The following is a 121,896-nucleotide window of genomic DNA, read 5'->3' on the forward strand; positions in this document are numbered from 1 at the left end:
ATTTTTTTTTTTTAAAACAACGAATAGAGGAAAAAAAAAATTTTGGTCAAAATTACGAGCTGCCGAAATTTGTTTTGTGTAAAGCAAAACCCGAATTTTGAAATCGCGCCATGGCTGGCCAAGGCGATCGAATGCCGGTGGGTGAGCTAGAGGAGGGGTTAGGAGTAACCCAGGATCAAATGGAGGGGAGCAATGAGGAGGCGGTTGAGGGAGTATCAGACGCACAAAATGGCGGCCTCGCGCACATGATTATTGTGGCGCCAAATTTAGCCGCGCCCGTGACCGTAGCAGCGCCGCCGATGGATTGGGGCCTATTTATGGAACAAATAAAGGCGCTCATGGTCCAGACAAGTGAAGACCTGAGGAATGACTTGGGAAACCAAATGGGGGAAATGGGAAACCAAATGGGGGTAATGGGGAACCGGATGGATGCTCAGAGTGAGCAATTGGGAGTAATGAGGGACGAAGCAAGGGGTACCGGTGAGGGATTAAAACATGGGTTAACGGGGGTGGAAAATAGAATGGCTGCCCAGGAGAATCAGTTAGAGGGGGTGAAGAATGGGTTAACGGGGGTGGAAAATAGAATGGCTGCCCAGGAGAATCAGTTAGAGGGGGTGAAAAATGGGTTAATGGGGTTAGAAAATAGGATGGAGGACAAATTGCGGGAAATAGGGGAACAATCTGCCAGGGAAATCAAACAAATGGGAGAGCAGATAGAGGAGGTGAAAATCGGGGTAGAAACCAAACTGGATGCTCAGAGGGATGAATTGGGACAGATGAGGGTTGCATCTACAAAAGAGATGGAGGAAATACGACGAGGGGTAAGTGAGGAGGTTTCGGGGCTGCGCGAGGAGGTAAAGCGAGGTGAGAAGCGTATGGAGAAAGAGGTGAGAAATAATACGGCTAAGTTACAAGGGGGAATAGAAGATCTGACGGAGGAGGTGGAACAGCTGACAGAGGGACAAACGAAATTAGTGGAGCAGGTTCAAAGGAACACTGCAGTACTCGGAGGGTTAAAGGCGACACAAAAAGAAATTAAAAACGAATTAATAGCGACACAGAGGCAATGTCAGATGGTACGGGAGGAACTGACAATGAGGGTGGACGAGGTGACAGAAGTGATGGAGACGAAGGACCGAGAGGTAAGGACGCACATCGAAACGATTAAGGTGGCGTTAGAGGAAGAGATAGAGGGGACGCACCGAGAAATAAAAGAGGTTAAACAAAAATTAGAGGAAGTGGAAGAAGAGGTGAGTGAAATTAAGAAGAGAAGGACAGAAACTAAGAGAGAAATAAAGGAGGAGATAGCGGAATATGTACAAGGTCGGTGCTCAACTCATAATGTGATGCTCACTAACCAAATAAAGAGTTTGCAGGTGGCAAAGGAGGTGCGGAGACGAAGTACGGAGGTGAGTGGCAATGTATATGATGTGAGGAAATCTTCAGTCGGCTTGGGGATTGGTTTGGATCCGGGTGTTCGTGAGAGGCCGTTGGTGAAGTGTGCGACAGGTCAGGTGTGCAAAAAAAGAGGTGTGCGAGAATGTCCGACCATGGGGTGTGTGAGGAAAAAGTGCACGCCGAGGAGTGAGTGTGCCGTCAGGAGCGAGTTGGTCGAAGCGCGTGTGCGAGGGAGCACAGGGAAGCACGGTGTGGTGAGTGTTACGGAGGAAGTAACAAAAAAGTGTGCGTGAGAGGATGCGCGAGAAAGGTGTGTAACGGACGGGTGCATGGGGAAAGCGCATGCTGTCAAGAGTAAGGGAGAATGCATGCCTGTGGTGAGTGTTACAGAGGGTGTAACGGGACAATGTGCGGAAGAGTGTGCGCGAGAAAGGTGTGTAACGGACGGGTGCATGAGGAAAGAGTGTGCTGTCGAGAGTAAGGGTGAGTGCGCGACCGAGAGTGGAGGTGAGAGTAGTGAGAGTGAAACGGAGCGTGAGTTGGTTATGACAGGTGAGCGAGGATGTACACCTGGGATGGAAGGATGCACACCTGGAATGGTAGAGCGTGTGTGGGAAGGCACATTTGAGTTGGTAGTGAGGCACGTGGTTGGGTGTGCGAATGAGAGCACACCTGTGATTGTCACAGAGGAGGTGACAGAGGAGGGGGCGCGAAGAGGTGTGTTGGTGAGGTGTGCGACCAACGAATGTGTGCCAAAGTGTTCGGTGGTCAGGTGTGTGACCAAGGCTGTGAGTGGAATGGGTGTACCTGGGTGTGTAAGGAACGGTACAAGGAGCATGGAAACGGCTGGATGTGTGAGCAAGGAACGGGCTGCGGGGTGTAAGCGTCCAGGTGAAGCATCGACGATAACCGGTTTAGCGGTTAGGGCGACTTATAGCCAAATCGGGCCCTCGGTGCGTGCCGGGCTTCGCGTGCCGCGAGAACCAGCGGGGATCCGAGCCACGGCGGGTTCGAAAGGACCGCCGTGCGTGATCCACGCTGGGCCTCGCGTGGAACGGCCGCGTCCGGGCTCCACTAGGCGGAGCGGGCAGGCCGATAGGAAGGGTCGTTATGGCGACCACGTTTTGTTGAGACGTGCCGGCAGATCGAGATCGGGACATTGGATGGCTCCACGCCGAGGTGATGCGTGGGATCTCGGCCCGGGTAAGCCCCCGCCCCTGCCCCGAATGCGGGACGCATCCAGCCGCCAGCACAAAAGAATCCGCGTTCGTTGCTCGGCTGTACGAAGCCGGGCTGTAGATGTGAATTGGCGCACCGAGAGGATGTAATAAGTAGACGGATGATGATGGTAGTGATTTGAAACGAAATTTAGAAAAGTGAATAGAATTGGCAGTAAATGGAAAATTTTTGAATTGGTTGGAATTTGGACGAGCAAAATTGATAGAGAGACCCCCGATGTGGTGGGATGGCAAATCCACCATCCCTCACAGATGTGGGGGGCAAATGCGCAATAGCTTATGGGGTGTATGGCAGTGAAAACTAGCCCGGGTGGGTTAGGATATATCGTGTGTAGGGCCCTAGAAGAGATTGACATTAGGTAACGTTAAGTTTAGTTAGTGACTGATACCTGTAGTGGGGACGCAGGTAGATTAGTGTGGATGATAATGACGTGGGAGCGCAATAGTTTAAAGGGACGACTGGGAAGCGCAAGTTTCAGAGGGGAGTAGTTAGCTGAGATGATGCCGTGTGTGTGAGGATTGAACAGGTGAGAATGGAACAGGTGTGATTGCACAGGTGTGCAACTGAACAGGTGTGTGGAGCAGTGTATGAGGGAGTAGTGGTGATTGCGTGTTGTGTTGACCAAATGGTCCAGGAAGAAAGGAGGGTGCAGGTGGCACCAGGTGTGAGGGCACAGGTGTGCAACAACAGGTGTATGTGGCTGTGTGGAATAAATGGTAGTGTGGAATATCTGGAGTAGTGGAATGGATGGTCGTGGAGTGAGAATGGTGGAAATTGTGGAGTGGAGTGGATGGTGCGAAGGTGTGAATGGGGGAAGAGTGGACCCCCATCACGGATACCCGGGGCGGGTAGTGTAAGTGTTAGGTAGAGGGTACAGGTAAATTGTGGTTGGATATTGGCATCTGTGGTGCGAGGTGAAAGAATGGTATTTGGATGGGTGCATTAGTGTTGTGGAAATGGCTGGGCGTGTAGCCTGTTAGTGTGTGTAGTTGGTTTGGAAACTCCACCACTGTGAGGATGTCGGCCAGGTGAGGCCGCAGGTGGGCTCTGGGAGCCGGTAGTAGTTGTTGTGGATGGGGCCCGAGGATCCGGAGGACGGACCCGGGTAGCCCAGTGCCAGAGGGCACCGAGTGGGGTGACAGAGCCAGGAGGGGCCTGCCCCAGTTAGATAGGTTAGGGTGAGGAGCTAGGTAAGCTCGGGTGGCAACTGCAGTGGTGGAGGTGTGCAGGTGGGTAGACCCGCTGGGAGAGGTACACGCCACAGCCCAGAAATTGTGCGAGGGCACCGGGAGATGAATCGGGGGAGTGAGACCCCAAATTGAAAAGCACCACAGTTTGGTCAATGGGAATTGGTTTTTAGAACCCATAGTGTAAGAGGGCCAATGGTTTGGCAGGAGAAAGACCCCGGGTAGTGTAAAGTGTGTTAAAATCATTTAGAGGATAGTTAGGATGAAGGATCTCCTCGCACCAACTGCATCCACTCACCTGAGGTGACAGGTACTCCGCACCATGCCATGTTTAATTATTTTTGATGCAAATGTTTTGGATTGTGAGACGCATCATGACGTGGGTGTGACATTGTGCTTTGATGTTCCATCTCTGCCTCCTTATGAGGATTGATGATGAATTTGGTGATGGCAAATTTTGAAGTAGAGGGATTGTGGAGACGAATTTGGTATAGGGGAAATATGGGGAAGACGTGACAGTAGTGACGAATTTGTAAATGTGTAGATTTTTGTACATATGGGGTAAGGGTAGGGTAGGTGACAGGGGGGTGACGTACGGTAGGGACGAGCTTTCTCATTTCGCCCTCCATACGCATTTCGCCTTGCATTGCCTGATTGATGTGTACCCTTGTGACCTTACCCCTCGCTCAATTGTCTTTCCCCTTTTGTCTCCCACATGACCTGTGCGCCATTGGGTGCCGAGGGGAGCGTGCGTGGGTCGGCCATTGTGCGCCCGAAATTCCCAGAACCAGCTGTCTGCATCGATGCACCACATTATGGACCACATGTCTGTGGCCGAGCACCACCTATGGACCCCATGGGTTGGGGCATGGCCCCTCTGCTGGAACCGGCCATGAGGGCCCGAAATCTTGCTGGCGGACCTTGGCCACAGGGCACCGATGCCCCACAGGTGAACCACACATAGTCGGCCCTGTGGGCCATAAATAAAGCAAATAAAAAGGACACATTGGGCACACTTTATTGAAAATAGGCCGCCAGTAAGCAAAGCAAAATGAAAATGACAACATCTGGAAGACAAATAATAATAACCAGCAGAGGGAGCCGAAGAGCAAGAGACACCTGCAGGGTTAGGGGTTGTTGATTTTATTTTTATTGAACATTGTTGAACAGTGATGACTGCACCGATTGGTGCTTGAGGGTGCTTTGGTGCATTTTTGGGTGCTTTAATGGTGCGTCGATGCAGAGCAGACTGTCTCCCCCCCAGAAAGAACAATCACAGGTCCTGGGTTAGTTTTGTAAATAAAAATAGCGTCATTGTAAATAATGCTTCCCACCGTCAGTGTATAGTTTGAAGACCATTCCGCAATTCGGTTAACTGTGGGCGTAAGTCTGTTAGGCAGGGTGCAATGGAGCAGCGGGACACATTTATTTATGTTTTAAAACTGTCGCACTCAGGGTCAGGTTAAAAGTAGAGGGAACTACACCTACGTGCCACACTAAGGTAAAAGTTATAGGCCCGGGACGTGCCTAAGGGGAGGAGGGTGCAGTGTTGTGGATATGAGAATGTTTTTTTATTTTATTGTTGTGGTAAAATGTTGTTGTAAAAGGTTGTTGAAAAATATCACCCCTCCTCCCTCCGTTTGTGGTTGTATAAAGGTCAAAAGGGCGTTCCCATAGTTAGTCCATAAAACATACATGCAGGACACGATATATCTTTTTTTGACAGTTATATCCTTATTATGTGTATTAGTGTAAGGCTGTGTCTTCCATTAATTGAAATACTCCATTGCACCAGTGAAAGAAATAGATCCCCTTTCCTTCCCATCCCCAAAATCTCCCTTTCCTTCCCATCCCCAAAATCTCCCTTTCCTTCCCATCCCCAAAACCTCCATTTCCATATTACATCCCCTCTCGTCACTGCTGAGCCCTCGATTGCCCATATTACCTCCCCTCCAATAACCGCCATTGACCACGAGGCTCGAGTCGGGGAAGAAAGGCGTGTCTCCACCTCGTCATAGAGGGGAGGAGTGAGCCAGCCCCACTCGACCAACCATGAGCCAGGGGTTTGGCTAGAGAGGGCGGAGGAAGAGCGATCGGGGAGGTTTGAAAAGGTTGAGGGGCGGGGGCCTATATAACCCAAGGCAGGGGCGTGTAAAAAAGAGATGCGTTTTTACAGAGGAGAGGAGAAGACAGAAAGCCCTGGAGTTGGTCGCAGGGAGTTGGTCACAGGGAGTTGGTCACAGTGAGTTGGTCTGAGTCGGTTGCCAGAGGAGGGTCAGTGGTTGCGGTGGTGAGGAGTGAGAGAAAGAAGAAAGAGTTGAGGGTTTGGACCAGACGAGTGGGACAAGGCCTGGCAAAGCACGCGACGTACACGGCAGCCAAAACAGCAGCCAAAACAGCAGCGTGGGGCCTGGCCTGAACGGCGGCTGCTAAACGCGCCAGTTGTGCTGCGGGACCCCCCTTGGACCTCCCTCTCCCTCCAGCCATCCACATCCTGCGATTCCTGCAATTCCCCGCGTGAGTCAGTGTCTTTTGTTTGTTCTGTCCTGGGATAAGTTAAGCCTGTAGATAAGCTAGTATTTGCACTGTGTCACCTGCGTCTTATGTGTTGTAAATAAACTTGATTGCTCCTCTTTGCTTGTGTGTGTAAATAATAAACCCCATTACTCGTCTGTACGTCTTCTCGTTTTATTCCTTTTTCCTCTTTGCATTCGTCGCCTTTGTCTTTTCCCTGATTGAGCAGCTGTGGTGCGATACGGCCAAAGTTCGGGTGGAATCGGGTAAGTTTGTTAGGTCGCGGTCACCAACCGCTCGGTCTACAACATCTAACCGCGACCTGTAACAATATATTGTTGCGGATCCGCCGCCGGCCTTCTCCCCTTACCAAGGGGGGATTAGTCCCCTTGTCTTTGACTGACCAGCGCGACCCGGGACCTTTGACGTTCTTTCCGGACAGCGCGAAATAGGGTATTAGGACCAAATTCGCTATTACCTAAATACTCGCGCTGCCCTGAAGCGAGGAGATAAGCCCCGCACAAACCACATTTGTTGATATGCCGAGCGGTTGCGTACCCACAATCCGCGCCATTATCACTTACTAGACCCCGATTCAAGCGGTTCTTATTCGTACCACGCTTAGTCAATGGAGAAATCACAAAGGCGATCGAATTGGGAAGCAAAGGAATAACAGGTTTAATTATTATTATTTACAATGTACAATGGTTCAAGAGCAGAGACATAGAGCAAATCCTTAGAAACAGTCTTACTTAATACCCAAGGACACGGGCCCGTCTCACACACACTCACACGGGGGTTGCTGATGAGCGGGTTGATGTTCACCAGCGCGTCCAGGGATGGCTTCCGGGCAGCTCTCTCTCCGGTCCCCGGCACGTCCCTTGGAGTAGGTGAAGGCAGGAGCTCTCCGCGTGTCATCTAAACGGAGCGAGTTATCACGGGGTGAATTGGTAGGGAGCGGACTTTGACGCGGCTGGCGGTTATCCACTTGCGGCTATGGCTGCGCTTACTCGCGTGGGTGAAAAGCGCAATATGCGTTACAGGCGCATCTGGCTGCGCCCTCGTACTTGGCACAGTTCAACGCCTCTTATTCTCTCTCTCTGCGCAAGTCCTTAAACAACGTGTGTATCCTCCGCAAGTTCTCAAAACAACGCACTTATCTTGCGAGTCCGAATCCTTTCGCCACCAACGTCCTAGTCCTCGTCCTGCTGGTGGTCCTCTATCTCTCCCTCTCCTCTGCGAGTCCTTCAAGTCCTCTTGAGGGCTTTGCGCAGTGGCTTATATAGGCACGCCCCGTGAACCTTCTCGAACTCACCAGACGCGCCTCACCACGCCCTCTCACGCCATGCCGCTCGAGCTCTGATTGGCTGGTGGCTCTTACCGTCATCGCCTCGCCGCTCCCCGACCTCCACGCCACCCCCACCTTTTTAGGCCTCCCTCGTGTTACTCGACTAGTGGTCAGCCGAATGGGGCGCGGGCTGGATTACGCCCATAGAGGTAGAATTGCACCCATCCCATATTAAGCCCATCGAGGTAGAATTGGAGGTCGGACGCAAAATGAATGGAGGACCTATTCTCATGTCTTTACACAATGCAGGCACTAAGAGGGGAAATGGCCTATTCTTACACATACTAAGACATAACTATACTACAAATTGGCCTTTATGTTTCTCGTGTGACTAACTATGGGAGGCAACCCTTTAACCTTTAATGACTTCAATGTGCCAATCTCAAAACCGCAGCACTGCCCCCCTCCCTTGCCAGACTCGTCCCCGAGTCGAACCCACACAAGCGAGAACGACCGGTTTTGAGAAAGGTTTGGGACTAGTTTTTAAATTACGTGTGACACTTAGATGTGGTTCCCCTCTCACATTTAATCTAACTCCCTGTATGTGACAGTTTTACAACACTAGATATGTCCCACCTACTGCGTTGTGTAACTAACTCTGACCGACTCACACCCACAGCTAACCGAATTGCGGAATTGTTTTGAAACGAAACATAAATCCGGTGGGTAGCATCTTATTTACAATCACAACCTAATTAATTACATCTCTATAACCCAGGACCTGTTCTTTTTGAAAGAAGTTTGGAGGGGAGAAAAAAAACAATGCACCAATGCACCAATACACCAATACACAGAAACAGTTCACACTTCAAATATCATATTAAAATGTCACATTTGCTGCTTGGCTGCATCTTCTTGCTTCCTGCTTCATCTTCGGTGTGCAATACTAAAAAAAACTTGAAGGTCTTCTTTCCTGGCACACCAGAATACAATGTACAAACCGTGTCCGTTTTTATTGCCAGCAGGGCCAATTTCAGGTGGTCCGACTGCATAACATCGACGCCACTTAAAACCAGTGGTCCGCAGGTGCAAGGTAGGTTTGCAGCAAATGACTGCTCAGCAAAAAGGCAAGGCCACAGAACGTGTGGTCCATAAGGTTTATTGTGGTGCAGCAAAATGCAGCAGGGGTGCCGAACATGTGTAGCCAGTGCAGCTGCACAGTTCAGTGTTCCTGCACACTTCCCCTCGAAAATGGGTCCATGGGTGGGGAGGAGAGACAAAGCACAGTTAGCAAAGGAAAGGACGCAACGGTACACACAATACAAGGCAATGCAACATGAGGGGCGCGGGAGAGCGAGCAGAGCAAGCTCGTCCCTATCCGTTCGTAACCCCCCATGTCAGCTACACTACAGTACCTTTACCCCTCCCTGTATTTACACTTTACAAATTCGCCACTACGTCTTGTCTGCCATATCCCCCTCTAAACCAAATTCGTCTTCCAATCCCTCCCAAGAAGGAAGGAATGGAAAAAACACATTGTCAAATCACGTCAAAATGCGTCTCACCCACTCAAATCGTTCACAAAACCTGGTGTGGAGTTCCGTCTCCCTTGGTGAGTGGATGTGGATGGTGCGAAGAGATTTCTCATCCTACCTATCCTCTAATAACATTAACTCCTTTGAACTACCCGGGGTCATGCCCTGCCAACTGGCATCTTTAAACTATGCGGTTCTAAAAACCAATTCCCATTGACCCACCCTGTGGTGCCCTCCAAATTTGGGTCTCACTCCCACATTTTTCACTACTGTGCCTTTGCACAATTTCGGGGCTGGGTCGTGTGGCTCCACTAGCAGGTCCAACTACATGCGCACCTCCGCCACTGAAGTCGCCACCCGAGCTTACCTTGCTCCTTGCGACTACCCTAAATCGGGGAAGGCCCCTCCTGGCTCTCTCACCCCTCTGATGCCCTCTCTGGCATTGGGCTACCCGGGCCTTTCTCCTGGATCCTCGGGCCCCATTGAACATGACTCTGACTGGCTCCCAGAGCCTACCTGCGGCCTCACCTGGCTGACAGACTACCAGTGGTGGAGTGCTCCAATAACCATACGCACCAACAAAGCCCACACGCCCAGCCATTCACTGAATGATGCACCCATCCAAGCACTTCTTTGCCACTACCTGCACCACAGGTGTCAATATCCAACAATTTACCTACACCCTCTACCTAACTTTAAACTACCCTCCCCGGGTATCCGTGAAGGGGTCCATCTTCCCCCATTCACTCCTTTGCACCATGCATTCCACACCACTCAATCCACACCATTTATTCCACACACCAAGTTATCTTGCACACCTCTTGTGCTCACACACCTTTTTTCCACTTGCACCCCATGCAAGTCAATTCACTCAACACAAATCCACTCGTCCTCAATACACCACTCATACACCACCTCTGGTTATCCCCAACCAATTCCTCATTTGCGCCTCAATCTCAAACTCAACCTCACACACAATTTCATTCAATTCCTCATTTTCTCAAGCTCATCCAAACACACAATTTCTCCACACTACTACTACACACACACAGCATCATCGAACTAGCTGCTTTTCCCCCTAATACTCGTGCTTTCCCGTCTCCCTTACACTAAGCACTCCCTCGTCATTATCATCCTTCTAATCTCTCTACGTCCCCTCTACCTGTACAAAAGTCACTACTTAAATCTCGTGTCTCCTATTGTCATCTCTAAATCCCTAACAATATCCTAGCCTGCCCTTGGCCAGCTTACACTGCCACCCCATAATCTATTGCTCATGTGCCCCCCAAAAAAGTGTGGAATGGTAAACTGCCATTCCTCCACGCAGGGTACCATTCACCAACACTATGGCTATCCGTCCACTGTACTATGAGCCTCTCCGTGCGGAAATACATTTTCGTCATCACAGCTCGGCTTCGAAAAGCCGAGCAATGCATGCGGGTGGTTGGTCTACTGTTGGTTGGGTCCGTCCGGCATTTTCGATTCAGGGGAGGAGTTTTGTTGGGCCAAGGTTCCAGGCGCCATCCCTGCGTGGAGCCTTTCGGTCCCCATCATGATGGCCCAACCTCCCATGGTCGGAGCACCGCGCCCGCCAGGGGGCGAAGCTCCGACCTCTCCTACCCCCCCAACCCCCCTCGAACCGTGCCGATCGCCTTTCCCGCCAAGGCGTGGCACCGACCATACAGGGCGGGGCCCGGCATGAATCGTGCACGCCGCCGCGGCAACGATCCCCGCCGATCCCCGCTGCACACAAAGCACCCCGTGCACCGAGGGCTCGCGTCGGCTATCCGTCGCACTATGCGCTAACCCCCCGGTCTGGGTCGATGCTTGAGCCGCATTCTCACACCCCACGACCCACTCCTCTCTCGCACACCGAGGCACACCGAGGCACCCCCATACACTCCATTACTGCACTCTCCTGTGCACACTCTTCTCTTGCACACTCAGGTGCAAACCACTCAGGCACACTCACGCTGCTCGCACACTCCATTATCACACACCCTCGCGCACATCCTGGCGCACTCATACCACTCCCACACTCCGTTACACACTCTGTAACAACCACGGGTGTGCACTCTCCGGATACACACCCAATCAGTGCACACTTACCCACGGGTGTGCAATCTCCTGTTGCACACCCAATCATGCGCTCTGGTGTGCACTCCTGCACACTCTCCTCAACACGCTCTGATGCGCATTCGCTCTCACTCGCGGCCATCACATACTCTGTTTCACATTCTTTCCACATACACTCCGTTATACACTCGCGCTTCGGTGCCGTTCGCACACGCGCGCCATTCACCCTCACACATCGCACCACGGACCTTCCACGAGCGCCCGGGTTATGTCTCGATCCCAAGCGCACCAAAAATCTTTTCGCGCCAAACATTTTCGCGCCATACACGCTCCTACTCACCTTAAAGACCTTCTTCTCCGGCTTTCCCGCCAACACCTGTAAACTCTCATTGGGGTTAGGCAGCACGACATCACGATGTGAACACAAACTTTGGTTGGATGCATTCCATTTCCTTCTCCCGTGATTCATTTTCTAACTCTGCCGTCTCTTCGGCCCCAAATTCAACTATAATTTCTTTTTCTTTATGTAGCTCGATGACTGCCGGTGCACATAAAATTCTCTTTTCCAATTTGGTGGCCGTCGGCTTTTCCACACCCCGAGTTGCGATTTCTATCCCCTCGGTCCCTCCGGCCACGCTCTGCCCAAGCTCACTCTCCACGCGTTCCTCACACCGCGTTACCTCGTCGCGTACCCCCACAACCTCTTTGCTCAACATGTGATCAATGTCCTCCCCCATTGTGTCCATCCAAGTACTCTTTTTATTCTTCTCACATCTCGCCTCCTCCCCCCTATCAAATATTTCGCTCATGTCTTTACGCCATTCGTTCATTGCCCATCTTGTTTTGTCCCCCTCTTCTCCCAGCATCGCTAGGAATTGTGTCGTGAATAATTGCATGACTTCAAAACTCAATTGCACAATGGGTTTGGCCTTCGCCGCCACATGGGAGGCGCGGCCATTGTCTTTGCCAGCTGCCGCACCCTTATCAGCTTCCACTACCAACTGTCCTTCTCGGTCCTGGGTTATCAATTTTTCCTTTACTTCTACCCCCACCGGCATTCGATCGCTTTGGCTAGCCATGGCACGAATTTACAATTTTGGATTTTAATACTAAATTTTGGTCGCTCGCAATTTTGGGGCCAATTCGTCCAAAATTTTATGGCAGGGTTCCAAGTTCCACTCCCCGACACCAATTGTTACTGCCAATATGTAAAATTGGTGTCCAAAATTTTGTCTAAAAATTTTGTCCCAGGTTCCAAATCCCCACTCCTGACTCCAATTGTTGCGGATCCACCGCCGGCCTTCTCCCCTTACCAAGGGGGGATTAGTCCCCTTGTCTTTGACTGACCAGCGTGACCCGGGACCTATGACGTCCCTTCTGGACAGCGCGAAATAGGGTATTAGGACCAAATTCGCTATTACCTAAATAGTCGCGCTGCCCTGAAGCGAGGAGATAAGCCCCGCACGAACCATTTGTGTTGATACGCCGAGCGGTTGCGTACATGCGATCCGCGCCGTTATCACTTACTAGACCCCGATTCAAGCGGTTCTTATTCGTACCACATTTAGTCAATGGAGAAATCACAAAGGCGATCGAATTGGGAAGCAAAGGAATAACAGGTTTAATTATTATTATTTACAATGTACAATGGTTCAAGAGCAGAGACACAGAGCAAATCCTTAAAAACAGTCTTACTTAATACCCAAGGACACGGGCCCGTCTCACACACACTCACACGGGGGTTGCTGATGAGTGGGTTGATGTTCACCAGCGCGTCCAGGGATGGCTCGTGTGCAGCTCTCTCTCCGGTCCCCGGCACGTCCCTTGGAGTAGGTGAAGGCAGGAGCTCTCCGCGTGTCGTCTAAACGGAACGAGTTATCACGGGGCGAATTGGTAGGGATCGGACTTTGACGCGGCTGGCGGTTATCCACTTGTGGCTATGGCCGCGCTTACTCGCGTGGGTGAAAAGCGCAATATGCATTACCAGCGCGTCTGGCTGCGCCCGCGTACTTGGCACAGTTCAACCCCTCTTCTTCTCTCTCTCTCTCTGCGCAAGTCCTTAAACAACGCGCGTATCCTCCGCAAATTCTCAAAACAACGCGCTTATCTTGCGAGTCTGAATCCTTTCACCACCGCCGTCCAAGTCCTCGTCCTGCTGGTGGTCCTCTATCTCTCTCTCTCTCTCCTCTGCGAGTCCTTCAAGTCCTCTCGAGGGCTTTGCACAGCGGCTTATATAGGCACGCCCCGCGAACCTTCTCGTACTCACCAGACGCGCCTCACCACGCCCTCTCATGCCATGCCGCTCGAGCTCTGATTGGCTGGTGGCTCTTACCGTCATTGCCTCACCGCTCCCCGACCTCAAAGCCGCCCCCACCTTTTTAGGCCTACCTCGTGTTACTCGACTAGTGGTCAGCCGAATGGGGCGCGGGCTGGATTACGGCCACAGAGGTAGAATTGCACCCATCCCATATTACGCCCATAGAGGTAGAATTGGAGGTGGGACGCAAAATGAATGGAGGACCTATTCTCATGTCTTTACACAACACAGGCACTAAGAGGGGAAATGGCCTATTCTTACACATACTAAGACATAACTATACTACAAATGGGCCTTTATGTTATTCGTGTGACTAACTATGGGGGGCAACCCTTTAACCTTTAATGACTTCAATGTGCCAATCTCAAAACCGCAGCAATATATATATATATATATATATATATATATATATATATATATATATATATATATACGATACGAGCATGTATGTATATATATATATATATATATATATATACAGTGGAACCTTGACTTACGAGTGCACCAACTTACGAGTTTTCCGAGATACGAGCCGTCGCTCGGGCGTTTTATTGCTTTGAGATGCAAGCCGAGATCTGAGTTACGAGCTTACGCCACCCGCCACCAGGTGGGTTCCGGTCACGTGGTTATCTTGCCGTGCAAGCATATCTGCCGTATATCGCTGCTGTTTTGTTTTTGCATGTTGGTTATTTTTGAGCTTACGCCAGCCACCACCAGGTGGGTTCCCGTCACGTGGTTATCTTGCCGTGCAAGCATATCTGCCGTATATCGCTGCTGTTTTGTTTTTGCATGTTGGTTATTTTGGAGCTTACGCCAGCCGCCACCAGGTGGGTTCCGGTCACGTGGTTATCTTGCCGTGCAAGCATATCTGCCGTATATCGCTGCTGTTTTGTTTTTGCATGTTGGTTATTTTGGAAAATTTCTTAGTTTTAACCATGGGTCCTAAGTAATTGAGTGCCAAGGGCAGTACTGAGAAGAAGAAGAGGATGATGTGCTTGGATATAAAACACGCAATCGTCGAAAAACATGAGCGAGGTGTGCATGTTGTCGACTTGGTGAGGCAGATGTGAAGGCAGCTGAAGATTTTATTATAACTTTTGCCGAACTGATAGAAGCCGAACGATACATCCCCCAGCAAATCTTCAACTGTGACGAGACAGGGCTCTTCTGGAAAAAGATGCCGAGGAGGACGTATATAACGGCAGAGGAGAAGAGCATGCCAGGCCACAACTTGTTCAGAGTGCCGGCGATAGCTCGCCTTCTCTTTGTGGAAGACACGGTGAGATCCTTAACATCCAACAACTAATGGGACGCAAACGGGGCGCCCAGTTTAGCGGTACACACATTGATGAATCACCCTGCCTGTGAAACACCGACATGACAGGTTATAGCTGGGTCGGGATTCAAACCCAGGCTGGACAGTTTATAGTCAAGTGTGCGTACCTCCAGTCCAGGCCATCCTGCCAACTTGTATGCTGCATACAGGTGAAATATAAAGCGCGAGATATTTTTATATATACTGCATATTTAAAAAAAAATTGGTGTGGTTTTTGGCGGGCTGGAACGGATTAATAACATTTCAATGCATTTTAATGGGGAAATTTGATTTGAGAAACGAGCAAATTGAGTTACGAGCTCGGTCACAGAACGAATTAAACTCGTAAGTCAAGGTTCCACTGTATATATATATATATATATATATATATATATATATATATATATATATATATATATATATATATATATATATATATATATATCGTTACGGTTTTGGCACATGCCCCGGGCTCTTTTGGTGTGTACTTAGGCCAGCCACCACTATAGACCAAAGCCACCAGGCCACGAATAACTCCGTGGCCCGACGGGTTGTTAAGCGACCGTGGACGCCTGTTGGGATAATTAGGTCTTACAGGGTCCTCTCGCCTTTTATGTCTTGTTACCTGTCGATGACCTAATAAACTCAACTAAGGTCTGCACCCTCAGGTTTCACCTGTCTTCCCACTACTATGTGGGAAGGCTGAACGCTAGCTCAGCATTACCAAAACGAAACAGTGGGGCAAAACTCACGTCTATCCACTATGTACACGCCTTGTCGGACAAATGAAAGAAAGGACACAAATGAGGCAGATTTGGAAAATGTAAATTATTTACTTGCATGCACAGAAGCAGGCAATCATCAAGCATACATTTACATGCAAGCCACAGCCATTTTTATTTACACAGGCAGGCAATCAACAAAGCATGTATTTGCAAGCAAAAGGCAAAAGACATGGAAGAGCAGACTTACCCTAAAACGTATTTCCCTCTTTATATAGACATACTTCGACAGAGGATATGGCACCATCATTTATTCTGGGAAGAAGGATAGGAGGACAGAAAGAGAGTTCAGAGCATTGGTTCGACTCCTCACTCACCTCACGCAACCATATGGGGTTGTGTTATGTCAAATATTGCGAGAGGGAAAGGGATTGGTGGATGAGGGTTTGGTGTTGTGTAGGAAGTGTGTGGTCCGAGTAAATAGAGCTATGCGACATCCCAGGCAGGGGCTCCAGACCCAGATCACTCAATCTTGCTTTTAACGGTGGGCCTGTGTGAGCCTATTTTAGAAAATATACAACGGTATACACGGGTACATAATCCTAAGACTTTTCGCAATAGGAGAGAAATATTTAAGTGTGTTATTACAATCATAATAATATTTTTCACTACAATTTGTACAAAAACAATTAGCTTACCTTTGCATGGTGAGTAACAGATTCTTATTTAGTGTGAACTGTGGCCTTGGTTCTGGTTGGCAAGAAATTAAATGTCAGGCTCCATGGTGGACACAGACACAGTCTCAATGACTGATGAAAATGTTCATCGGTGATTCTTGATCTCATCTGAGATTGCAGTAATTTCATTGGTGAGAAGGTTTTGTCATATACAGTATATGTATAGGTGCTGCCAAAGATGATGGACATTTTAAGAGAATTCTTGTTAATGTTTCGATAAGTCTCATGTGGAAGGCCGGCATAAAAACGTATTTGGCCTAAACAGTCTTTCAGAGGATCACTGGCTTGTAATTCGGCCAACTCAAGCTGTGTTGAAGAAGGCAGGGCTTCATCAACATCAGTTAAAACAGGATTCTGAAAAAGGGAAATGTCTGGCGTGGTCGTGTAGTTCACAAGATCTCCCCTGGAACTCAGTCTGCAACATTTCCAGTGTGTCAGCACACTTAGACTGGGAATGGGACTCCCAGTGCTTCAGCAGACAGCTGTTGAGTCGCAGGAAAATGAGCCACGTTTTGCTCCTTAATACGTCCCACAAGCAGCCTCTGTTTCACTTTGAATACCTTTACATGTGAATACGTGTTGCATGTATGAGTCCCCCCTTGCCTTGCAGCTGTAGATTAAGGCCATTCAGAAATTCTGTTAAATCAGGTAAAACGGCGAGGTACCATTTCCATTCTGGATTGGCAGCTCTGGGACATTTTTCCCCTTAGTTTGGAGAAATGTATTAATTTCAGGAAGCAGTTCGTAAAAACGCTTTAAAAGTCTGTCCCAACTCAGCCATCAGATTTCCGTGTGGTACAGCAGATCTCCATATGCTGAGTCAACATCAGAAAGAAATTCCTGGAACTGTCTGAGGTAAAGACCATTTTTGCTCGAATGAAATTTGCACATGACACCTCAACCTTCGCGAGAGAATCCCACTTCATTACTGTGCAGCATAATGCTTGCTGGTGAATTAGGCAGTGGATTTGTACTTGACCTCTTCAGCGACTGTAGTCATGCACCGCTTAACAAACTCTCCATATGTAAAGGGACTTCTGTCTGCTGTCTGTACTCAGTTTAGCTACGTGAAAACTGGCACGAAGGGATGACAAATTCTCCTCCGATTTCAGTTTAAAGACATTTTGCTGCATTCATAAATTTTATCAGATCGCACCTTTCCTTGTAGACAATCATGCTTGTCTTTGTCGAGAATCAAAATTTTGGTGAACATTGTATCCTTGAAAACAGACACAGCCTCCTGGCAAATTAGACAAACTTACACTGAACCTTTTCCTTGCACTGAACAAAAAAAAAAATCAGTTCTCCACTCTTGGTTAAACACCCTGCATTCAGAATCAATTTTTCTTTTCCCCTTCTTTGACCAAGTTGGAAATAAATTTTCTCCTTCTTCGAATGTGGCCTTGCGGAAGCTTGCCTTGGCCACAATCATGGCCTGACGTCATTGTTCAACATTTTGTATTGTTTGTTTCTATTTGACAGCTTGTGGGAGTTCAGCATTGCCTTCAATGATTGGTTTAGAATGTCTATTTCATTCCGGCTTGTTTGTAAGGTCGAAGTTTATTTGCCAAAACGAATTAAGCATGTGTCACAGTGCAACACTCTGTATTGATTGTTCCTATTTGACAGCCATGGGTGTTCAGCTTTGCTTTCAATTATTGCATCCACTGGATTCAGAGGGCCAATCAAAATGTGTCGGCAGGCCTGATGTGGCCTGTGGGCCATAGTTTGGGGACCCCTACCCCAGAGGCTTCACTGCGCCCCTTGACTCGTGTGCCACTTCCCTCCGGTCCCAGCACAAATCGCTCCTGTGCATTGTACACCAGTGCAGCAGAGTCCAGCATGACCCGCACTCCTCTAGACAATCTCCCAAACAGGCAGTCTGAGATGTACTCGTGGCCTTGGTGCATCACCAAACAGCCCAGGACCGAGCTGAGACCTGGCCTTTATCCATGCCACACCAGGCGTGGCTTCAACTGGAGCAAACCTCATGCAAAGATCTTTCCTATAGGTGTGCGTCTGATGGGGACGGGTCCAGCGATGAGGCTGTTGCAGAAAAAAAGTCATTTTTCCTGGCAGCCAAGGGAGCTCCGCACGTTACGCACCCAGCAGCGAGGGAGAACACCCGTTTCCACCTCCCCACCCCTTCGTGGTTAAATGTCGAAAGGCCCAGCATCCACCGGCGATCTGCCAAACACTTGTGCACACAAACATTCCTTGTACTTGACGTGTTGGAAAAACGTTGTCTGGTGTGACGAATGTCAGATGCAGGGAAGGAAAAATGTGGTAAGGTAATTTGACTGGCCCAGTGGATTGATTGTTTCTAACGGCGAGGGACTTTTTCGTCCGTATGGGTTTCGATGAAGGTTGGGGCTGCTTTGGAGTCCAAATGAGTACAGGATGGGCGGATGGATGAATAGATAGATAATTGTGAATGATAAAAAGAATGAGCAGTCAGAACTATGAAGGAATAACCAATAAGGAGTACGAATGTAGAAACTGACCGAATGACGAATAGAAGGGGAGTAGAAGAGGGCCACCAAATTTGTCATTAAAAAATGCGCAAAACAGTTACCTAAGAATACCTGCATAGAACAAGGCTTATCCTGAAAACATACTGGAGCAGACGGCATAAGCCCACGGGTCCTAAAATCCTGCCCTGCAGCTCTTTCACACCCTCTCTCTGTTCTCTTCACCCTCTCTTTTGCTCAAGGTCATCTGCCATCAGCTTGGAAATCAGCCAACATTACTGCTTTACACAAAAAATGTGCAAAAACAGATCGTTGGAACTACAGACCAATCAGCCTGCTCCCAATTATCAGCAAAGGCATGGAATCCAGGATTGCTTCGGATATCAAATCATTCCTCTTCTCCAATGACTTGATCTCTGATCATCAATTTGCTTTCAGACCAGGTCACTCGACTTTGGACATACTGCTTCTGCTGTCTTAACAATGGATGGAGGTCCTCAATGTCAAACAGGAAATTAGAGCTGTCTCCCTGGATATATCACATACCATCGATACGGTCTGGCACCCTGCTCTGCTCACCAAACTCTCCGCCTATGGTATCATTGGAAATCTCCACGCATGGCTTGTGGACTTCCTCTCTGGTCGTCGTCAACGTGTGGCCCTGAATGGGTTTCTCTCATCTCCCCATTCCTGTTCAGGCTGGAGTTCCCCAAGGTAGTGTTCTGGGCCCTGTGCTTTTTCTGGTCTTCATCAATGATCTCTCCGACTCTCTTGAAAATCCTCTCTATCGCTTTGCTGATGACTCCACTCTCTGCCGCTCCATACATCATCCCTCAGATCGGCACTCTGCAGCCTCCTCACTCTCTGCAGACCTGGACAAAATCACAGACTGGTCAGACAAGTGGAACATGTCTTTCAATCCTGACAAATCTCACACTCTTACTATGTCTCTCAGAAAAGACCGTCTGGACACCTCTAGCATCTACTTCTTTTTTTTTGTATACATCATCGAGGCTCGTGAAGGAGCTAACATTTATCACACAAAAAAATCAAACAGACACACAAAGTATATAATAAGGGGAACGGTAGACAAGATGGGGAGAGAAGGGGAAGCACACAACCAACATTGCAAAGCAGGGACATCGGAAGATCTGTGGGAGGGAGAGGGCTTGGGGGGAGAGGCGTGGGGGGGGGGGGGGGGGGAGAAGTATAAAAGACAAAGACACTGCAAGGACTTCCAGGAAAGAAGTTGGTATTTCAAAAACGTGGATCTGGGGTGAAATTAGCGAGGGTAGAAAAGATCAAGGTTTTGGATGGGGGAAGATAAGAGATGGTGGTGAACAGCTGTTTTAAAGACCTGGAGGGAGGAGTGGGGTTGAAGAGAGTGAGCGAGTTTGTTCCAGAGGTGGGAGAAAAGAGGAATGAAGGAGTGAATGTGAGCAGAGTGTCTTGATTTTGGCAATTTCACCAGAAGAGGGTTACTGGCAGATCTTGTGCGACCTGTAGGAATATTTGGGGGACAGAGCCCAGAGAGAGCTGGGGGAGCAAGGCCAGAGAGGAGTCGGTAGAAAACAGAAAGACCACCAATCTGCCTACAGTGAGTAAGTGAAATGCCCTCGGAGTTAGCTTCATCGCGGGAGATTCCAATGATTCTGAAAGCTTTGGTTTCAACAGCGTGAAGCCGAGCTAGTTGAGAGGGAGGAGCACCGGCCCAGAGGGGAGAACAGTATTCCATTGAGCTGCGGATGAAAGTCTTGTATGTGGTGAGGAGCTCAGGTGTGCCAAGGAAGGACTTCGCACGACGGAGAATGCCCAGTCGGCGACTGGCTTTGGAGGCCAGATTTGAAATGTGGTTTTCCCAGGAAAGATCATGGCAGATAGTGAGACCCAAAAGCTTGAGTGACAGAACTTCTTGGAGAGGATTATTCAGAAAGTGGATGGGAGGGTTGTCCAGTCGGTCTTTTCGGAGAGACATAGTAAGAGTGTGAGATTTGTCAGGATTGAAAGACATGTTCCACTTGTTTGACCAGTCTGATTTTCTTCAGGTCTGCAGAGAGTTAGGAGGCTGCAGACTGCCGATCTGAGGGATGAGGAATGGAGTGGCACAGAGTGGAGTCATCAGCAAAGAGATAGAGAGGATTTTCAAGAGAGTCAGAGACATCATTGATGAAGACCATAAAAAGCACAGGGCCCAGAACACTGCCTTGGGGAACTCCAGCCTGAACAGGGCCACACATTGACTACGACTAGAGAGGAAGTCCACTAGCCATGCATGGAGATTTCCTTGGATACCATAGGAGGAGAGTTTGGTGAGCAGAGCGGGGTGCCAGACTGTATTGAAGGCACCTGATATGTCAAGGGCACGTGAATTGTACTTTCTGAACAATCCTCTCCAAGAAGTTCTGTCACTCAAGCTTTTGGGTCTCACTTTCTGCCATGATCTTTCCTAGGAAAACCACATTTCCAAGCTGGCCTCCAAAGCCAGTCGCCGACTGGGCATCCTCCATCGTGCGAAGTCCTCCCTTGGCACACCTGAGTTCCTCACCACATACAAGGCTTTCATCCGCAGCTCAGTGGAATACTGTTCTCCCCTCTGGGCCGGTGCTCCTGCGTCACACCCAGCTCAGCTTCACGCTGTTGAAACCAAAGCTTTCAGAATCATTGGAATCTCCCGCGATGAAGCTAACTCCGAGGGCGTTTCACTCACTCACCGCAGGCAGGTTGGTGGTCTTTCTGTCTTCTACCGACTCCTCTCTGGCCTAGCTCCCCCAGCTCTGTCTGTGCTTTGTCCACCAAATATTCCGACAGGATGCACAAGATCTGCCAGCAACCCTCTTATGGTGAAACTGCCAAAATCAAGACTCTCTGCTCACCCTCACTCTTTCAATTCCTCTTTTCTCCTGCCTCTGGAACAAACTCCCTCACTCTCTTCAATCCCACTCCTCCCTCCAGGTCTTTAAAACAGCTGTTCGCCGCCATCTCTTGTCTTCCCTCATCCAAAACTTTGATCTTTTCTACCCCCATTAATTCACCCCAGATCCACTTTTTTGAAATACCAACTTCTTTTCCTGTAAGTCCTGGAGCAGTGTCCATGTGTTTTATACCTCTCCCACACCCCCACACCCCCATCCCTATGCCTCCACCCCCCAAGCCCTCTCCCTCCCACAGATCTCCCGATGTCCCTGATGGGATCATCAGGTCATATCTTTCATCACCACCTCCTTTGGACCATCAGGTCCACCACCTCCTTTCCTCGGCAAGTATATTATCAGGTTGCACTGAATTTTGTTGAATATTTTGTGGATAGTGAGGAGTTGCCTTTGGTTGATACCGAGTTTCTTGATATCCGGATATCCACTTGTAGCCAGTTTACTATTCCGCAACTGTGTTTATCTTTTTGGATTGCTATCTCCATAATTGTTATCCTCCATATCTGGTACTGCTAGTTGGTTTATGGCTTTGATTTTGTTCCTTGAGGAGAGGTATGTTTTTTTTTGGTTTTTTTTATGTGTACAAGATTGAGGCACGTGTAAAAGCTAACATTAATCACATAAAAACAAACTGACACAAAAAAACATATGATCAAGGGAGTGGGAGACAAGATGGGGAGAGAAAGGGAGGAGCACAAGTACAACATTAGAAACCACAAGTGTGAAAACAGGTGTGAATAGAAGATGTCATGTACCAAAACGTAACAGCAACAAATACAGTCCCAACAATTGCAAAAAGGTGAAAAATTTTAGATAAAATATCAAAGGATACATAGTGACAATTGGGAAAAAGACAAAAGTGCAGGGAAATATATATTAAAAAGTTGGACAGATTATGGATAGACAAAGAAGGATCACCGGAATGCTAAGAAGAGGTCAGCTCAACTGTAATAGATAACGAATCATAATAAATGCCCAAAACCAAGGACACTACACCAATGGCTTTTTTTAAATGGGGGGTGGGGGGGTGGCTGAGTCAATCAGACAAGTGTAAGTCCTGCAAGATAGAAACAGAAAGCACGAATCACCTCCTATTGGGATGTAAAAAAAACTCATGTCAGAGCAGCTGTACACCCAAAGGCACAACAAGATATGTAGAGTAATCCACTGGCACATCTGCAGAAATTTCAATATCCCAGTTCCAGAAAACCCATGATCCTAAAGCCATCATTGAACTCAAGGACATAATGCTCACGTATGACCTAATGATCCCATCCAATGTGAACACAGAAAGCAAAGCACTGCGGATATAGTACAGCAATACCCCAGCCTACGTCATTAATTGGTTCCATAAGCCGTGACGTAACTCGGTTTTTGACGTAAACCGGGCGTAATGTCTTTAAAATGCCTTAAAATGAAGACAAACACCGTAAAACTAGAGTAAATAACTGCAGGAGGCTGCGGCTTTGCCCTGAATCTTTGCCGCTCCCCGTCGGGAGTCCCTCCATTGTTTTCTATCGGTCGGGTCTTCTCCTCGAACGGGGTGACCGGCACGGACGTGTCGACCGTGAGCGGGCTTGTGTACCGAGTGGCTCCGCGGCCCGCTTCACCATGGCGTGCTTTACCCAACGTGTCTGAGCAGTTTCACTAGTGGTCGTGTCGTGTCGTCTGTGACGAACGAACGAGCTCAGGGTTCCATGAACCCGGCTGCCCCGGGGATCGACGCTCGCCTCTGAGTCGTAGGCGTGCCCCGTCTTTCCTCGAGCGGCCGAAGTTGCGTGCTGCTTTTTTTTGGATGATGCGATATACGCAGAAATGACGACGTACAGGCAGGCATTTGCAAATCCATGCACATGTGCACATGCACACGTCGATCGGTTCGTCGATGCCGGATGTCGGCGAGGTGCCCGACGAGGCACCCCGGCTAGAGGCATGACACGGTCGTTCGTTTCACATGGGCCATGGCAATGGGGCCTGACCTCGTCGCGGGCATTGCACACTCTGCACGGTGACGTGCACGGTGACTCTGCACGGTGACGGTCGTCCGAGCTGGCATCGTCGTCATGTTTCGCCGTTGCCACGTTACGTTGGTTGTTTTACACAGTAAAGGAACCTTTACACAGTAAAGGAATAATCACAAAAATACCAGCGAAAGGCAAAGCAAGCACGCGACCGCAGCACAGGACAAAATGCATATGGCGTCGCCTTTGTTTTGAATGAGAACCAGCAGCGATGCGTACGTACAGTATACTGTACGTACATTTAAAAAATATTTTTAATGTGCTTTTTATTGTATTTTAAATTGTTTTTTTAGCTTCTTTTATTGTTAATTTATGTACTATTTTATTTATTTTAAATATATTTTTAAGGAAAAATTAATTTTTTTCACGTCCTCCTATTATGATGTAGGAGTGACGTAAAGTCGCACATAATGATGTTCGCTGAACTGAAATTTACTCTAGAAGAGTGGCGTAAAGTCGGATTTGACGTAGGTCGAAATGGCGTAAAATGGGGTATTGCTGTACTGAGGAACAAAAAGGAAAGGAGGGAATTGCTATTTGAGCTTTCAGTAACCAGTGATTTTGGTCGAAACAAAACAGAAATCAAGAAAATGACCAAATACTGTACGAGGATCTCAAAAATGAAGTGATAATATATTGGAAGCTGAATAATGCTGAAATTGAATCAGTGATAAATAGGAGAAATGGGAATGATAAAGAAGAACCTTGCAGAGGTCTTTAAAACCATCCCTAGGAACATTACCACAGTTGGAGGCTGTACAGGGCTCAGTCAGTAATTAATGACCCTGAAAGGATCCCTCAGAACAACACTCTGATAACAACATCTTCACAACAGCTTGGTCCATGAATCACAATCCTTCACCGAAAAGGAGGTGGACACTTCAAGTCCTGGGAGGACTCCGTTCCACCTTCTAAAACCGGAATTATGGAGATAACAATCAACAACACACATTATATTATGCCATAGCATACATGCTGTTTCATATTGTAAATACATTGTTTGTGTGTTTTATGATTATACACCGTTGTAGCATACCATACTGAGGGATACATGGTGTGCGATGCCCATTTAAGCACCAGATGGCACACCAAGCCACACAAAGGCTTATGGAGGCTCGTCAGTGACGTCACCACCCTACATAGACAGCACACGTGACGTGTAATCATGGGAAACGTGACGCTCGTTACTGAGTGTACCGTTCATGGATCAACTTTTGTATACAATATCATTCAGTTGCGTTCCATTGGTGCGCCAAGCAATAATAATGAGTTTAAACAGGATAGAGCATGGACTTGGACAAACAACCAAAGGTTGGCAACCATTGTACAGGCTTGATGCACCTAATGCCCTCCTCCTGCTTTGACGTTCCTTGTAGGGGAACGCATTATATAATTATATAATTTCCCTTAACCTTTGGGTTCACAGGGCCGGATTAAGCTTTTGTTGGCCCCCATTTGGGGAACCATTGAAAAAGACAGATCAACACAGAAGTACCGGTAGTCTTTAACACAGCACACAACTGTAGCTATACAAGTTTCATTTACAACATTGACAAGTTTAAGTTGTAGATAGAGGTGGCAACCACGAGAGTACCAGCAATGGTAGATCTAGGACCGAAGGACATAACAAATGAAAAAAATATAAATAAAGCAGTGGATGAAAACAGCCTGCCATGTGCTGCTTCCACTAAGTTCTATACTGTACATGTCTTCTTACATATTAATATGCTTGTTCGTCTGTCTGTAACAATCCTTCCTACCGATTCGTTGATAAGATAATTTAATAATAAGATAATCTACATCAATGATTTGGACAGTGGGGTTAAGAGTAGGCTTTCCAAATTTGCAGATGACAATAAGCTTGGACGTAAGGTAGGTAGTAGAGAGTGAGGTGATCAGATTCAGGAAAATCTAGATACTTGCATAGATTGGGTAAAATATTGGGAGATGCAGAAGTGCTGGGGATGGGAAAGAATAATGAAAATATTACATGATGCAAGGGGCAATCTTGGAGCGCATCATAGAGGAGAAGGACCTGGGGGTGGCAATAGATTCGGGTGGTAAGCAGACAGGACAATGCCAGGTAGATGTAGGGGTAAAGCCAACAGGATTTTAGGATGTATTTGTAGGGGGATAAATTATAAATCCAAATCAGTGGTTTTTTTATTGTGTAGGAATTTAGTGAGGCATCATCTAGGATATTGTGTGTGGTTTTGGTCACCACAACTCAGGAAGGACGTAGTTGCCATAGAGAAGTTTTAGCGTATGGTTACTAGATTGATTCCGGGCCTAGCTAGACTCAGCTATGAGGAGTGACTGGAAGAGACAGGGCTTTCTACATTGGAAAGGAGGTGGTTGAGGGAACATGATAGAGATAAGATAATGAAGGATGTAGACAAAATAAATGCAGAATAATTATTCAGCACAATAGACTGTGATTGGACCAGGGGCCACAGCCTGAAAGTAAAGAGGAGGAGAGTTAAGACGGTTGTATGGCAGCATCTTACACTCAGGGAGTAGTTAATGCATGAAATGGTCTTCCTGGAATGTAGTGGCAGAAACAGTAAAAACGAGAACAATGCGACTGTGCCGCCAATATGCCTCCGCATAGTCCCACAACGGGTAGATGCCATCGCTCTGCATATGTATGGGTAGGGGATCACGTTTGTGAAGTTTCGTGTTGATCGGATAAGGTTCGTTTTTCTATCCAAGATTGCTGCCAAACCACGTGACCTATGACATCAGCATTTTCAAACTATATGCAACAGTGCTGTCAGATGATATTTGTAAAATTTCGCATCGATAGGGTGAGCGGTTTCAGAGATATAATTATTTAATATTTTCCTTCAATTAATTATGGCTGCCAAACCATGCGACCTATGATGTGATAAATTTAATATTTAAATACAAATGGGTCATAGATCATGTGCATGCAATTTCAGATTTTTAGGATAAGGAATTTGATTGAAACATTTTTGGCTGGTATACCACTCAACCTATGATGTCATCTTTATCATGCTTTTGTTCCCCATTGAGAGTACTTGACAATGTGCCAAGTTTAAAAAAAATTCCATTCAGCGGTTTCCGAGAAATAATTTTTTAATTATTTGCTTTTAACCCAAGATGGCTGCCATACCACGTGACATGACGTCACAATTATAAAAACATTCTGCATGGGTGTCACTCCAACCCTGAAAGTTTCGTCTCAATCAGACATATGGTTGCTGAGGAAAAACGAGGTTTAGCCCGGACGGACGTATGGACGGACGGACGGACAACCCTAAATATGAGGAGACATTAAAAAAAAAAGTTCAAATTGAAATTCGATAGATACCTTGAGTCATTGCAGATAGAATGGTACAGTCCATTTTTGTTTTGAGCACCCTTGTGATATCTCTGAGCCTGCCACATGTTTCTCATCCCCACTCCTCTCCCCATTCCCCCAATGAAATTAAGTCATTTCGACGGATTTATTAATCTTCTGTTGGTGCAGACATGATGGGCCGAATGGCCTCCTCCTGAGTGTAATTTCCTTGTTATTCCTTGTTATAACTGTGGAATTACCTCTCTGTTTGTCCATTCCCGTTTCTCTCTGCACTCGTTTAAAAAGGTGAGCCATTGCTATCTCGTGTTATCCCCGAGTTTCCTCGCCAGCACACTTTGCTAAATATGTTTCCTCGTCAGTTTCCTCGTCAGCCACACTCGATTTAGACCTCACTTCCGCAAGGACCCAAATGTAGCACCAAAGCCTCATAGGCAATTATGACACCACCAGACTGGAGCTGCAGCCCACATAAGACATGCCAGACGGATCAGACGAGCCCTGGCAAGAATGGCGATGTCTTCACCACCGCGCACTGGGGTAAGACGCTTTGCGATTTTCCAAAATAAGTGGGGATACAGCAATGACCCAACGATATGTGACTGTCAAGAGGAGCCCCAGACAATGTCACACCTTTTACACTGCCTGATCCTCAAACAAAAGTGCACCTTGGGTGACCTAGCGAATTTCAACGAAGGTGCCAATTGGCAGGTGTCCAAGCATAGAGGCATGTGGTATGAGGACACGACAAGAAGAAAATCCCCAATTACCTGTCCTGATCTTCTATGTTCTCACTGAATCTCCTCTTCTGCACTATTCTACATTTACACTGTTTGTCATATTTCCTGGCTGCTCACTTGCTCCTTGTTTACTCAGTCTGCTCATTTAGGTACCTTGTCTGTCTATACGTCCTTACTGATGTCACTAGTGTGGTTCGTTCCTTCCCCATTTCTCTGTCGTCCCTTGTATGCCAACTTCAAATCTCTCGACTAACATCACCCCTCTGTAATTCAGCTCTTCTTTGATCCTCAATTAATGTAAAAACAAAAGAATTGTGGTTGTACAAAACCTTCTCTGAATATCTACCCCACATCCAATAACTTGTGCAGAAAATGGTTAAATAAACATGAAATATACGTAACCTCAAAGCCCACAGGTTGTCAATTATTCGTCAGCCACAGAAAGTCTATTTGTGACCCACCTGAACAGATGATCCACACTTTCGAGTAACAATCCAAATGTCAACATTGCTTGTGGTTTCAACAGCAAAGTGTAAGTCAGAAAGCTGGAGCAATGAGGTTACTGCAAATAAAGTACAGAAATTGTCGTTACAGTGATTGAAGACAAGTTGAGGAACTTGTACATATTGCTATAGGACATGAAGACACCATTATTGAAGCTTGTTGGTCTAATATCATTCAATTTCAATGTTGTTCCTCGATTCTCTGCAGGACAACAGTCTCTGCAGCACTTCACAAATCTAGGCTTTATGGGAAAGTGGCCAGATGGAAGCCACTCCTGAGAAAAAAAGCACATTACAGCACACCTGAAGTTTGTAAAAAGGCACGTGAAAGACTCAGAGCAGGAGGTAAAATATTCTGTGATCTGATGAGATGAAAATCGACCTCTTTGGCCTGAATGTAAAGCACCATGTCTGGCGGAAACTGAGCACAGCTCAACAAACATTAAACACCATCCCTGCCGAGAAACATGATGCTGACAGCATCATGCTATGGGGATGCTTTTCAGCAGCAAGGACTGGAAGACTTGTAAGGATCGAGGGAACAATGAATGGAGCCAAATACAGGCAAATTCTTGAGAAGAACCTGCTTCAGAGTGCAAAAGACCTTAGCCTGTGGTGAAGATTTACGTTCCAACAGGACAATGACCCCCAAGTATAAAGCCAAAGCAAAATTAGAATGGCTTCGGAACAAGAATGTGAAACTCCTTGAGTGGCCCAGCCAAAGCCCAGACTTGAATCCCAATGAGAATCTGTGGAAAGACTTGAAGATTGCTGTTCACCGACGCTCCCCATACAACTTGACAGAGCTTGAGCAAATCTGCAAGGAAGAATGAGAGAAACTCCCCAAATCCAGATGTGGAAAGCTGATACAGACATACCTAAGAAGACTTGAAGCTGTATTCGCTGCCAAAGGTGCTTCTAAGAGGTATTGACTCAGGGGGTTGAGTACTTATGTAAATTAGATATTTGTGTGTTTCATTTTCAAGAAAAAAAAATTTTAAATTTATTAAACATGTAATTTATTTAACTTTATCATTATGATGTGTTTTGTGTAGATCAGTGGACAAAAAATCTCAATTTAATCCATTTTAAATTCAGGCTGTAACACAACAAAATGTGAAAAAGTCAAGGGGTGTGAATACTTTCTGAAGGTACTATAGGTCATTCTAGTTTATCTTCAGTTTGTATTTAAAGACAAGTCCGAAAATGGTCGAATTTTTGACAATAAAATAGTAAACTTATCTTCAAATCCCCAAATTACATCTATAATAATAAAAGGCTGTGTGTGTATGTGTGTGTTTGGAGAGGTCCTGGGCTGAAAGGATCGAAACCTCGAGGAGGAACGGTGGCCATCTGATGATCCATGCAGTCTGTAAATTAGTCAATTGCTTACAGGTTAAGGTTCTTGCTTTAGGTAGAGGAACTATGTTTTGAGCTTTACAATTTAAATAAAGTTGAATATGGGATGTTGTGAAATTAACATCATTCACAGCAATCCTTTAAATTATTTATATTTAAGTTTAGGAACAACCAATACTGTACAATTAATTAAATGCATTTTTAAATAAGAATTGAAAAAGAGAAATAAGAATTGAAAATCATAAGAGATAGAATTGTGAGAAACATAAAGAAAAAAAACAAGATGTGTGTGTGTGTGTGTGTGTGTGTGTTTGTGTGTATATGTGTGTGTATGTGTGTATGTGTGTGTATGTGTGTATGTGTATATATGTGTGTATGTGTATATGTGTGTGTATGTGTATATATGTGTGTATGTGTATATGTGTGTGTATGTGTATATGTGTGTGTATGTGTGTATGTGTGTATGTGTATAGGTATGTATGTGTATATGTGTGTGTATGTGTGTATGTGTGTGTATGTGTGTATGTGTATATATGTGTGTATGTGTATATGTGTGTGTGTATGTGTGTGTGTGTGTGTGTGTGTATGTGTGTATGTGTGTATGTGTGTGTATGTGTATATGTGTGTGTATGTGTGTATGTGTGTGTATGTGTATAGGTATGTATGTGTATATGTGTGTGTATGTGTGTATGTGTATATATGTGTGTATGTGTATATGTGTGTGTGTATGTGTGTGTGTATGTGTGTGTGTGTGTGTGTGTGTATGTGTGTATGTTCCTCCCCTCCCCTTCCCCCTCTCTTTATCCTCCTGCTCCTCCCTCGCCTCCCCCTGTTCTCTCGCCTCCTCCCATTCCCTCCCCCCCTCTTCCCCTCCCTCTCTTAATATTTCCGTCACGAAGCGACTCTGCATCACCCGGCAATGCCAGGTACTTTTTCTAGTATATTATACAAAAGGAAAAGGAGAGGTGAAATGCCATACGATGTTAGCACTAGCTCGTCGCTTTAATTGCTCTTGTTATTGTCGTGGGCTCTCAAGATAGCCGACAGGTATTCGCATTCACCTTTGACAGGTCACCCTGATGTTTTGTAGACAGGGTAATGCATCAATGCCCCCCGGATGGATGATAAGCCGGTGTCTTATCTGTAGGCAGTCCTTGGTGGACAGAAACGTCACACGGTGCGATTTTCAAAACATTAAAGGCGAGTTATCACAGGCACCCTGAACAAATGACAAATTCCTGCATTAGCTGCAGGTGTAACATGATCTGGTGTTCTCAGGTATTCCTTGATACCAGGTTACACTGCTTGCTATGTCAGAGTGTGGTTGCTGTGCGGACAGGAGCTCCTACACGATAAACAAAATCATGCTCCCAGGTGTTCATATGTCACGTGTGACCAGCTGTCTCGGCTATGAAGGCCAGTCCATTATACGTGTTATTGTCCTTCAATTTTAACCGTTATTAGGGATGACACAAGGTGTTTTAGCTCAGCCAATTAAGGATTTACCTGCCATCCAAACACTTTCATGAAGATGCTTATAAAGTTCCTTTTACATTTGTTATTAAATTCTACACAGTGGATATAAATATCATCAAAATGAACTTGGATAGCACTGAGAAGGAAATAGAAAATAATGAATGTAAAAACAACAGCTTGTTAAACATGTTTCCATAACAGGTAAAGCATAATGGAGACAATTATGCTTTCAAAGTGATCTTGTACGCCAATTAGGATTTATTGAGAGAGAGGCTTGTTTGCTTTACGAAATGGTGAATGGCTAGGCCCAGAGCAGAAGGAACCCACAGATAGTGACTGCTTAGGCTGACCTAATCGAATAACTAAACAAGAAAAAGAACAGATATTGCAAACCCTCGCCAGGATGTATTTTCAGTGGTATTTAAGGCTTTTGTGTTAAAACAAATATGGCGGCCGAACCACGTGACCGATGACGTCATCATTATTTTTTTTTCTCCACTAATTTATTCCTAGATTATGCTCAAGCAAATTTCATCTTGATCGGATGACGTTTTGTACTTGTCAAATTATGACGTCATAATGGAGGCACCTATGACATCATCATTCACAGATGTTATTCCACATGGAGAGTTCTTTACAATGAGCCATGTCTCAATTTTTTCGATTCAGCGCTTTCGGGGATATGGAGGTGCAAATTTCTTCGGTTTTTCCAAGATGGCGGCCGAACCACGTGACACATGACGTCATAATTATCATAAAAAAATTATACAGGTGGAGTTGCACGTATGGTGAAAATTTCCTGTCAATCGTACCAACGGTTGCAGAAAAAAAAATCATATTTATTTTGTGTGGACAAACAGACAAACAAACAGACAGACAAATAGACAAACAAACGGACTCAAATGCAATACCCTCTCCTCAGGCGAGGCTAACAAGAAAGCTTTGTCCTGGAACTAAACTTGAGTACTTGAAAATAAACAACAGCTAACCAAAAAAGTAAAAATTCTTAATATGTATTCTCCATGTTCTCAAAATAAAGGATTGTTGAACATTTCATGATGAAGCTGAAAAGGTTAAAAAAAAAAAAAAAAAGTTATGGCCAGGACACTGGACAGACACACTGAAGCTCAATGGTAAATAAATAAATAAACACGGAAGCGATTTTTTAAAAAACCCCAGCTGTCTCATGCTGTGCAGCGGAAGGCCTGAAAAGGGCTATTTCTACTCACTGTGACTTTGCAATTTGACATTTTGACCCAATTATTAATTAGTCGTCTCCATATTCTCGTAATAATTAAAGGTTTGTTGCAAATTTATGTCAAAAGCTCAAATTGTCGAAAAAAAGTTAGGAGACAGACACGTATTGAAGTCCAAGGGTAAATAAATAAAGAAACGGAAGCGATTGCAAAACTTGTCCGTCTCGTGCTGATGCGCGGCGAATGGGCTGATAATATTTCTACTTACTGTGATTTTGGCCTATGACATTTTTACCCAATTATTCATTAGTGTTCGCCATATTCTCATTACTAGGGCATGCCCGTACTATATATATATCTAAAATTATATCCCCCCCCCCCCCCTCTATTTACATGAAATGGTTTGGTTCATGAAATGTTTTGGTTCATTCGCAACGCCAAAGCGAACGGCGAACGCTTTACATGAAATGGTTTGGTTCATGAAATGTTTTGGTCCATTCGCAACGCCAAAGCGAACGGCGAACGGCTTGCGAGTACAGTGACAATCCCCCACCCCCCCCCCTCTATTTACATGAAATGGTTTTAATTAGTTTTAAAACATAGTTTAACGCCAACATAGCGGCAACATAGTTTGCCAACGTGAAATAAATTAATACGCTCTCAAATGTGCCGTCCGAGGCAGAGTGTGTTCGCCACGTTCGGCACACGCGATAGCTCGCTGCTCTCTGATTGGTTGAATCGTTTTTTGGACATAGCTCGGTAAGTAATTGTCCGATTAATATGAAACCTTGAAAAGGCACATCCTCGGGTGCCCAGCAATATACCTGGCAAGTTTAAAGTATATCGGACCGGTAGTTGTCGAGAAACAGCGGTCGCATACACACACACACACACACACACAGACAGAGATTAGTGGAATTATAGATAGATAAGGCTTTGTTGAAATTTGTGGACAAAAGCTGAAATTATAAGGAAAAGTTATGCCCTGTGGCCTGTTCAGAAAGACAGACACACACATACACATCTCGTTTATTTTCATTTCTGTTCCTCACAATTCTATCATAGACACAGACATACACAGACAGACACGCACACACACACACACACAAATGATTGTACAGTATCGGTTGGTCACAAACTTTAATGTAATTTAAAGGATTGCTGTAAATTATGTCAATTTCACAACATCCCATATTCAACTTTATATAAATTGTAAACCTCAAAGCATAGTTCCCTTACATAAAGTAACAACCTTAACCTGTAACAAATTGACTGGTTTCCTGAACACACGGATCATCAGCTGGGGATCGTTCTTCCTCAAGGTTTCGATCCTTTCAGCCCAGAACCTCTCCAAACGGTGAGTCCACTTCAGTAGATCACCTACATCAGCAGATCCACAACCTCGGTCACGTGTCCACATCTGTAGATCACCTACATCAGTAGATCACCTACATCAGTAGATCCACAACCTCGGTCACGTGTCCACATCTGTAGATCACCTACATCAGTAGATCACCTACATCAGTAGATCCACAACCTCGGTCATGTGTCCACATCTGTAGATTACCTACATCAGTATATCCACAACCTCGGTCACGTGTCCACTGTCCACTTCAGTAGATCACCTACATCAGTATATCCACAACCTCGGTCATGTGTCCACATCTGTAGATCGCCTCCATCAGTAGATCCCCAACCTCGGTCATGTGTCCACATCTGTAGATCACCTCCATCAGTAGATCCCCAACCTCGGTCATGTGTCCACATCTGTAGATCACCTCCATCAGTAGATCCCCAACCTCGGTCATGTGTCCACATCTGTAGATCACCTCCATCAGTAGATCCCCAACCTCGGTCATGTGTCCACATCTGTAGATCACCTCCATCAGTAGATCCCCAACCTCGGTCATGTGTCCACATCTGTAGATCACCTCCATCAGTAGATCCACAACCTCGGTCATGTGTCCACATCTGTAGATCACCTCCATCAGTAGATCCCCAACCTCGGTCATGTGTCCACATCTGTAGATCACCTCCATCAGTAGATCCCCAACCTCGGTCATGTGTCCACATCTGTAGATCACCTCCATCAGTAGATCCACAACCTCGGTCATGTGTCCACATCTGTAGATCACCTACATCAGTAGATCCACAACCTCAGTTCCATCCACGCAGTCAGTGAACTCGTCAATGCAACATGACCAATCCAACTTTACTTGCTAGATGATTGAATGTATGATCACATATTTAGAAGTCCCACCACACATTTCATTACATGGTAATACATTAAATCATGCACGTCTTATCTTGAATGTTCTTGTCCACCAACCAGTACAACCACCCACCTCTGGATCAAACTGCTATTCAAATTCTCAAACTCTCAAACACACACACACACACACACACACACACACACACACACACACACACACACACACACACACACACACACACACACATACACACACACACACACACACACACACACACACACACACACACACTTGCAAAACCCAATGTTCTGAAAGAATAAAGCTGTTGTGGAATGAGTTGCTCACCATCCTCATCACGTTCTCCTGTCACTCTCAATCGCGGTGCTTGTGACCCCAATGACCCATGCCATCCACGTGGGGAAAACAAGTCACGTACGACTGCAGTAAATGTTAGTTTGATATGTACACACGCACAAATAGAAAGTACTCATTGTGAACTGCCTGAATGTTGTGCTTCCTGTCCAGTGCCATGATTACATGTTCCTTTGGAAAGTCACTTTACACAATAGGATTACATCATATGTGTATATAGAAACTTCCAGATCAGAACATCACTTAATGGAGAGTTTACTTCCAAAGGTTATGACATCACAACATCAACTCCTATCTATATCTATCTATTTATTTATTACCAATTAGCAGCAGTATATCTACTTCACTTGAAACTACAAGCCTGGTGTTGACCTAACAGTTAAGATGGCTGACTTGAGACCTCAGGGTACCGAGTTTAAGCCCCATTTTTTGTCACGAATCAAACTAAACACTAATCATCATACCCGATAATGTGAGTGTTATTTTTCTTTTAGAAAATTTTCCAAATAATTAAAAATGAAAAAATGAAATTTCTTCAGTATAAAAGTATTCAGCCCCTTTGTTATGACACTACAAATGGATCTCAGGTGCATCCAATTTCCTTTAATCATCCTTGAGATGTCACTACAACTTGATTGGAGTCCACATGAGCCAATTCAATTGATTGGACATGATTTAGAAAGAAACACACCTTTCTATATAAGGTCACATAGTTGACAATGCATGTCAGAACATAAACTCTACCATGAAGTCCAATGAACTATCCGTGGAACTATGAGATAGAATTGTGAGGAGGAATAGATCTGGGGTAGGGTATAAAACAATTTATAGAGAGATGAATGTTCCCAAGAGCACAGTGAGCACCTTCATTAGGAAATGGAAGGAATATGAAACTACCCACACTCTTCCTAGAGCCGTGCGGCCAACCAAACTGAGCAACTGGGCAAGAAGGGCCTTGGTCAGGGAGGTGACCAAGAACCTAATGACCACTCTGACAGAACTACAGAGTTTATTGGGTGAGATTGGAGAACATGCCGGAAGGCCAAAATTCTCTACAGCACGACTCGGAGCATGAGGCAACAGATGCTGTGGTCGGATGAGATGAACATTGAACTCTTTGGCCTGAATTCAAAGCACTACATCTGGCGGAGACCAAGCACAGCTCATCGCCCATCTAACACCATGATGGTGGCAGCATCATGCTATGGGGATGCTTTTCAGCAGCAGGGGCTGATACTTGTAAGGATATAGAGAACAATGAATACAGCCAAATACAGGCAAATCCTTGAGGAGAACCTGCTTCAGAGTGCAAAAGAACTTAAATTGTGGCGAATATTTATGTTCCAATAGGACAATGACCCCAAGCATACAGCCAAAACAACACTGGAATTGCTTCATAACACGGACGTGAAAGTCCTTGAGTGGCCCATCCAAAGTCCAGACTTGAATCCCATTGAAATCTGTGGAAGGACTTGAAGTTTGCTGTTCATCGACACTCCCCATCCAACTTGACAGAGCTTGAGCAAATCTGCAAGGAAGAATGTGAGAAACTCCCCAAAATTCAGATGTACAAAGCTAATACAGACATACATACCCAAGAAGACTCAAAGCTAAGTTGCTGTCAAAGGCACTTCTATGATGTATTGACTCAGAGAGCTGAATACTGTTGTGAATTTTGGGGTAGTGATATATGTAGATTTAGGCAGATCTGCATAGGTAGGTGCTCCGATGATCGTGGGTAGCAAGAACCACTTCGATGTACAGTAAGTCAGGGACCTGTGTAGTCCAGATGTCGGATAAGTTGGATATTTGTCCCTGCCACGAGGGGGCGGGGCATGTTATTTAGTTCAGGGATTATGTTAATTCCCTTGTACGTCGTTCCCTCTGTGATCATTCCTTTGTCCCATATGGCAACGCACCATAGACATTAGTTTTGCCCATTAGTTACACCACACACACTACTTAAATTCCCCTCCGCCACAATAACAATAAACCTCACCGGAAGCCAGTTCGGGGCACTGCCGATATAACTGCAGCCAGCTACATCACGAACTTGCATAGCAACACTCATCATCATCACACAGGCAGGCCGAGAACCACGCCCAGAAGGACTCCTGATTGGTCAAGGTAGGGGCAAGAAGCTGGCCACTGATGGGTGGAAGGAAGACAGAGGCAGGACGAAGGCCGCCGATTGGCAGAGTAAGGAAGGACTGGTGATTGGCCAGGGGAGGAGCAAGAAGCTTCCCTCAGATTGGTGGAAGGAAGAGAGCAAGAAGCAACGATCTGATTGGCCACTGACGAATGGCATGAGAGAGAAGTGAAGCGGCCATTGGTGGAGAATTGAGCCTGTGATGTTGGCCGGCAGGGATTGGCAGAGATAGCGTCACGAGGGGTTGATAAAAAGTGAGGAGAGACCGACATTTCCTCTCTTGCGCTTGGGCCTTCTGCTTGCCCTGGACACTCTCTTCCTCTTCTCTTCCCTTGTTGCGTTGGACCTTTTCCCGTTTGGACCCTTGCTTGTTGGGCGAGGAAGGATGGTGGAGAGACGGTGGAGCATTAACGATCCTCATTCCCTGCATTCATGTACGGGACCTCGCGTGCGAGCGACGAGCGTGCAAACGAGGCTTGCCGTGCAGCGGCATACGTTTGCCTAGCAACGCGCGAACAAGGGCGCGTCGAGGCCTTCCTCCCACTAACACCGGACCCGCGTTCGGACGACGAGCTTGGGGCCTGACGATCCCTGACACACCTCAGCCAGATTGAGATAAGCTCACACCACACGACGTGGTTCTTTTTGTAAATTCTCCCTTGTGTTTGTGTTTAAGTCTGGTGTGGGGACGTCCCGATTTAGGACATTTATTTATCGCCGCGTTCTTGTTCTCGGGTACCGTAAAATAAATCTATTATTTTTGTACATAATTCCATGTTCGTTGAGTTTATTTCCTGCAGGTTTGAAGACTGCTCGGGACCGTCAGTTAAGAGTTGCCGCTTCTTCTTCCTCTCTTCCTCCCGCGCATATATAGTGAGCCCGTATTTGATCGTCGCCTCAAATTAACGCTCGTTTCCATCCGTGATTTCCCGGTCTTCACCGAGGGGAACCATAGGACAATACTTATGTAAATTTGATGTTTCTGCATTTCATTTACAATTATTTTGTGGACATTTCTAAAACAAAATTACACTTTGCCATTATGGGGTATTTTGTGTAGATCAGTGACAAAAATAAATCAATTGAATCAATTTGAAATTCAGGCTGTAACATAACAAAATGTGAAAAAAGTCAAGGGGTGTAAATACTTTCTTAAGGAACTGTAATAAGACAAAGGTAGGAGTTCGAGGCATTGGTGTACAAAGCAGAAGTTTTACAAGCTGAGGTTTTAATTGAAGGTTGAAGTGTTGTTTTACCAAAAAGTAAACATAACTTTGTGGAAAGTTGAAAACGTCACAATTATTGATGCATTAAACATTCAATCCGAATAAGTTGGCAATCATAGCAGAGGCGTTTATGGGTTGAATGGCCTCCTCCTGCATTGAAGTACATATATTGTTAGTCCCCTACTCAAAGGGGACCAAAGGTTTGCTCTCTGTCTGTTCGTCCATCTGTCCGTCCCACCTGTGTTTTTCTAGACCTTTTCCCTATACCTTTCATATACCCTTTAACATATTGAACTGAAATTTGGTACATGGCTTTTTGTAGCAAGTTCAAGTTGCAGGGCACTTCATCCGTTTTTTTTTTTGTTTTTTTTTTTGTTATGGCTTTCCTATGCAAAATATTGGGCCCGGGAGGAGACTCCCTCTTTTTATACATGTGTTAATGTACAAGACGTTCTAAAAATCTTTGCACAGCATTCTGCAGGTGCAGGACACTTCATTCACTAGGCTACCACCTGGCTACTGTACATCTCACATGTGCTATGGTGAGGAGCCAAAGGTCGTCAGCGCTGACGTCACAAAGCTCCAAAGTGTACCATAAACGGTGCGGTAAGTGCTTTGTTGTCCTTATGAGAAATCCTCTTTCGTGCTTTCGCTTTTGTACAGCACTCTTTGCATAATTGCACTGTCATAGTAATTATATTGTCACCATGATGCTCTTACAAGGTAGTTTTTTTTTTTTTTTTTTGTTACCGGTGCCCGGTGTTACCCGGTGGTGTTCTAATCTTCTTTGGCATTTTGAAGAAAGCAAATTTTGATATTTTTTTCTATTGTGTTATGGTGGCCTAAAACGCTTCCCTACACCCACTAAGGAATAGGGTCGGGGATGATTTAATATTAAATTTCACGTCACTACAAAGGCTTAGGCACTATAGAACAATTTTTTTAAATCTAACTTTTTTCTAAAATGTTCAAAAATATATTTTTACCTACAAATCTCCCGGCAGTCACTGATGAACCTCTAAAAGTTTGACAAAGATCCGTTTGGCCATCTCTGAGAAAAATGGCGACAAACACATACAGACAGACACACAAACGGCTCTCTTATAGTAAGAGTACACTCGCTCCCAACAGGAGCAGCAGGGAGGGTCATGTTATTGTCCTCCTGGGGTATGTAGATTACTGTAGATCTAGCCTCGGGTCTGTTAGTCTGTGGTGACGTTGCCCAATGCTGTTCTCATCCTGTTGGCATATTGAAGAAATAAAAAATATTACATTTTTTTTCTGGGGACCTAAACACTTCCCTCCACCCACAAAGGAATGGGGTTGGGTATCATTTAATATTACCTTACACATAACTCCAAAGGTGTAGGCACTATATAGAGCGACTAAAGCAAACAAAATCCCCCAAGAAAATCCAAATAATGTTTCAAACTTTTCAAAAAATTTGTTTCACCTAAAATATTCCCTGGCAATCACTGTTGAACCTCTGAAAGATTGACGAAGATCCATTCCATCATCTCTGAGAAAAATGCTGGCACACACATGGCAGACAAACATCTTTTATTGTATAGACTAGCAAACACCGCACGTCGCTTTGCTGTCTAAAATACTGAGTCGTGGGTGGGAGGGGGGGGGGGTGGGGGGGGGTTAGGGTTATGGTTAGGGTTATGGTTAGGATTTCTCAAGGATTTGCCTGTATTTGGCTCCATTCATTGTTCCCTCTATCCTTACAAGTCTCCCAGTCCCTGTCGCTGAAAAGCATCTCCGCAGCATGATGTTGCCACCACTATACTTGACGGTAGCTGGTAGGGATGGTGTTAGATGGGTTATGAGCTGTGCTTGGTTTTCCCCAGACATATCGCTTTGCATTCAGGCCAGAGTTCAATTTTTGTCTCATCCGACCACATAATCTTTTGCCTCATACTCTGTCTTTCATGTACCTTATTGCAAACTCAAGGCGTGCTGTCATGTGCCTTTTTCTCAGGTGTGGCTTTTGTCTGGTCACCCTCCCATAAAACCTAGATTTGTGAAGTGCTGCAGAGATTGTTGTCCTTCCCGCAGGTTTCCCATTTCAGCGAAAGAACTCTGTAGTTCTGTCAGAGTGGTCACTGGGTTCATGGTCACCTCCGTGACCAAGGTCCTTCTTGCCCGGTTGCTCAGTTTGATCGAACGTCCAGCTCCAGGAAGAGTCTGGATAGTTCCATATTATTTTCATTTCCTAATGATGGAGCTCACTGTGCTCTTGGGAACTTTCAACAATCTAGAAATTGTTTCATAACCTTCCCAAGATCTATTCCTCCTCACAGTTCTATCTCGGAGTTCTATTGACTTCTCTTCCTTGGATTTCATGGTGGAGTTTCTTCTTTGACATACACTGTCAACTGTGGCACCTTATATAGACAGGTGTGTTTCTTTCTATATCATGTTCAATCAAATGAATTGGCCACAGGTGGACTCCAATCAAGTTGGGGAGACATCTAGAGGATTATCAAAGGAAATTGGATGCACCCGAGCTCAATTTAGGTGTTATAGCAAAGGGGTTGAATACTTATTGACTCGAGACATTTCCGATTTTCTTTGGGGGGGGGGGGGGGGGGTAATTTCTAAAAGAAAAATAACACTTTCACATTATGGGGTATTATCAGTAGATCAATGACAAAAAAACTCAATTTAATCTATTTTAAATCCAGGCTGTAACACAACAAAATGTGAAAAAAGTCAAGGGGTGTTAATACTTTCCAAAGGTACTCCAACGTGTGGTAGTGTCGTTGACTGAACTGCGTACATAATATGTCGTTGTATTTCGGTAATTTGTATTTTGGAAAAGTGTGGTTAAGCGATTGGGTGCATGTGTACTGTGTGGCGTACGTTTGTGTCTGCATTTCTAAAATTCATTTTCGCAGCAACTGTTGGTCTGATGGACATGAAGTATTCACCTCTTTCCTGTAGTATTTTTAGTGATAATTATGACGTCATAGGTCACGAGGTATAGGCACAATCTTGGAAAAACCGAAAAACGTTGCATCTCTATATCTCCGAAACCGATGCATGGAAAAAATTAAAACGTGGCTCATTGTAAAAAAAACTACGCATGGGGAATAAGTGTTATTTTAACGATGATGTCATTGGTGCCTTAATTATGTCATAATTGGACAAGTACAAAGCTTAGCCCCATGAGTTTGAAATTTATTGAGTTTGATCTAAGCAACAATTATATTCGAGAATGTAAATGTGTGATGTTGTCGGTCACGTGGTCTGGTTTAGATTAAAGAAAAAAAAACCTTAAAAAACAAACAAAAGAGTTGGTTTGCACCAAGGTGAATGTGCAGGGTAAATATTCTATGAATACCATCTAGTTTATAATTTGAATTTTCAGACGAATTTGCAAATGGGATCGCCCATGGACGACAACCACCAGACAACCACCAGACCGCGTGTTGGCGGTCAGGTACTGCTAGTCTTTCGTCTAGTAAACTTCACCATGTGGTGGCCATCTTGGAAAAAATATTTAAAATCTGGAAAATATGAAATAGTAAGATGCCCCCTCCTCCTTTTACTCCTCTGTGAGTGCAAGACCCCAACCTAATATACTACCATACCTAGTGGCGGAGGGGGCGACCACACTGATGTCCGCCCGAGTGGTCCGAGGCCCGATGGTCCGAAGGTCCGATGGTCCGAAAAAGAAAAAAAGGGCCCGATGGTCCGAAAAAGAAAAAAAGGGTTAGGGTTGTTAGGGTTGTTAGGGTTAGGGTTAGTGTTGTTCAGGTTAGAGTTAGTGTTGTTAGAGTTAGGGTTGTTAGGGTTAGGGTTAGGTACAATCATACTCCTTACTACATGTACTATTTTGGGTCCTTCCTTCTTTCTTTCTTTCTTTCTTTTTAATTTCTTTCATGTATGAATCTGTCTCTAAATGCAAAAATCATTTTAAGTGAATTCGATCTTATTTTAACTGAATATTAATACTTTGGTTTGTCCCTGGCCTATGAAAATTTCATTTTTTTCTTCTTTTCTTTCTGTCAGAAATTTATAATATTGTTGAAACACATTGGATAATTTTAGTGTTTCGAAACGATTATAATTGTTGTTTTATATTGTCTGAAATAAACTTAGGATAAAATGAGATTAACCTGATAATGCACTCTATAGGCATGGGAGGCCCTGCAGCTTTTTGTTTTGGAATAACTTTATGATGAAAACCTTGATCTGCATGACCTTTCCTGGAAGCTCCTATAAAGTGGTGACACATATTCCTGTGTTGTTTGTAAAAAAAAAAAAAAAAAATCTTGTGTTGTTTGTAAAAAAGAAAATTCGTTTGGTTTCGAGAAAAAAGTTCAATTCATAGCACTACCCCTGATTCACACCCTACGGGTCTCCAAGGCCCGGTTCTTTGTCGGCAATATTTTCGTCTCCTTCATTTGCATGACAATAGTACTCGTTCCTGTGAATGTTGTAAACACGCACTGAATCCTGTGCATGAGACATCTGTGACGCCTTCTCGTCAGTGCAGCTTCCAGTTATCTTGTGCTTTGTGAGTTTTTCTTGACTTTGCGTTGGTTGTTTTGCCACCTTGACTCTGTCCGTGAAGTTAACACCCTTTACCCTTTACCCTATTCAAAGGTAGGGTTGTACCATTACAAAAATGGGGGGTGTTGTGTATTTCTTTGTTCAAAAGGCGAATGCGTAAATAGGGTTAATTATGGACTATGGTAATCCGATAATGGTTTGAATCCTATAAAGCCCTGAGAAACATAATGTAAGAAGCGAATAGGGCAATGGTTTATATCCAGTAATGGTTTGAATCGGGTAAAATAAAATCGAATCCGGTAAACGTTTGAATTGGGTAAAGGTTCGAATCCGGTAAAGGTTTGAATCGGTTCATGGTTCAAATCTGGTAAAGGTTTGATTCGGTTAATGGTTCGAATCCGGTAAACGTTTGAATCGGTTAATGGTTCGAATCTGGTAAACGTTTGAATCGGTTAATGGTTCGAATCCGGGAAACGTTTGAATCGGTTAATGGTTCGAATCCGGTAAACGTTTGAATCGGTTAATGGTTCGAATCCGGTAAACGTTTGAATCGGTTAATGGTTCGAATCTGGTAAACGTTTGAATCGGTTAATGGTTCGAATCCGGTAAACGTTTGAATCGGTTAATGGTTCGAATCTGGTAAAGGTTTGATTCGGTTAATGGTTCGAATCCGGTAAACGTTTGAATCGGTGAATCGGTCAACGAAAACAATGAATCGGCTTTGAATTTCTCCGATTTCAACGTTACCGGATTCGAACCATTACCCACTGGGAAGCTTAAGCTCTTTCATATGGCCCCTCAATAGGAATTTCTTACTATGTCAGTGCCTGCAGGAGGCGATATTTTTGACCTTCGCCCCAAGCGCCACAAACCATCACTTCGCCTCTGACCATACCATACCATACCATGCCATACCATGCCATACCATGCCATACCATACCATACCATGCCATGCCATGCATACCATACCATACCATGCACTCCTCTTCCTTACCCAGGCCCCTGGCCCATGACCATTATAAAAAATGGATGTGATCTGTCCTTTCATTCGAGGCTCACCATTCATTTAAGTGTCATCGGGCCACTGTGTGCTTTGTCTTCCAGGAAGTGCCCTAATAAAGCAAAGTACTTAATCTCGTGTTTTCCATGCAATGAGAATTAAGGCTATTTCGGAGGAATTGCCAACCAAAAGGCACATTCGTGCTAAAGATGCCGTGCATTCATTCAGGTGGAGGTGGAACAGCCGGCTTAAGGTCCCCCGCCCTGAATGATGCAGGTTTCAGCAGTGCAGACACAATGGCGAAACGTTTCCATATATTCCTTCCATCTCTCCACATCCTAGGTCAGAAGAACGTAGCGGGCAGCGACACGTCCGAGCCATGCAAATGAGCAGCAGCGCTTTTGCCCATATAAGCTTGGGACCGCTGCCCATATTAGGCAGGACGTATGCCCATATAAGGAAGCAACGCATCGCGATCCGTGTGCTGTAACAGGGCATGCGGCAGAGCAGGCCAATGGGAGGGCGGGGACTTCATCCGTGGACGGCCAATGGGGGACGCGCCTGTGATTGGTCGTGACGGCGTTTATTTAATTAATTGCTCTGCTCGGGTTAAAATCGTTTCGTTCCGTGAAAAAAAATGAAACGCACCATTAAAATTCCTTCTTTATCCTTCAAAGCTACGTTCGAGATCCAGACATTGCTGGGTACGTAAGAGAAACAAATAGTTATAGCTCATAGTGATTCACGACCGCCATTGAACCCTAACGGACATCCTTTCACTTGTGGAAAGAGATCTCGAGAAGCAGCATGGCCACGGACACGGAGCGAGCGCGAGCGGGGAGAAGGCGTGGCTACGAAGATGGGCGTGGCTAATCAAATGGGCGTGCCCGTAGACAATCGTGAGGTTTTATATGTGATACCGCTGGCAATAGGGAGTGCGTACGTCCGCTCTTGTGGTCTCTTGAGCCGGTGCTGACGCGGTGCGGCGCGCTTAAGGTTTTCCTCGATCGGCCTACATCCCTTTGCCGTCCGTCGCTTGGGCCTCTGCAGATTTTTTTTTTTTCTTTCTTCCACGTCCCTCTTTCCTCTAATCCAAGACTCGAGCCGAGAATCCCCGAACATGGTGAGTGAGAGAGGTTCACGTGTCTCGCATTTGGCGAATCGATATTTACTATTTAGTTATTTTCTCTTTCCCGCCTTTGACTCTTGAGCCTCTTCCCCCTTAAAATCATTAAAAAAAAAAAATCTTTTACCAAGGAACAGCCGCGCGAGGTGAATGAATAAGCGATTAACGGTATTTTTAAATGATTTTCTGTGGTGAAATGTCTTATAAAGCCGCTTTACCATGACATTTACCGAGTAAATCGGCCGATTCCATCCGGAACCGTGAGGTAACGACGTGCCCGTGCCTTGTAAATGAATAAATTATTTATTCGCTATTTTAAAGGTGGATTTGTGTTCTGAGATTTTAATTTTTTAAATAACATTTGTGCCCTTAAGTTAAAGCAAGGTGTTTGCAATGATTCGTAACTGATATCTCCGAAATGATGATTTGTAGTTCATATTTCATTCTCCACAACCAACGCACGAACGTTTGTGATCCGACGGTACGATGGTGAGGAATAAGGAAAAGCTATTTTTGGGGAAGAAGGTGGGGGGGGGGAACCCTGAAGAAGCACACAATGGGTTCGTCGTTCGGAAATGGACGAGACGAGATCGCTCGGAACTGGTCCCCGTGAAAGCAGAAATCGCGCTTTGGGTTTATTGAATTAAAAATGCATTTAATAACGTGGTGATTTTACCGCTATCATTCCAAAAACCCACCGAGATTACATCTACCTCATATCCATCTTGCTTTTTACCTTCATTCACATGCGCACCCCATCCCTCCCCAGCTTTCATCTCCTTTGTTCACACCCCCCCCTCCCTTCAAACCTTTTTACCCCACCCCTCTCCCTTCAAACCTTTTTACCCCACCCCCTCCCTTCAAACCTTCTTTTACCCCACCCCCTCCCTTCAAACCTTCTTTTACCCCACCCCCCCTCCCTTCAAACCTTTTACCCCATCCCCCCCTCCCTTCAAACCTTCTTTTACCCCACCCCCTCCCTTCAAACCTTCTTTTACCCCACCCCCTCCCTTCAAACCTTCTTTTACCCCACCCCCTCCCTTCAAACCTTCTTTTACCCCACCCCCTCCCTTCAAACCTTCTTTTACCCCACCCCCTCCCTTCAAACCTTCTTTTACCCCACCCCCTCCCTTCAAACCTTCTTTTACCCCACCCCCTCCCTTCAAACCTTCTTTTACCCCACCCCCTCCCTTCAAACCTTCTTTACCCCACCCCCTCCCTTCAAACCTTCTTTTACCCCACCCCCCTCCCTGCAAACCTTCTCCCCCCCCCCCCCCCCCCCCACAATCGCTTCAAAATCACTTCTTGCTCTCTCTCCCCCCTTCCCCCCCCCCCCAAGTCTCCCTTTAAATCTTCTTTGCTCTCCCTCACCCTCCCTTCAAATCTTCCTTGCTCTTCCTCACCCTCGCTTCAAATCTTCTGTGCCCTTCCTCACCCTCCCTTCAAATCTTCTGTGCCCTTCCTCACCCTCCCTTCAAATCTTCTGTGCCCTTCCTCACCCTCCCTTCAAATCTTCTGTGCCCTTCCTCACCCTCCCTTCAAATCTTCTGTGCCCTTCCTCACCCTCCCTTCAAATATTCTGTGCCCTTCCTCACCCTCCCTTCAAATATTCTGTGCCCTTCCTCACCCTCCCTTCAAATCTTCGTTGCTCTTCCTCACCCTCCCTGCAAATCTTCTTTGCTCTTCCTCACCCTCCCTGCAAATCTTCTTTGCTCTTCCTCACCCTCCTGCAAATCTTCTTTGCTCTTCCTCACCCTCCCTGCAAATCTTCTTTGCTCTTCCTCACCCTCCCTGCAAATCTTCTTTGCTCTTCCTCACCCTCCCTGCAAATCTTCTTTGCTCTTCCTCACCCTCCCTGCAAATTTTCTTTGCTCTTCCTCACCCTCCCCCAAAATCTTCTGTGCCCTTCCTCACCCTCCCTTCAAATCTTCTGTGCCCTTCCTCACCCTCCCTTCAAATCTTCTCTGCCCTTCCTCACCCTCTTCAAATCTTCTTTGCTCTTCCTCACCCTCCCTGCAAATCTTCTTTGCTCTTCCTCACCCTCCCCTCAAATCTTCTGTGCCTTTCCTCACCCTCCCTTCAAATCTTCTCTGCCCTTCCTCACCCTCTTCAAATCTTCTTTGCTCTTCCTCACCCTCTTCAAATCTTCTTTGCTCTTCCTCACCCTCCCTTCAAATCTTCTGTGCCCTTCCTCACGCTCCCTGCAAATCTTCTTTGCTCTCCCTAACCCTCCCTTCAAATCTTCTTTGCTCTTCCTCACCCTCCCTGCAAATCTTCTTTGCCCTTCCTCACCCTCCCTTCCCTTCAAATCTTCTGTGCCCTTCCTCACCCTCCCTTCAAATCTTCTGTGTCCTTCCTCACCCTCCCTTCAAATCTTCTCTGCCCTTCCTCACCCTCCAAATCTTCTTTGCTCTTCCTAACCCTCCCTTCAAATCATCTTTGCTCTTCCTCACCCTCCCTGCAAATCTTCTCTGCCCTTCCTCACCCTCCAAATCTTCTTTGCTCTTCCTAACCCTCCCTTCAAATCATCTTTGCTCTTCCTCACCCTCCTGCAAATCTTCTTTGCTCTTCCTCACCCTCCCTGCAAATCTTCTTTGCTCTTCCTCACCCTCCCTGCAAATCTTCTTTGCTCTCCCTCACCCTCCCTGCAAATTTTCTTTGCTCTTCCTCACCCTCCCCTCAAATCTTCTGTGCCCTTCCTCACCCTCCCTTCAAATCTTCTGTGTCCTTCCTCACCCTCCCTTCAAATCTTCTCTGCCCTTCCTCACCCTCCAAATCTTCTTTGCTCTTCCTAACCCTCCCTTCAAATCATCTTTGCTCTTCCTCACCCCTCCCTGCAAATCTTCTTTGCTCTTCCTCACCCTCCCTGCAAATCTTCTTTGCTCTTCCTCACCCTCCCTGCAAATCTTCTTTGCTCTTCCTCACCCTCCTGCGAATCTTCTTTGCTCTTCCTCACCCTCCCTGCAAATCTTCTTTGCTCTTCCTCACCCTCCCTGCAAATCTTCTTTGCTCTTCCTCGCCCTCCCTGCAAATCTTCTTTGCTCTTCCTCACCCTCCTCTCAAATCTTCTGTGCCTTCCTCACCCTCCCTTCAAATCTTCTGTGCCCTTCCTCACCCTCCCTTCAAATCTTCTGTGCCCTTCCTCACCCTCCCTTCAAATCTTCTCTGCCCTTCCTCACCCTCTTCAAATCTTCTTTGCTCTTCCTAACCCTCCCTGCAAATTTTCTTTGCTCTTCCTCACCCTCCCTGCAAATCTTCTTTGCTCTTACTCACCCTCCCTGCAAATCCTCTTTGCTCTTCCTCACCCTCCCTGCAAATCTTCTTTGCTCTTCCTCACCCTCCCTGCAAATCTTCTTTGCTCTTCCTCACCTCCCTGCAAATCTTCTTTGCTGTTCCTCACCCTCCCTGCAAATCTTCTTTGCTCTTCCTCACCCTCCCTGCAAATCTTCTTTGCTCTTCCTCACCCTCCCTGCAAATCTTCTTTGCTCTTCCTCACCCTCCCTGCAAATCTTCTTTGCTCTTCCTCACCCTCCCTGCAAATCTTCTTTGCTCTTCCTCACCCTCCCTGCAAATCTTCTTTGCTCTTCCTCACCCTCCCTGCAAATCTTCTTTGCTCTTCCTCACCCTTCCTTCAAATCTTCTTTGCTCCCCTCCTCCCCCCTTCCCTTCAAATCTTCTTTGCTTTTGCATCCCCTTTCAAATCTTCTTTGCTCTTCCTAACCCTCCCTTCAAATCTGCTTTGCTCTTCCTCACCCTCCAAATCTTCTTTTCTCGTCCTCACCCTCCAAATCTTCTTTTCTCGTCCTCCCCTCCCTTCAAATGTTCTTTGCTCGTCCATCCCCTTTCTAATCTTCTTTGCTCCCCTCCTCCCCCCCCCCCTTCCCTTCAAATCTTCTTTGCTTTTGCATCCCCTTTCAAATCTTCTTTGCTCCCCCCCCCCACCCCCCTTGCAAATCTTCGTTGCTCTTCCTCACCCTCCCTGCAAATCTTCTTTGCTCTTCCTCACCCTCCCTGCAAATCTTCTTTGCTCTTCCTCACCCTCCCTGCAAATCTTCTTTGCTCTTCCTCACCCTCCCTGCAAATCTTCTTTGCTCTTCCTCACCCTCCCTGCAAATCTTCTTTGCTCTTCCTCACCCTTCCTTCAAATCTTCTTTGCTCTTCCTAACCCTCCCTTCAAATCTTCTTTGCTCTTCCTCTCCCTCCCAATCTTCTTTTCTTGTCCTCCCCTCCCTTCAAATGTTCTTTGAACATCCACACCCTTTCAAATCTTCTTTGCTCTTCGCTCCCCTCCCCCTTTCCCTTCAAATCTTCTTTTCTCCCCCCCCCCCCCCTCCCCTTCAAATCTTCTTTGCTCCGCCCCCCCTCCTCCCCTTCAAATCTTCTTTGCTCGTCCTCCCTCTCCCTTCAAATCTTCTTTGCTTGTCCATCCCCTTTCAAATCTTCTTTGCTCGTCCATCCCCTTTCAAATCTTCTTTGCTCATCCATCCCCTTTCAAATCTTCTTTGCTCTTCCTCCCCTTCCCCTCCCTTCAAGACCTCCTCCAAAAATAGGTATTTGCAGGGGTCGAATTACTCTGTAGGGAGGGCACAGCAATGTTTGCCTTTGATGACTTCAAATTTTTTGGGGCACCAAGGCATTTTCTTTTGTGTTTGGGGGGCACCAAGGCATTTTCTTTTGGGTTTGGGGGGGCACCAAGGCAATCTAGAATTATTCTTGTGGGCACAAAGGCAAAGTGTGTCGGTAACTTAAACATGCAGGGAAATGTTACTGACAGAACAGGTAAATCAACTTAAACTTTCTAATAATGTATTTTTAGAATATAAACAGTTTCAGAAAACTCAACAACTCAGAACTGCATTGTTATCATGGCCATGTAACAAAGTTTTTAACCTTTGTTTGACAGAACAAGTAAATCAACTTAAACTTTTTAATGTATTTTTAGAATTTGAATCTCAATAACAGTTTCAGATTTGATTTCTCTCAAAACTCAACTCAGTCAGAACTGCATTGTCATCATGTCCATGTAACAAAGTTTAACTTTTGTTTGACAGAGTTGAACTTTTTTCATCAGACATCAGCTTTACTCAATACTGACTCAGTCTTGAGTCAGGTATACATGATTACAATTCAATCACCCTTGGGGGAGAGGGGTGTAGTATCAGGCCTACGTCCAAATGCACTCGTAGAATGCCACCTGCAACGCTACATGTAGGATCAAAGTCGTCGGGGTCGGGCCCTTCTGTGCTGATGCGCAGAAGTAGTCATGAGCCAGATAAAATTTCACTACCAAAAAGAGGGCAAATCGCCACTATATTTTTCAGTTAGCCTTACATATTGCCTGTATGAAAAAATGTGATGGATATTTGAATTTGGTAGCTAAACCCATTTTGGTGGCCATTTTCCAAAATGGCCGCCATTTTCATATTGCATCAATTTTCATATAAATTTGGCCGTAACTTTTAATCGCTGGTCTGAGGCACATGCACCCTACATAAGATAAGTTCAGTATGTCATTTGGCATATTTCAAAGTAAACTAAGGAAATTTGTTCACTACCTGTCGATAATTGGGAAAATATGTAAAAAATGTGTAATTTTCATGCAAAAATGCTCAACTTGCCAGCTTGGGGAAGGTTGAATATTTTTCATTGGCTGTCATTAATTATTTAATTAATAGGCTGTGCGCTTGTAGAGTTTCCCTGTGCCAGTGCATTTTGAGGGTAATTTACACCCAAAAAACATTCTTCAAATCCGTAAAAACGGAATGAAGAATAAAATCTATAAGTTGTGTTATATATATATATATATATATATATATATATATATATATATATATATATATATATATATATATATATATATATATATATATATATATATATATATATATATATATATATATACAGTGGAACCTTGACTTACGAGTGCCCCAACTTACGAGTTTTCGAGATACGAGCCGTCGCTCGGGCGGTTTATTGCTTTGAGATGCGAGCCGAGATCTGAGTTACGAGCTTTCGCCACCCGGTCACGTGGTTATCTTGCCGTGCAAGTACAGTATCTCTGTCGTATAGCGCTGCATTTTTGTTTTCGCATGTTGGTTATTTTGAGTTTACGCCGCCAGGTGGGTTCTGGTCACGTGGTTATCTTGCCGTGGCAAGTACAGTATCTCTGACGTATAGCGCTGCATTTTTGTTTTCGCATGTTGGTTATTTTGAGTTTACGCCGCCAGGTGGGTTCCGGTCACGTGGTTATCTTGCCGTGCAAGTACAGTATCTCTGCCGTCAACTTGTTCAGAGTGCCGGCGATAGCTCGCCTTCTCTTTGTGGAAAACACGGTACTGAGAAGAAGAAGAAGAGGATGATGTGCTTGGATATAAAACACGCAATCGTCGAAAAACATGAGCGAGGTGTCGAGGAGGACGTATATAACGGCAGAGGAGAAGAGCATGCCAGGCCACAACTTGTGGATATAAAACACGCAATCGTCGTGTTTTATATAAAACTTGTGCTTGGATATAAAACACGCAATCGTCGAAAAACATGAGCGAGGTGCCGAGGAGGACGTATATAACGGCAGAGGAGAAGAGCATGCCAGGCCACAACTTGTTCAGAGTGCCGGCGATAGCTCGCCTTCTCTTTGTGGAAAACACGGTACTGAGAAGAAGAGGATGATGTGCTTGGATATAAAACACGCAATCGTCGAAAAACATGAGCGAGGTGTCGAGGAGGACGTATATAACGGCAGAGGAGAAGAGCATGCCAGGCCACAACTTGTTCAGAGTGCCGGCGATAGCTCGCCTTCTCTTTGTGGAAAACACGGTGAGATCCTTAACATCCAACAACTAATGGGACGCAAACGGGGCGCCCAGTTTAGCGGTACACACATTGATGAATCACCCTGCCTGTGATTCACCCATGACAGGTTATAGCTGGGTCGGGATTCAAACCCAGGCTGGACAGTTTAGACTTTAGAGTCAAGTGTGCGTACCTCCAGTCCAGGCCATCCTGCCAACTTGTATGCTGCATACAGGTGAAATATAAAGCGCGAGATATTTTTATATATACTGTATATTTAAAAAAAAATTGGTGTGGTTTTTGGCGGGCTGGAACGGATTAATAGCATTTCAATGCATTTTAATGGGGAAATTTGATTTGAGAAACGAGCAATTTGAGTTACGAGCTCGGTCACAGAACGAATTAAACTCGTAAGTCAAGGTTCCACTGTATATATATATATATATATATATATATTGTTGCGAATATGGAATTTGACCTCCATATCCGCTTGTAAATATTCCCCTATCTTCTCCGATACTCCCCAACTCTCCCCTTACCCCATTCCCTAGTCCCATTGTCTGTAAACAACACCCATTAGAGCCGATCTTCCCCTTCATTCCCCCATTAAATGTCGTGCCCAGGTCCCCCGCACCACACGTAGACCATTATAGGACATCTTGCTAGTTATTCTTAATCTATGTCAGTTAAGGACTTGTTTCCATTAATTATGACTCTTCGTTGCACCAGAATGTGATGATATGGCACCAGTAGGAGTTTAGGACCTTCCCATACCTCCCCGCATCTCTTCCCATCATCTCAAGCTCCAACAACAACCACAACAACAGCGGCTTTGCGTCCTCACTCCGGCTCGGTTGGCCGCCATTGAACATGTGCTCGACGGGGTTACCCAGAAGGGGGCTCCCTGTCGGCCCCTCGTCAAGGGCGGAGCCGGTAACCCCCGCACCCAATGAGAAGCCATGGGCCGATGCCATATGGGGCGGAGCTAACGAGCGAGGGCGTGACTCCCCGCCGGATATACGCGGCCCCGCGCCGGACGTGACGTCAGATGCGCCCCGAGCTTGGAAGGACAAGACGCCACCCTCCCGAGCGCTGAGCGACCTCCCCGGCATCTCCACCAAAGTCGCGACCCACGAGCGCTGAGCGACCTCCCCGCATCTGCTGGACACCACCGTACGTGATTCTGTCCCGGAGCCAGGTGCACCTGAGCCATCGACTGCCGCTTTCCTCGCCATCAAATCCCGTGTGAGTCAGCGTTGTCCCGTTTATCTGTGGTCTGTCTAGGGTTAATATAAGAGTGTGTCTAAGTGCCCACCTTCCTATGTTTCCCTCTTGTCCCTGTAATCTAACCTTTTCCGCCTTAATATAACCTCCTCCGGAGGTCTTGAGAACTGAATCCCTGGTGTCGTATTGTGTGATTATAATCCAGCCGGGTGTCTTCTTTCCCTATTGAGCCAGCGTAGCGCGATTAGTCAACATTCGGGCACAATCGGGTAACTTGTACGGATACGGCGGCCATCCCGCTCGGCCCACCATACCATCAAAGTCGTATCAGTAACAATTGGTGTCGAGGAGTGGAATTCGAACCCGGGACTAAATTAGTTAGGCCCAAATTTTGGGAGGGAAAATCGATTCGGAGCGCGTTTCCCGCGCGAAATTATAACGGCGAAATTTCAATTTGTTTTACGAAAATAAAAAATAAAAACCGAATTTTGAAAGTCGCGCTATGGCGGATCAAGACGGCTGGGGTCCGGTAGGGGAGAGTGAAGCAGGGTCGGTCCAGGACCAAATTGAGACACGTGAGGAGAGCGAAACAGCGGGGGTAGCAGACGCGCGAAATGGCGCCTCGCACATAGCTACGTGGGCCGCACCCGCTGCACAAGTGGGAGGGATGGCCCAGATGCAGGTCCTCATGGAGCAATTTATGGCGCAAATGCAGGCGTCCCTCAAACTGCAGAGTAACCAATTGGGGGTAATGGGAAACCAAATGGGGGTAATGAGGGACGAAGCGAGGGCTCAGAGTGAGCAAATGGGGGTAATGAGGGACAATGGGGGTAATGAGGGACGAAGCGAGGGGTACCAGTGAGGGATTAGACAATAATTTTAAGGGATTAGACAATAATTTTAAGGGATTAGACATGAAATTTGGGAAATTAGACGATAGATTAGGGGAAATACAGGAGGGGTTAACGGGGGTAGAAAACAGAATGGCCGCTCAAGAGAATCAAATGGAAGGGATGCAAAAAGGGTTAGAGGGGTTAGAAAACACCATGGAAGGCAAATTGAGGGACATGAGGGACCAAGCGGAAAGGGAAGTTAACCAAATGGGGCAGCAGATAGAGGGGGTCAGAATGGGGGTAGAAACCAAACTGGATGCTCACAGGGAGGAAATGGAGCAGATGAGGGTGGCATCTGGGCAGGAGATGCAAGTGATGGGAGAGGAGATCAGAAGAGGAGTGAGTGAGGAGGTCGGAGGAGTGCGCGAGGAGGTGAGGCACTGTAAGGAGCGCATGGAGAAGGAGGTGAGAAAGGGGACTGTAAAGTTACAGGGGGGCATAGAGGTCCTGACGCAGGAGGTGGAACAGCTGACGGAGGGACAAAAAGAACTAACGGAGCAGGTTCAAAGGAACACTGCGGTATTAGGAGGGTTAAAAGTGACACAGAAAGAACTAAAAGACGACTTAATAGCGACAAAGAGGGAATGTCAGATGGTACGTGAGGGACTGACAACAAGGCTGGACGAGGTGATAGAGGTAATGGAGACGAAGGACCGACAGGTAAGGACGCACATGGAAACGGTCAAGGTAGCCTTGGAGGACGAGCTTGAGGAGACGTACCGGGGAATAAAAGAGGTGAGGCACAAATTAGAAGAAGTGGAAGAAGGGGTGAGCGAAATTAAGAAGCGACGGAGAGGAGATAACAAGGAGATAAAAGAGGAGATAAAAGAATTGGTCCAAAGTCTGTGTTTGGATCGTGATGTGCTCATTAACCGGATGAGGGATTCGCAGGTGATGGAGGAGAAGCGAAGAGGAAGAGGACCCGGTGTAAGTGGTGACCAATATGGTCGTGCGTATGATGCGCCAGGGGATTTAAGAAGCTTGGGGGTCGAGATGGACCCGGGTGTTCGTGAAAGGCCGTTGGTGAGGTGTGCGACAGGTCTGGTGTGCGAAAAAGGAGGTGTGCAAGAAAGTCCGACTCTGGGGTGTGTGAGGAAAAAGTGCACGCCGAGGAGTGAGTGTGCTGGCGAGAGTGAGTCGGTCGTAGCGCGTGTGCGAGGGAGCACATGGAAGCGTGGTGTGGTGAGTGTTACAGAGGGTGTGACGGGAGAGTGTGCGCAGGAGTGTGCGCGAGAAAGGTGTGTGACGGACAGGTGCATGAGGAAAGAGTGCGCTGTCAGAAGTAAGGAAGAGTGTCCACCTGTGGTGAGTGTTACAGAGGGTGTAACGGGAGAGTGTGCGCGAGAAAGGTGTGTGACGGACAGGTGCATGAGGAAAGAGTGCGCTGTCAGAAGTAAGGAAGAGTGTCCACCTGTGGTGAGTGTTACAGAGGGTGTAACGCAAGAGTGTGCGCGAGGAAGGTGTGTGACGGACAGGTGCATGGGGAAAGAGTGCGCTGTCAAAGGCAAGGAAGAATGCACACCTGTGGTGAGTGTTACAGAGGGTGTGACGGGAGAGTGTGCGCGAGGAAGGTGTGTGACGGACAGGTGCATGAGGAAAGAGTGCGCTGTCAAGAGTAAGGGTGAGTGCGCTGTCAGGAATGGAGGTGGAAGTAGTGAGAGTGACATGGAGCGTGAGTTAGTTGTGACAGGTGAGCGAGGATGTACACCTGGGATGGAAGGATGCACACCTGGAATGGTAGAGCGTGAGTGGGAATGCACGCTGGAGTTGGTGGTGAGGCACGTGGTTGGGTGTGCGAATGAGAGCACACCTGTGATTGTCACAGAGGAGGTGACCGAGGAGGGGGCGCGAAGAGGTGTATTGGTGAGGTGTGCTACCAACGAGTGTGTGCCAAAGTGTTCGGTGGTCAGGTGTGTGACCAAGGCGGTGAGTGGAATGGGTGTACCTGGGTGTGTAAGGAAAGGTACGAGGAGCATGGGCACAGCTGGATGTGTGAGCAAGGAACGGGCTGCGGGGTGTAAGCGTCCAGGTGAAGCATCGACGTTAGACGGGATAGAGTTTAGAACGACTTATAGCCGAATCGGGCCCTCGGTGCGTGCTGGGCCTCGCTTTGAACGGCCGCGTCCGTGCTCCACTAGGCGGAGCTGGCAGCCCGATAGAAAGGGTCGTCATGGCGACCACTTTTTGGTGAGACGTGCCGGCAGGTCTAGATCGGGGCATTGGATGGTCCCACGCCGAGGTGGTGTGTGGGATCTCGGCCCGGGTAAGCCCCCGTCCCTGCACCGAGTGCCGGACGTATCCAGCCGCTGGCACAAAACAACCAGCATCCATTGCTTGGCTTTACGAAGCCGGGCTTTGGACAGGGATTGGCGCACCGAGAGGTATTAGTGAGTAGACTGGGTGATGAGGTTAGTGTTTTGGACCCAAAATTAGAGAAAAGCAAAATTTGATGATTGGCAAAGGATTGGCAGAGTGATGATTGGTAATGGTACAGTGATTGGCAGATGATTGGCAAATTTTTAATTTGTTGAAATTGGACGAGCGAAATTGGTAGTGAGAGACCCCCGATGTGGTGGGATGGCAAATCCACCATCCCTCACAAGTGGGGCAAATGCGCAATAGCTTATGGGGTGTATGGCAGTGAAAACTAGCCCGGGTGGGTTAGGATATGGTGTGTAGGGATCTAGCGAGGATTGACATTAGGTGACGATAAGGTTAGGTAGTGACTGATACCTGTAGTGGGGACGCAGGTAGATTAGTGTGGATGATAATGACGTGGGAGCGCAATAGTTTAAAGGGACGACTGGGAAGCGCAAGTTTCAGAAGGGAGTAGTTAGCTGAGATGATGCCGTGTGAGTGAGAATTGAACAGGTGTGATTGCACAGGTGTGCAACTGGACAGGTGTGATTGCACAGGTGTGCAACTGGACAGGTGTGTGGAGCAGTGTATGAGTAGTGAGTGAGTGGATCAGCGCGAATGCGCTTGGGGAGAGAAGGGTGCAGGTGGCACCAGGTGTGAGAGCACAGGTGTGCAAGTACAGGTGTGTGGAGAAAAGTTGGAGTAAGTGGTACGGAGTGGTGTGCATGGTGCGAAGGTGTGGATGGGGGAGGAGTGGACCCCTTTCACGAGTACCCGGGGCGGGTAGTGTAAGTGTTAGGTAGAGGGTGCAGGTAAATTGTGGTTGGATATTGGCATTTGTGGTGCGGTTGCAGAATGGTGTTGTGAATGGGTGCATTAGTGTTGTGGAAATGGCTGGGCGTGTAGCCTGTTAGTGTGTGTAGTTGGTTGGGCACTCCACCACTGTGAGGATGTCGGCCAGGTGAGGCCGCAGGTGGGCTCTGGGAGCCGGTAGAGTTGTGGATGGGGCCCGAGGATCCGGAGGATGGACCCGGGTAGCCCAGTGCCAGAGAGGGCACCGAGTGGGGAGAGTGCCAGAGGGCCTTCCCCAGGTAGTTAGGTTAGGGCAAGGAGCAGGTAAGCTCGGAGGCAACTGCAGTGGTGGAGGTGTGCAGGTGGGTAGACCCACTGGGAGAGGTACACGCCGCAGCCCAGAAATTGTGCGAGGGCACCGGGAGATGAATCGGGGGAGTGAGACCCCAAATTGAAGAGCACCACAGTTTGGCCAATGGGAATTGGTTTTTAGAACCCATAGTGTAAGAGGGCCAATGGTTTGGCCGGAGAAAGACCCCGGGTAGTGTAAAGTTGTTAAAGTCATTTAGGAAATAGTTAGGATTAATGAACCTGTCGCACCATACGCAGCCACTTGCCTGTGGTGATGATGATGACTCCACACCTGTGTTTTCTTTGTTTGTTGCAGGAAATGAGATTGCTGTGAGGATTTGTGAGACGCAGCACGACGTGGATGAGACATTGGGGTGATTCCATCTCTCCCTCCCTAGGAGGGACTGATGATGAATTGGTGATGGCAAATTTTGATGTTCAGTTGGAGATGGCAAATTTTGATGAGAGTTGAAAATGGCAAATTTGATTGGTTAGGAGGGAGAGAAGACGAATTTGGTATATGGGAGGAACGGGGAAGACAGTAGGGATGTTTGTTGATTTGTAAAGTAGATGTTTATGAGTAGTGTTGTGTTGTGTGGATGCAGTAAGGGGTAAGGGAGGGGCCATGTAGGTTACCTGGTGGGGGGGGGGGCGTACGATAGGAACGTACCTGTCTCACCTGGTTCCCATGTGCCCCCAGTGTGCATTACCTTACATTGCGTGCACTTTTGCGCCCTTACCACCTTACTCACTTGTCTGCTTCTTTTGTCTCCCACCTCCGAGGATCTGGCTTTGGGGTAGAGAGAGAGGAGAGAGAGGTGCTGGCTGCGCAGTTGTGGGCCTGCACTTTCGCTGTTCGCTGCCTGGATCGGTACACCATATGGACCGCAATGTTTGTGGCCACCCACAATGGACCGCAGTTCGTTTGCGGCCAAGCACCACCCGGGGATGGACTTATGGATCAACGTGGCACCTATGCCATACAGGTGAACCACTAATAGTTAACACCACCAAGTGCACCACAAGAAGAGCAAGAGACACCTGCAGGGTTAGGGGTTGTTGAAGTTATTTTTATTCCAATGAACAATGGTGACTGCACCGATTGGTGGTGGGGTGGTGCTGTTGATGCTCGGAAAGGGTGCTCTGCACGTTATTAAAGGCCGTCGGCCACAGAGCACTCGTGGGTTGGTGTATCGATGTTGGCAAGCGCGCTCTCTCTATGCATAACATCTGCATGTGTTCCTCCAAAGACAGGTCCTGGATCGTAGTGTAAATATCAGCGTAGTCTTGTAAATAATGCTCCCTACCGGCTGTATGTTTAGTTTGAGGATTCTTTCCGGATTCGGTTATCCTGTGGGTGTGTTTCTGAGAGGAGAAGGGTGCAACGTCGCAGGGGGACATATTTACTCATTTGTGAATATCTATAAAACTGTCGCACTCAGGGTAGAGTTAATAGTAGAGGGAACTACATTGCGTGCCACACTAAAGTAGGTAAAAATTTATCGGGTCGGGACGCCCCGAGGGTAGAGAAGGGTGCAATGTTGCGAATATGGAATTTGACCTCCATATCCGCTTGTAAATATTCCCCTATCTTCTCCGATACTCCCCAACTCTCCCCTTACCCCATTCCCTAGTCCCATTGTCTGTAAACAACACCCATTAGAGCCGATCTTCCCCTTCATTCCCCCATTAAATGTCGTGCCCAGGTCCCCCGCACCACACGTAGACCATTATAGGACATCTTGCTAGTTATTCTTAATCTATGTCAGTTAAGGACTTGTTTCCATTAATTATGACTCTTCGTTGCACCAGAATGTGATGATATGGCACCAGTAGGAGTTTAGGACCTTCCCATACCTCCCCGCATCTCTTCCCATCATCTCAAGCTCCAACAACAACCACAACAACAGCGGCTTTGCGTCCTCACTCCGGCTCGGTTGGCCGCCATTGAACATGTGCTCGACGGGGTTACCCAGAAGGGGGCTCCCTGTCGGCCCCTCGTCAAGGGCGGAGCCGGTAACCCCCGCACCCAATGAGAAGCCATGGGCCGATGCCATATGGGGCGGAGCTAACGAGCGAGGGCGTGACTCCCCGCCGGATATACGCGGCCCCGCGCCGGACGTGACGTCAGATGCGCCCCGAGCTTGGAAGGACAAGACGCCACCCTCCCGAGCGCTGAGCGACCTCCCCGGCATCTCCACCAAAGTCGCGACCCACGAGCGCTGAGCGACCTCCCCGCATCTGCTGGACACCACCGTACGTGATTCTGTCCCGGAGCCAGGTGCACCTGAGCCATCGACTGCCGCTTTCCTCGCCATCAAATCCCGTGTGAGTCAGCGTTGTCCCGTTTATCTGTGGTCTGTCTAGGGTTAATATAAGAGTGTGTCTAAGTGCCCACCTTCCTATGTTTCCCTCTTGTCCCTGTAATCTAACCTTTTCCGCCTTAATATAACCTCCTCCGGAGGTCTTGAGAACTGAATCCCTGGTGTCGTATTGTGTGATTATAATCCAGCCGGGTGTCTTCTTTCCCTATTGAGCCAGCGTAGCGCGATTAGTCAACATTCGGGCACAATCGGGTAACTTGTACGGATACGGCGGCCATCCCGCTCGGCCCACCATACCATCAAAGTCGTATCAGTAACAATATATATATATATATATATATATATATATATATATATATATATATATATATATATATATATATATATAGGGACATTTGCAAACAGAAATTTTAACGTAGAGCCATTTTATGTTACTTCAGGTGAAGAATGATATACGTTTGATTGCAGATATACGTTTATATACGATTGTTTGCGTTTGCAGATTGCAGATATACGTTTGTTTTGATACATGATATAATAATCCACTTACCGATTATGGTGTCTGTTCGTACTCTGGTCAGGCTTGTATCGTCTGACTTCTGGGAGTTGTATGCCCCTGGTTGCTCGTCATACTACCCTTGTTGTTTCACCGCTGACATCAGATGGTTGCCAACTGTCACTGGACGTTTCGACCCATTTGTCTTTGTGCGGCTTCCAATGGGGATCTTCGCGACGATACCATAACCAGCATGACGCCCTCCCTGCTTGCTCTCCTAATCTGCGTATAACTGTCCTCTGCCTTCCTCAAATACCTAGCATTTGGCACATCCTCTAAAATGACTGCGCAGGGAATCCGTGACAGTCCACCTCCACAGGGAATAGTCATGTCTTCCAGCCCCTCTGTTGACACATCTCCATCAGCTCGGCATACTTGGCACTGTTCCTCTCATAGGCCTCCTCGCAGCCTTCTTCCCATGGGACTGCTAACTATCATGATGATCTTTCGCTGAGTTGACCAGATAACAACATCTGGCCGAAGGGTTGTATGCACAATATCTGGAAAGGCTAGCTTCTGGTGCAAGTCCACCTGCATCTCCCACGTAGATCCATCTAGAAGGCACGCCTTTGATTGATGAATATGTGTAGGCCTCTGATGTTCTTGCAGACTTTATATGTAAACAATGTGTGTTCAGTCATCATTGCTATCCGATGAAACGTTTTCAACCTGTAGAAATTCTTCTTCGTCATTCACCATGTTGGAGCAATGGAGCATGTCAACAGCTTGCAGGCTTCTGTACATTTGAGTGCATTGATAATACATGTGCAGTCAGATGGCCGGCAAGATCGAGCACACTTGCAAGACGGGAGACTTATCACGACCTCTGGAGCTGGGGAACCTGTCATCCACTTTATAACTGGAATGCCATTTCCACTTGATGTCCATCCATGACCTGTGATAGGATTGGGAATGTCTGGGGAGTTAATCAAACGACGTCTCCAGATAGCAGCCTGGTAGTTTGCTCGAAGTGTGTGTTGTCGAAGTGTGTCCTCACATGGGGGAAGCTGTCCGGACTCGATTTCCCCGCTTCTGCTACGGAACATTTGGTGTCGTAGCTTGTTTACTTCACTTATTTTAGTGTTGCGGCAGTAAAGTTGGCATGTGAAATCTTGAATGACATTGAATAACTCGTTTGAGATGTCCCAGTTGTTGCCAAGTGACGCAAAGGCTTCTATGAACTTCTCATCGTGTCGGAGAATTTTCAACGCTTTCAACTTTCCTTGCCCAGCAAGTGAGCTGACAGTATCACATCCAGTCCATGGATGAAGTCCCAATAAGGCAGTACAAACATCTCGTCCCAGTGCTGCAGCCAGTTTGGTGATGTCGACAAGCCTGACTGATGATTTGTTTCCATGTCTTATGAAGAGTTTGCTGTTGATATCTCTACTCAGTGCGAGGCAAATGATGAAATCAGTGTCTTCGGTGACACAGATCAGGGTCCAGTTTGTTTTTCAATTGTATGTAGTCAATCATGATTGATTCAGCCGTCAAATTGTCTGGTCTAACACACTCGGCGACCTACTGTGAAGAAATGTAAGGACTCTCCAAATTCAGTCTCAAGAGTTCTACGTAGGTGGTTCCTTGTCGCATCTGTGACCTCTCCTATTCCCCGTGCTTTTATGACCGATACTACATGCGCAGTAAGTTCAGTGAAAGGAACAATGCGTGGGTTGGAAAACAAATCATCCCGAATATGAGCAAATAGCGACGTAAGGGTGGCTTTCTCTATTTCTTGGTAAGGGTTCTCATCTGGGGCAGGTTTTTGTGCCTGTGGACGTGTATATGCCCTGTAACAGTTCCTGTGGAATTGGGCTTCAGCCGCTACGATGTCCCGTGAAGTTGTCGAAAGAATTCATTCATCTAGGCGTTGGGTTGCAAGTTCGCGAAGTGTTTTGTCTGCTGTAAGTTCCACAGCTTGTTTCAAAGGTTCACGACTCTTTGAACCTCTCATATACTTTGTTGTCTTCTGACAAAAAATGCATATTTTGTCAGACTCTCGTATGTGTGGTGCGCACTTGTCGTGATGATTCTCTTGGGTTTGAGGTATTGTCTTCTTTTGTGGATGTTTCCTATTTTGACAAACTGGCCAATGATTTTTTTGTGGGTGAACTGTGCTCTGCATTGTCTATGGTAATGCAGTGTGGGTATACCAGTTGAATCGTGTTTCAAATTAAGAATTGGTTCAAATTGCCTTACCCTTGCGGCTGCCTGCAATACGACCCATGATTGTTCATCTTGTGGTGATGCTAGTTCATGCAGTGGTGACGCTTTCGTGCATATAATGCATGTTTGGAGAGACAATTTCCTTTTTTTCACTTTCAATTCTGCTTCAGCCATGGTTTGTCTTGTTGGCTTGGGATTCACTCAATACCTGAGAATACACAAACAACACATCTATTGTATTTTGCTGGTTTGATAGATGCATTTATATTTAAATATATAGATATAGTCCTTGTGCCCACCATCGAATTTTGAAGTTTTTTTTACCAAAAACGAGGGCACGTCGCCACTATATTTTTCAGCTAGTCTTACACGTTACTTGTATATGAAAAAATGTAATATATATTGCAATGATATCAGGTTTTGTTGAGCATTTTTGCGTTGAAATTGCACATGTGACATATTTTCTCAATTATCTCGACAGCTAGTTAACCAATTTCCTTTTAGTTTACTTTAAAATATGCCAAATGACATACTGAACATATCTTGTGCTGCGGAGCATGTGCCTCAGACCAGCCGATTAAAAGTTACGGCCAAATTTATGAGATATGAAAATTGATGAAATATGAAATTGGCGGCCATTTTGGAAAATGGCCACCAAAATGGGTTTAGCTACCGAATTCAAATGTCCATCACATTTTTTCATACAGGCAATATATAATTCTAACTGAAAAATATAGTGGCGACTTGCCCTCTTTTTTGGTAGTCAAACTTCAAAATTTGACGGTGGGCACAAGGACTAAAGGTGTTCCTGCATACCCAACCCCAGTTTTAGCCTCCAATCCCCAAGAATACGCTTCACTGCTGAGAACTGCCTCTACATGTGAAACGAAAAAAAAAATTCAACGAAATTTGGCGAAATTCATGGCGAAAAAATTCAACAGTGTAAGTACATCGTATCACACAGGTCGCCATCTTTTCTCAATGTTGCTCAACACAGCAAGGACCATGCCCGATATCGGGGCTAAAATATCTTGCTTCGCATCATCAGATTGCAATGAAATTCCACCACAAACTAGATAACATGTTGGAAAAACGTCCAACATACCTTTTATTTTGTCCGGAACATTCGATCGTTGATTTGAAAAGTGCTGAACACAAGCCAAACGTTCGAGTCGATCGTATGACAGAAATTGAAGAGGTCTCATGTAAATTCGAAAACGAGGTTAGAAGCGCGAACAATTCCACTACGTCATCGGCTACGACGTATGCGGAAATACCCTCCGACAGCCAATGAAAAAACCTGCATTTCTTGGAGATCCCTACAGCCTCTCGTAGACATGTGCGCACAGGTACAGCGGCAGATGTACACCACCGCTGACCTTGCGGGATTGTAACATACCTATAGTCGGGACGGAAGCAATCGGAAGGCCGTCCCAACCATGAGTATTACCCCCGCTAATACAGCGCGGTTGGTAGGCAACGATGTGGATGTGCGAACATCGGCAATAATAGCCACGCTGTAATTTATGCGCTCATAGCCCATAATGCTTTGCGTTTCATTGATGCTGGATGACGAATGGTCGTAGGCGGGGCCAATATAAATTATGGGATGCCCTTGAACCTCTTTTCCCGTACCCAAGAACGATAGTATGACTGCAAAATTCTGTATTCAGTAAGAGAACGGGAAATGAGGTAGCCTAGACATTGTATATGCTTACTACGCTAATGTTCCGACATGCACTGAGAAAACGAAAGCCGACGAAGTCAGTTTGTTGTTTTCATCATTACTTTATTCATACTTTGGTCTCTATTATTATGCTTTATTGACAAAAAGGGCACAGCAGCAACTGAAGAAAAAGGGCACTGCAACTCTCTGCCGTAGTGATCATGAAAAGTTCGGAGGCAGCATGGCAAATAGCTTGGGCACGCCGGCTTTTGCCGTCTGCCGTCGATAATTTCAACCCCTGAAATTATTTGCCCTCTTCTCTGAACCTACACACGTGCTTTTGATGAAACTTGCTCACAACCTTAATCGCCCGTGATGTACATTGGTAAATGCTTGTTCATGGCATTAAAAATATCAGGGTCTGTGGAGGGTTTGAGTAACTGTTGTTCCTGATCCAGGTGAGCTTCAGGATCTGTGGTGCTATATTTGCTTGGCTCATAGGGGTGATCCCCAAAAAGTTGGACGTAGACAAATTTTGCCTCTGGTTGTAATTCTTGGGGAAAATGCCAGGGGCATAGAAAAGGCCTCTTTATACGAGTGTTATGTGTCAAACGATAGAAAAGAAGGGGCATTCCATAGCTTGTAGAAAATGCCAAACAACAGAAAAGGGACATTCAAAAAAAAATCTTGTGTGCATGCTGGACTACCCCTGTGTTCTTGGGAGGAACCAAGTAATGCTCTATAAAAGTTAATATAAAGGGGTGCCCATAGGTTAAAATACATTGACCTCTTCATGCCGTTGTATGAATCAAATTGGTTCCTCCCCTTCCTCTCCCTTCAAATAATCTCTCCCCCTTCCCCACCCCCCCCCCCTATTTGTTTCAAGTCTGCTCTTGCTCTCCCCACTCCTCTCATTTCAAGTATTATTTTGCTCTCCCTCTTCCTCCTGCTCACTTCAAATATGATTTTGCCCTCCAATTCACCTTTTGCTCTCTGCCCCTCACTTCAAATCTTTAGCTTCTGCTGCTTTCTCTCCCTCCCCTTGCTTCAAATATTTTGCTCTAGCCCCTTCAGTCAATTTGAATCTTACTAGAATATAAGACCCATTGCTTTGCTGATGGAAATACCAATCTTTGCTGCGATGGCTAATCTATGGGGGAAGAAAAAAATTCCTGGGAGATTCTGCTCTCCGTACGGGGATAACCAACGTCACGTGTCACATATTGGCATTTGTAGTTTTGACACGCATGTCCATGTCTCATTAAAAAAAATAAAAAAAATTCACTTCCAGGATCAAGATCACAAACGCTCCCGGGAGTTACCCGAATCCACTGTCGTTGGATTTATTGAAATCCGTTCGTTATAACACAACAGACAAATAGGAAACAGACCAACAGACACGGCTCCTTTTACGCATACACTTTGTGTTTGAGGAAACCCCAAAGGAAGAAATTGCAGTGTGTTAAATCACAAGACCGCGGCGGCCATTCAACCAGCCCATGACTGCCAATCCATTTGTCTGTAATGTTCAATTCAAGGGCCTGGCGTTCACTGGTAGCATAGAGTATGTGCACCATCATGAATGAACCGCATTTGGCCATCATTGAGTTGAAATACGTGCTGCTCCAACATTAGAAGGTAATTTGCAGCATTCACATTTTCTTCAAAAAAATATAGGTCCATCAATGCCTCCAGAAAAAAAATGCCTGCCCAGACGGACACACTAGCTTGATACTGGACGTTGTGCTCAACAGTAAATCGTTTTGTCTACTGCCCATATCACACTTATGACGATTCACAGAACCAGATAAAGTAAACTTAGATTCATCTGACCAAGATCCTGTTCTGCAAATCATTGTCCATATCCATTAACCCAAGCAATGTCTCATGTCTCATGCCTCAATGTGCCTGTCAAAATCGTCCTCAGATAGTTGGTGAATTGATCTGGGTATGTATGGTTTCGCATTAAGGTATTTTGGTATTCTTCGAATCGATGATCGGCTTATGTTGGTGACGTTTGATAAACGAGTTGATACTGGTGTGTTCATGTCGAGGTTGTTGTTGAATGACCACTCTGCTTTCCTCAGTTCGAACAGTAAGAGGCCTACCTGGTGACTGTTTTGGAAGAATTTTTGTATACTGAGTCGAGGCTCGTGAAAGAGCTAACATTAACTTCACAAACAAATCGACCAGACAAACAAAATACACAAAAAGAGGGAGCGGAAGACAAGATGGGAAGAAAAGGGGAAGCACACACACACACAACATCCGAGAGCAGGGAGATGTGTGGAAGGGAGAGGGCCCCGGGGGAGGAGGCGTGGGAAGGGGGGGGGAGGGAGGGAGAAGTATAAAGCGCAAGGACACCAAGGACTTCCAGGACAAAAGTTGGTATTTGAAAAAGTGGAGTTGGGGTGAAATTAGCGGGGGTAGAAAAGATCAAGGTTTTGGATGGGGGAAGATAAGAGATGGTGGTGAACAGCTGTTTTAAAGACTTGAAGGGTGGAGTGGGATTGAAGAGAGTGAGGGAGTTTGTTCCAGAGGCGGGAGAAAAGAGGAGTGAAGGTGAGCAGAGAGTCTTGATTTTGGCAGTTTAACCAAAAGAGGGTTGCAGGCAGATCTTGTGCGACCTGTAGGAATATTTGCGGGACAGAGCCCAGAGAGCTGGGGGGGCAAGGCCAGAGAGGAGTCGGTAGAAGACGGAAAGACCACCAAACCTGCCTGCGGTGAGTGAGTGAGAGGCCCTTGGAGTTAGCTTCATCGCGGGAGATTCCAATGATTCTGAATGCTTTGGTTTCAACAGCGTGAAGGCGAGCTAGGTGTGAGGCAGGAGCACCAGCCCAGAGGGGAGAGCAGTATTCCATTGAGCTGCGGATGAAAGCCTTGTATGTGGTGAGGAGCTCAGGTGTGCCAAGGAAGGACTTCGCACGACAGAGGATGCCCAGTCGGCGACTGGCTTTGGAGGCCAGATTTGAAATGTGGTTTTTCCAGGAAAGATCATGGCAGATAGTGAGACCCAAAAGCTTGAGTGACAGAACTTCTTGGAGAGGATTATTCAGAAAGTGGATGGGAGGGTTGTCCAGTCGGTCTTTTTGGAGAGACATCGTAAGAGTGTGAGATTTGTCAGGATTGAAAGACTTGTTCCACTTGTTTGCCCAGTCTGTGATTTTGTCAAGGTCTGCAGAGTGAGGAGGCTGCAGACTGCCGATCTGAGGGATGAAGAATGGAGCGACAGAGTAGTCGTCAGCAAAGAGAGGATTTTCAAGAGAGTCAGAGAGATCATTGATGAAGACCAGAAAAAGCACAGGGCCCAGAACACTGCCTTGGGGAACTCCAGCCTGAACAGGAAGAGGAGATGAGAGAAACCCATTCAGGGCCACACGTTGACTACGACTAGAGAGGAAGTCCGCCAGCCATGCGTGGAGATTTCCATGGATACCAAAAGAGGAGAGTTTTGTGAGCAGAGCGGGGTGCCAGACCGTATCGAAGGCACGTGATATGTCGAGGGAGACTGCTCTAATTTCCTGTTTGGCATTGAGGACCTCCATCCATTGTTGAGAAAGCAGAAGCAGCATGTCCAGAGTGGAGTGTCCAGGTCTGAAACCAAATTGATGATCAGAGATCAAGCCATTGGAGAAGAGGAAAGATTTCATATCTGAAGCAATGATGGATTCCATGACTTTGCTGATAATTGGGAGAAGGCTGATTGGTCTGTAGTTGCTGGGATCTGTTTTTGCACCTTTTTTGTGCAAAGCGGTGATGTTGGCAGATTTCCAAGCAGATGGAAGGTGACCTTGAGCAAAAGAGAGGGTGAAGAGAACAGAGGGGGAGTGAAAGAGCGGAAGAGCATGATTTTAGGACCCGTGGGCTGATGCCGTCAGGTCCAGTTGCAGAATCAGTCGAGGGTTGACAAACTTTTCCACCTTGTCAGGAGGAAAGGACACAGAGTCCAGGAGCAGCTGGGTACGACTGGGTACGGTGGGTACAGAGAGGGATGGGTTTGGGACACAAGATTTAGAGGCAAACACAGAGTTGAGGCATTCAGCTTTTTCACGTGCGGAGTCAGCCGTGTGGCCATTTAAGGTGAGGGAGGGGATGGAGGGGGAACAAACACCAGAAACAGATTTCACCAGACGCCACCAGGATTTGGAAGAGGGAGACAGATAAGAGAGTTCGGTCCTGAGGACGGAGAGATATTGTTTCCTGGCTCTCCTGATGGTGGACACACACTTGTTTCGGGCTTTGTGAAAGGAAATGAGATTTCCTTCCGTTGGATTTGCTTTCCAGGAGACGAAAGCAAGTTGTTTCTGGGCAATAGCCTCACCACAAGAATCCGTGTACCATGGACGGGAGGAAGGGTATGACAACTGAAGACGAGAAGGGATAAATCTGTGCATGAGAGAGAGCAATTTACTTTGGAAGAATTCCCAGGATGAGTTGATGTCAGAGGCAGTAGAGATGGGAGACCAGTCCAGATGATTGATGGCTGCTTGAAGACCGTGCCAGTTGGCCTGAGTGAAATGCCAGACTCGTCGACGCTGAGGAGGCTCTCTGAAAATGGTCAGAGATGTCCACTTTAACAAGCACATGATCAGAAGAGCCGATTGAAGCAGAAGAAGAAGAGCAGCAGACATTTTCAGGGAAGTTAGTCATAACCAAGTCCAGAAGAGAAGATTCTCCGTTGACTGAGATCCGGGTTGGGAAATTGACAGATTGTGTCAGTCCCAGTGAGTCACAGAAGTCCTTTGCTGAAGAGCCATGGCTGGTGAGAGAGGTACCCACCCCCAGCCAACTGGCATGGTGACAGTTGAAATCACCACATATGAGGAAGAGAGAGTTGGGATGGGTAGATAGAAGTTGGTCCATATTATCAGACAGCGAGATGTAGATGGAGTCATCACTGTTTGGTGGACAGTACAACACGCATATGAACAAAAGGTGGGAGCGAAGGGGAAGCCGGAGCCAAAGGTATTCCTGGGGGTGAGGTGGAGAGAGGGCAGTGCAGGGCGAGTGAGGAAGAGTTTTTTATAAAGATAGCAACCCCACCTCCAGGACGAGGCTCAGGTCTATCATATCGGAGGAGGGAGTAACCTGGGAGAGATACCAAGGAATCAGACATCATGAAGGAGGAAGGTTTCTGTTAAGCAGATCACGTCTGGTTTGTCAGAAGCAACCTGTATGCAGGGATCAGTTAAGTTTGAGCGAAGGCCCCGGATGTTTGAGGTCCATACTGTTAAGGAAGAGGAAGGGGGAGCATCGGATACAGAACAGGGGGGGGGGAGCTGTAGGGCAGGATGTGGAAGAGGAGGAAGAGGTAGGGAGAGCTGTTGCAGGTGTGTCACATTACAGAATAGCTTGGAGCAAGGGAAGAATGGGGCGGACAAAAGGTTTGATGGTGTTTGGGTGAGGCGCAGTGAGGTGTTATTTGAGGAGGGGGAAGAGTGAGGCAGAAGGTTGAGGAAGATGAAGGTGAAAGTTGGAAGGGGGAAGAAGCGGGGAGGATGCTTTGAGGAGGAGGGGTGAGAGGGGAGTCTAGGAGGGGAGGAGTAAGGGAGAGTCGGAGGGGAGGGGTGTGGGGGGAGTTTAGGAGGGAAGGGGCAGCGGGGGAGATTTGAAAGGGATGGGTGTTTGGGAAGATTTGGGGGGGAGGGGCAAGGGGGAAGATTTGACAGATGGGTGATGGGGAAGATTTGGAGGGGAGGGATGTGATTGGATTTTGAAAAGTGTACGATTTATGGGAAACGAACATTTATTGCAAAATGAGTTTCTTGAGACATTCGAGTCAAAAATACGTTTGAGGACGCTGAAGGGTGGGTGGAGTTCTGGAGTGTTTAGGGAATGAATGAAAGATGCACTGTAAGAGATGGAATTTTTTTTTTGAATGAATAGAATTGGTGAGCAAGTCGAAAGCATCCTTTTATAGAAGAAGTAGAAAAAAGTGTGATAGAATATGACATAATAATAAAGTTCTTCAGGGGACAGATGAAACATGTATTAACAACTTGATCACGTGATCTCGAACAACGTGGTCGAAGAACGAAAGAGCAAAAGAACGAAGAACGAAAGAACAAATAAGAATGCACAAGCGGATAAGAACAGGGAAGGAAAAAAAAATTTTGGTTTTTTTTGAGATTTTAAAACGGGAGTATGGGTGAAAGGACCGTGAAAAACAGAGACCGAAAGTAGTTGCAGCGCGATCGAAGAACCGCTGAGACAAAAAACAAAAGCCTCAAGCCAAGGTCTGAGGACACGGTAGCCGACTAGTACTACACTAGGCCTCAGAATGCACGATACGAAAAAACCGACTATTCTGTACACAGGTAATACCTGAGGTATGAAAAACCAACACCGAGAAACCTATTAAAGTCACCCCAATAGGTACATGCACCGAAAGAAAGATAAAGATACGACAAAAACACAAATGTGAAAGATCTGCTGGTTTCACAAAATGCTGCCGGTTTCACAAATGAAACAAAGAATGCTGCCGGTTTCATCAAACTGCTTGTTTATTCTGCCAATGGTTCTTCTAACAATTGCGTGGGCGCCACATTCTTTGACAAGTTGTCTGTGAACTTCAGCCAAATTTCCAGATACAGAATACTAGTGTACAGCGCAAATTTTCTGTCTCACGATATCCTCCGTCATATTAGGGCGTCTCATTCACAATGAACTGAACTAATACAAAGACAACACGTATAGCACAGTAAGCGAATCACGATCCGTATCACGTGATGCACATCAACCTGTTGCGTATCACGTGATGCACCTCAACCTGTTGCGTATCACATGATGCACCTCAACCTGGTGCATATCACGTGATGCACCTCAACCTGTTGCGTATCATGTGATGCCTGTGTGTGTTGAAGCGGTCACATCCATTTACAAGTAATCATGTTTTGGTTTGCACCAAAGAACAATAATAAACGTAGTTATTCTCTGGAGTGATGAATCGCGCTTCACCATCTGGGTTTGGCGGATGCCAGGAGAACGCTACCTGCTCAAATGCATCGTGTCAACTGTGAGGTTTGGTGGAGGAGGAATAATGGTCTGGGGCTGTTTTTCATGGTTTGGCCTAGGCCCCTTAGTTCCAGTGAAGGGAAATGTTAATGCTACAGCATACAATGACGGTCTAAACAATTGTGTGCTTCCATCTTTGTGGCAACACTTTGGGGAAGGCTTTTTCCTGTTTCCCCCCGTGCACAAAGAAGTCCATATAGAAATGATTTGTCGATATCGGTGTAGAAGAACTTGACTGGCCTGCACAGAGCCCTGACCTCAACCCCATCAAACACTTTTGGGATGAATTGGAACGCCGACTGCGAACCAGGCGTAATCGCCCAACATCAGTGCCAGACTTCACTAATGCTCTTGTGGCTGAATGGAAGCAAATCCCTGCAGCAATGTTCCAACATCTAGTGGAAAGCCTTCCCAGAAGAGTGGATGCTGTAATAGCAGCAAAAGGGGGGGGGGGGGCGGGGGGGTGACTAACTCCATATTAATGCCCTTGATTCTGGAATGAGATGTTCGATGAGCACATACGGGTGTGACGTTCGGGTGTGCACATACTTTTGGCCATGTAATATATGTGGGAAAATTACATTCCCAGACCAGGAATCGATATACTATGGGACCCCGCTATTTGTGGAGGATACATTCCTGGAAAATCCGCAAATAGCAAAACCGCGAACAGCGGGGCATTGTTTCAATAGAAAAAGGGGGGATAAGTTCTCGAGTCGTGAAAATCCTCATAGTCAGGCAAATCCAGAGAATGTCGACGATAATCCGCGAAGGTTGATGAAAATCCCTCAAATGTTTGCTGCGACATTGTTTCAATAGGGAAAAGGGGGATACATTGTAGGTTCCCAGCGGTTTCTGATTCATAGAGGAAATTTTTTTAAATGTCAAATGGTTTCGACCGCAAATGCACATGATTAGTTTCATTAAAAAATGCTTTAAATTTTTTAAAAACCAAAAAAAACGACAACACCAGGTACCATTTTCAATTTATTGGAACGCGCTTAGTTTATCAAAAGTGCTTAACCATACCGCACCGTGAAACGAAGAAAAAAAAAAAAAAAAACCATGTACCGTTTTAAATTTTTATTTTACAAACGCGCACAACTTTCAGATGATGATGGTGATGATGATTATGATGAATTAAAATCCCATGAATTCCTCGAACTCTGAGGATGACCCAAATTAGTCCTGAAACGTCGTGCACTGAGGGAGAGGCAGCAGTTGAGGGTGTTTGTGAGGATACTGAGAGGGCAGCAGGAGAGGGTGCTGATGGTTTTGAGGTGGAGTGAGCAGGGCTGAAGAAATAGGTAATGGAGAGCTGCCTGGCAGATTGCCGCAGGTTTTGATGCAGCTCTTTGTCGAGGAGAAGCAAATCATCCAAGCCCCTCTTGAACTTGAGGTATCTCTCCATGATGGTCAGCATCTTCCAACCTGTCGACAAGTGCCCGCATGTCCTGCAGCCAGTCGAACTGGACTGAGGTTAGACCTCGGCACCTCTTCCTCATCGCTGCCCGCCTCCTCCGCCTTCGGAAACTGTTATAATGGCTTCCAACTTCTCGGTGAGGTTGTCGCCATGTGAGGAAATGAGATTCTCTAACTCAGGCTGCATGTTATCAAATCCTTCCCCTCCCAAATGCCGTACCAACCCAACGATCACATGCCTCTCCTCCACGTTATCGGGAAAGCCAGTAAAGTTTATGACTGCCTGTGGCCACAGGTTGTGCCAGCACACGTTGATGGTGGAGGCTCACCTCATTCAACGACTCCTTGATGGTGCGGTGTAGTGGGCAATGTTGAAATCCTTCCAACACTACCGGACGGTGAGCCTTGGGTCCAAATCATCCAAGCATCCAAAATGTGGCGAAAGGTGCAACTGGTGTGATATGTTTTAAACGTTGAAATTGCACCTTTGTCGAGTGGCTGGATGAGGGAGGTGGTGTAGGGTGGCAGGAAGATCACCTCGCCGTTCTGGTGAGTCACGTCCAGGTTCGCGGGGTGTCCAGGAGCAGGAGAACCTTGAACTCAAGTTGTTGTTTTTTTGTCCACCATGTACCTCTCCACCTGAGGGACAAAACAATTGTGGAACCAGTCCAGGAAGATTGCTGCCCTCACCCAGGCTTTCCTGTAGACCCTCCAAAACACTGGCAGAGTTTGCTTGTTTTTGCCCTTGAGAGCACGTGGGTTCAGGGAACGGTACAACATCATGGGTTTCAGCATGAGGTCCCCTTTTGCGTTTCCACAGAGGAGAAGAGATACCCTGTCCTTGTCAGCCATGAATCCCGATGTCTCCTCGTGCTTCGAGATGAAAGTTCTTGTGGGCATCTTTTTCCAAAAGAGGCCAGTCTCGGCAGTGTTGAACACCCATTCTGGGAGGTATCTGTTATCTTCGGTCAGCCTCGTGAATTGAGCGGGGAACGCTTTTTCCACCTCGTGGCCTGTGGAGGCATGCCCCCCCCTCCCCCCCCCCCCATGTGAGCTTCACATTTATTTTTTTTAGGCAGTACGGCTCCTTGAAATGATGGAACCATCCCCTGCTTGCAGTGAATGAAGTTGCATTGCTTGTTACCATCACTTGGTGCACCTCCCGCGCCAGACAAATGATCGTAAATTTGTTTGGCCTTTGCACGAATGAGACGTCCTCAAAGGTATACTATTTTGTGTGTTGTCCTCGATCCATATGCTGAGCCTTCTCCATCCTTTCTATGTGGACATCCCGGACATGGGTGACCACCTTCATACTCGATACAGCGCTCGCCAAAATGGTCACGAATCGCCTTCTCCTTCCGTATGTAGCGAACGGTGGATTCATTGATGCCATAATGCCTGCCTACAGAGGCTGCCCTCCCTCTTGAAAGCCGGTTGAGCAGCTCCAATTTGTTGCTGAGGCTCATCACTTTCCTCTTCCTCTTGGTAGTCGACGCATCTCCGGCACTGGTCTTGCACTTGGGAGCCATGATTGAACGATGGGCAGAGCGAGTCAAAAGCAACGGGATGAGAACAATGATTGAGATCGAGGACACGGTCTGTATATGTAGGTAGGGTAGCTGCGGGAGGGTTGAATCCCCTGACATTTTTTGTGGGGTATGTTATCGGATGATGCCGTATTGAGCCCATCTGCCAATTTCAATGACAGATTTGATGAAGCATTTGCATTCTGTAATTCGCTGAGGATGACTTATTTTCATCGCTGATGGAACATCCCCCGAAACGTTGTCATTGTGTTACATCTCTGATGATGCTTTACCGTAAATTGCAAATTGTAATCAATTTAATGAAGCGTTTGTATTCTATAATTTGCAGGGATGACCTGTCTTTGTAGCTGGCAGAACATCCCGCGAGGCTCTCGATTTGTGGCCGCAAAAGCCATGAAAACGCAAATCTCACAGCAGTGAATGTATAAGCAGGTCCTGCTTGTGGCTCGTGGATGTTTTTTTGTGTATTTCGTGGAACACTTTTTTGCGAATAGAGAAACAGGTCGCATTTTATCACCTGTGATTATGCGGAATCTGCGAAAAGCGGAACTGAATAGTGGGGTCCGACTGCATATTGTTTGTTCCTCTGTACACATTTGCAAGGCTTCATCCCTGAAAATGCCCACTTTAATTTCCTGTTTTGTTTTATTGAGTTTAAGGCTATTGAATGAACTCCCTTGGTTTTTAAGTGTTGGTGTTTATCACAAACTGTTTGTAGTTGAGTAGCTAAATCACCACTTATTCTGAAATATAACGAGGAAGAAAATATTTCCTGAAGAACATTGGACCATTCATCTTGTTTTTCCATGATTCATGGAGCAATGGGTTGGTGGTTGTATGGACTGAGAGGTGGAAAACGATTGCATTTTTGTTTGAGGAATGTCCTTTTTCAACTTCAAGTTGTATTTTTCCTCTCGGCCGTTGCTCGTTGTCCTCGTATCATGTTTGTTACTCGGTTTTGTTGCCAGCACACTTTATTGCTGGCACATACAGCTGTTGTACAAGTGAGTTTTCTTTGTGCAAAGTATCGTATTACTGTCATTAGGGGGTTGATTACAAGTTCCATGTAAAATGTTTTTGGGATAACATGTGCGTTCATGGAAGAGCGAGTTAACGTGTGGAGGGCCACAGGTTGACTCGAAAGTAGGGGAGCAACTGTAGCCTTGCGAGTAAGCATTTGGTTGTGGAGGGGAATGAATAGGGGTAGACAATACCATTGGGGGTAGGGTGGAGGAGTGGTATTGTAATTACATGCCAATGTTGAAATCCCTGGAAATATTACAAGTCTGTCATTGCCAATACTTTTTCATTGTTTTGTCATTCTCTTCCATCAATGTTTCCCTTATTAGTCCCCTACCGGTGTACACCGGAGGGGACTATGGGTTTGCACGCTGTCAGTCTGTCAGTTTGTCACGCAAAGAACAGCTTTCCGGACTTTTTTCCTAAACCCTTAATGCTAATGATTTCAAACTTGGTACATGGTTTCCTCATAAGTTACAGATCAAGTTTGAACTTCATGACGTTTCGATCATTTTTGACAAAGTTATGGCACTTTGAACTTTGGTAATTTCCCCAACAGTTTTCTGGACTATAATTTGGAGTGCGGCAAGTCAGAGCTGTTAATATTCCTTGTTTTAACTCCAATTTACATTGTTTCCACTTTGAGTGAGAAGTATGGGTCTGTGCAACCATTCCTAAACTTTATTTGGTGCAAATTGGATAATTTTTAGCCGAGTTACCTCAGACCATGAGTTGGTAATTATATAATTCACACATCGTGCAATACGTGCAGGCCGCTCCACAGAGCGACCTTGTGGGCTTATTTTAACTCAGATTTACATTCTTTTTCCACTTTTAGTGAGAAGTATGGGTCTGTGCAACCATTCATGAACTTTATTTGGTGCAAATCGGATATTTTTAAGCCGAGTTACCTCGGACTGTGAGTTGGTAATTATATAATTCACACATAGTGCAATACGTGCAGGCTGCTGGTAGGGGACATGTATTGCAGCGCAATACTCGGAATGCTTGTTGCAAAAGTACTATATTGGAATTATTTTATTTTATTTTTTGAGCAAATGCTTCTGAAATGTGCTGAAAATAACCACCGCTTTCAGACTTTTGTCTTGGACACCATTTTAAACCTAGGACCAATTCCAGTTTTAAAATTTATGCTGATGTTGATGCTGCTTATCGTATCTGTAATTGACCAACTGGGTAGCAGTTCTTGATCATTCTTCATATTTGCATCAAATGTGTATTGAGTAGAGAGGTGGAGGTCAAAAATTCCCCAGTTGTTCCTCCCCACTGAAACCAGCACACTGTTGTGCTTTTTTTTTTTGTAGTTTGTAGCCAGTGCTGCATTAACCCCCACCACCTCCCAAGCCAGTGGTTTTATTGCTGATAGAATAAGCCATATTTTTGGCTCAAAAAAAACCTTTTGCACAATTCCCCTTCCCCTCCCTCCTACACTCTGTTACCTTTTCAGCCTCAGCACTTACTGCCGGGATTGTAATCCTTTGTCACCTGAGGTGTCGGCGACCTTCCGAGTTGAATCTTGGATGTAAAATGCAAAACTAACCCTTGGTAGACATCTTATCAGGCACAAGACTGATATAGTAAAAAAAAAAAAAAAAAGTAAAAAAACCCCAAAAAAACAAGATGCTCTGAGGCGATGCCCAAATGCGGATTTTATATATGCAGGGGAGGAAGAAGGGAGGGGAGGAAGCTGAAGCGCTTACCTGAGCGATCCCGCCGGGCAGTCTTCAACTCTGCACGTCTCCTGGTGGCGTCTCCGAACGCTTCCTGGAGCCCGTTGTCCAAACGATCACTCACGAGGTCCAGAACGAGAACGGGCACAAGAGCACGGAGAAGAACAAGGGAGCCAGAGGTCGTCGAGGGCAAAAAAAACAAAAAACAAGAGGGAGAAAATCTGTCCAAGAGTTCTTTTAACGTCGGGTCATGACGTCATCGGCACTTCTCCACCAATGCCCGCAGGCCACCACCACCCATGTCCAGCTCCACCAATCAGCGCGCCGCTTCTTGCTCGCCCTTCTCTCTGCCAATCAGAAGCCCTGGCCAATCACGGCTCCTTGGGGCGTGTCTTCACGGATCTTTCGTCCTATGCGTCCTTTCCAGTCGGGGTAATCAGCCCAAGTGCGTCATCTGGGTTCCGGTTGGTTTTATTTAGTGTGGTTTAATTAACAGGCATTTCCTGTGCTACTGTCTATGTTGTGGTGCCATAAGGGACAAAGGATGTAAATTACTGAGGTTTGACAAACGGGAATTAACATAATCCCTATACCTAGTTAACATGCCCAATTCCTCACAATGGGGACGAAGATGCACCTTAATCTGACATTCGGCTAAGCAAAACTTATTACATGGTGATGGTTCCTGCCCGACATCCGGAGCATGTTAATTTAAACAAATCTACCTGACACTACATATCACTACCCCACCGACATTAAAAAAAAAAAAAAAAAAAATATATATATATATATACTGTATATATAATATTTGGATTTGTTAAATTCTTGAGACATTTGGATTAAATAGAAATGTTGTCTTTATGATGAATTTGGGCTTTGAAGGTTAGAAGTGGTGATTTATTTCCTCCTCACTCTCCCCCACACCCCAAGTGTTGGTATTTGGAGTTGTTGCTAAATGCAAATGGTAACAGGTACAGTGTAAGCTTTTCAGTCGTGATTAATACAAAGCCAAAATTTCATTGTGAGCTTAACTTTGGCTTTTCACAAAGGGCAGTCTCAACCCACACCCTCTTTTCACCAACCATTTATCTTTCCCTTTGAGTCAGTAGTGTGACATTTTAATGATCCACCACAGTTTTAAATATAACTTGTGTGGCTACAAAGCCAGCAAGCATTTGTTGTGATCATTTGATGGAGTGCAAAGTCTTTGGACATTTTGACACCAACTTTCTGCATGGTGAGCTGTCTCCAAACAGTACTTGAACACAGTTCAAGGTTCAGGTTTTTCTGAAGGAATATGAAGATCCATGAGACCACTGTTTATTTTAGAAATGTGCCCATTTCGACTTTTATTGTTTATTTGCAATCTCTTCAATGCCCCTTATGGCTTGTTTATACCACAAAATTGAGGCCACTTGGGGGACTGAGCAGGGCCATGTGAGGTTGATTGCAAACTCTGATCTGCCATGGTGGTAGGTTGGGTGGATAGTCGTCTCCACGAATACCCAGCTGCTGCAGCCAGTTCTGCACTGGTGTATTCACGCTATTTGATTTTGGAGGAGAAAAAATGGCGGACTATGTATCTGCAACTATTGGGGTCTGTACCACGTCGGTTTAGTGGGAGGTCACGTGTTCAAAAAAAAATTGCATGCGACGTATTTCTTGATGGCCGGGTGAACTCCAAATGCACTTTCTCGATCACTGCTGGCCCAGGCCCAAGTGGCCTGAATGTGTGATATAAACGAGCCTATAAATGTCGACTTATTTTCTCATCTGCAATATGTGAAAGTGTAATGGTTGCTCTTCAGTCATGTGCTCTTCTCCTCGGGGAAAGATGATCTCCCTGATTCTATTGAAAACCGTGATGTGTACCATTTTGTCTGACTCTACACTGTAGAATGATGCAGCACGCTTGTGAAAGGCTGGCCGCTGCTGAATCTCTTTTGTCAGACATGGACTAGATAATGTAGCTGCTGCTGACCTACTGTATATTTTGCCCTATAAATTGATGTGGATTACAAGTCGAATTGTCAATTTTTCCCATTTTTCTTTCCTTCATTCATGGATAAGTTGCTTTGGAGGGAGTAGAAGACAAAGCAAAATAAACTACGGTAGTGAGCAGCAGTCATTCAGAACAATAGAGGTCTTTGCAGGCACTTCCAGGGTCCTGTGTTTGTGTGTGTTCGTTTAGGATTGAAAGACATGTTCCAAGTGTTTGGCCATCTTGTGATTTTTATCGAGGTCCGAAGAGGGAAGAGGCTGCAGCATTTCTGTCTGAAGGACTAGGGATGTCGTAGCAAAGGATGGAGTAGTCAGTAAATATATAAGGGGATTTTCCAGAGATTTGGAAAGATCATTTATGAAGATCAGGAATAGGACTGGGTCCATGGATTCCATAGGCAGACAGTTTGGAGAACAAGGTGGGATGCCACACTCGTATCGAAAGCTTCAGATATATCCAGAGAGCCGACCCTGATCCCGTCTGGCATTGAGGGCCTCCATCCATTGTTGGGGGAGTATAAGCAGCATGTCCAAGGTTGAGTGATGAGGTCTGATTCCAAATTGATCTGAGATGAGGCTGGTGGAGAAGACAACAATTATTGGTTAACGCCGATGATGGATTCCATGACCTTGCTGATTATTGGAAGTAAGCTGATAGGTCTGTAGTTCATGATGGCAGTTTTTGCACCTTTTATGTAATGTAATGCAGTGTTGGTGGATTTCCAAGCAGATGGAAGATTATGTAGGTAAAATGACAGTGTGGGTGAAAAGGGCAGAGAGAGGATGGTAAAGAGCAATAGATCGGGATTGGAGGACACGTGTGCTGATGCTGTCGCCACCTTCTCGGGTGCAAACGTTGTGGAGTCCAGGAGCAGGTGGGTATGACTGGGAAGGATGGATACAGAGTGAGGGGTTGGATACAAGATTTGGAAGCAAACACAGGATTGAGGTATCTGGCCTTCTCACAGCGGAGGTGGAATGAGGGGGAGGTTTGAGTGTGTGGGGTGTGGGTGAATGTTTGATTGTGTGTGATGCAGGGGGAGGTTTGAGTGTGGGATGAGGGGGAAGCATTGGAAGAGTGAGTTGAAGGATTGAATTGGTGGACATGAAGGTTTGAGTGGTGGGTGGTGTGGGGTGGATGCTTATTCAGACTACAGATTACGGCTTCATCCCCCTCTGTCCCATTATTCAGCATCCTCACCGCCAGCACCTTGTTTTTATGCTCCGGCCGATGAAGTCGCTGGACGAATTGTTTTTGGTTTGTCCGTCCAGCTGTCCATTTTAGGTTTTCTTAACCGTGATAACTTGAGAACTGCTGAAGGGATCCAAGTCAAACTTGGAGCAGGTATCGAGAGTGTCCTCTCTATCCATCCCATCACTGGCTGGTATGCATAAAGATGTAAAGATGAACTGATTACATTATGGGGTCAAAGGCCAAATGTCCTGTTAGTTAAAAATTATGTTACTGAGCTAACTTGTGTACCAGTGGTAGGGATTTTGAGCAAACTTGGTATAAGTATATATATATTATGATTAAACGATGAACGGATTAGATTTTGGCATGAAGAGGTCAAAGGTCATAGTCTGTAATAGTTTTTTGTTAACCCAATAACTTAAGATAACTTGAGTGACTGAAGGGAACTAAATCAAACTTGATACAAGTATGGATAATGATGTAAAGATAAACGGATTAAATTATGATGTCAAAAAGTCAAAGGCCTAAAGTTCCATTAAGTACAAATTCTGTTACCGAGCTAACTTGTGAACCAGTGATGGGATTTTGACTAAACTTGGTTTAAGTATATATTATGATGAAAAGATGAACTGATTAGATTTCTGCATCAAAGGTCAGAGGTCATGTCGGGTAAAAATGGGATACTTGAGAACAGCTGAAAGGATTTAAATCTAGCTCGGTATAAGTATGTATAATGTGGGTGGAGGCATATCGGTTGACATTGCAGCAAAGAAGAGTGCCATTATAGTTTTGGTCTTGACTGCTCCTCCCAGGTTTCTGCAGGGTGCACAGGGTCTGCCAGTAACCCACTTGTTAAGCTCCCAAAGTGCAGGCACAATGCTCACCTCTGCTCATTCGTTACTTTTTTTTATATTTTGTTTTCTTGCCAGTGGAACCCACTTCTCCAGTCTGTTCAGTCGTATTCTTCCCTCCAGTTATTCAAAACAACTGTTCATCACTACCTCAGGTCTTCCCCGATCCATACTCACTATCTCTTCTACCCCAAATGACCCCATTCCCAAGCGCTCTTTTTCCATGTCATTGTAATTTGTTTTCCCCACTCTTCCTCATGTCTTTTTGTTTGTTGTCGATTAGTTTGTTCCTTTTCTGCTTTATCCCCACATTCCCCCTCTTTTTGCTGTGTTCCATTCAGCTTGGGTGTATCCTTTGCCCCTTGATCTCGCTCTTGCTCTCACTCTCATCTCTAATCTGCTGTTGGTGTTTCCCCCTTTCCCTTTTGTACCCTTCCATTCTATTCTAGCTCTTTTTATGCATATAGTTTCACTTGCAATTATAATAAAAAGGTCTGTTGTAAACCTATCATATGCAACATCATCCACACCTCATCACATCATCGAGCAGCTCATTCTCAACACAGGATTTAGGGATCTATCAAGTGTTTCATACCAAATGTCCATTGTCCTCCTCTCCCTCACCTCTCCGACATTCAGGACTGGAATCCTTTGGCTGTGCCGTTGATATTCCTCCTTGGTCAAACATCATTGCAGCTCCACTAATGCAATTTTTCTCCAATCAGTATTCCACCTTATAAGATTCAATAGGGATTGGAGGAGGAAAAAAAAAGTTCTCAACTAGTTGTTCAGTCATTTGAGGTGTAGTTTGCAGAATATTGTGATCAGAGCTTTCAAATGGGAACACTTAAAATGGTATGGATCAACAAGAGTCTCAAGTGTGCATTTTCCCCGAGTTTGTCTCTATGGTGGATCGTGCCGCTTGGCTGCTATCGGCCCTGGGGTCCTGTTCATGATCATATTGATGGCATGCTGGACTGTCTTGTGCAAGTTTACACTGCCAAACACATTCCATAGTTTTGGCATCATTTTGCCATGCCTTCTCTTCTCTTCGTTCTGTCTGCAGCATAATGTCAGGAAGGACTCTTCGTCCATGCATTCAGTAGCCAGCTCACTTTCTTTGGTATGACACCCAAGTGGGAAGCCATCTTGCTCTTCTGTGCCATTCTTAGACATAAGTGTGGGGGTGGTTTTAGCCTCCCAATGAGTAACAGTGTACATGGTCATATGAAGAAATTGTTTTGCCAATGGGAGAGCTGGCTTATTTGTATGAGGATATTTTTTATAATTTCTCTGAAGATTTCTAGAAGATCTACCTGGACTTTCCTGAAGCTATATATATATATGGTCATATGATGCATCGTCGGGTGCTGGTTTTGTTGGGTTTTTTTTTTTTGCCTTGCAGAGCACCATTTATCATGATTCTTGCTGTAGTTCTTGATTCGGTCAATTGTTAAGGGGAGCAATAGTAGGCGGCCCTCAAGTACATCATCCCAGCTTTGGGACACTACCGGCACACGCTGTTTCTTGCTTTCCTTCTGTTTACCTATTTTCTAACCAGAGTGTATCAGTTTTCCCCAGATATTAGGATGGTACAAATTTCTAACAGAAAAAATGCAATAGTAAAAGACATGCCAAGTATATGCCCTACAACATATTGCTTTTCAATGTCCCCTTATGTCAAAGTGGTTGCTCTTTTTGTCCAACATACTGTCTGTTCCAGTAACACCGAATGAGATTGCTCCTTCAGCCACTTCTCAGGTGCTTCAGTCAAATGATTAACAGCCAAGCAGTTCAAATGTCAATACTGTACAAAGTAATAAACTGTATGTAATTATTGAGGCTAAGGTCCAGCATTGTTGGATCGGCTGCTTGAAATTATTTGAGCTTTGTGCATAGATATGGTGTGAAGGGCTCCTTTCATAAACATTGCTGCCCTCAAATGCCTGTCATAAATTTTTGCATGAAACTGGCATAATGGTAAATGCAACTCTCTCCACTATCCCCCTGGCCCCAATCGTACTTCTTCCACCCTCTTTTTCTCTCCCACCCGACCCCCATCCCACCTCTTTCACCCTGTTTCTTCTCCCCTTCCCCCCCTCCCCCTCTATCCCCCTGCCCTACCCAACCCCTCTTTCTCTCCCCGACCCTTCTTTCGCTCCACCCCTCCCGGGCCCCTCTTCCTCTCCACCCCCTCACCCCGGGCCCCTCTTCCTCTCCACCCCCTCTCCCCGGGCCCCTCTTCCTCTCCACCCCTCCCCCCTGGGCTCCTCTTTCTCTCTGCCCCCCCCCTCCTCCCTGGTCCCCTCTTTCTCTCCTCCCCAGGCCCCTCTTTCTCTCCACCCCTCCCCCCTGGGCTCCTTTCTCTCCGCTCCCCCTCCTCCCCGGTCCCCTCTTTCTCTCCTCCCCAGGCCCCTCTCTCTCCACCCCTCCCCCATGGGCTCCTCTTTCTCTCCGCCCTCCTCCCCAGGCCCCTCTTTCTCTCCTCCCTGGGCTCCTCTTTATTGGGCCCCTCTTTCTCTCACCCTCTCCCCCGGGCCCTTCTCTTCCTCTCCCACCTCCTCTCCCACCGCTTTCATCCGCAGCTCAATGGAGTACTGCTCTCCCCTCTGGGCTGGTGCTCCTGCCTCACAACTAGCTCGTCTTCACGCTGTTGAAACCAAAGCGTTCAGAATCATTGGAATCTCCCGCGATGACGCTATCTCCGAGGGCCTTTCACTTAATCACCGCAGGCAGGTTGGTGGTCTTTCCGTTTTCTACCGACTCCTCTCCGGCCTTCCTCCCCCAGCTCTCTCTGGGCTCTGTCCCCCAAATATTCCTGCAGGTCGCACAAGATCTGCCTGCAACCCTCTTATGGTTAGACTGCCAAAATCAAGACTCTCTGCTCACCTTCACTCCTTCATTCCTCTTTTCTCCCACCTCTGGAACAAACTCCCTCACTCTCTTCAATCCCACTCCTCCCTCCAGGTCTTTAAAACGGCTGTTCACCACCATCTCTTATCTTCCCCAATCCAAACCCTTGATCTTTTCTACCCCTGCTAATTTCACCCCAAATCCACTTTTTTGAGGTGACTTTTGACTTCTTTCCTGGAAGTCCTTGGTGTCCTTGCGTTTTATACCTATCCTGCCTCCCCCCAGGCCCTCTCCCTCCAAAAACATCTCCCGATGTGCCTGCTCTCAAATGTGTTTGTGTGCTTCCTCCCCTTCTCTCCCCATCTTGTCGACCGCTCCCCTTTTGATATACTTTGTTTGCTGTTTGTTTGATTTGTTTGTTTGATAAATGTTAGCTCTTTCACGAGCCTCGACTCTGTATACACAAAAAAAAACCATCCCTCTTTGCTATATTGCTATATTGGCAATGCCCATATGAGGGGGGTTCCTGTAATGGCAGACCACCAAATGGGGAGTGTTACGACTGTTACGTGCTCCTTCCCAACCCCCTGGTCACTGTGTACCTCCGAGCCCCGAGAGGAGTCATGGCAGAAAAATGTGTTATTCTGTATGTCAAAGATCAATGGTGAAGCCACACCAATTGTTACTTACAAACAAATATTGTATTAAGATCACACAAGAATAACAGTACAACAATAATAGTAATCAAAAGTACAATCAATATATATCCGATGATGGTACCATCAGTTTCGTAATATACACTACTCACAATAAGTTAGGGATATTGGCAGGTTCTTCGGTGTGGTTGATTTTGTGTATTAATTATGTTGAAAAAAGTTGTTGGTCCTAATTCTATGGTTATTAATGAGTGTGAAAAATCACAGCATTCTTGATTTCAATACCCTAACCCCTATAAAAAAATAAATAAACTCACTCCCACAATATCCCTAACTTATTGTGAGTCGTGTATAACTCACTGTGCTCCAAGTGAGTGAAACAGGAACATTCCCAATGTCTCTTTCCCGGCTTCAAACCCAAGTTGATTCCGGTTTCAAGCCAAAGCCGATCCCGGCTTCAAGCCAAAGTCGATCCGCTCCAGCGATCGTCAGGACTATGTCCAATCGAGACCAGAATCCCGTTCGGATGACAGTCAGTCATGTGGCCAAAGCTGCACAAAGGCGCCCTCCAGGCGACTGGGAAATCACACCCTCAGGTATGGACGTTTCACGGCTCAGTCGGCGAACCTCAGATTTACCTTCAAAATCCACGTTGCACACACACACACCAGATAAACGTCTGAATGTGGTGAGAACGGCTGAAGCGAAGCAAAGAAACCTTGCTCGATGCGCAAAACGCGCGAGTCAAAATGGCCGACGCCCCGTACTCGAGACGTACGGCGCGACGATGATTCTCTTCGGAATCGATCGCAAAACCTGACCAGCAGGTCAATCTGTCACAGCGATAACAACTCTGTCGCAAGAATCCCTTTCCCGGGAAACCCGAAGTTCGCTAGTGACCTCCGTTCGTCAACTTTTGCTCCAGAACTCGAAGCGACTTGGCTTCTTGTCTGACTCAACTCGCTCCGCCTTTTCTCTCCTCTTCCTCCCCTTCCTCCTCTTCCTCCTTCTTAGTCCGGTTCCGGTTTCATTTAAAACATTAACTTTTTTACCTTTTGAAAATAATAATTTCGATTTCCCTCAAACGACAACAATAATAGTACATGGAATCAAAAATGTTTACAGTGGATGAAAACAGCAACGGAAGTGACGAATCCGTAACAGGAGGGAAAGCCAAACCCAAACATTGTAGATCGAAAGACCACCAAGGTGAGCTGCAGCTAAACCATGGGCTCTGAAAAAGGGAAAACAATAATTCCATAAGCTCTAAACCAATGTTTTATACACCACTAGCAGAGATACCAAGCGTTGACCTGTGGTTTTTAATCCTGATGGAAATTTGATTTTTTTGATGTTTTTTTTCTTCTCTTTTTTTCCTATTTTCTGTGGGGTCCTAAATCACTTCCTTACACTGTTTTAACGTTTCGACTGGCTGTCACATAACGTCTCATTTACATTGATCTTAAATTCGTGTAAATCTCGACGTGCCTTGCTCGTTTTACAGGTCACGTTTATGTCCGTGTTTTTACATTATATATTTTATGTTTTGTTAATCTTTGCATCAAATAAATAAAACGTATTGGGGTGGAGGGTTTGGGGGGACTCGTGAACAAGCCGTGGCATTTCCATCATTGGTGTCTACTGTCCATCTGGAAACGTGAGAGGAATTATTTGCTGTTTAAACCTGTTGTATAGACAATTGCCAAGTGTGCCCCATGTCCAAGCCAACCATTCTGCAAATGCATTAAAATGTTTTAAAAGTGTTCCAAAATACCGTGCCGCATTAGATTTCCTTGGAATGTCAGACTAAGTCAACACCTTTTAATACTCAGTGTCCAAAAATGCATTTATTCACACGATTCTCTTGATACACTGCATTGTATGGCAATGATGTTTGTTGCTTGCCAACCTGTAAAGGAAGAAAATCGAATGCATTTTGTGGGCCATTCTGGAGCCTCTAGTCTGGAGAGTAGAGGGATACATGTAGACATTCCAACAAACGTCCAGGAAGCAACCAATGCTCCACTACACTTTTATAATCTCAAGCTTGTTTTGCTACTTCTCTATCTGGTACATATATCATAGTTTGAAAATGAATAAATATTTATCTGCTTTGAGATATGCTTTGAGCCTACCATGGAGGTAGGGCAAACCCTCTGCACAGTAGTGCATAGCACCAAGCAGTCTTGATACTACTTGGGGTTTGAGATCCAAACCTCTGTAATAACGAGAAATTGAAGGCCAGTTGTTACTAAAGCTGACAATTGTCATCTTTAGCAACCTCTGAGTTTATTTGACATCCTTGGAGGTTAGTTTACAATCAAAGGGCAAATGTGCATCTCGCTTCCTTTGTCTGCCTCATTGTACTTTCCCCATCACATTTGTCTGTCACTTGGCTGTGAGCAGGATATCTCAGTTATTGACAATCAGACAACTTGGTAGATTGGTTGGGTGTGTGACAAGGCTGAATTGACTCGATTTTGGTGAAAATGTGGATACGAGAACTTTTTTTATTTTAGTGATCCTTCACCATTGAGAAATTGGGTCAAAAACAATATATAGCATACAACATGCATTTTAAAGGCCATTTTCCCTGCCAGAGTGGGGGTTAGCCTCGTGGTCCCCATGAAAATCTTCTCCATTTTGCCCTATTTTCTGCATCTCTCCTTGTTAACCCCCTTGCCCGCATTTCTTCTTCCACCATCTTTAGCCAAGTCTTTCTCGGTCTTCCCCGTCCTCTACTTCCTTCTTCATTCATTTCCATCACTCTTCTCAACCAGTCACTTTCATCCTTCCTCAACACATGACCAAACCATCTCAACCTGTTCCTCTTCACAGCATCAATCACAGGCTCTATTCCCATCATCTTTCGCAATTCATCATTTGTCGTCCTCTCTCTCAACGATACTCCGCACATCCATCGAATCATTTGCATTTCCACCCTTTCGAGCCTTCGTGTGCTCTACGTTCATTACCCATGTCTCGCTCCCATAAATCATAACACTTCTCACACATGCAGCATACACCTTTCCCTTCAGCTTCAACGACACTCCCCTCCTCATCAGCACGCCACTCAGTTCCCGAAACTTCTTCCATGCACATCTCACTCTAGCAACCGTTGCCGAGTCTGATCCACCTTCTCCATTCAGCATGTCTCCGAGGTAGCAAAATGTTTTCACACCTTCCAGCTTCATGCTGTCTCCAAGATCCAACTCATTTCCTCCATCTGCAGCTCCCTCTGTGCACACCTTACATTTGAATGTAGCTGCCACACTGGTTAATGACCCTCTCAGACCACTACATTTTTTATGAACCCACTCAGCGCACATTGTACATTGAATGGAGTTCACTCCGACACCCTTCCTACACACAGCACAGGGCCACTTCCCAGTTCTTTCCACCTCACCACATGCTTTACCACTTGCCATCACCTTCGTCTTTCCGATATTCACCTTCAGACCTTTTGTCTCCATACATTTCTTCCACTTGTTCATCTTTTCTTTCAGTCCATCCATACTTTCTGCAATCAACACCAGATCATCTGCATACAACAATATATAGCATGATGTTTCTAAAAGTTGTGGATCTACCAAAATCTACTGTCACCTATCCAACTCATCCACCTAGTTTTGTCATAATCTGACCACAACTTTTTGAGATATCCTGCTCAGACAGGTGTGAAAACAATCACTGGTGACAGAGGTGTATCTTCGAATGAAACTTAGCACAGTCCACACATTAGTTAATCTTGCCACTGGTTGTGAAGTTTTGTGATTCCGATACCATCTCAGTACTTATGTTGGTCCAGATGGCAGCGGACAGCACAATGTTGTTAGAAATTAGATGACTGCAGATGAGAGTTGGGTACACCATTACAATCCTGAATGTAAGACTATCAATGTAGTAACACCAGCTCTGCCTTGGCTCTGTCAGATTTTTATCTCTCCACCAAATTTAAGGAACACCTTCGTGTAGATTGGGGGTTTTTATTATTATTTTTTCCCTTCCGACGATGTCAAGGTTTTTGTGTAGTGCTGGTCAACTCGGCAGGATGGACAGTTCTATCGTGACGGCGCAAAACCGCTTGAACGTTGGTAAAAAAAAAATGTATGGACTGCAGTGTTTATGTTGAGAAATAAATGTGCACCCTGGTATATTAAAGATTGCTGTTAGTATCTGTCTTTGTTTTATTCAAATATCTTTACCTGTTTTGGAGAAAAACAACAGGAGGCATTACTTTTCAACACTCCCTCGTATTGGTTCTGCAATGGTGTTTATTGGAATTGCTTTTTTGTGGAACCATATTGAAGCATTACAATGTTTAAAATTGCCAATTTGTTCTTGTTACCTCCGCCACCAATGGTGGATGGTGGTTGTGTTTTCACCCCCATCTGTCTCCATTTGTGAACAAAATATCTTGTGGACGGAGTCGGACGAAATTTGGCAGAGATGTCGCGTATGTGACAAGGACGAAATGATTAGATTTTGGTGAAGATTTGGATCTGGCTACCAGGATTTTTTAAGTGATTCTTCACCATTGGGAGATGGGGCCTAAAGCGATACATAGCAGGATATCTCGAAGTTGTGGACGGATTTGGACTAAACTTGGTGTACTGGTTGGGTGTCTGACGAGGACGATTCAATTCGATTTTGGTGAAGATCTGAATGTGGATTCGGATATGAGAATTATTTAATTTTTATGTGATTCGTCACCATTGGGCGATAGGGTGAAAAACGATACATAGCAGGATATATCGTGTGTGTGTGTGTGTGTGTGTGTGTGTGTGTGTGTGTGTGTGTGTGTGTGTGTGTGTGTGTGTGTGTGTGTGTGTGTGTGAAGGAAGAATCGATTCAATTTCGGTGACTATCTGGATCCAGCTAGTAGGATTTTTAGTGATTCTTCACCATTGAGTGATATGGCCAACCAGGTGGAGGTATGATCTCTACTGAGTGCTGTTCTTCTTGGCTTTTTTGTAGAGCCTCTTGAACTGGCAATCGTAGAAGACCGTATGATTTTAAACATCCACAACAAATATTTGATTTTCGAAATGAGGCTGTTTGTACATGTGCTGTTTTACGATGACTGTTCTGCTCGCCGGGTACTTTTAACCTGCTGTTACTAGCGTGAAATCTAATTCAAATAATATTTTCAACAACTTTCAGAATTTAGACGAAAGTGACAATTTCAATATGGTTAACCTGAGCCATAATAGTTCTTGAATGAAAATCGGACTCTAGGAAATATAGGACCACATAAAATATCTGTGGATGGAGAGAGTAAGGTTCTTACCAGTACCCTCTTACCCTTCACCAGTCGATGCAAAAATCAAAAATTTCTCTTGTGGCCCAGAACCAAACAAAAATATACTGTATATATTTATAAACAGCACTCCCAGCCCACAAACCTTCTACTCTACCCTCCCCCTCATCTCAAACAAGATTCGAAGTAAATATCATCATTTTGCACTTACCCTGTGCATCGAATCCCCTGTGCATCGAATCCCCTGTGCATCGAATCCCCTGTGCACTGTTGAAGTGTTCGAAGGCTGTATTGCCGACGTGAAGGCGTGGATGACCCAAAACAAACTTCAGCTGAACGATGCTAAAACAGAGTATGATTGTAAGATCGCACAGATGTCCTCTACAATGTTTACTTCCTACCACTATTCATGTTGGTGAAACCGATGTAAACTTTGTTTCGTCGGCCAAGAACCTTAGTGTGGTTTTCGACTGTAACATGACATTTTCCAAGCAAGTACTTCAAACTTGCAAATCAGCATACTTTGCTGCGAAAGATCGCATCCATTCGTCACTTTCTTACTCCTCAAGCTGCTCTCACTCTGGTCTGTGCCCTTGTCCTCTCAAGGCTCGACTATTGTAATTATTTGTATGCTGGCTGCTCTCAGTTTCTCTTGGATAAGTTACAAAAGGTTCAAAACTCTGCTGCTCGTCTTGTCTGCAAGGCGAAGAAGTCTGACCATGTTACTCCGCTTCTTGAATCTTTACACTGGCTGCCTGTCTCTGCTCGTGTGCAATACAAAATTTGCACACTATGTTACAAATCATTGTGTGGAATGGGACCTCACTATCTCAGATTTGCTCACACTATGAACCTCGGTGACGGCTTCGTTCAAGCGACGACTCTATGACCTTAGAGCCGCCGCGCACCAGCACCAAGTCGTTTGGCAAGAAATCCTTTTCCTTTGCTGCACCTCTGCTCTGGAATGACTTGCCTTCCTCTGTTCGACATGTTGACTCTTCCTGCCTTTAAAACCTCCCTCAAAACCTATCTGTTTCACAAGTCTTTCAAAGTCTAAGTCCTGTTTTCCCTTTGGTTTGAGGTGGTTGGGACAGAGATCGAGAGTAAGTCTGTGTACATGTGTGGGGGAAGGAGGTGGAGGAGGTGGAGGAGGAGGGGAGAGTACACATCTGTGGGTTTTGAATGGGGAGGGAGAGGAATAGGGCAAGAGTGAGGTGTGTCTGTGTATGTGTATGTGTGTGCGGTGTGTGTGCGTTCGCATCATAATGTAAAGTGCCACAAGGGTCGTTAACTCTGCTTGATGGGGCTATATAAGACTTCTTTATTATTATTATTATTATATGACCTTCCCATCGGTGTTAAGAATCACGAACGTTTGGTTGGAGCACGCCCCATCTACGAAGCTTTGGCCTTTCATGGGAGCACCTCGCCAGGAGTTTTTACAGTATGGACTGCAACGTATCAACTTTTTGGTTGGATTAGTTAATTGGAAGTTCTCCAACTGTTAAGTGCAGAGGCACACACAGCCATTTCTCGCACGAATGCCTGGAAGGACGTTTGGCTTCTTAAAATGTATTTTAAAGGCGTTTAATTCTACAATCCTTATCTGGCAGGCATGGAACCTGGGCCTTCCCCTATTTACTTTGTTACTATGGGTTTCTTTGCATGCGTGCCAAGCAATCTGGGGTGCATTAGGTCATTTAGAAAGTCTTGTATTGCTGATGTAACATTTTTGTCCCCCGTCGCACCGCGGAGCGAAAGGGGGACTATGGTTTTCCCGTCTGTCCGTCCGTGCATGCGTAAGCAAAGGACCGAATTCTAATCTGGTGTGGGTGCAACCCACGTCAAAATCCAAGATGGCCACCACCATGTATGTCTGAACCTTTTGAGCGGAATATCTTGAAAAATAAACGAACTATTAACTTCTAATCTGGTGTGTGGGTGTATCTACACATAAGGAAGAAAGCTATTGAAAATTGGGTCACCACGTCAAAATCCGAGATGGCCACCGCCATGTATGTCTGAACCTTTTGAGCGGAATATCTTGAAAAATAAACGAACTACTAACTTCTAATCTGGTGTGTGGGTGTATCTACACATAAGGAAGAAAGCTATTGAAAATTGGGTCACCACGTCAAAATCCAAGATGGCCACCTTACGTCTTCCACTTTGTCAACTCGCATCACTTCACCGATGGGGGACCTAGGGCCTAGGCGTAACGCTTGTTAGCTGTACTTCGGCATATAGATTCCATGCCAGTGCAGTATCTGATTAGTAGTTGTTTGTAAGATCCGATTATTTGAGCATTTGATCCAAAACAAATGTTTACCACCAAAATTGTTCGTCTATTCCAGTCCTGATTATTATCGTTTGGCATTACAGAAACATGTTTTCCCTTATTTCTTTTTTTTCTTTCTTTTTTTCTCCTTTATATACCCTTTATTTTTGGATTAGACTTGCTGCCATTCTTGTGGTTTTCATGGTGATGACTCTTGCCCCCACCTTCAAGTGGCTTGTGTATTGACTGGCTCTCGGTACTTGGTAGTCTTGTGATGAACCTGCATGTTTTTTTTGGTTTTTTTGTTTTTTTCCTAACCTTGATGGAAAAGTGTAATGTTTTCTGATTTCCTGTTACCTCCACCACCAAAGGTGGATGGAGGATGTTTCCACCCGTCTGTTTGTTTGTGAACAAGATATATCAAAGTTGTGGAAGGATTCGGACGAAATTTGGCAGAGAGGTAGCGTATGTGACAAGTACGAAATAATTAGATTTTGGTGATTATCCGGATCTGGCCAGTATAATTTTTTTAAGTGATCCTTCACCATTGGGAGATCAGGCCAAAACGATATATAGCAGGATATCTCAAAGTTGTGGATGGATGATTTTGATTAAATGTGATTCTGTATTGTGATTTTCTGGTCTACTCGGATACAAAATGTAAACTGTCCACCTGGTGGAGGTATTCTCTCTACTGAGTGCCGTATAGTTTCAGCTCTTTGATGGTATTGTAAGACACTTGCAAAAAATGTATGTTATGCATTAAAGAACCAACATCGATTAGGAAGGAAGAGTGATTTTTTTACACTGCTACTATTCAAGGGCAGATGGCTTTCTTTTCCTGGTCGCTTCCCTTTGGGCTCAAGTATTTGTAAACTATATGTGTATATGTTCTGGCATACAGAAGTTGTATCAAAGGGAGGTGCAAAGTGCCCCTCCCTTTATATAAGGTATTGTTACTCTGTATGCAGCTTTTACATGGGGACTGAAAATGTGTTACTTGGCTTCTACTGGACGAAATTGGCTGCAAATTTCAGATGAAAATGCTTTGTACATTGAGGTAATATGTTCGAAATTTCAGCAACGTCTGTTTGTGCATAGTTATATTTAGAACACCCTCAATCACGTTGGTGTCTGTCAATCTGCTCAAAATGTGTTGGAGCTCATATCTCAAGGACTATACATTGAAACTAGCTGAAACTTGGAATATACATTGGCCAATTGGTCTAGTTAATGGCTTTCAAAACAAATTCCACCTAAGTGCTATCGTTTTTGCTTTAAAATTAAATATATAAAAATATATCTACATTAATAAATATATACACACTTTGTAACTCTTCAAAATAATTACACAAATCTAACATGCTGGCCCAATGGCCTAATGGATAAAAGCGTCAGACCCTGAAGCTAGGGATTGTGGGTTCAAATCCAGTCTGGGTTGAATATTTTTTCCCCTTACTTTTTGAAGTCTTTTATACGTCTTGAATAAAGTCTTGTATGATGAACAAATGCGTTTTGTTCGTATTTAAAATCTATCTTGTGAAAAATGCCAGGGGCATAGAAAAGTCGCCTTTATATGGGATTTGCCCATGTGGCAAACTATAGAAAAGAAGGGACATTATTGGGTAAAATGTCAGGGGCATAGAAAAGGCCCTTTTATGTAAAGGTATGTGGCAAAGTATAGAAAAGGGACATTCCATACCTTGTAGAAAATGTCGAACAATACAAAATAAGGGGCATTCAAAAAATCTCGTGTGCATGCTGGACTACCCTTGTGTTCTTCAGAGGAACAAAGTAATGCTCTAGAAAAGTTTATAAAGGGTTGCCAATTTAATTAATACACCTGCATGAAGAAGTAAATATTTTATTTTTCCAGATGTCGGGCCCCCCTTTATATTAACTTTTCTAAAGCATTACTTCCTTCTCAGAACACAAGGGTAGTCCAGCATGCACACGAGATTTTTTTGAATGCCCCTTATTTTGTATTGTTTGGCATTTTCTACAATCTATGGAATGTCCCTTCTTTTCTATACTTTGCCACATGGCACATACCCTTATATAAAGGGGCCTTTTCTATGCTCCTGGCATTTTAGCCAAGAATTACTTTGGCATCCAAAACCCACATGGTGAAGTTGTACTCTGGCTGATGAATGATAGCACAGGAGTCCTCTTCGCTATCCTATCATTTGTTTGATTTGCTAAACTGTATTGTGTGAACAATTGCAGCATCCTATTAAACTGACTTTGTTTGCAGGCCTCGGGTGTGAACGTTCCTGATTGCGTGGTGGAAGTCTTCAACGAAATGAAGGTTCGCAAGACAGCAACTCAAGATGATGTAAAGAAACGCAAAAAGGCCGTATTTTTTTGCCTCAATAGTGACTGCTCAGAAATTCAAGTGGAAGATGAAAAACAGATCCTGGTGGGTGATATTGGAGAGTCTATAGACGACCCTTACCTGACGTTCATCGACATGCTACCTCCCAGTGACTGTCGCTATGCCCTCTACGATGCCTCTTATGAGACCAAAGAGACAAAGAAAGAAGAATTGGTGTTCATTTTCTGGTAACATTGCCCCTCACCTCCCCTTCCATTGTTTGCTTCCACACTTTTTTCCAAAGATGAGAAATTTCAACACTTTCTGAATATCTTAAGATTATTTCTGACATTTGCATAAACAGCTGATTTGCATAGATAATCCTGATAGGTCCTATGTATATTAACTTTTGTGAATATGAATTTATGAAACGAGTACTTCCTACTGATGCTGTGAAGTGATTATTATTATTATTATTTTATTTTTTTTCTATATATTTTTTAATAGTAATGTTATACCTCCACGTGCACAACACTTGTAGGAAGGAAGTGATTGTAATTGGCATGTTTGGCACAGCATCGGTGTGGGTGATGACGTGACGTCATAACGCCTTTGTGCAATTCTGCTGCTTGGCAGTCGAGACTGTGCTTCTATCTGAAGTGTTTTGTTGCCAGTTCATTATTTTCATTGCATCACGATTTATCGGCATCAATGCAAAAACTATATTTGGAGAGTGGTGATTGGAGTTGTGCCAACAATCACGTGAAGAAACTGATGAATTGAGGTGACAAAAAAACAGAAAAAATATCATTGCAACCAATTCCAAAATTCCAGGTAGTTTGGGTTTATTTTTATATTCAATAGTGGATAAAATTGCACATAACCAGAATATATCTGTTGAATAAGGCCTTGGTATGGTGAAGACTGAGGGAGGGAGGCATACTCTCCCCATATGTTTTTGTGATTGTGAATATAACCTGTGTTGGATGAGGGTTTCACAAACTCATGATCGTGACCTGAACTTGAAAAACTCTCCCCAAAATCCCTGTTTTTGTTTTTTTTCCGAGAAGATTTTCACGTCGAAAGCGTTTTCTCTGACTAGCAATACATGCCCCTGTTTTCCATTAATCACCTATTACCTTTGCACTCGTGCTTGGGGGAGGGAGGGGCTGGGGGTTGAGGATAAATCACATGAAACTTGGCAAAATATCTTCTTTTTTTTTAATATAAGGAATTGATGAGTATACAGGGTATTATATTGATTCGTACTTTGCTGCTGCTGCTGCTGCTCGGTCTCGTTTTTCAAGTTTCATTCGTCGTGTTTCATTTGAGGGGATTGTGGCATTAGGGTGGTCCAAAAGAAATAAACATTTCCTTTTTCCACAAGGTTATTTTTATTCCTTTATATGTAAATGAAAAGCACACTTTTTTTTTCCACAAAAAAAAATGTTTAGGGGTCCACCCCATGCATGCTTCACTCATAAATCGGATGTCCTGCGTAGCATAAAACAATCATTTGCTTAAACTATGACAGAGCTGCCTTTGATGGAGCGGGGAGCTTTTTTCTGTGATTTTTGCCACCAGTCGAAGAAGACAGTGGGCTGACGATACTTCTTTTTTTTTTTCTTCAACGAACTTTGGGATCGGTCCTCTTTGATGACTTGTAAACGACACGGCGGAACAGGGCATCAACCTGATCCAAAAATACTGACGAAAGACAAAGAACAGAATCGGGTTCCTTCTTGACTGGTGGCAAATCACAGTATAAAAGCCCCCCCCCCCTCCACCCCCCACGCCATCAAAGGCAGCTCTGTCATAGTTCTTCAAGCTAATGATTGTTTTATGCTACGTGGGACCTATTTATTTGAGTGCAGCATGGGGCGACCCCTAAATATTGTTTTTTTTGTGAAAAGAAAATTCCGATACTTTCCATTTATGTATAAAGGAATAAAAATAATGTTGTGGAAAAAGGAAATTTGTACTTTTTTTTTTTTTTTGGACGGTTCTATTGTGACATGGTATGTTGGTCTTCCTGCTCGCATTGCTTGTGGATCATTTATGGCTGCAAATTGCTCCACAGGCCATCCAGTCGATTTGAGTTGCTTGCCCAATCCAAGTTGGAGTCTTTGCCCAATCTGTAATGATTGCCAACCATCCAGTATTTCTATGGTCCATCTCTACTCGGTACTCTTGTGAGGCGTTTGTTTCAAACTGTTTCAGCGTAAACACTTGCTTGTGTTAAAGGCTGTGGTGACGAACAACAACAACAGGCATTTTAAGGCCATTTTCCCTGCAAGAGCGGGGGTTAGCCTTGCGGTCCCCATGACTATCTTCTCCATTTTGCCCTATTTTCTGCATCTCTCCTTGTTAACCCCCTTGCCCGCATTTCTTCTTCCACCATCTTTAGCCAAGTCTTTCTCGGTCTTCCCCGTCCTCTACTTCCTTCTACATTCATTTCCATCACTCTTCTCAACCAGTCACTTTCATCCTTCCTCAACACATGACCAAACCATCTCAAACTCTTGCTCTTCACAGCATCCATCACAGGCTCTATTCCCATCATCTTTCGCAATTCATCATTTGTCTTCCTCTCTCTCAACAATACTCCACACATCCACCGAACCATTCGCATTTCCACCCTTTCCACCCTTTCCACCCTTTCCAGCCTTCGTTGCTGCTCTACTTTCATTACCCATGTCTCACTCCCATAAATCATAGTACTTCTCACACATGCAGCATACACCTTTCCCTTCAGCTTCAACGACACTCCCCTCCTCGATAGCATGCCACTCGGTTCCCGAAACTTCTTCCATGCACATCTCACTCTAGCAACCGTTGCCGAGTCTGATCCACCTTCTCCATTCAGCATGTCTCCGAGGTAGCGAAATGTTTTCACACCTTCCAGCTTCACGCTGTCTCCAAGATCCAACTCAACATTTCCTCCATCTGCAGCTCCCTCTGTGCACACCTTGCACTTGAATGTAGCTGCCACACTGGTTAATGACTCTTTCAAACCACTACATTTTTGATGAACCCACTCAGCGCACATTGTACATTGAATGGAATTCACTCCGACACCCTTCCTGCACACAGCACACGGCCACTTCCCATTTCTTTCCACCTCGCCGCATGCTTTACCACTTGCCATCTCCTTCTTTTTCCGATATTCACCTTCAGACCTTTTGTCTCCATACATTCCTGCCACTTGTTCATCTTCTCCTTCAGTCCATCCATACTTTCTGCAATCAACACCAGATCATCTGCATACAACAACTCCCACGGTAAACCCTCCTTTACGTTCTGAGCCAGCACCTCCATCACAGCTACAAATAATAGTGGACTTGGTACCGACCCCTGATGCACTCCCACCTTCACCTCAAACTCACCACTGTTCCCGTCCTTCGTCCTTACAGCTGTGCGCGCTCTTTTGTACATTGACATTGCTGACGAAAACATGCTCAATTAAATATTAAGTTTGTTTGCTTTTCTTCCAGCCTTTCTTCCAGAGCCTTTCTCTTTCGCCAGCATTAGTCAAATTATATCATTGTTATGCAATAGCCCCCTGCCCATGTTTGTTTACCTTGCTGAACATTAAATTGGCAGGTGGCACATGGCCTGCCCAGCCCATTTGCTGCAGCACTTGGACTGTACGATAATAATTCCATTAGTGGTGAATGCTCCCACATTTATTGTGATTAAATGGATTGATAGCACATTTGATGAAAGCATCATCTATTCATTATCACATTAACACAGCTGGCTGGCACTTTGTACCAAGTACAAAATATCGTCCTTGGATTTGGCACCAATTTTAACTTCACCATCAATACTTTCCATCTTGTTTTGTGAGAACTGTGGCCTGGAATGGGGGGGAGGGTGCTGGGTGCAGGAGAGGATGCATTGGGTGGACAAGATGGATTCAGGAGGGAAAACTGGAAATTTGGAAGGTTGTGGTGGGGTGGGCTTAATGAGGGTAGAAAAGATCATGGTTTTGGATTGGGGATGATCTGAGATGGTGGTGAACAGCTTCTTGAAAACCTGGAGGGAAGCATGAGATTGAAGAAGATGCTGAAGTTGGTTGCACAGTTGGAGACTAAAAAGAGGAGTAAATGAGTGGAGGTTGGCAGTGATCCTGGATTTATGTAGTTTCACCAGAAGGAGGTTGATGGGTGACTGTGTGAGCTCTGTAGAAACTGGGGAGGGGACAAAGCAGAGAGGAGCAGAGGTTGCAAGACTGGAAAGGAGATGGTAGAAGGCATAGACTCACCGACCTGTCTGCGATGGAGAGGTTATGGGCCCATAGACTCCGCCTCGTCATGGGAAATTCCAATAATCTTGAAGGCCTTTGTTTTCCAGTGTCAAACTGTGCAAGATGAGGCAAGGGAGCAAGCACAAAGGGTAGAGCAGTACTTCATCAAGCTGTTGATGAAGGCCTTGTTACCCTGCGCTTGCGAAGCTAAGCATTCAGTTGCGTACGTGTGCCGTGTGCCATACGTGTGCATATTTAAAAATTCATTTTGTCGGCAACCGTTGGCCCGATTGACATGAAAGTTTACCATAGAAGCGCCTCTGCCTGTAGAATTTTTTTTATTCATAATTATGACGTCATGTGGTATGGGCACCATCTTGGAAAAACGTTACTCCTCTATCTCCCAAACTGCTCAATGGAAAAAATTGAAACATGGCTCATTGTCAAGTACTCACCATGGGGAATAAGATATGTCGATGGTGATGTCATCGGTGCCTTAATTATGGTGTCATAATTCGACAAGTACAACGCTTGATCACAGCAACTCACGTTCAGTCAGGTCATTATCCTCAGTTAGAATAAGCCCGTGCCTCTGTAGTGATGTGTGATGAGGCGAACATAGTGAGCGGATCCACGCGAGATAAAAATAATGGAGGAATTTAACATCGAGCAGCGAATCTTTATTTGACACGTACATTGAAACGGTCACCAAAGAATGCAGAGAGCATTTTGAAGAATATTCCCAGTATCTCATGTAGCTGCTTGCAAAACAATATAGGTATTGGTATGAAAGATACTGGCTCATTACAAAACACGAATAATGGATGTTCAGGATGGCAGATTTGTGTTCGTGCAGACTATTTAAGTTGTATGGGAATACATGGAGACAAGTCCAAACAAATCGGTGATAGTGGGGGGTCGTGCATGGGTTATTTTTTCTTTTCATTTCAAATTGATGCAAAAGTTTTGTTTTCAGTATCAATTTGAAGGTAAGGGCCTATAGAACAATTTTGGTTCGAGTGTCAAGCACTCAGATCAAAAATGGTGTTTTCCGGGGACGTGGGGGTCCCCCCTCTCCCCCTCTCCCTCCCCGCCCTCCCCCCACCGGCCTATGCGAAATATGGAAACTGTTAACTTTTGATTGGATGATCCGATCTGAACATATGAGATATATGGATTCAGGATCAGGAGTAGCAACTTTTATTTCAAGCATATTGCCCATAGAAGCAATAATTTTGCCGGTATCGGCACATACCCACAAAAAAAGACCAAGGGTCATAAGCCTGGTAAGCTGAAACATGTTTTAAAAAAATTAACTGGACAATTATACTCGGACCCAATGATATAGTGACATTTTTATTTAACTTTTAACTGTGCTACAATATGGTGGTGAGTAACTGCTTAGACAATAATTGCTTGAATAACTCCTTGAACAATAGTTTTAATGAGAAAGTGGCTAACAAATCGACCATATATACATGTCGGTATTTGAAATTGTTCTGGTCCAGCTACTTCTCGCATTTGCAAATGCACAGACGTGTGCACTTAAACTTTGCCCTCATGCACTTGCACAGAGCGCAGGTACTTGTGCAAGTGCGCTTCACATCCAGGTGGAATACATCCTTGGTGAGGGGCAGCGAGGTCCAAATGGGAAGCAGCTTGCCGTCCTCTTCCTTCCACCCATGATTAGTGGGGTTGTTGACAGGCATCATGGACCTTTGGGCTGTTGTCCAGATGCTCACTTGGAAGACACTCCTTTTGAGATGTTGATCCAAAGCATCACTCGTTGGGGGAATTCTCTCCACGACCCTAGTCTTCTGTGAGAACACCCTCATTCGGAAGAGGTCAACGTCATTGTCCTCGTTTGACTCATTGGCATACAGCCTACAGACAAAGTTCGTTGCCACTTCTTTCAGCCTTGGTGATGTTTGGAATGGAGTGTTGACGATAGTTGCAAATTCCTCCATGAGGGATGGCATTTGGTGCATCAACTTGCAGCAATATCGCTTGCCCTTAAACTTGAAGGAAGACGTGCTGTCTGATCCAGTGAATGTATGGTAGAGGGCCATGGCTTTGCATGTTGTCATGCCCAGGTTTGTGGCAATCGTGTCCAGGGAGATAATTCTGGTTGTCTTTCCCACTTTGAAGGAGATCCAGATTTCTGCGGCTGGATTCAGAGCCTTGATGTGATGGAAATTACTCAGAAGGATTGCGACATCTATCTCCAGTATGAACCATCCCAAGTGATGTTTGGAGGGCATGGAGGAGATGTACTAGGACACGTGTGTTAGCTTCCTCATGGTTGCATTGATCCATTGGTGGACTGTTTCCAACATTGTGGACTTCATCACCTGCAGTGATGTAGACATCCTTGTCATCTGGGAACTGTCCTGTTATCTTTTTTGACAGGAATGAGAACAGTTCCTTCTTGTCAACATTCGCCAGAAACTTCTGCCAATTTCCTGGGATTTTGGCTACCAGATACGCGTTGTCTGGTGCCTGTTCCTCGTTTTTCCCTTGTGCCTCCTTTGATTGTCAGTGCACGATACTGGTCCCAAACAATGTCTACTCTTGCCGATCTTTTCAAGTTGTGGTGAACTTTTGGGCAGAATACCTTGTCGAAATATGAATCTGAGGTGTTTCCTTGGACTGTTGTACCAGGAAGTGAGTCGGTACTCCACCGTCAATAACAATGAAGTCGTAAACATCTGGCGCAACTAGCTCCTCGTCGACAGAAATGGCGCTACTTGTACTGGCTTCCACGATGTATACCAACAAATCTGACTTGGTACAAGAGTTGAGGGACCCTTCGGATGACAACGCAGGTGGGTATGGGGAAGATTCGTGACGAAAAAAAAAAAAATCCTCCAAATCCCCCCTACAAAAAAAATGTACGAGTGCTTGACACTCGAACCAAAATTGTTCTATCGGCCCTTACCTTCAAATTGGTACTCAAAACGAAACTTTTGCATCAACTTGAAATGACTGAGTGTCCGGGCACCCCATTATGATGACTCTCAGCTGAAACAGGAATCTGTCGCACATCAGTGACATCCTGTAGGAAGACCTTTGTCTTTTTCTTTAGAAAATGCAGCTTCTCCAGGCACTTAAAGGGGTACCCAAATGCAATGTTTTCTTTGTTTTTTTCTGAAAACCACTGAAAATTATCAATCACCATATATAATTTGAAGGGAAACATTTTTGAAATTATTTTGCCAATCACAAAGTGCTCAAAAAAGCCCTAAAGTGTCATTTTTGCCAGTGATGTCGCACTTACAATGCACACCTTGATCCAAATGGTGGTTTACAAAGAGAAACCGTGCATGTTGAGCTCTCATTCCGATACTGATACAATAATTGTCATTAGCAATTCTGAAGGTTCTCAGTATGTTGAAACTGTTCGGTGGGATTTTGAAGGAACTTTTGTAGACAAAATTAGTGATGGAAAAACGCTTTCGTCAGAATTATGTAGCCATGTTGTTTTGAGCCTTATTTATGCGAGCGATTCAGATCAACATGTAGTCCTTGAGCCAGACCAAAAGTAATGCTCCGGCGGGGGGAGTAATTCTCATTATGATTTTCCATTAGACCAATGTCTCAAGTGTCAGAAAAGGTGTGATGGACATCTGAGAACGGTAGCTTAGTGCCCGGATGGACGCCATCTTTGAAACCACCCAGCTCGAAAATGCCCATTTGGTGGGGTACATTGTTGCACGTGTATCTGGACTTCTATACTAGCTATCGATGTGCGGTTGACGACTAAATATACGTCCGATGTGTACCGTCTAAATAAAAAATAATATGAAGCATTTTGTTTTAGATTAATTATTATAAAAATCAATTATCGAAAAAAAATCATATATTTTTCAATATTTTATTATTAGACTTGTACTTTTTTTTAGTGAAACAACACTGGTATGATTTTCCAAATTATGCATTGTGCTACACCGTTTATCTGTCTATAAAAATAACTCAAAAACTAAAACATATCATCCACCACGAGTTTACAACAAATAAATGTAAAGAGGCATAAAATGACTTAGGCCGCCGCTGGCATTATCTATTCTGACGATAACGCAAGTTAGGAATGTCGTACGGAGAGGATTTTAACACCATACGATATCTAATAAGCAGGCGGAAATTGTTACATAGGAAATCTGCACTTTGGTGGCCATCTTGGATTTCAAAATGGCCGCCAATTATATTAATTATTCATTACTAGAGTTTGGAAAGACGTATGGAGCTGATTTTAACACCATACGATGTATATTCCTAATAAGCAAGCGGAGGTATCATTGAACATGTCATGTTTTAGTCAAATAACACCAGTATGATCTTCCAAATTATACATTTTGCTAAACCGTTTATCTGTCTATAAAGATTTTCAGGCAATTTGGCCTGCATTATAATAGAGAACAACATATGCTATACAATATACAGTGCACACAAAGTTAATCATCAGAGTCGCCATCAGAGTCATTGGCATCCTGAGCCACGATAGCATCATCCTGCACCATGTTGGAGCATCCCTGCAGCTTACACACAACAGTGCACTTCAACCCATTCAGTATGCAGGAGCAATCTGACGGTCGACACGTCCTTCTGCATGTGCATGAGATGAGATTCAAGACGACATCTGGAGCTGGTAGACCCGCCATCCATCGGATTGTGAGCGAACCGCCATCGAGTTCCCAACCATGTCCTGCTGATGGTGTTGGGACGTCTGGTAGGTTTTCAAGGCTGCGTCGCCAGATAGCCGCCTGATAGTTGGCCCTAAGCGTATGCTGCATCAAGGAGTCTTCACAAGGCGGCAATTGTCCAGATTCGATCTGGCCCTTCTTTGCACAGAACATGTGATAACGGAGCGAATTAACACCGACGATCTTCGTGTTCTTGGCGTACAGCTGACACGTGAAGGCCTGAATGCTATTGAAGACGTCTGTTGGTACATTCCACGAAGATCCCAGATCTGTGAATGCTTGAAGATACAGCTCATTCGCTTGCACAAGCTTCAAAGCCTTTATCTTTCCTTGGCTAGCCAGAGCACTCACAGTGTCACACCCGCTCCATGCATGAAGCCCTGGCAATGCACTGCAAACTCCAGACCCCAATACCGCAGCCAACTTTCCAACGTCGATCATTCTGACTCGAACCTTTGTTCCTCGTCTGATGAAGAGCTGACTATCGATGGTTCTGCTGAGATGAAGACTGATGATCAGAACGTCGGTGTCATCTGCCACTAAGATGATCGTCTTGTAGTGGGTAGCGGCGTGCTTTACGTGGAGAAACATACGCGTGTCTGCTTCCTCGTGGCTACATTCGAGTGCTTGCACCAACTTCCACCTATCGCGGGTCAGTACCAGACATTTTTCACCACAGGTGACATACAGTGTTCTGTTGCCTAGCTTTTCGCGATTTGTTTCATGTTTCCACGACTCCGCCAGAAACACAACCAGTTTCATCTTCCGTCACCTGAACACGATCTCTAGTCATGATGTTGAAACCAGTCCACGAACTGATTGTCTGGTCGCATGGTTCCAGCATGCGAGTCATAATCCATACGTGATTTCGGCGCTGCGCAAGGGATGTTGCGCCTGCAAGAGTGTCAGAAAGATCTGCAGGCTTGATTGCAGGTGGGCCCTCTCGTTTCCCACCGCTGTATATTGGAACTAAATCGCTGGATGACGGGATAGATCGCTTCTTATCTGCTTTGGATACTGCCGATGGAGGTTGGGGCGGCAAACACGACTGCGACTTCGGTTGGACGATGATACCGTTGACGCGATGCGATGTTCCGCCACCACTCAGCGATTCCTTCTAGTCTGTCGATGTTATCGAATGCTAATACAGTCGGGACCGAAGGGTGCACATGTGACGGAAGTGGTACTGTATCTTTCTCCACACTTGCTAATTTGTCTATGCATAGCGCTGTCTCGATTTCTTCCAGAACTGTGTACGAACATCCGTGCCCGAGTCGATTCAATATTCTGATGACCTCTGTATTACCGGTGAGCGTTTTCATGACCCACGGAAGTAGGACATGCTTCGATGTTCTGATGGTACCCCGGTGTACAGCATTGATGATATCTTGAGCCATCGACCATACCAGTGTGTCGGCACGCGCAGAGCTACCCCCACTCCCGCAAATCAAAGTATGCAGAAATACACGAAGAGAATCTGGTATCTTCACGTAATCTGAAGTGAGTTCTGCTGGCTGAGGCGGCCAACGTTCATTGTAATGAGCATCTTTGATCTGGTGTCGCAGTGAAGTAGCTGCACGCACAATGTTACTTTCACCGTCCGTTCGTTCAAATGCTTTCACTTCTGCTTTCAGGTTTACGCACTCTGCAGCAATCTCTCGCTTTGTCAGATTATCGGGCATCAAGTATACACGGTGTTTCACATTGAAGAAGATGAGCGATTCTCCAAACTCTCTTTGTAATGTGCGCTGCAGATTCTTCTTCATGGAGTTACGAACATCAACTGAAAATGTATCTGAAGACAGGATATCTGTTGCAACATCAACTATTGGAACAATCCTCGGGTTCAAGAACAAGTCGGTGCGAATGAAATTGAATATACATCGTATCATTTCTTTTTTCTCGATATTATCTTCAATGTCAGTTTCTACTTGAGGTTTTTGGGGCCGTGTGTAGTTTCTATAGCAGGAGAAGTGGTAGTGAGCCTCAGCTGCAACCATATCTCGTGTAGTCAATGCCAAAACTCTCTCATCATTGCGAGCTGTCGCAGCATCTCTTATTGTCTTATCTGCTCGAAGTTCAACAGCCAAGACAACTGTTTCACGGGTACGACTGCCTTTTATGAATTTTGAAGCACGCTGGCAAAAAATGCATTTATCATCGTAGACCGTTGAAGTTGATCCTGTCTCTTCCCGTGATGATCGCCGTCGCACCGCATCGCCAGTATCAACTGAAGAACTTCTAGCTGCATTGGTCAAAGTAGCTAGGTGGTTTTTGTGAGTGAAGTCTGATCTACAAGCCCTATGGTATAATATTGGAATATTAGGAAGTTCAACTGCGCCTTCTTGGACTAGCTTTAGAATTGGATAAAAGTTTCTAACTGCGGCTGCGTCACACAATGTCTTCCAAGAACTGTTGCCCGCTGCCTTGCTTAGTTCAGAGAGTGGCGACTTCTTGCTGCACAGGATGCACGTTCCGGACTCAGGTTCAATCTTCGCCCGTTTCGCCTCGACACCGGCCATCTCAGCTGAAAGAACAAAAAGACTGACGTTAGATTACTCCGATATCCGAAAAGCTCGCCAGCTTACATAGACGTACTCATCCAAGTCAGTGAACATGTTAGATGGCGCCACAATACAACTCTATAATAGAGTTGTATGTGGCGCCATCTAACATGTTCACTTTTAGTTCTTAAGCCACCCACCCCCCCCCCCCCCCCTCAGAAATTAATCAGGTCACCGCAACAAATCTCAGACTGAGATATAGAATATAGAATATAGATATAGAATAGACTGACGTCACTTTCGGCACTGGGTTCTGTGGGTTGATTATCGGCGGGAAATTCCAACTGACATAGTTTCGGTTTGTGGAAAGTGCATGCCTTTTCATATATTTTTTGTGTACACTCGTGGTGGATGATATGTTTTAGTTTTTGAGTTATTTTTATAGACAGATAAACGGTGTAGCACAATGCATAATTTGGAAAATCATACCAGTGTTGTTTCACTAAAAAAAGTACAAGTCTAATAATAAAATATTGAAAAATATATGATTTTTTTTCGATAATTGATTTTTATAATAATTAATCTAAAACAAAATGCTTCATATTATTTTTTATTTAGACGGTACACATCGGACGTATATTTAGTCGTCAACCGCACATCGATAGCTAGTATAGAAGTCCAGATACACGTGCAACAATGTACCCCACCAAATGGGCATTTTCGAGCTGGGTGGTTTCAAAGATGGCGTCCATCCGGGCACTAAGCTACCGTTCTCAGATGTCCATCACACCTTTTCTGACACTTGAGACATTGGTCTAATGGAAAATCATAATGAGAATTACTCCCCCCGCCGGAGCATTCACTTCAAAAAATGGCCGGTTGGCTCAAGGACTAATGGTGACAGTGGAGGTGTTTGTGAAAATGAAAACGCCGGTCACATGTTCATCTCAGATTGGTAGGTTTTGTTTTTCCGTTAAATTGACGATTTATCATGGTTTTTGTATTGATTGATAAATCGCTTGTTAATCCAGAAGAAATGCGGCACAGCCACCCATAGAAATATATACAGTATACAATAGAATACACAAATAGAATATACAACTACACTTTGTATACAGTATACAAAGCCATCATGTTGTTGAGTGATAGTATTGCAGTTGTTGTATTAGTATTGCATTATCTATTATGTATTAGTAGCATTATGTATTATGCATTATGCATTATGTATTATGTATTAGTAGATATGTATTGTATTGTAGATATGTAGATATGATATGTATTAGTAGATTAGCATTATGTATTAGTAGATAGTATTGCAGAAGTTGAGTGATAGTATTGCATGGTTGTGTCTCATATATGTCTCCTTTCAAATTGGCACCATACAACAACATTGAGATTAGTGTTTTGGTGTTGGGCTAGCGGCTAGGGTGTCAGCTTAGGATCCTAGGATCCTGGGTTCGAAACCCGGTCGATCGCTGAATTAACGCCAGGGGGGTTGACTCAGCCTGTCATCCTTCCGAGGTCGGCTAATTGAGTACCAGTTCACTGGTAATTCCCTGCTTGTCGTTAAAGGCGGCAAAAAGGGTTGGCGTCAGGAAGGGCATCCGGCCGTAAAACATTGCTTCAAAAAGGGGACCGAAAAACAACAACTACCAGGGTCCCCGAAAAAGGCCAACCCCCGCTTGCGGGGAAAAATGGCCTCTAAAGGTGGTTTTTATACAATAGAATGGACGTTCTGGTGTTTAGCACAATTTCTGGTGGCCATCTTGGAATATTTATGATGCCTGCGCCTTCCAGGAAGTCATTTAGCAGCACTCGGTGAATGTTTTGCGATTAACTGCACAAACTCTAACTGGGGCAAAAAAAATGCGGTCTAAGCTTCCACAAGCGAGCAAGTAGTGATTATTCATGATTTCTATGATTATCCGTACTCAGCCGTTAACTTGATTCGCATTATTTATTAAGCGAGGCAAATCAACCTTGCTACATCGGTGGCCTACAACTACATATTCGGTAGGCTTAGCGGCTATTATCACTACTGAATGTATAGAAGCCAGTGTGACTGATTGCTTTTGATTGTTTGGGACTGATGGTAGGTGGTATCAGGGCAATGAGAGGGAGGGTCATCGCTGCCCCGGGATCTGTTGAAGGGCCTGAGCTTCTCCCATAATTTTTTTAATTTTAATTTTAATTTTTTTACTACAGCGAAACAGTGAAAAACTGTACAGCGAAACCTCTCTTCGGCTCGTCCTCCATTCATCATTACATGATGGCCAGTCATGGCCAGTGAAAGGGCACTGTATTTGTTTAAAGTTCCCCTGGGCCAATCCCACAAAAAAGTGCATGTTTGTCAAGTCTTTCATGAACCGGCTGGTCAAGCATGATATTTGAGTAAGGTTAAAGCAGGAATTTGTAACGTGCCTGGGTGTCGGCAATGGCTTGCCAGCTCTTCATGAAGGACATGAGATCTATAATGTACACCAACTAATGTCGTGATGGGATGCTCACTTTGACGTTCATTGGAGGGAGGGCACATGCATTGATGAATCGCCCAGTCTGTAAAACCTTGGGATGACGGGTTATAGCTGGGCCAAGATTCAAACCCAGGCTCGAAAAGCAAAATTAGCAATCAAAGCGGCCTCTGCTGCATGGACAGACTTTATTTATTTACTTTTCGACAGTTGTACTATGGTCTAAAAAGGCTGCTGCTGCTGTGAATTTTCTTGGTTTATGAACTTGTTGCTGTTCTAATTTGAAATGTTCATTAAAGAAAGTTGTTTTTAAAAGTTACAAGAGAGAAATGGTGGAGGGTGGGAGGGTCCTGCAAGGTTGTTTGCCCCGAGACCCGTGCTGCCTAGCAACCCGTCTGACCGAAGAGTTATCTGTGGCTGGCGGCCTCAGGACCAGAGGTCGGGTTAAGATTAAGGTCGGGTTAAGGTATCTGCTGCGAAAAACTATCTCAATCTGACGTCACAGTAGCGATTACATATTCCAATATGGCCGCCGCGAGTTACACGTGCCACTATCGGAAATGTCAAGCACGTCCATGCCTCTGAAGGGTTTCCCTTGAAGCAGGCTTTTCAGTAGCTCACAAGATGACTTGCTGGCAAATGATGCAGTGAGTCCATTCTAGCTCCATGTTGTGTGGTTGCCAGCAGGAACTGGAACAGTGCTCGGTGGAGCGCATACCTCTGCCAGGTTGAACAGTTTGTTTTGAACCACTGATAGGCTGGATCTGGACCTGAACAAAAATCGAATTGATTCATCCTTGTCACACACCCAACCTGTCTACCAAGAATCGTCCAAATCCATCCACAACTTTGAGATATCCTGCAGACAGGCAGACAAACAAATGGGTGAAAACATGACCTCTGTCCACCTTAGGTGGTGTAGGTATATATAAGGCCCCATAAAAAAAAGTATTACCTTATCACCCTCGCATCACTTTTGGTAGAATTCGGATTATTATTATTTATTTTTTTCCGATCGTCTTTTCGGTCTTTTTTTGCTCAAAGTGGACGATTCCTTCCGAATAACAATGAACGATTCCTTTCGCGCTCCGGATGTCATCGGATCGATAGTTTTTACTTTATGCGCATGCACAGTTACCACAATGACTGTTCGATCCCTTGTGTGCAAAAAAAAAACCAAAAAAAAAACCGTCCTCCCTCATCACTTCTCCAGCCTGGATAGGGTGATAAGATAATACTTTTTTCATGGGGCCTAAGTACCTTTTAATTCGAATATTGTGCATAAATAGCCATTTTTTTATTATGTTGTGTACAATAATAGCTATAGGTAATATTTTATGTACTTGGGGTGTTGCAGTATAACCAATCTGATTCAGTGGCTTCAATAACACATTTTGATACCAATTTGGACTTCTTTCAACTCGTAGAATCTTGAGAAAATTCACATTTCATCATGTTTGTCGACCATCTTCGTGTTTTGTGTAAACTCCTTGGCTGAAATTAATCGTTAACCCTCAAAGAGGAATCGTGCCATACTTGGCACTTTTATCCACCTTGTAACGGTAATATTGCAAAATAACCAAGCCACCTGAATACAGAGTTGGGGACTTAAGTTGTCCAAGTCAAAATTTTGCAACTCAACTCGGACTTGACAAAATTAACTTGGGACGTGGTGTCTGGGGACTTGCGACTTGTTTATCATACTTGTTCACTGTTCGGAAATAATCGTTGAATAAACATCGAATTAAAACAGGGTTTAAAACAAGTAAACCAAAAAAAAATGTTTTATGGCTACACTTTTTTTTTGTTTTGTTTGTTTTAAACCAAATATATATATATATATATATATATATATATATATATAGATATATATAGATATATAGATATATATAGATATATAGATATATAGATATATATAGATATATAGATATATATATATATAGATATATATAGATATATATATATATATATATAGATATATACACACAGAGCATTCATAAAGTATTCAGACCCCCTTCACTTTTTTCACATTTTGTTAAGTTGCAGCCTTATGCTGAAATCGTTTAAATTCATTTTTTCCCTCATCAATCTACACTCAATACCCCATATTGACAGAGAAAACAGGATTTTAGAAAGTTTTGCAAATTTATTAAAAAGAAAAAAAACTGAAATATCACATTTACATAAGTATTCATACCCTTTGCTATGACACTTGAAATTTAGCTCAGGTGCCTCCCATTTCTCTTGATCATCTTTGAGATGTTTCTACACCTTGATTGGAGTCCACCTGTGGTAAATTCAATTGATTGGACATGATTTGGAAAGGCACACACCTGTCTATATAAGGTCTCACAGCTGACAATGCATATCAAAGCAAAAACCAAGCCATGAGGTCGAAGGAACTGCCTGGAGAGCTCAGACAGGATTGTGTCGAGGCACAGATTTGGGCAAGCTTACAAAAAAATTTCTGCTGCATTGAATATTCCCAAGAGCACAGTGGCCTCCATAATTCTTAAATGGAAGAAGTTTGGAACAACCAGGGCTCTTCCTAGAGCTGGCCGCCCGGCCAAACTGAGCAATCGGGGGAGAAGGGCTTTGGTAAGAGAGGTGACAATGAACCCGATGGTCACTGGCTGATCTCCAGAGATCCTGTGTGGAGATGGGAGAAACTTCCGGAAGGACAACCATCACTGCAACACTCCACCGATCTGGGCTTTATGGCAGAGTGGCCAGACGGAAGCCTCTCAGTGAAAGACACATGAAAGCCTGCTTGGAGTTTGCAAAAAAGCACCTAAAGGAGACTCAGACTGAGAAACAAAATTCTGTGCACAGGTCTTTCCAAATCATGTCCAATCAATTGAATTTACCACAGGTGGACTCTAATCAAGGTGTAGAAACATCTCGAAGATGATCAAAAGAAATGGGAGGCACCTGAGCTAAATTTCAAGTGTCATTGCAAAGGGTATGAATACTTATGTAAATGTGATATTTCAGTTTTTTCTTTTTAATAAATTTGCAAAACTTTCTAAAATCCTGTTTTCTCCTTGTAGTTATGGGGTATTGAATGTCGATTGATGAGGGGAAAAAAGAATTTAAACGATTTCAGCATAAGGCTGCAACATAACAAAATGTGAAAAAGTTAAGGTCTGAATGCACTGTGTATATATACTCGTGTATATATACATGTGTGTGTATATATATATATATATATATATATATATATATATATATATATATATATACAGTCATCCCTCGCTATATCGCGGTTCACTTTTCGCGGCTTCGGTACATCGTGGGTTTTTCTCGCTAGTATATGTAAATTTATATCGTGGATTTTTCACTATATCGCGGGATTTTGCGGTATAAATGTATTTTTATATACTATTATTTTAAATATTTTTGTGGTAAAATAAGCATTTTCTAGCCTAAAAAATTAAAAAACGTAAAGAAATAAGAAAAATACAGTAATTAAAACATATTACAAGAAATAAAATACTGTACATAGTGTACAGTAGAAGGGTAGACAAAGAGTCGTGCGTATGGAAAACGCAGATGCGGCAGCTTCCACTTGCGCGAGTTACCCACGTAATGGGTAACTGTAATGCTCTTTCTGGCTGTGCAGTACATTCATCATCGTCATCACCTTCATCGTCATCAGTACTGCACAGCTAATTCATCATCATCTTCATCACGCAAGTTGTAGTATTGAAGAGCCGGGGCTCTTGCTTGATACGGACGAAATGACGGGCAAGACACAAACTCGTCCGAGAAGATATTTATTCTCAAAACCAACTCGAGAACACTGAAAAGCCCGTTTTAGTATCGGGCTGCATTATAAAGCACAACCAGAAACCGAAAGCCACGCCTCTCAAGCGTGGCGTGCTTCGGTGGTCACGTGATCAACAGGTGTAGCTGATTATACCCGCAAAGCGCGGCACGCTTTAGCGGTCACGTGACCAGCCACTCTCGCGCCGGGGATCCCCGCCGGTGACGTCACCGGCTGGAGCAAGGAGATTCTGATGCTGGTCTTGCTTGGGGGACCCATGGGTAGCTACAGTATCTTCAATGGTGAGTACCCATTAGAATTTTATATGTTGTTAAAATTACGTATGTTTAAGAGTGTAAAAAGTGTTTAAGAGTATAGGAAGTGTTTATAAGAGTATGGGAAAGGTTAATAAGAGTGTGAGAAAGGTTAATAAGAGTGTGGGAAAGGTTAATAAGTGTGGGGAGGGTAATAAAGCTTTAAAATATATATATGAATAATAAAATAAAAATATGGTCGCTACTTCGCGGATTTTCGTCTATCGCGGGGGGTTCTGGAACGTAACCCCCGCGATAAACGAGGGATCACTGTATATATATATATATATCCTTAAAAAGTCCTAATATATATATATTTTTTTTTTTTTTTTACGTTCTGATAGATGAAAATGTACCACAAAAGAGGACCGTGGGCCAAATTTCAGCTCTAGGATGTACGGAACCTAGAAAACGAACGGCTCAAAGATTTAAGGGAATGTCATTTGTCCACTCCAAATGCCACAGAGCACACCATGTCCAAACATCAGTCTTTGGCAAGCAATCAGTCTTTCCAACGGAAGCGCAACTTTATTTAAACCATGTCATCGACATGCATGTCGAATCTGGGGAAACTTGGCCCTGTGCACGTCCCAACCCGATAAAATGATTGTGACTAAATGTAATTTAGCTTGGATTATTGAAACTCGGTCAATAATTGTAAATTGTATCACGACAACAATTGAAGTTGATAAGTTCTTTGTTTCATTTTCCCCAGTGTCCTGCCCCTTCCCAATTCCCCAGTGTCCCACCCCCTTCCTGGTTCCCCTTGATTATTCGTTTTTTAAATTTACACAATGAACAAGTAAATTATTAAAATCTCCTTTCCTGGCCCACATTGAACGCTTTTGTTCTCTGTATAAACCATTTAAACATAATCTGAGGTTACTGACTAATGTCATGTAGATATAATATGTTCAAGTAGATACACTAAATATGAGAATTAAATTTAACATGCACGAGTACACCCGCTCACTACGGGAGCGGCCGGAAGGGTCATTCCTCTTTGGGGTATATAGATTGCAGTCGATCTATCGTCGGGTCTCAAGAACATTGGGTGTGTGTTAATTTACCAAGTTTCTTCTGGAGAGATCGCCAAGTGGTTTAAGCATTCGAGCAAGCACTCCATTCAAAACCGTTGATTAGGAATGGCTGGCTTGGCAAGTGCTAGCTAGCTACTTGGTAAATGAGCACAACCTGGGCTTCCTCCCTTTCAGTTTCGTGTTAAACAGCAGGAGCGAGTTTCGAAAGTTCACTATGAAAAACACCATGATAGCGGCAGGAAGGGCCATGTTATTAACCCAACCATTGTGGGGTATATAAGAGTACAGTAGATCTTTGCCCAGTTCTGTAAGTAAAATGTACCTCATGGATGTCAGGATTCCTCCAAATTTATTTTAGTGTTATAAACAGCATTAGTGACTGTTTAAAAAGCTAATCATACGTGTTTGTGATTTATAATATTTTTACCACTGGTAGAGGCCGTTGGGCCGTTGCTTCCACGAAAACGCCATGATGAGCTATTTATAAATGTTGACACGACGTTTGTTCAAGGAGGAAAAACCCTTTGGGGAGGTGGGATACTATTGGTATTAATATTCTTTTGTAATAACGTTACTATTATCGTTAGTTTTGTTATTAGAAGCGGCCTTGTGAAAATGCCACGATAAAGCTAACTTAACATGGATATACACCTCAACACGCAACCCCATTGACGGCAATGGCAGGAAAAGCCCGCTTGGGGGAGAAAACCATACATCATCCTGTTACGTTTGTTTGAGATTGGATAAGTAACGACGGAATGTATCGTGGTAAAAAAAGCAGACAAACGCCAAATTGCTTATTTTTGTACGATTTCTTTTTGTTGGGAATAAAGCAAAAAAAACGGCCACGAAACGAGTATAAATTTTTACTTGAGTTAAACAGCTTTTCAGAAAATACATTGCAATAAATCCTTGCATCTTAATTCCTTGAAAAGCTTGTATTCCATCTCGGCTTTTATGTAAATGTGGGACTTTGCATACGTTGAAGTAATACTACGATGACTTGAGACTTGGGTAAAGTGACTTGTTGACATCTCTCCCTAATTATGGCATGTATATGGCATGACGGAACTTTTGGGATGACCTTGTATTGTCGTTTCACTGTGGCTAGCGAGCACTTTGCCAATATCAACTTAAGAGTTGTATTTTGTTTTTATGCCTCCACTGACGAAGTCGCCGGAGGCATTATGTGTTGGGGTTGTCAATCTGTCTGTCCGTCCATGCGTCCATCCGTGATAGTTTTTCATTGACATGATGACTTGAGAATGGCTGAAGGAATCCAAGTCAGACTTGGTACAGGTATGTATAATGATGTAAAGATTAACTGATTAGATTTAGGGGTCACCACGTCAAAGGTCAGAGTTTGTAATAGGTTTTCGTTGCTACGACAACTTAAGAATGGCTGAAGGGAACTAATTCAAACTTGGTACAAGTATGTACAAAGATGAACTGATTAGATTATGGGGTCCAAAGATCAGAGGTCCCATGAGGTAAAAATTCTGTTACTGTACTAACTTGTGAACCAGTGATGGGATTTTGACCAAACTTGGTGTAAGTATATAGTATGATGAAAAGACGAACTGATCAGATTTCTGCATTAAAGGTCAGAGGTCATGTCAGGTAAAAATGTTGAACAGCTGAAGGGATTTAAATCAAACATGGTACAAGTATGTATAATGGAGGAGGCATATCGGTCGACGATGCGACATTGAAGATTGCCATTCCAGTTGTATTAGTAATTTATCTTTGTCTCTATTTATCTATTTGTATTTATACTTGATACTAATTTGTGAATCAAGAGCTGTGCACTCATGAATTGCTTCCCCTTATGGAGTCACTTCTTCCCTTCTTGTCCAGGGCCCCAGAAAAGGCGCCGCTAAGGAGCAAAATGGTCTATGCTAGCTCAAAGGATGCCATCAAGAGGAAGTTCACTGGTAATATGCTTTATTATTGGTCATTGTTTGAATTGCCCAAGTGCATTCTTATATCTTGCTATATTAATATGCCGAACTTAAGGGAAAAAAAATCGATGCCATTTCATTGTTCACAAAAATGCAAATCCTGCTGCCTGAGCAGTCCATGGAGCATCATTGGTCAAAGTTTGAAGGCCAATTTCGGTGTTCTAATAATTTATTTATTTTTGTATACAAGATCGAGGCTCGTGTAAGATATTGGTGAAGATACGAGTGAAATATGCTTTAAAATACTTTAAACTACTTTAAGCTTTTCAAGCGTGTATTCAGCTTTAGGATTTGACCATTAGAGGCATGATCTTGATGAAAAATATCCATGGCAAACAGTTCGCTGTTCAACTACTCCATCTTTTAGCAAAACCTTTTTGGATCAATTGCTGAGAAATATTGTAACCATCTAGTTCTTGCATTTTGATGTGCTTGCAATGGCCTTTCTTCTGAATGTTTTGCAGGTTTAATTGTTTGATCATTGCTTGCCTCAGAATTAAAGTTTCAAGATGTTGGACTTATGAGGTTGCCACTTAAAATGACCCAGCAAAGCTTGCCTTTGTCTTCCGGGAAAATGTGCATCACTATTTTGTATATTTTGGTGTGGTATCCTATTCAGGGTTTTGTATTTGAGTGAGGCCAAGCATCAAAGTTGAAGTTCACTATCCTCGTACGTACTCAGTCGAGATAGAAGGTGGGCCAACATCTCCGAGGCTTTAAAATGATTTTCGATGCAAATTTTTTCGGCAAACTGGAAATGGTTTTTCATTTATAATTTGAGTATGTAGACTCCAAAAATCCAATGTTCCTGCTTGTTGGGTTGCACATTAATTTTCTATGACGTCAACAAATTTGTATATGGCCTGTAGATGTAGCTGTGGTAGCATTCAAGATGTAGAATCTACAGACTTGGCATTTAATATGGAATATTTTTTTTGTGGGGGTGAACTTACTTTTCAAGGTGACTTAGAACCAAAAGTTCATTGGAATTATGTTGAAATTATTCTAGATTTTGTTAATGTGACCTTTAAAAGAAACAAAAACCACATTTGACATTTCGAAGCAAATAAGTTGATCCTTGAAAGTGATGTAAACTGATATCGAACTCAATTCACGGACAGTACTGTGTAAAACTTCTGTACGTTTTCCAGAAGTATCTCTTTATTTTGCACATTAGCCAAAAAAAATTTCAACAAAAACAAAATTATGACTGGGATTACGGACAGTAAAATTACAGTTCAGTACTTCGTGTAACCCCTACGAGCATTCAGGAGAGCACGTACACGTCGAGGCATGCTGTTCACGAGATTTGCCAAGGTTTGGACAGGAATCGCTTGCCATGCAGTGACAATGGCCTGCTGCAATTCACGCACAGAGGTCGGCTGCTGGTCCAAGTGGTCGATTTGACGCGTTACTTCTGCCCACAAGTTCTCTATCGGATTCATATCCGGGGACATGGCAGGCCACTCCATATGCTCTACACCATGGTCAGCAAGAAAGTGTTGGATCATGCGAGCACGATGAGGCCATGCAGTGTCATCTTGGAAGACAAAGTTTCCTCAAAAGGCTGCAAGAGCAAATGGAAGCAATGTTTATTCCAGAATGACCCTGTACTTGAACTGGTTCAGGCTTCCATTCAGAACCAGGTCAGTTTTGCCCCCTGCATAAAAAGCAGCCCAAACGGTCACCCCACCACATCCAGCTTGGACTCTTGGCACTATACAATCTTCGTTGTGGGCTTCATGCACTTGTCTGCGCACTCGGACGTGGCCATCTTGACGATAGACCAGAAATCTAGACTAGTCACTGAAGGTCACGTGATTCCAGTGTCCTGGCTGCCATTGACGGTGCTCTCTGGCCCACTGCAATCGGCGCTGGCTGTTTGGTCAGGCGTGGCTTTCACAGGGGACGCCTGGCATGATAGCCTGCTTGAACCAGTCGTTGGTTGACTAGCCTTCTGGATACAGGCACATTTGTCAGTTGCTGCCACTCAGCCCTAAGCCGATTAGCTGACTTGGTACGGCCATTGCAGACTCACCGGTGCAGCTGGCGATCATCTCCTTGTGGTTCTGCGTGGACGTCCTGGCCTCAGTATTGGAGTAGGGACACCCCTCTGAGCATTTCGTTTCAGGATCTTTGACACCTGACCTTGAGTGATGCCATACTGCCGAGCAATAGCACGCTGTTTCATGCCAGAATTTCGTAACGCCACCACTCCATGACAAACAGCATTGTCAAGTTGACGGACCATCTCCAGAGGAAGCGGCAATAACTTTTGTAGACGTGCAGCAGTTTTCCACTAATACAGAACGCAACAACCCTTTTATACCCGATTGTGAAGCCAATCGTCAAATGTACCTGTCCTTACATTTTGTCACGCCACCTGTGATATAATCCTGTTATTGACTTCTTGCTGCGAAAGACAATCGGTGACATGGTTCTTTTAACAAATAAATCACCAAAGTGTAAAAGAAACACCAGATAATATACTGAGTTCAGAAAGTAAACCCAAGTCGAGAAAAAAAATATATTCCATATTAAATGCGAAGTCTGTATATTGGGTGTTTAATGCCAAGTTTCGCCATCAACTTTACATAATTCATGTATGTGGAATACAACAAGTCAATGTTCCAATTGATTGCTATGCACATTGTCATGACGTCATCAAATTTGAATATAAAAAGATTATCCGCCAAAGTCAATCTTGAACATTTTGGAGTGAGGCGAACCAAGGGAATGCAAAAAATGTTTAAATTGACTGCAGAATACAAAAGTGGATGGTTCCTGGTAATTACGATGCATGTTGAGTATTTATGACGTCAATAGATGTGCATCAAATTTGTCATATTTCTACATGAAATCGAACGGTTATGGCGGCAAATACACAGAGCATGTAATTGGAACACGGGAAATGCAAAGATACCATGCTGCAATTCAAATGTGATTCATACTAATTAGTGATGTCATCATTACTAATTAGTGTACATCATCATTCGACATTTTCAACAGCCGAATCTCGAATAAGCAAAAATGTATCGGTTACTGTCAGAAAATGAGTTCAATCGATCCTCATTTCTGGTTTCGTCTCCAGGATCATTGTCATCATCACTGGTCATGTGTTCGTTACGATTGTAGCAATCGCTGCACCCGCAAAGGTCAGTGCAAGGGAGGCCATCTCTGATGCAGAAACAGTTGGTGTGTTTGCATTTATTCTGGTAGCATTTACAATGCACACTGAGGGGCCGGAGCGTCGCACATCCAGTTATTGTGAGGCATTCATTGTCAATCTTCCATCCATGATTCGCTGGACTTGGGGCACTGATTGAGGTGTCAAGACATCGACGATAAATCGCACACTGATAAGCGGCTCATAAGGTGCGCTGTCTCTGGCAATATCTGGTTGGTAGGAGAGCTTCATCGGTTTGACATTTTGTTGTGAACAGATTGTAACGAGCTTTGTTTACATCATGGCATTGTGGCTGATTGTGGAGATCGCAAACAAACTCTTCCAGACCAGAGAAAATGACATCACATGGAATCCAGTCAACGCCACTATTAAGTCGCCTGAAAATCGAGGGTAACTCGTCAGTCAAAATCGATGTACGGTTGAGCACAAAGACATGAATATAGTACACTGAGGTGTGTCCTCAATGTTAGAAATGAATTACTCACCACACCCATATTCACATGTTGAGAGTCTTTCCTTCAGTCAGTTTCTGTCATGCCTTTGGATGATATATTTATCTTTTCTGCAGTTGATGTACAGGACAGGAAGAACATGCTCATTTATTTGATTCTGATTCTGTTGATGGGATCTTTGATCACAGCTTCTTCAGAGAAGGTTGTGGCTCATCTAGCATTCTTCTTCTTTCGTGTATCAGATGGCCAGCTCAGTGTCGTGCAGCCATGCCCTCGTCTCTGGTCCTACATCGAAGAGGCCGGCTTCTGAAGGTGGTCTGTATAGGGGGCAGGTGGTAATTATGTGTTTGGCAGTCTGCTCAGGCTCGCCGCACTCGCACACGGCGCTGTCTGCCAGGCCCCACATCTTCAGTGACGATTTGAAGTAGCCGACCCCCGTACGTAGACGGTTCAGCAAGGTCCATTGCAGGCGTGGTAGGTCTTCTCCTACGACGCCACCTCCTGGGTCCCAGATGTAGCGGTGGATGTGGGTGGGACATCTAGCATTGATGTGGATATATGGTAACAGTCATTGACATACGATTTTCAGCCCCCTCTATTTTGGTTTCATCAGTAAACCTGAAAGGGAACATTGAAGTCTATACGACTATACATAAATACCTAGCATCATACTATTGTTGCATTTGTGGGGGTAGATGATGGAATACCATAGTACAGATAGGATTGTATAGTAATAACATGGACCGTGGACATGTAGGAGACACCTCGATGTATTCAAGAAGGGCAACTGGAGCTTAAGATTGTGTCTTCACACAGGGAGTGAAGCGGTGTTAACTATTTGGGGATTAAGGTTGGTTCACCCCCCCCCCCCCCAGTATGTGATTGCCTCCTGTGGCGTTTCCCTACGTTTTTACAACCAAAACGAGGCTGGCCATAAAAACCTCAATTTAAACAACCACCGGAACCGCCGGCAGTACCCGAATATTGCCGATCAGCAAGTAAGCCATACCATTATGACACTCACGCCAAGCTAAGCGGCAGGCCACGTCCTGAAGTTCGTCATTGGTCGAGCACGACCATGGGGTGGTTTGATGGGGCTCGGCATTTGGCCAGTGTGACGTCAGAGCGAGAAAGTTCTCGGGAAAAGGACCGTAAAAAGAAGAATCTCTTGGGGTTTTTTGTGCTGGAGGAGGAGGGGGTGCCATCTTGCTCTATTCGTGTGCTGAGGTAGTTTTTGGTGTGTGATTTTGAGAGCAAAGAGCTCTTGCTGCGGCGGTGGCTATTTATTGAAGGAGGTTTTGGAGACTGCTTGGCCTGTGGTGGACTAAAGGCCGTGCCGTACGGGGGAGGGACAGAGGGAACAAAAGAGGGCCGTTTTCACAGCTTGCTCGATGGCTGTGTGCGTCGCCATCGTCTGCCGGCGCCATTTTGGGCGCTCCGGCACGGGAGACATTGGGACCAGACCATCGCAATCACCTTTACAAAATAAGTTGTTGGGACCAGCTAAGTAGCTGCACGATATAAAATTGAACATTTATTTTATTTCTTTATCTTTCCCCTGTTTATTGTATTTGTGACCGAGTGGTGACGTCTCGAAGTAGAATTTGCCTTTACTTCAACTTTTATTTTGACACTTTCATTCTTTGATTTCTATTTTCATTAAATCATTATTGCATTTTATTTGTCGTGTTGTTTGTTCATTGTGGGTTTCGGATTAAACCCGTGTGCTTCCGTTCAGGTAAGTGCTCGTTTCCTTCAACCCTCACACGACGGGCCAACCGCCAATTTTGGCTATGCGCCTCGGAATTGAGGACCGTTCTGGCTATTCGTCCAAGGCTGGTGTTCATCGGCTTATGGACAATACAATATTATTGTGCAAATTCATGATACTGCCTTATTCTAATTTAAACGCAAGATTAGATTTCTGTCCAACCTCAAAACTAGTCCTACCTCAAATTTATTTATTTGTGTTGATTACATCATTACATGCAGGTTCATGTGTTGGTTTGTTAAAAGGTGTTCTTACCTTGAACTCCTTTTCCCCACAGGTATCAAACATGAGTGGCAGGTGAACGGCTTGGAAGATATAAAGGATCGTAAGAGTTTGGCCGAGAAGCTTGGGAATGCAGTAATTGCTTTGGAAGGCAAACCACTTTGAGAGACGGTTGTTTTCTTTGTGTGACTTTGTGCCGTTTCTACCTTGTTTCTCCACCTACCCCCTGACTCCCCTTCCCAACAACAAAAAAAAATGAATAAATGAATATACATAATGTACAATGTGTCAGCTTCTTTCCCCACCCCCTGCCCTGGGCCACACTGAATTGCAGGGTTTTTATTATTATTATTATTATTATTATTATTAGAGTAATCGATATGGTAGGGATGTCGTGACAGTGGCCAAATTTAGATTTGAGGGGATACAATGTTGTACTCTTGCTATTGTTTTGTTCTAAGCTATGAATTAAAAAATGGGGGTGGGGGGTAGGTTTAATGCTAAATGTTGTGGAGTGTATAAGATTTGTCTAGCTGTTTAGTTTGGCTATACAGTTGGCATTCTTGGGGTGGGAGGAGTGAACTTTGATGGACGAGGTGGAGTTGCCTAAATAGTTGTGCTTTTTGAAGTCTTGTGTTTTAAAGTTTGGCACATCTGATGTGGTTAATTTTTGGGGATGGGGGAGCAGGGACAGTGCAGGAGTTTAGAGGTGCACTGCTTTATAATTTTCCATCCTGTTTGTGTCAACCTTGTAAAGCTGTCCCTGACAATAAAAAAGGTTCTTGCTGGTTTTTGTGGAAACTCCACTGTTTTTATTAAGGCAGAGTGCATGTGTTTGCACTTTTCTTTTTTCTTTTTCTCCACAAAGGGCAGACATGGTATGGTTGTCTCCAAGTTGGGAATTTTGTTTGATTTTGGACATACTGTATCGAGTGCGTTCAGACGTGGAAGCAAATGGAGTTTTGATTGGTTGGCATGATTCTGTTCGTTTTTGTACAGACATTCGAATATAAAGCTAACTCGTGCTTCGGTGAACCCAGCTGTTGTAACTGCAGGTATGTGGACAACGAATGAGG

The 121,896-nt window shown here is 44.9% G+C and overlaps 1 protein-coding gene across 1 annotated transcript; it reads left to right on the plus strand.

The window, feature by feature from the left end:
• The first annotated feature begins 44,403 nt into the window (after nucleotides 1–44,403).
• Nucleotides 44,404–121,611, plus strand: LOC137436832 (cofilin-2). The gene is made up of 4 exons (XM_068130986.2): nucleotides 44,404–44,953; nucleotides 94,124–94,431; nucleotides 115,085–115,161; nucleotides 120,876–121,611. Exons 1-4 carry the CDS (start codon nucleotides 44,951–44,953, stop codon nucleotides 120,983–120,985), a joined length of 498 nt encoding a protein of 165 aa, XP_067987087.1. The 5' UTR covers nucleotides 44,404–44,950; the 3' UTR covers nucleotides 120,986–121,611.
• Nucleotides 121,612–121,896: the final 285 nt, after the last annotated feature.

The sequence above is a fragment of the Myxine glutinosa genome, chromosome 11 (assembly GCF_964187855.1).
Source record: "Myxine glutinosa chromosome 11, kmMyxGlut1.1, whole genome shotgun sequence".
Classification (NCBI taxonomy): domain Eukaryota; kingdom Metazoa; phylum Chordata; class Myxini; order Myxiniformes; family Myxinidae; genus Myxine; species Myxine glutinosa.

What these genes read in the sequence shown, in the direction of transcription:
- LOC137436832 (XM_068130986.2), top strand. An exon ending in GAATTGGTGTTCATTTTCTG is followed by an intron (nt 94,432 to 115,084) that starts GTAACATTGCCC and finishes CTTCTTGTCCAG; the next exon opens with GGCCCCAGAAAAGGCGCCGC. An exon ending in CATCAAGAGGAAGTTCACTG is followed by an intron (nt 115,162 to 120,875) that starts GTAATATGCTTT and finishes TTTTCCCCACAG; the next exon opens with GTATCAAACATGAGTGGCAG.